Below are 144,179 nucleotides of genomic sequence, written 5' to 3' on the forward strand. Positions count from 1 at the left end.
GTATTAAAAAGAAAAAAGGAAAGTACATTGAAAGACATATTTGTACATTCAGGATATTTTGATGTATTTATTTATCTTAATGAAATGCACACAATTTATAGGGATAGAAAGCTCAATATCATCTGGCACTGGATTTTAAATTGCACTCTTAGTGATGGTACAGTGATCATAGGATATTATGATGGTTTTATTTTCTTTTATTAAATTATTATCATTTATAAGGGTGAAAGACTCAAAATTTTCAATTTTAAAATCTATTTACAAATATAGACAGTAGAGGGCAGCAGATCCCTACACTTTTTCTTTTGGTGTGTGGGGGGGACGACGACAAACAAATCTATACTTTTGTAATATTGTTTATTCATATTTTCTATGCAATGTATACACAAAAATTTCCAGCAAAATGGAAAAAATTAGCTTTTTCCTTTTTCAGGTATTATTATTATTATACAGGATTTATGGCGCCAACAGTTGCTCAGCGCTTTACAATATAACAGGAGACAATACAGCAACAATACAGTTCAATACAAGAGGGATAGGAGGGCCCTGCTCCTTGGAGCTTACAATCTAGGATCGGTATACATATCACTATAATGTGTCTCTTTTATAATGACGTTACGTTTTTGTTTCTGGTACAAAACATTGCAAAGTTATTATTAAATGAAAGAAAAACATTTCTTTATTTTGCCAATTTTTATTGCATCACAAAAAAAGGACTTAAGAAAAAAGAACGGAGTATAAATATAATAAGAACAAAATCAGAAATAAACAAAAATCAGTATAAAAATAATAGCTAAGGGGAGCCAGGAAGGAAGAAGTTAACTAGAGCTGATTAGGGTTAACTACGGGGTTAAACTGAAACAAATGTTATTTGTACTTGTCCTTTACCTATAAGTCTTCATGTACACTGGACGTTTTTACAGCTGCTATTTTTGGCTTTTGGCATTTTTCTCTACAGCTAGTAAACTCCCCAACATGTTAATGTGTCCATGCACACATAGACTGTAATCAACGTTTTTGGCAGGAAAAGAAATCCAGAACTAGTGGATCTCTAGAGGAGTTTAGCTGTAAAAACGTTCTAATGCTGAGAAAACGCATTTCTGGACGTTTTTCGGACTAAAAGACACAATTACGGAAAAAAAGGCAGCAAAACGCGGAAAAACGTGGCTAAATGTGAATGCAAAAACGCTAAAAAATGCTGAAAAACGTGTTTTTAACGTGAATTTACACAGCTAACGCTGCCAGCGTTATTAAAACGCTCAGTGTGCATGGAGCCTATTGGCATAATAATGTTCCATTGTATTCCTTGCTGAAGGTTCTGAATATCTGTAGGACTGTTCCAAAACCTACATCCGCTGTTGTGATACAGAGCCGTGCAATTATGACAGACAGAATTTGCTAGCAATTGCGGCTTGGGATCCCTTGCTGCTCCTGTGTAAACTGACACTCATAAGAACAGGTTCTACAGTCGTGGAGGCCAGCTTGTGGCCCTTTGGTATATGATGTGCGGCCCTCGGCCCTTAGCCGAGCTCAGAGTATGAGAACTCACTCCTGTGATGGTGAAGGTGAGCAGTAACGACTAGGCAGCTCTTAGCAACGTCCTGGACACCTATAGAAAGGGCATTATTTAACTCTAGTCAGAGCTGTACAGATTGTTTATATCTACAGACATTTCATATGTGCATTGGCAGTTTTTTTTGTACAGGTGAACTAACCCTTTAACTGCTTCCCATCCACCCTATAGCTGAAGTACTGCTACAGGGCAGCACGGGTGCCCAAAATCACGTATATTTACTCGCACCTCTATTCAGGACCTCAGCTGTCAATCACTGAGTCCCTGCTGGTGATTACAGTTCTCCATCCTGTCAGCTCCTGCACACTGCTTTGCATGGCTCTGCATAGCACAGCCATGCAAAGCAGTGTGCTTACAGTGAAGCACAAACACAGGACACAATGTAAAACGGCACACAGTTAACCCTTTGATCGCCCCACATGTTAACCCCTTCCAGCCCAGTGCCATTAGTACAGTGTCAGTGCTTATTTTTTAGCACTGATCACTGTGTTAGTGTCACTAGGGATGTCAGTGACACCAAGCCAGTTCCCCCCCAGTGTCAGAATGCCCACCGCTGTTCCGCTATAAGTCGCTGATCGCCGCCATTACTAGTAAAAATAAAATACAAAAAAATCCCAGTATATATACCGCCATTTGTAAATGCTTTAACTTTCACGTAATCCAATTAATTTACACGTATTGGGATTTTTTTTTAGCAAAGACATGTAGCAGAATACATTTTGGCCTAAATTTATGATGAAATTAGATTTTTTTAAGTTTTTCACTGGACGTGTGTAATAGCAAAAAGTCACAAATATAGTTTTTTTCCTCAAAATTGTGAGCCTTTTTTTTATAGAGCAAAAAGCAGAGGTGATCAAATACCACCAAAAGAAAGCTCTATTTGTGGGAAAAAAGGACATACATTTCATTTTGGTGCAGTGTTGCATGACCGCGCAATTGTCAATTAAAGTAAAGCAGCAACGTATCGCAAAAAATGGCCTGGGCAGGAAGGGGGGTAAATCTTCTGGAGGACAATGGGTTAAATGTAGACATTTCTAGATCACACACTAGAGGTATGATAGAATAAAAAAAAAATGTTCAGAAAAAGTTCTGGATAACTCCTGACAATACTGACCTCTTATGGCCAAACCCAATTACAACCTTTGAGCCTGGTTATAGAATTTTTTTACCTGATTGCCCGCCATCCTATAGCAAAAATACTGCTACAGGGCGGCAGAGCTGCACAAAATTACGTATATATACATGATTTGCATTTCCAGGTAGGAGGCGTGCGCTTTACCCACGCCACCATTGGCGGCTAAGGATGTCAATCACCAGGTCCTGACTGGCAATTCTCCGCCAGGACTCTGTAATCGTCAGGGAAAGCTGACAGAAAAGAGAACTGTGTGTGAACAACACAGGTCTTTCCTGTCAGCATAGACATGCTGCTTTGTATTTCTCTGTACAGCAAAAACACACCCTAGTAAAACACACACAGCACATAATGTAAAGCACAGCACACAGTTAACCCTTTGATCGCCCCAGATGTTAACCCCTTCCTGCCCAGTGTCATTAGTACAGTGTCAGTGCTTTTTATTAGCACTGATCACTGTATTACTGTCACTGGGGATGTCAGTGGCAGTTAGTCAGTTTCCTTCCAGTGTCAGAATGCCCTCTGTAGTCCAGCAATCCCACTATAAGTCGCTGATCCCCGCCATTACTAGTATAAAAAACATTTTAAATTAAAATTTCAGTATATATACCACCATTTGTAGACACTATAACTTTCACGTAAACCAATAAATGTACACGTATTGGAATTTTTTTTAGCAAAGACATGTAGCAGAATATATTTTGGCCTAAATTTATGCCAAAATTTGATTTTTTACATTTTTTTATTGGATACATTTTATAGCAAAAATTCAAAAATTTTGTTGTTTTTTTTTTCAAAATTGTCCGTCTTTTTTTGTTTATAGCACACATAAAAAATGCAGAGATGATCAAATATCACTGAAAGAAAGCTCTATTTGTGGGGGAAAAATTACATAAATTTAATTTATGTGCAGTGTTGCATGACCGCGCAATTGTCAGTTACAGTAATGCAAAAAATGGCCTGGTCAGGAAGGGGGGTAAATTCTCTGGCGAGAAAGTGGTTCACCTTTTACAAAAAAATAATAAATGCACTTTTTTTCTTGTAAAAAGATGTGTATTTATTATTTTTTTACACTGCAGCCTGTAAGGCATTGCACCTGTGATCAACACATCGTGAATTCAATGCCAGGCTCCTCCAGACACTGAGTCAACTGTCTGCCTGTACCCCCTGTACAGGTAGGCAGCTACTAAGGCTAGGTTCACATCTGTGTGGGTGGTGCTGCTGCGGATCCGCACAAAAACCCATGCAGTCTCCTCACTCACACAAAAGAATGCGGACCCGTGGGCGGGTGCCATTAATTCTAATGGCACGCTGCTCGCACTGGAAATTGCAACCGTACTGGGAACCGATGCTTCCGTGTTTGCTATGTTTTCAGAAGAAGTGCAGGGACTTCAAATGAATGGGCTCTCCTGCCCGTGCAAAACGTGGCCCGCAGGAATGCGGATATCTGAACCAGGGGTAAATGGCAGGAAGAAAAATTTACTACAAGAGTGCTCTCCAAAGCTCAGAGGATAACAGTAGATGTAGTTTGTTCATTCACAGAATGAGCCCCACATGGCTGCGCTGTTTTTAAATTCTGACAGCTGGTGCACAGAGATCCTCCACCTGTTGTCACAAGCAAAGGGGGATCGAAGGGAGAGGAAGAAGGAGCTGGAACATGTTCCATGTTCCACCCTAAAAATATATATTAGTGAAAAACATGGAGTAAGGATCTTCCATGCATCTTATATATTGTTTCGATCCATTTGGTCCTAACACAAACCTGTATGACTTATCTGATGATTTGCAGATAGTCTAGCAAATTCTTTGGAGAGATACTGTCTGCTAACTTCTGTTTCCCCTGCAATCTAGTATTTATCTCATGTGGAATCACGGAGTGCATATTTTATTATTATTATTATTATTATACAGGATTTATATAGCGCCAACAGTTTGCTCAGCGCTTTACAATGTAATGGGAGACAATACAGCAACAATACAGTTCAATACAAGAGGGAAAGGAGGGCCCTGCTCCTTGGAGCTTACAATCTAGGATATTTTATGATTAAATGCTTATATTCCCATATGATCTGATGAAGTACACTGGGACTGAGAAATGTGTCACACATAGCCACTATCTTGCAATCAAAAAATGAATGAATTCTTCTAGATACAGTGTAGATTTAACTCTGGTTCATCACATATATGCGGCCGCGTTCTGCGAGGGCACGAGAGCCCATTTATTTGAATGGACTCCCGTGCCCGTGACATACAGGGAAAAAGTCCCTGCACTTCTTTGGAAAACGCAGCCCGCACGGGAACCTTGGTTCCCAGTACAGTTGCGTTTTCCAGTGCGCGCGGCGTGCCATTAGAACTAATGGCACCCGCTCACAGGTCCACATTCCTCTGTGTGGGTGGTGCGGTTGCTATGGTATGGGGCACTCGTGCGGGCTCGCTCCTGAGTGGGCTCTGTGTGTTCATAGAGACACAGAGCACGGCATAATCCTGCCCCCCACTCCCTTCTCACTGGCTTTGATTGACAGCAACGGAATCCAATTGCTCCCACTGCTGTGTCTGAGCCAATGAGGTGGAAGAGAGCCGAGAGAGCTGCTTCACTCTAGCATATTGTTGGATCGAGATCAGGCTCAGGTAATAAGGGGGAGCTGGAGCTGCATACTGAAGGGTTTTTTTTACCTTAAAGCAGAGAATGCATAAGGTAAAAAAAACCTTCAGCCTTTAGAACTACTTTAGGATCTACATAGGACCAAGAATCAAGGGAGACGAATGTTTCTGTCGGTGTGAATGAGGGTAGCCAGAGGTTTCATGACAAAATCAAAGAGACCCAGAGACTGGTGGCAACCCTGTCACATACAATACTTAGATGGGAACATCCAGTGTAATGACAACATTGTCATATGTTTATAATTAAGGGAAAAGGTGGAGGTATTTTTGTGCATAGGTTCGATACCTTTCGATATCTGTATTTATCTTGATAATAAAGTTTATACTTTTTGATAAAAAGTGTAAGCTCTATGATCCTCATATAGGACTTTCCTCTTTGTGGTCTGCCCCACAAGTTTTGCATGTGTGTTGTTTAAGTTAGAGGATCACCCCACACAGGGGAATGAGCATACAGTTGTCTTACTGTGCTTTCTGACTTTGCAACCCTGTCACATACCCCTATGCAGCGAAAAGGGAGTCAGGAGGGTATTTTTGGCAAAGGCCCTGGCTGTAGGGGAGTAAACAAGTTTGATTTACTTGAATAATTTAGGTTCAAAACCAAATTTGGATAGGTTTGCTCAAAGGAATGTCCACTTCATTGAGTTAAAATGCTTTGTGGCATCCAAAGAGGCAATAATCCTGGTGCCAATTTTGTCATGTTGAATGAGATGAGTAAACAATCGTTGAAGATTAATATAAACCCAGATTGGTTTTTGTGAACGAGGAAAGTAATAGCCAAATCCAATCTACTAGCCAAGACCTTTGCCAAGAATTTTGCATCAATGTTTATAAGGAAAATTGGATGGTAGGAGGAACACCTATCAAGTCTTTCCCTTGTCACCACTATAACAGCTTCCATCGTAGAAGGGGGAAGAGCCCTGATCTGGAAAGCATGTGTGAGACCGAGAGAGGGTGAAGAAAGAGGGATCCAGATGGAGGTATAGCAGCTATACTAATATGAATATGACCAATAGGTGGCCTACAGAAAAAAATGGTAAAATACTGTTAGGTGGATTGGAAAGTTGTATCACAACCTTCAGACCCTTCAGAGAGGTCCAGGATGTGAAAATTGTTTCTGTGATTTCTATTTTCAGCCCTAGTCTGAAGTGATTTAACCTTGGAAGTAAGTGTGTATAGGTTTGCAGTGTGGTCTTGGATAGTGTCATCCACCATGCCCACCCTCTCCGCCACCGTTAAAAGGTAGTGAATCTAGTCCAATTAGACCCAAATCTTATTGTAAGTGGTTAGTTTTGGTTGCAAGAGCAGTTTGGCAGGTGGTAATCACTGTCTTGAGTGTTGCTAATTGGTCTTGCGTTCTATCCAGTGTATTAATCGCGTTACCAGGGGCGGACTGACCGTTTAGGGACTCGGCACTGCCCGAGGGCCTGGGGTCATTAGAGGGCCCCATGGGATGTACCCTTCATAGGCTTTTTTGGTTGGGTGTTTGAATGTGGGCGAGGACACAGGGGCACCATGATCCACTATTGCCCGGGGGCCCCATGAGTTGTCAGTCCCCCCCTGCACATTACCATATTGGATGTAGGGACTGGACAGATAGGAGATAAATCAGCAGGCCTGGTGTCACCAACGGGATAGCCCTAGCTATGTAATATAAGCAGCAAGGCTGGAAGAAGCAGTGTCAGACCAGCAACCTTGAGTAGGCAGGGAGTAACAATTGTTCCTTCTGTGCCAGTAATCCAGGAAGAAGGATAGGCACAGTAAGGCATGGGCTACTGAACTGAGAAAAGCAGCATTTTGGGTAGATAGGGGGCATTGATCACTGTTGCTTCTTAGTTGCTCAACCCAGGAGAGATCAGGGGGAGTCCATGAGGGAGATCTATCCCAGCAGTGTGTGGGCAGCAGGTCTAGTGCAGGCAATGGCAGGTGGCAGCCTCAAGAGTGGGGGAGAAGCAGCAATCACTCATTCGCAGCTGCTCAACTCGATAGAGAGCGGGTAGGAGACCAAGAAAGAGATCAGTCCCAGTACTGTGTGGACAGCAAGTCCGGGTGAAGCAGTAATGGGTTGGCAGCCATGGCAGGTGGGGAGTGAGCAGCAGCAGATGTTTCTTCGACCTGAGATAGTGAAGAAGGAATCTGGGGAATTGCAGTGCAGTGACTTAAAAGACCAGAGAATGTAGCAGTGGGCCAAAGAACTATTAAGGAGTGGGATATAACCATGGCTTTGCCTGTGAAAGTATGGCTGGATGGTGCGGAGAGATGCGCCAGACCAGTGCAGCTGAAATCTCTCAGAACAGTTCTTAGAGAGGCTATTATTTGCAGAAAGGTATCCTGTACTAAGCGTCCGCACTGCTGGCCAACTTAGACTCCCCCCCCCCCCCCCTCCGAGAAATTATATTTGAAAGGGGTCTCCTGTGTCAGCAAGTCCAATGTACAACTGGGATTGGTAAAGATAAGAAATCCACCTCATGAAGACACTGCTGTGCTGAAAGGAATGATAAACGCATAACAGTAATCTCATCTACCTGGAGAACAGAAATTTTGGAGCTTGTCAGAGAGACTACCCTTCTTGGTGTTGAACAACACTCCTAAATTCTGAATGGTCTGTGAGAGAATGAGCTTGTTCTTTTTCTTGTTCACTAGCCAACTGAACATCTCCAAATAACACAGAACCTTGTCTTTGCTTCCTCCTGAGACTTTGCGATGACTAGCAAATTCATCCAGAGAGCAATAAAGATGAATTTCTTTGGCTTGCGATCATGCTACCAATACTTCTAGGTGAATACAATAGTGAAAAAACCTCAGCGCAATTACCCTAAAACAGTGCAAACTAATGAAAGAAAAAATATCTAAACGCTATATATAACTAATGTTAGTACTGCTGCTCACACTTTTTGTGTTCCCATAAAAAAAACAAAAAATAAGTGACTCAGTGCCGTGCAGTGCCAAATCTTCCTAGTAGTAAATTCTCATGTGCCGTGCAATATCACATAAAATCATATAATAAAGTGAATTAGATGGACATGCGTATATCCTATGCGTATATCGAAACATAGAATCATGTGTAAAATATATGCATTTAACTCATCACCATATATATGAAACAATCCACATCCATAACTACAAAACATAAAAAACTATAAAACTAGATCTTATAATAAATTATGTTCACTGTACATGTGTGTATCATATGCGTATATATGAAAACATAGAATCATGCATAAAATATATGCCTTTAACTCATCACCGTATATATAAAACAATCCACACCCATAACTATAACACATAAAATAATGGTAAATTCTAAGTGTCCATATATTTTCATAAGAATCCTCTATGTCAAAAAATTCAACCGTGCAATCAATCAAATATGTACTACTGTACATGTTGTGGTCTTCGTTTCTAAAATCTTCGTTTATATGATCACCATGTGGAGATACCCATCCACCGACAGTAATATGCTCTGACCGTTTTGATAGACCTCACAACAAGGTCTCATGCGCCTGCCCCTTGTAGTAGGGTCACTTATATCACAAGAGTAATGGTTTCCTCCAGGTCACTGGAGTTTCTCAATCCATCTCCATCCTCAGCAATCCTTGGGGGAATGTTTTTATTAAACTCGGAACAAAGCAGGAAATATAGTGCTCTTCGCTTAAAACTCACCATTTATTGAAACAATAAAATATACACTCAGGTGTGTAATACACTTAGGTGCACAGATCCAGTGCACATGGAGAACAGGCTTGTGTAGTTGAACTAACCGACAAAATGGCCGACCGCCTATGTCCTGTTTGTGCAGCGTGATGTCACCAGCTCCTCCTTACTTGGTACATCATTAAGTCACGTGACTTCATCAGGGGATTCATGGCTTAATGACGTACCACGTAGGGAGGAGCCAGTGATATCACACTGCAGCAACAGAAAGTACATGGTCCCCCATTGTATATCCATTGTCAATCACATCATCCAGCAATGCAGGTCCATGGCAATCACAATGAAAGATGTCCACCACCCGATGAGACCGGCTGATCCCGACGTTTTTCTTGTCCCGAATGACATCTTCAGTTTCCCACCACCGCAGAAGTAAAAAAGTAGCAGGGTCACCCAGACATGTCCATTTTTTTTTTAGGGGCCAGGGTACCAGAGATGTCATTCTACGGCAGGGAAGCAATGGGATTGGAGGTGTATCTCTGAGTCCCCACCATTTAAGTAAACATAGAGCCACGCTGTGGTGGTGGTGATCAAGATAATTTAAAGAGGTTTTTCACAGTAAATAGGAAGTGGAAAAAGCCTTTGTGCAGCACTCTCCAATCAGCTGTCTGAAGTGAGACGTAAAAACAACTTGCATTCAAGCCAGGCCATATTACTTTGGAAATATCTTAGCAGCTGCAAGTACAGTGTTAGTCTCAAAGGTGCTTAGCAGCTGATAATCACGGGTACAAGCAGCAAGAAAAGCACTTTTCAGCAGCAGAAGGGATATGTACCCAAACCTCAGTATTTGCTTAGGTAACAAATACAAAAATTAAGTGGAATTGAAATCATAACTACATAACTGGATGCTGTTGTACCTCTGTTGGGATGGTATTAATTGGGAGCCATAGGAGACTTGCCAAGGGAATGTCAATAGTTGCCTGTTTCAAGCATACCCATGCTTTTTTGGCTTGGGTAGCGCACCGGTCTATCACTCGGGCTACGTGGGCAACTTGTTGATATTTGCCTTTGACATTGGGAAGGGAGAGGATATGCACCTTTCCAGGTTTACCTGCCTAGATGAATTTCAGAAATGTATTGCGCAAGTCATACAAAAAGCCACGGAGGAGCCTAATCAGTAGTGCTTGTCAGGGTACATTTGTTCACAGGTAACTAATATGAGAGTCTGTCCACTTGAAATTAAACTGCATGTCTAGTTGTCACTGAGCAGTCTGGTCGATTCCTATGCCCACAGTCTCTGACTTTGAATAATTGATTTTAAATGTTTGAAAGCGATCCATACTTCATCCATATTTCATCCATATTTCATGCAAAGGAGATGCAATGAATTTATAGGCAAGGTCACAAAGAATATTATATTAACCACATATACAGTACAAAATAAATTTATACATTTTTTTGTTTCCAAAGTGCCTGGGCTTTAACTCATAATAAGCTCTGAATTTAATGGTGCTAGATTTCCCTGAAGCATTAAAATATCTTAATAAAATCACTCTATAAAAGAAAGCTATATCAAAAAACTATCAGTTTTTTGTTTTCAAGCTATAGAAAAAAATCTCAAAAACTGACTTTATTCAATAAGGAGTCATACCCCTTTTAAAATAATCACATTTTGTTGCTTTGCAGCCTGAAATGAAGACAACCAGTTTTTTTTATACATCTGTATCTACTCAGTGCAACTTATAACATCCAAGTGAAAGATTTAACACCAACATGTCAGAAAAAAAAAATATAAAAAATTCAAAAACAGAATTACTGAGTTTATTGTCCTAAAAATGACTTGTATACTCAACCAGGTGTAGCCAATTATTATTATTATTATTATACAGGATTTATATAGCGCCAACAGTTTGCTCAGTGCTTTACAATATAACGGGAGACAATGCTCCTTGGAGCTTACAATCTAAGACCTAATCACCTTCTCAATGGCACACAAAGCCATTTGACTTTCAGCTGTGATCAGCTGTGGTAATTTTGATTAGCTCAGTATTAAAAGAGCTTTTCTGGAGCATTTCAGTCCTTGGTAGTGCAACTAAGGCAAGCAATCAACTATGGGTGGCAAGGCACTGTCAAAAGATCTCTGCGATAAAGTTGTGGACAGGCATAAGTAAGGAGATGAATACAAAAAAAAATTAAAAGGTTGAATCAATGCCTAGAAGCACAGCGAGTCCTATTATTAGGAAGTGGAAGGTATTTGGTACAACACAGACCTCTCTGGATCAGGACATCGCTCCAAACTGGATGAAAGAGCCAGGAGGAAACTGGTCAGAGAGGCTACCAAGAGGCCTACAGCAACTCTGAAGCAGTTGCAGGAATTTATGACAGAGTGGTCATTGTGTGTATGCGACAACAATATAAAATTTTCCATAAATGTGGCTTGTGTGGGAGGGTTGCAAAACAAAAAAAAAAAAAGCCACTCCTCAAGAAAGGCCACATGCAGTCACCATTGAGCTTTGCCAAAACGCACCTTGAAGATTCTGAGGCTACATGGAAAAAGGTGTTATGGTCGGATGAGACTAAAACTGAATTATTTGGCCTCAACACCGAATGATATGTCTGGCAGAAATCCAATACAGCTCACCATCCAAATAACACCATTCCTACAGTAAAGCATGGAGGTGGTAATGTACTGTCATGAGGGTGTTTCACTGCAGCAGGGACTGGAGCACTTGTCAGGATAGAAGGAAATAGATGGGGCAAAATACCGTCAAATTCCTGAGTACAGGAGTGGACAAATTATCAAAAGGCCCAAAAGGTGTAGGACCGAAGCCTGGGAGATGAACAAATCCCCAAAAGGACCTTTCCAGGCTCCCTTTAAGACAATGTACTACAATGCACACACTGTGCTACAATGCATACACAAATGCAAACTATGCATTAAAACAAAGTTTTTAAAGCATCGATAAAAACTTCTAAAAGTATTTTGATTAAACTGATTTTTCACATAATACAATATCTGAAAAATATTAACAAGGCTATAGCTCCCTTTTAACGATGCAAGAAAAGGGCCTAATTCAGCAAAACCCACGCAAGTGCTACAAAACAAATAACTTTTAAGTTCTTTTTAACAACAATTAGAACATTTTTGGAATGTTCCAGGATTACCCCAGATTTTGATGATCCTTACTCTTAAGAGTTTGAGTCACTGACCGACTTCAACTGCTTTCTTAACATCAGGATCTGGTTTGGGCCTGTCTGCTTTGCTTACTGGTTTTTAGTTGACCATTTTTTTATCTGTAAAACAGGTGACCTGGGGGTTGCTATTGATAAGTTGAGCACCGGAAGAGGTTTGAGGTGCCTTTTTTTGTCTTTTTACTGCTACATTTGTGAGAATCTGTGTTTGGTGGTCTCTTGCTGGAATAATTTGCATCACTGTGGGGTTCCACTGCTTTGCTGTTGTCTTTGCTGTTTTCCTGTAAATAAAAAAAAAAACAACAACTTTGCATTATAAGAAGCTTTTTAAAGCGTAACAAAGTTGTCACAATAGATTGGATTAAAAGGAGCACACACAAACCTTTGAGAGATGAGATGATGGCTTTGCTTTCTTCGGATCAGAGAATGCAGAGAGAGGAATTGTGGGTAACATGGGGTAGTCTGGACTTGGTCTTGATACAGTCTCTGCTCCCTCTGGCATAACCATCACCTTAAATATAATGAGCATAAAGGAGGCACAGCAGAAAGCAGCACTGTCAGTCTGGGGGAGATCAGTGGTAAATGTACTATTAGATTTAAAACCACTAACAGACTGAAACCAAACTCCACCTCACACTTTAGAATAAGTTGCAGGAAACTGTTTTTTTTCTGGGGTAAAGGTTTTACACGGATAAATAAAAGCTGATCATTTTATACACCCCTACCAGTGTTAAATAGTATGTCTCATCCCTGTAAACCGATACATTCTGCTGAAGAGTTTGTGCTGTGATAAACAAGAGACTTGCTGGCTGGATCACCAAATGAAAATAGAAGAAAGCAAACAAGGAACACTTTTAAGAATTTGTGAGCTGCAGTATAATAAATGTTTGCTTTTGGGTTTAATACAGCTTAAATATAAGCTAATAAATATAGCAGAATAATAATACTCATAGTATGTACTCTCCAGCGCCTCAGGATATGCACAGCCAAAAGGGAAGCCAACGGAACCAGGACAGCGACAACCAAAGAAAATGCTTCAGGGGTGCAGCCCTCCTCAGACGGGAGATCAGCCACTAGATAGAGAATAAACAGGTGGCGCACACACCTAGAAGCATCACCAGCAAGACTCCCATCATCCATCCACTACACATCTGCATCAGAGGCTGGTCAGCAGCTCTGAGGAAAGGGATTCGTCCCGGAAACGCGTCAGCCATTTGACCGCACTGACAGTTGGAACACCTTGCTTGCCGTTGTGGCCATCGTCATTATGCAAATGCTTTTTAGATACATGCTTCATCTGTGAGTTTGTTTTTATTTTTCACTCCTTTCAATAAACCTTGGATAATGCACTAGGTGTGTGCGCCACCTGTTTATTCTCTAAATAGTACTCATAGGACACAAGACAAAAATCTGACATTTTTCAAGGCATAATGAGGTTCTTAGCCATGAACAAAAAGTGGGCTGAAATGTGAGGTCCCGCTTTCTGCCATGTCCTGTAAGTATCATTTTATGATGTAAACCCGTGGAGATGATTTAAGCAGTGCTAAACCCCAAAAAACAAAAATATATTGCAGTTTACCAGTTTCTGGGGGTGCTGTTCTTTTTTCTTTTATTACCTTTACTATCTCCTGATGATGCAGCCATTAAGTCTGTTACTTTTCAACTTCCTCCACCAGACCAAGCTGTCCAGCAAAACTAGCAGTTAAAGGGTTGAGACAAACCATTTAACACTATCCAGGTGCTTACAATGATCAGCTTTTATTCATTTATATAAAACCTTTAAAAAATGTTGCTGCAACTGCCTAAAAAGTGTTAGCTGGAGTTAAGCTTTAATGCATATAACACTACCCACTCCCCAGTGTTAAAATGCTGCTGTCCAAAGGCATCTCTGTTGCATCCATAGTGGAGACACCCTTTGGCTGGCCATACATTATACAATTTTCTTGAGATTTTTGGTTTAGATTTACCAAAAACCATATAATATGAGGTCAAACCTCACAACACTTTCAATTGTATTCAATTAGGCAGGCTCTTGTAATACATAGTTGAAGGTAAATCTAAAGGAAATTGGGCAGAAACTGGACAGAAAATTGTATAGTGTTTGGCCAGCCTTATGCAGGCCATAGACAGGGAGAAAACCGGCCGTTTTTTTTTTTAGAAAAACTAAAAATCGGTCGTTCAATCAGCCGACGTTACCACCATTGGTGAAAAAAAGTCGGCTGATTTTTGTCCCGTCTACGGCCGGCAAATATAATAGCGGTGTCCCTGCAGAGAGCTCCACTAGTATATTTGACAGAAGAAATAGAATATGAATAAGAAAAAGAAATAGAATATGAAAAAGAAGAAATAGAATATGAATAAGAAGAAGAAAAGAAGAAATAGAAGAAGAAGAAGAAGAAGAAGAGGAAGAAAAAGAAGAAATAGAATATAAATAAGAGGAAGGAAAAGAAGAAATAGAATATGAAGCAGAAGAAAAAGAACAAGAATACGAATAAGAAGGAGAAAAAGAAGAACAAGATTATGAATAAGAAGAGAAAAAGAAGAAGAAATAGAATATGAATAAGAAGTAGAAAAGAAGAAATAGAATATGAAGAAGAGAAAAAGAAGAAATAGAATACGAAGAAGAGAAAAAGAAATAGAATATGAATAAGAAGAGAAAAAAGAAGAAATAGAATATGAATAAGAAGAGGAAAAAGAAGAAATAGAATATGAATAAGAAGAAAAAGTTGCAACATTGTATCTATTTGTATCCATTTCAGATACAGCTGTTTCTATTCGGATACAAATAGATACAATGTTGCTATACTTTTAAATGTCAAATATAATAATCGGACTGAAATTCTTTTTTTTCTCTTATTCATATTCTATTTCTTCTTTTCTTCTTCTTATTCATATTCTATTTTTCTTTTCTTCTTCTTATTCATATTCTATTTCTTCTTTTACTTTTCCTTCTTCTTCTTCTTCATATTCTATTTCTTCTTTTCCTTCTTCTTGCTGGTCACTGCTCATGCGCATTTTTTAAAATCGGTAAAAAGATCGGCCGATTTGTTCATCATTGCCGCGAAAATCGGCCGAACGACAAAATTAGCTAATGTTTTTTCCAACATGACCGACAAAAAAAAGTGTCAAAATCACGAAAAGCAGCCGGCCGATTACCCCACTAACGATCCAAAAATCAGCCGATTCTTTTTTCGACCGAAAAAAATTAGGTTCCATTCACACCTATGCAGTTTGCTTTTTGTCCTTATTGCAGTGCTTTTTGCAGTTCGTTTTGCGTTTTTCTACACGCATTTTTGCTGCTATTTTGCCACATTTCACGTTTTGTTCAACTCTTTCTTTTTTTGCTGGGCAGAATAAAAATGCAAAATGCGGCAAAATCGTGGCAAAAACGCACTACCATGCATTTCAGCAGATTCTCCATTGAACTCTATTGTAGCAAAAACGCTGCTTTTTGGTTTGAAAAAAGTCCCTGACCCTTTCCAAAAATGCAGCAGCTAAAAAAAGTATAGATGTGAACATGTTCCATAGGAAACCATGTTAAATGGACTGTAGTGAGTTTCTGCAAAAAGCACAAAAAAAAGCATTAGTTCTCATGCACACTGGACGTTTTGATAACACTGGGAATATTAGCTGTGTAAAGTCATGTTAAAAACAGGAGGTTTTTCAGCTCTTTTTAGTGTGTTTGCATCAGGTTTTAGCGGTATTTTGCCGCATTTAGCGGCGTTTTCCCGCATTTCTTTTTAGCAAAATTTTTTTTGGGGTCAAAAAAAGTCCAAAAATGCCAGTTTGTGGCGTTTTACCGCGATTTTTAGCATTAGAGTGTTTTTACAGCTAAAAAACTCCTCTAGAAACCCACTAGTCCTGGGTTTTTTTCAGCCAAAAAATGTTGATTACAGTCTCTGTGTGCATGGACACATAGGATAACATGCTGGGGGGTTAACTAGCTGTAGAAAAAAACATCAAAAGCCAAAACCAGCAGCTGTAAAAAAGTCCAGTGTGCATGAGGACTTAGTGTGAACGGAGCCTAAGAGAAAATGTGTTACTGGCTGAATCACCAGATGAAAATAAACTAAAGCCTAAGTCCTCATGCACACGGGACATTTTGATAATGCTGGTAACTTTAGCTGTGTAAGGTCACGTTAAAAACGTGCGTTTTTCAGCTTTTTTTGTGTTTTTGCATTAGCATTTTGCGGTGTTTTTCTGCGTTTGCATTTTTTATGCCAAAAAAAATTTTTTTTTGTCAAAAAAAGTCCAAAAAGCCGGTTTAGGGCGTTTTGCTGCATTTTTCAGCGTTAGAGTGTTTTTACAGCTAAAAAACTCCTCTAGATACCCACTACTCCTGGTTTTTTTTTTCCAGCCAAAAAACACTGATTACAGTCAATGTGTGCATGGATACATATGATAAAATGCTGGGGGGTTTACTGGCTGTAGAAAAAAACATCAAAAGCCAAAAAACGCTGATTACAGTCTATGTGTGCATAGATACATATGATAAAATGCTGGGGGGTTTACTGGCTGTAGAAAAAAACATCAAAATCCAAAAAACGCTGATTACAGTCTATGTGTGCATGGACACATAGGATAACATGCTGGGGGGTTTACTGGCTGTAGAAAAAACGTCAAAAGCCAAAAAACGCTGATTACAGTCTGTGTGTGCATGGACACATAGGATAACATAATGGGGGGTTTACTGGCTGTAGGAAAAAAACATCAAAAGCCAAAAACAGCAGCTGTAAAAACATTAAGTGTGCATGAGGACTAAAAGGGAGATCTAATTCAGTCACCAAATATAGAGATTGGTAAATTGTAATATATATATTTTTTTATTTATGGGGTTAATAACGCTTTAAGTAAATAAATAAAAATAGTGAAGCATTTACATTACATAAAAAATGATAAAAAATAAAAAGTGCCTTCAAAAATTATAATAAATATCATAATAATATGTGGCAACTCTGTATAATATACACTAATATCTCCCTCTAATGGAGGAAGAAAAATGGTGCAACCAAACTTATTTCTAATAGTGAATTACTACACACTGTGAAAGATACTATTATGCAGTGCATATAATCAAAACACTCCACAAATCAAATTAAGAGTGAATTTACAAGTGAATAAAAACTCATATAATATATCAATTAACCACTACAATTTCGTGCCTAATTTGCACACATTATATATACATCATGGGTGAAAAAAATTGTCCATGCATGTGACTCTGTGCTTTTAAAACCACTCGTGTTCTCCACTTCTAGGTGTAAAATAAATCCTTCGAATGGCAGCAATGCCTGCTCACCTCCCCTCCTTGACCCTCACAGGGCCGCAGAGCTGTTTCCACCTCAGTGGTATATCTCTCCTGGCAAACTCCTTATTCCTTCTCCTCTCTTAGTTCTCCACTCCAAACTCATAAAAAAACATAGAGCTTTCCATAGTGTAGCATATTTTATTTAGGAAGGTAAATCAATAAAATATTGCACTCACATTATCATCCTCTTGTAACAGGCTTTTTTACCACAACCTATGGGTAAATCTGCATGCACTGGGGAATCCAATATGGCCGCGGCGTCCGGACGTGCGTCAACCGGAAGTGACGAACCGACGCGTTGCGTCACGTGCGTCGTGGCTTCATCAGGGTTTCCAAACATAATGAAAAAAATGTATAATTACCTTGTTTTTTTAAGTATACTTCAATCATCAAAATACCAGCGTCTTCATTTTCTACTTTGAAAAGGGGTTCCTTGCACCCTACAAGAAATTAGATGAAAATGTGGCTGCGTGAACCAGGGCAAGACAACTTCACATTTAACATATATATACAGTTGTATTCAAAATAATAGCAGTCAGACATCACTAACCTGATCAATCACTGTTTCTGGTAGAAATGATATTTCTACATGGCAAATAATTTACTAGCAGGTGTAGTAGAGTAATAGAAATCCAACAGACCCAACAGTCATGACATGCATTTTGTCAGACGACCCCCAAACACTTAATTCAAGCCACAGTACACTGTGAAGACAGTGAAGCATGGTTGTGCAAGCATCATGATATGGGGATGTTTCTCATACTACGATGTTGGGCCTATTTATCACATACCAGGGTTCATGGATCAGTTTGAATACATCAGAATACTTGAAGAGGTCATGCTGCCTTATGCTGAAGAGGAAATGCCCTTAAAATGGGTGTTCCAACAAGACAACGACCCCAAACACACCAGTAAACGTGCAACATCTTGGTTCCAGACCAACAAGATTGACGTTATGGAGTGGCCAGCCCAATCCCCGGATCTTAATCCAATAGAAAACTTGTGGGGTGACATCAAAAATTCAGTTTCTGAGGCAAAACCAAGAAATAGAGAAGAACTGTGGAATGTAGTCCAATCATCCTGGGCTGGAATACCTGTTCACAGGTGCCAGAAGTTGGTTGACTCCATGCAACACAGATGTACAGCAGTTCTCAGAAACAGTGCTTATACAACTAAATATTCATTAAGTGATTCAAAGGAAATCAAAATCTTCAAACATTTTCAGTTTATATAGTGAATGTTTGAGTTTGTAAAGAAGAATACAAACACTGCTATTTTTTTGAACAGTCTAATATTCACTTTTCTTCAATTTCTTTAGAGGAACAACACAAATTTGATATATTTTTCTTCATGTTTTGATTTGTAATAGAATGTGTAATGTTCCCAATGCATTTGTGTGTATGGAAATAAAAGCCATTAGAAGGATTTTGAGCTTTATTCACTTTTTTCAACACACTGCTATTATTTTGAATATTACTGTATATATATATATATATATATATATATATATATATATATATATATATACAGACTGACAACTCATGGGGCCCCTGTGTCCCCCTAAGTGGGAGAACTTGCAAAATCGCAGGGTGTTCAAATACTTCTGTTCCTCACTGTATATATATCTCTCACATAAACTAGACATGAAAACCTAGAGTGCATATAGAAGCCATAGAGGCTGTGACAGTTATCATTTGCTTGCCCTCTGTCACAAGTTTCAGACTAGTTTTAAAAAGAAGAAATGTGTTTTTAGGCTTGTAAAAAACAACTACTGTTATCTACTCACTCCCGTTAGTTATCACAATTCTACTGTGTTGTAATAAAAATGAGTCTATTTTAAGCATTTTATTTTTTAGTATAATAAATGCCTAACGTACAGAAATAAAGCTGCCCACTTCCAAGATGCAGCAGTGTACAACAACCCGATCACCATGGATCATTATACAGCAGAAAGGAATAGTATTAGATAAATTCATAAGTATATAGTGCTACCCCCATGGCAGCCACTTTTTAGGACGGGTCCTCTGTTTTTTGCCTCGACCTCTTTAAGGTCTTCAGCCCCTCTGACACACTAGTTTGAGTGTACAAAGCATGCAATATCACAGAAAATCACTGAAAGTAATACTTAGTGCCCAGTACCATGTTGACCGTGCTTATGCTTATCAGATTACGTTTTCATGGAAACTGAATATCCCGTCATAGCCTTTGATACTGTACCTCGTGACATGGCAAATAAATTGGCAACTTCAGTCACAGAGGCACCAGCTAAGAGGACACCATCAGTTTGCCCTGTTTGAAGCTCAGTAAGCTCTGACACGACTCCGTATTACTAGCAGAGCAGGCAGTGAATGACGAAAGTAAGGCTTCCCACCTGTTAGCTAGGTGTCTCATCACACAGCAGAAGAAAAGAATGTTACATAATTTCCGCTTTCAACATAAAACATGCCATCACTTTCATACCTTCAAATCATGTAGTGTTTCCATTTTTTCGTCTAACCCCTGTACATACCATTTGGCCGTATTGCTTCAATGATGTCATGGGTATCCCCTCTCCTTTGTGTAGATGCAACAGTAGAGTGGGAAATGCCTTGGCCACAGTTGATTAAGTGAGAATGACAGCAGCCTTCTGGGTTCAGTCCAATCAAACCTGCGGTTCATCCCTACTGACAACTGGGGATTAGCTCAGGTGGGTTTGAACATGAGTCCTGAGCTATCCTGTCGGGAAGCTGTCAAGCCAATAATAGGTGATGGAGTCATTCGCATCCCCACAGCTGTACTTATGCAGGGGATGTGTATACTGTAAGGAGACCCTGGCGGGGGGCTGCCAGGAGGTCTCCGCACGCCCCTGGCGGACGCAGCGCGGGCACAGGGCTTCCCACACTCTGCGCCCACCAGTGACAAAGGCCGCGCTCACGAGAGCGCGGTCCGCGTCAAGGATGAGTGCCTCGTTGCCCCAGAAACGCGATCGCTGGGCTGGCCGTTGCCGGGGCAACCTGGAAGCATCCTGCGCGGCTTTAAAAAGGCCAGTGCGGGACCAGGCCGGTCTCTTCCTCATGTGTGTCTGCTGTCCACTGCTGTGGGACTTGCAAGCCGCTGGGAGTCCGGGTGGAGGGACCGGGCCTCCGCAGCCATCCCCGCCGAGCACTCTGCAGGAGACCCCCCCCCAAAGGTCAGGACTATTATCCGCTGCCACTCTGCTCAATATCCCCAGGGTCTGGAGTACCCGCTGCCCCTCTGCTAAATACCCCCAGGGCTGGGAGTAACTGCTGCCCCTCTGCTAAATACCCCCAGGGTCAGACCACATAGCCGAGATCCCGCTGAGTCCCCGTGAGCCTGATGTTGTCCCTAGAAAGCTGTGTGGGAGCTGTGCTGAGGTCAGACCCCATAGTCAAGATCCCGCTGAGTCCCCGTGAGCCTGATGTTGTCCCTAGAAAGCTGTGTGGGAGCTGTGCTGAGGTCAGACCCCATAGCCAAGGTCCCGCTGAGTCCCGGTGAGCCTGATGTTGTCCCTAGAAAGCTCTGTGGGAGCTGTGCTAAGGTCAGACCCCATAGCCAAGGTCCCGCTGAGTCCCCGTGAGCCTGATGTTGTCCCTAGAAAGCTGTGTGGGATCTGTGCTGAGGTCAGACCCCATAGCCAAGGTCCCGTTGAGTCCCCGTGAGCCTGATGTGTTCCCCAGAGAGCTGTGTGGGGGTTGTGCTGAGGTCAGACCCCATAACCAAGGTCCCGTTGAGCCCCGTGAGCCCGCTTACCGTAAGTGTCCCTAGAAGACGCATGTTGCGGAGTGCCAAGAGCTGCCCCGATTGAGTGCCTTCCATAGCTCAATAAAGCTTTGTGTGTTTAGCATCTTCTTTGTGTGTTCTGTCCTGCCTACGCTTCCGTCACAGCATCCACCACATCTAATGATTGGTAAATGTGATATATTACATTTTTGGTTTTGGGTTTATTACTCCTTCAAAATTTGGCTTTTGGGAGAAACGTGACATACACTTTCATTCAAAACTTTTTCATGTCTTTGAGAGTAAGGTTCCATGCACAATGGCTTAAAAATCACTGCTTCTAGAGGAGGTTAGTGTCTTGCCTGCAGAAGCAGCTCAGTGTTATCCTATGTGTCCATGCACATTAAGACAATGTATGGCAGTGTACAGAGGTTAGTAGGATGTATTGTAGTGTGCAGAGGCCAGTAGTATGTAGGGCAGTATACAGAGGTCAGTAGTATGTAGGGCAGAGTACAGAGATCAGTAGTATATAGAACAGTGTATAGAGGTCAGTAGTATGTAGGGCCGTGTACAGAGGTCAGTAGTATGTAGGGCAGTGTATAGAGGTAAGTAGTATGTAGAGCAGAGTACAGAGGTCAGTAGTATGTAGGGCAGTGTATAGAGGTCAGTAGTATGTAAGGCAATGTACAGAGATCAGTGGTATGCAGGGCAGTGTACAGATGCCAGTAGAATGTATTGCCTGATGTATTGCCTGACTTCTGGCCTGGCTGGCTGGATTAAGTTCTGGCCTGTGTTCTGGCTCAGTTGACTGGCCTGGGTTCCCTAATGGCTGGATGGTCTGAGTTGTGTCCTGGCTGGCTGGACTAAGTTCTAGCCTTGCTGGCCCACGTTCTGGCCCAGTTGACTGGCCTGAGTCCTCTCCTGGCAGGCCTGTCTGAGTTCTTGTCTGGTTGACTGATCTGAGTTCTGACTGGGCTGGCTGGACAAAGTTCATGCCTGGGTGGCTGGACTACATTCTGGTCTGGCTGGCCTGAGTTCTAGACCAGTTGACTGGTCTGAGATCATCCCTGGCTAGCTGGCTTGAGTTTACCCTTAGCTGACTGTACTAAGTTCTGGCCTCTGCCTCGCCCGAGTTCTGGCTTGGCTTGCTGAATTCTGCTTGGTTAGCTCAGCCGGATTTAGCCTGTCAGAGCAGTATACACTCACCGGCCACTTTATTAGGTACACCTTGTTAGTACTGGGTTGGACCACCTATTGCCTTCAGAACTGCTGTAATTATTTGTGCCATAGATTCAACAAGGTGTTGGAAACATTCCCCAGAGATTTTAGTTCATGATAATATCACGCAGCTGCTGCAGATTTGTTGGCTGCACATCCATGATGAAATTCTCCCATTCCAAAGGTGCTCTATTGGATTGAGCTATGGTGACTGTGGAGGCCATTGGAGCAAAGTCATGTCATGTTCAAGAAACCAGTTTGAGGGGATTTGATCTTTGGTACATGGTGCATTATCCTGCTGAAAGTAGCCATCAGAAGATGGGTACACTGTAATCATAAAGGGATGGACATGGTCAGCAACAATACTCAGGTAGGCCGTGGCATTTAAATGACGTTCAATTGATAATAAGGAGCGCAAAGTGTGCAAAAAAAATATCCCCCACACCATTACACCACCAGCCTGAACTGTTGATACACGGCAGGATGGACCCATGCTTTCATATTGTCTATGCCAAATTCTTACCCTACCATCTAAATGTCGCAGCTGAAATTGAGACTCATCAGACCAGGCAATGTTTTTCCAATCTTCTATTGTCTAATTTTGGTGAGCCTGCATGAATTGTAGCCTCTGTTTCCTGCTCTTAGCTGGCAGGAGTGGCATCCAGTCTGGTCTTCTGCTGCTGTAGCCCATCTACTTCAAGGTTTGACGTGTTGTGTGCTCAGAGATGGTATTCTGCATACCTTAGTTGTAACAAGTTCTTATTTGAGTTACTGTTGGCTTACTGTCATCTCAAACCAGTCTGCCCATTCTCCTCTGACCTCTGGCATCATCAACAAGGCATTTTCGTCTACACAACTGGCGCTCAATCGATATTTTCCCTTTTTCGGACCATTCTCTGCAAACCCTTGAGATAGTTGTGCGTGAAAATCCCAGTAGATCAGTAGTTTTTGAAATACTCAGACCAGCCTGTCTGGCACCAAAAACCATGCCACGTTCAGTTACTTAAATCCCCTTTCTTACCTATTCTGATGTGCTGTTTGAACTTCAGCAAGTTGTCTTCACCACGTCTACATGCCTAAATGCACTGTGTTGCTGCCATGTGATTGGCTGATAAGCAATTTGTTACTAAGCAATTGAACAGGCGTACCTAATAAAGAGGATGAGGTGTAAGTAACACATAGTTCAGATTTAAGTTCTATGTAATGCAAAGTGTAGTGGTCGGGTGTAAGTAACGCATAGTTCACAGATCAGGAGTAAGTAACGCAGAGTTCACAGATCAGACGTAACAGAGTTCATCAGTCAGGAGTAACTGGCACAGAGTTCACAGTTCAGGAGTAAGTAAGGGCTCATTCAGACTAGCCTGTTCAGATCCATGCACCCACTTCTGCCCGTATGTCAAGTTTTGACATACAGTATGGCCAAAGGGCCAATGTAGCCACATTGTAAAACCGCTGAAAATGCATACAGCACTGCTGTGTGGAGAAGTTCTTGACAGTGGTTGGTACTATGGGGACAGAATCTACCCATCACCTGTTCAAGATCGACAGGTAGATCATGATTGACAGGTTGCCGACCCTGCACTAGGGCATGTCTCAACATGACTTTTTTCTTTACCTTTGTTTTTGTAGCAAAAAAAACTTCTTTACATCCTGCAATATAATCACCAGACTTGTGAAATTTTTACAGGGGCAGTTGCTGGAAGCTCAGTTCCATTAGGCATAGACATGTCCCCAAGAACTATATCTCCTAGGATCCTTTTGCTTGCACATTACGTGGACGCAGGATCTTGGGAGTAAAGGCAGCAGTATTTTCTATGGCATCCTGTGTTTCCTTACATGTGGGCTTGTGCACTCTTTATGCGCAATATTGTGCTGCACACAATTGCACCTGTGCCATGGCAGGCGTCTAACCTGCACCTCCCCCTTCAAAGCTGTCTTTCACTTTTTCTATACTGTCACATCCTGGTGATCTGTTCCACATTCCTGTTCCTCTTTAGGGTCAAGTCTCATTCTGTGATCCAGTCCCAGGTCGTGTCATTACTTCTCAGGCTTCACACTTGTTTTGTTTTACTTTCTGGTTAGTCACATTGGATTGACTTTGCTCCTGATTTGTTGCCCACCTTACTTAGAAGGATCTTGTTATTTTTCTACCTTCCTATGATGCAGTTAATGGTGCTTTGCAGGTGTGGTTTCTGTTTCTTACTACTTGGAATTCTGACCTGGCCTGACACTCGACCACTGCCACTTTGCTGCTTAATCTGATTTTCCCATATGTTTACAGACTACACCTTCTTTGATCTCCATTACCTTGCTTTGGTTTGGCTCCCTGGATTCTGAACTTTGGCCTGTCCATGATTACCTTCTGGTGGACAAGTTGTAGTATATACAGGGTAAAAACACAGAGTAATCTAGTGGTTCCCTTCATACATATGTATTGTATTCAACTTGTTGGCGGGACTTACCACGCCTTAGTGGGGACACAGATGAACTCCACTCGCCAATGCCTTAATTTATACCTAGTACACATGATGAGAAAATGTTTAAAAAACGCTATTGGAGTGATCATTTGATAATCCAGTCATTAGTACACAGCTTTCGAGAGCTGACAGTCGAACGACAGTTCATGCAAAAATACCCGAACGGACAAGCACAATAGATTTACGTGTAATTGGTATAATTGTAACAGAAAATTGAAAAACCAAGACCACGCATGCTTATTAACTAAAGAATACAATACAATACATTACATCACTTCCAAAGTTGTATTCTGTCTTGCAAGAATTTTTGTAACTTTAGTAACCTATTTGTTTTCAATATAAGACTGGCATGCAAAAAAAAATGGATAATCATTCGTCCGATATTCTGTGTACTAGGCATTAAGCAGAGAGTTGCGTTCATGTGAAATCAACATTAAGGCAGATCTCCCAAACTTAGAAGCCAGTAGCACTTGCACAGATAACTCTCTGTAAGTTGTGTCCATACTGTTAACAAAAAATGTGCAGAATTTAGGGACTAGTATCGTAGAGACTGTACCTGTCTCCACCAACACAGCAATTCCTGTCACCTTACTCCAAGTGACATGTCGAACTGTTGCTACTGGATGCAGTACACTACATACTTTTTCTCTTCCTAGGTGTCCCTTGACATCTCTCTCTCACGTGATTCCCAGGCTACCCATATGGAGGAAAAATATATTTAAAATATATTTTAAAAATATTCTTCCCAAATATATTGACATATATTTGAAATACTACAATTTTGGCCATATTCAATATATATATAAATATATTCTTCAGATTTTTTTTATATATATTCATTGAAATATATTTTGAAATATATTGAATATGGCCAAAATTGTAGTATTTCAAATATATGTCAATATATTTGGGAAGAATGTTTTTAAAATATATTTCAAATATATTTTTCTTCCATGTGGGTGGGTCCCTAGGTACACTGTGCCACTGATACAGTCCCAGTATGTAGGGAGCCAGCTGCTAGTGAAGGGGTCAAGCATAACACCCCTTCACTACCAAAGTAACCCTTACCCTTGTCAGTCACCCGTTCTCTGGCTGGTTGGCTGTATTTAGCAAATGGTACAAGTACGATTGTCCCTAGCAACAGTATTATAGCCTGCGCTATATAGCATCCCAATTGCTGGACTAAATGTACAGTACATCTCTAACTCTCTATTCCCCTGATGTAAGCCCTGTTCTTGGATGTGCCATGCATGCACCTCTTTAGATAGATCTCAGACCAGGCAATTCAGATGAACAACAAAGATCCTTTACTGAGGTAGTTAAGGATAACACAGGAACAGTTCTCAAATTACGTACTCACACACATTTTTATATAGAGTTCTCTAGTGACTGTACTTTAGGCAGATGGTAAGTTCATAAAATCAATCTTTTCAATGCAAGAGTCAATTTAGGCAATAATTCCAAAAAAGGCAGCAAACAATTCTTTCAAGTCCAAGATTTGACAGTAGTCCACAAAGGCAGTAAGTCCATGATCTGAGCTAAAAGTCCATAAAATTCCTCAGGTTCCAAGAGGAAATCCCAACTGAGCCTCCCCATGGGGGTACAGTTCAGCAGAGTAACAGGCTATATCTTGGCAGAGTTTCCCAACAACCTCCTTAGGGCACATAGCTCTTCTTATAAGGTATGACCTGCAGGGGCAACTTTGCTAAAAAGTGCAGGGGGGGGGAGCATTAACCCTTCATACTTTGTTACCACCAGCTCAGCAGTTCAAATAAGGACAAATGTTGCAGGAAGATGCATTGTAACATTTGGTTTGTGGAAAAACACAGTTGATCTGGAGGAACCCAAAACAGCACAACAGGAAAAACTTTAACCCTTTGGAAGCACCTGCTTACAAACTTTCGTCCAAAGGTGCCCTTGTGCTCCTTCACCCAGAGTGGAGCCACACTAATATAGTAGGTGTGTTATTGGCCAGATCAACTGGCCAAAAAACTGAGGATGTTTGCAAGCTCCAAGATGGCTTTGCACTGAGGAAAGGCTTCAGTCTAGCCACTCTGTCATAAAGCCCAGATCGGTGGAGGGCTGCAGTGATGGCTGTCCTTCTGAAACTTTGTCCCATCACCATACAGGATCTCTGGAGCTTAGTCAGAGTGACCATCGGGTTCTTGGTCACCTCTCTTACTAAGCCCCTTCTCCCGTGTTTGCTCAGTTTGGTAGGGTGACCAAAGTTTGGAAGAGTCCTGGTTCTGCCAAATGTCTTCCATTTGAGAATTATGGAGGCTGCTGTGCTCTTTGGAACCTTCAGTGCTACAGAAATTTTTTGCAGCCTTCTCTAGATCTGTGCTTTGCAATAATCCTTTCTCTGAGCTGTGCAGGCAGTTCCTTTGACCTCATGGCTTTTGCTCTGATACAGTATGCATTGTCAGCGGTGAGGCCTTTTATAGAGAGGTGTGTACCTTTCCAAATCATGTCCAATTAATTTAATATAAGGTGTAGAAACATCTCAGCAATGATCAAGAGAAATGGGGGCACCTGAGCTAAATTTCAAGTGTTGTTGCAAAGAGTCTGAGTACTTATGCCAATGCGATATTTCAGTTTTACCTTTTTTTATAAATTTGCAAACGTTTCTAAAATTCTGTTTTCACTTTGTGATGATGGGGTACTGAGTGTAGATTAATGATAAAAAAATAATTTAAGTAACTGTAGTATCAGGCTGCAACATAACAATACTGAAAAAAGCGAAAACTTTATAAATGTACTCTATTTACTATACTTTTAATTTCCAGACACAAGTCAGCACCATTTTCTCTTCTGGATAACTCATGACAAAACTGACCTCTTGTGGCTGACCCCAATTACAACTTTTGAGCCTGATTAAACATACCGGTGAAACTCGAAAAATTAGAATATTGTGAAAAAGTTCATTTATTTCAGTAATTCAACTTAAAAGGTGAAACTAATATATGAGATAGACACATTACATGCAAAGCAAGATAGTTTAAGCTGCGATTTGTCATAATTGTGATGATTATGGCATACAGCTCATGAAAACCCCAAATCCAATCTCAGAAAATTAGAATATTACATGCAATTAATAAAAAAATAATTGTACATAGAACAATATCGGACCTCTGAAAAGTATAAGCATGCATATGTACTGAGTACTTGGTTTGGGCCCCTTTTGCAGCAATTACTGCCTCAATGCGGCGTGGCATGGAAGCTATCAGTCTGTGGCACTGCTGAGGTGTTATGGAAGACCAGGATGCTTCAATAGTGGCCTTCAGCTCTTCTGCATTGTTCGGTCTCATGTCTCTCATCTTTCTCTTGGCAATGCCCCATAGATTCTCTATGGGGTTCAGGTCAGGAAAGTTTGCTGGCCAATCAAGCACAGTAATCCCACGGTCATTGAACCAGGTTTTGGTGCTTTTGACAGTGTGGGCAGGTGCCAAGTCCTGCTGGAAAATGAAGTCAGCAACCCCATAAAGCTCGTCTGTGGAAGGAAGCATGAAGTGCTCCAAAATCTCCTGGTAGATGGCTGCGTTGACCCTGGACTTAATGAAGCACAGTGGACCAACACCAGCAGATGACATGGCTCCCCAAATCAACACAGATTATGGAAACTTCACACTGGACTTCAAGCATCCTGCAGTGTGTGCCTCTCCATTCTTCCTCCATACTCTGGGTCCTTGGTTTCTAAATGAGATGCAAAAGTTGCTCTCATCAGAAAAGAGGACTTTGGACCACTGAGCAACAGACCAGGTCTGTTTTTCTGACATTGTTTGTTGTTCAGGAGCGGCTTGACAAGAGGAATACGAAATTTGAAGCCCCTGTACAGGATCCGTCTGTGTGTGGTGACTCTTGATGCACTGACTCCAGCCTCAGCCCACTCCTTGTGAAAGTCCCCAACACTTTTGAATGGCCTTTTCCTGACAATCCTCTCCAGGCTGCGGTCATCCCTGCTGCTTGTGCATCTTTTTCTTCCACACTTTTCCCTTCCACATAACTTTCTATTAATGTGCTTTGATACAGCACTTTGGAGGCATCCAATTTCTTTTGCAATTACCTTTTGAGGCTTTCCCTCCTTATGGAGGGTGTCAATGATGGTTTTCTGCACAACTGTCAGGTCAGCAGTCTTTCCCATGATTGTGATTCCTACTGAACCAGACTGAGAGACCATTTAAAGGCTCAGGAACCCTTTGCAGGTGTTATGGCTTAATTAGCTGATTAGAGTGGGACACTTTGAGCCTAGAATATTGCAGCTTATCACAATATTCTAATTTTCTGAGATTGTGGATTTGGGGTTTTCATGAGCTGTAAGCCATAATCATCACAATTATGACAAATCATGGCTTGAACTATCTTGCTTTGCATGTAATGAGTCTATCTCATATATTAGTTTCACCTTTTAAGGTGCATTACTGAAATAAATGAACTTTTGCACGATATAATTTTTCGAGTTTCACCTGTACATTAGTGAAAAGGAATGGAATAGTATGGAATAAGGAAGCATCTATCTTATATATTGTTGGATCCATTTGGCCTTAGCACATACCTGTATAATTTATCTAATCATTTGCACATAGTCTGGCAAATTCTTTGGAGGGATACTGTCTTTTGTGCCCCCTGCAATTCTCTTTATAGTATTCACACTTAGTATAGCATATGCATATTTTATAATTACAATAGTTCCAAAGACAAATTTGTTTCCTTAATGAATTTGCTGCAGGTAAAAAAACCTTTTAATGTCAGTTCTCCCCAGCTCATCTTAAATAGTTACCTGAACCCTCTCGATCCGAGCTGTGCTGTCTGCGGTAGCACTGTTCTTCTCCCAACTCATCACAGAGGAAGGTCAGCAGTTGTTTGGTATTTTTTGTAATAGGTACTTATATGGCGCCATCAATTTATGCAGTGCTTTACATATATTGTACATTCACATTAGTCCCTACCCCTCAAGGGGCGTATAATCTAAGGTTCCTAACTTGCCTTCATATATACACATACTAGGGGCAATATAGATAGGAGCCAATTAACCTACCAGCATGGCTTTAGAGTGTGGGAGAAAACCAGAGTACCTCAAGGAAACCCACGCAGGCACAGGGAGAACATACAAACTCCACACAGGTAGTCCTGTGGTTGGGATTGGCAGTTGGCTCCTGCTGCTGTCAATCAATTCCTGTGAGCAAAAAGTGGGGAGTGGGCTCTAAGATTATTATTATTATTATACAGGATTTATATAGCGCCAACAGTTTGCGCAGCGCTTTACAAAATGAAGGTAGACATTACAATTACAATACAATTTGGCACAAGAGGAAACAGAGGGTCCTGCTCGTTAGAGCTTACAATCAAGGAGATGCGCTTGGATGCACTATGTTTCTATGCTTTCTATGTTTCTGTGACTGTGGTAACATAAATTATAACAAAAAAATATTTTTAAGAATTTTATGGAATTGTAAATAAAGTTATTATTTTTCTAAATATTGCGGATAGGTACATGAAAATTGTGTGACATAGGGATACCCACTGCCCTAACATTGGAAATCGCATTATTGGACATAATTTAGTGATAGATTAGTGATAGTCTGACATTGGAAAACATCTGAACCCCTATCTAGAGCCAAAATGATCACCTTGGTACACACTCATAGCACCTATGAATGTATGTTTGCATCTAGTGAAGGTAGATTACAAGTCGCAGAGAACAACTGGTCATACTGGCTTATTTGGTGTTCACAAGTATATAAATGTACATCTTAAATAATTGTGAAACTTCCTCGATCTGCTTTATTATATTTTATTGTCTTACTTTACTGTATAGATAACAACATTATGCATATGGAATTGTTGTACACACTACTAGTAACACTACAAACTCTCTTTTTTGTTGTGCATTGTATGTTACCAAACTTTCTCTTCTCTTTTTTATTTTTGTTCCTGATTTTAGATTTTGTTAACCACAAAACTTCAATGAAAGATTATTGAGATAGAAAAAGGTATGATATGGAAAATTCCTTGTACTTACATCCAACAAAACATTTCCTACTACTGGGATTATGTGTCTACTCTAGATGGACTTTATTAGGGACAAACTGATTACACATTACACATAGGATATAAAAGACGAGCCAAGGACTACATTTGAGCTAGGTAGTAAAAAGATATAGATGTGCAAACCCACACACCTTCAGAGAACATAAAAATAGAAATACCTTACAAGTGGTAATTGCATAAATATACAGAAATAGCTACCCTGCCACTAGTGTGCCCTGGATCACACCTATTTAAAGATTACACCAGCACCTTCACAGCCTGGGTGGAAAGGGAGCTGATCTTCTTTAAGGGATTTGCATCTGGAAGTGTATGCTTTGGTAAAGGGACTGTCCCAGCGTCTCACAGAGTTGAGAATCAGTGCTGACATGGGGAGGCAGCTGGAAAACCCAGATGTTAGGAAACCAGAGTTTATTTATTATTTAATTCAGGTACTTATATAGTGCTGTCAATTTAAGCAGTGCTTTACATATGTATAGTGCATTCACATCAGTCCCTAACCCTCAAGGGGCGTACAATCTAAGTTCCCTAACTCACATTCATACATACACATACTAGGGCCAATTAACCTACCAGCATGTCTTTGGAGGGTGGGAGGAAACCAGAGTACCTGGAGGAAACCCACATAGGCACAGGGAGAACATGAAAACTCCAGGCAGGTGTTGCTGTGGTTGGGGTTCAAACTAACGACCCTAGTACTGCCAGGTGGAGGTGCTAACCATTTAGCCACAGCGCTGCCTAGTTGGAAGACATATACAAATATATATATATATATATATATATATATATATATACATATATATATATATATCATGGTTAATCAGAAACAGGTTAGGCAATGTAACAGGTGGCTAAAGCATGTAGTTAGCATGTCAGGTAAACAGTCTCCCAGCAGCCAGGTCCAGGTGATGATCAATCATGAAAATCCAATGATTGCTGGGAGACCCCTGCTGGTAGCCACCAGAATGACAGGCTGACAGCTACATGAGCACATTGCAGCCAGCAACAAACAGGTGAATAGCATGTTTCTGACACCAATATAAGGGCCTCTGTTCATTGACTGATCAGTATTAGTGAGTGGGGGGAGGGTTACCATTTTGCCCTAAATGCACAAGCTCATGTATCATAAATATGTGCAATTTTTTTTTGGTCAAATATTGTTACCTTTTTATTTTTTTTTGCATTTGAGTACTGCCAATCTTACCCAAGCTCTTTAAGCCATGTAATTTTCAAATGGATATTCACCAAACTGTTAAGACCTGTGGACAGTATTTTGAAACACATTTTAGGGAATAGTGCAAATGTATGATGTTGAAAAGGAGCTTGTTTTTGCTGTGTAGCTAATTAATAATTACACATGGGAAACAGGTTGGGCTTGTTAATTGTGTTTTTCAACCTCCATAATAACTATGTAACTTTAGAACATTTTCTTACCCTTGTTTCTCTCAGCAACCTGCTCACTCCATTCAACTCCTTCCTAATTACACGGTTGCAAAATTATTTTGTGCATTTGTTGGCGCTGGAGGCTCTCATATCCTCAAAAGTTAATTTTAAAGCTTGTGTAGTTCTAACCAAGTAAGCACCGTGGTAAGCCATATTACAAATCTAAATGGACAGTAGCATGGTTATTCTTAGAAGACAGCCTAAGACATATAAGAGTGTCAAACTGAAAATAATGACATTTGTGCTGCCAGTGGTTCCAGTTAGCTAGTTACATGCATAATAATAAAATGTTGCTATTGAGAGATTTATGCAGGCCATAGATGGGTCGTTTATCGGCCGAATTGTCGGCTGAAAAACGAAAAATCGGTCGTTCTGTTGCCACTAATGCTTACGAAAATCGGCCGTTTTTTGTAGATTTTCCAGCATGACCGATAAAAGAAACTAGAAGGAACCGCGAAAATCGGCCGATGACATTGCCCTCTAACGGTGCGAATATCGGCCGATTATTCTTTCGGATGAAAATTCGGTCGATAAACGACCCGTCTATGGCCTGCATTAGCCATTTGCAGGACAATTAATAAACCTTGTAGATAGGAATGCCTAGACTGACATAGTGAATTATCCTCAAAGTAAAATAGGTCATCACCGAGCTACTATTTACAATGAACTACTGGAGGCAAAATAAAAAATTATGAATAAAAGGCTCGCTGCTAAGCACTGTTATGTGTTCCCACACCAAAAGAAAAACAAAAAAAAATGCAGTGCTACCTTACTAATCAATATATATATTTGTAGATATTTGCAATACAAATTAACTTCAAGTGCAAAGATTCAAGTGATATGTGATTTCACATGTAATACACATCAAAATAAAAATAAGACATAAAAAAATAAAATAAAACTTAGCAAGGATGGTGGAAACCCATCCTATAGATATTTGCAATACAAATTAACTTCAAGTGCAATAATTCACATTATAATAATAGCAAAAATATAATAAATTTAGTACAACAATCTACACAATCAAAAAACATAAATATTGTTAAGTTATTGATTAGTAAGATAGCACTGCGTGTACAACTTTGAACAGAATATGTAGTCATGGACTTTGTGTGGACATATAGAAGAGAAACTGAGCACCATAAAAATAACTTTATGTACCATTAAAAATCTATTACACAACAAAAAATACTGTCCACATAGGGATTCACAATATGCAAAGATTCCGATTACAATTCACACGTGGACTTAACACGTTTCAGGAATCCTTCTTCAGGAGCACATATGATAGAATCAGTACACTGGAATCCACTCGTAATCTTTAATAGAGTAATATCAGCCAGTAGAGTGGACTGGAATTCACAGCATTTGTATGTTGCCCATAGAGGTGTAAATGAGTAAGCCAAGGTGAAGCCACTGCCTCTCGGGTGGGAAATTCAGGTACATTCTGTAAACAGCCAATGATCTTGTACACATAATCTTAAAATAGAAAGACTGACTTCCCCATGGGGAACCATCTAGACTTGTGAGAAAGTCACCATAAAGACAGCATGGTGGTCAAAGTAGTCAAGGCACATATATTCCAAAGAGGGGGCTCTTGATATCTTAGAAACAAACTCAGTTCATATCAGTTCAGTCTGCAGGGACTATTATTTTATAACCATGCCTGTCCCTCAATTTTTGGAACTGATATTGGAATTTCAACACTTTGAAGAAGAATAGAGCCCTGTGGCCTCCAATGAATACTGCACTCACCATAGAATCTATTTCTCTGGTATTTCTATGAAGGACATACAGTCAGGTCCATAAATATTGGGACATCGACACAATTCTAACATTTTTGGCTCTATACACCACCACAATGGATTTGAAATGAAACAAACAAGATGTGCTTTAATTGCAGACTGTCAGCTTTAATTTGAGGGTATTTACATCCAAATCAGGTGAACGGTGTAGGAATTACAACAGTTTGCATATGTGCCTCCCACTTCTTAAGGGACCAAAAGTAATGGGACAATTGGCTTCTCAGCTGTTCCATGGCCAGGTGTGTGTTATTCTCTCATTATCCCAATTACAATGAGCAGATAAAAGGTCCAGAGTTAATTTCAAGTGTACTATTTTCATTTGGAATCTGTTGCTGTCAACTCAAGATGAGATCCAAAGAGCTGTCACTATCAGTGAAGCAAGCCATCATTAGGCTGAAAAAACAAAACAAACCCATCAGAGAGATAGCAAAAACATTAGGCATGGCCAAAACAACTGTTTGGAACATTCTTAAAAAGAAGGAATGCACCAGTGAGCTCAGCAACACCAAAAGACCCGGAAGACCACGGAAAACAACTGTGGTGGATGACCGAAGAATTCTTTCCCTGGTGAAAAAAACACCCTTCACAACAGCTGGCCAGATCAAGAACACTCTCCAGGAGGTAGGTGTATGTGTGTCAAAGTCAACAATCAAGAGAAGACTTCACCAGAGTGAATACAGAGGGTTCACCACAAGATGGAAACCATTGGTGAGCCTCAAAAACAGGAAGGCCAGATTAGAGTTTGCCAAACGACATCTAAAAAAGCCTTCACAGTTCTTGAACAACATCCTATGGACAGAGGAGACCAAGATCAACTTGTACCAGAGTGATGTGAGTAAAAGAGTATGGAGAAGGAAAGGAACTGCTCATGATCCTAAGCATACCACCTCATCAGTGAAGCATGGTGGTGGTAGTGTCATGGCGTGGGCATGTATGGCTGCCAATGGAACTGGTTGTCTTGTATTTATTGATGTGACTGCTGACAAAAGCAGCAGGATGAATTCTGAAGTGTTTCGGGCAATATTATCTGCTCATATTCAGCCAAATGCTTCAGAACTCATTGGACACTGCTTCACAGTGCAGATGGACAATGACCTAAAGCATACTGCAAAAGCAACCAAAGAGTTTTTTAAGGGAAAGAAGTGGAATGTTATGCAATGGCCAAGTCAATCACCTGACCTGAATCCGATTGAGCATGCATTTCACTTGCTGAAGACAAAACTGAAGGGAAAATGCCCCAAGAACAAGCAGGAACTGAAGACAGTTGCAGTAGAGGCCTGGCAGAGCATCACCAGGGATGAAACCCAGCGTCTGGTGATGTCTCTGCGTTCCAGACTTCAGGCTGTAATTGACTGCAAAGGATTTGCAACCAAGTATTAAAAAGTGAAAGTTTGATTTATGATTATTATTCTGTCCCATTACTTTTGGTGCCTTAAGAAGTGGGAGGCACATATGCAAACTGTTGTAATTCCTACACCGTTCACCTGATTTGGATGTAAATACCCTCAAATTAAAGCTGACAGTCTGCAGTTAAAGCACATCTTGTTCGTTTTATTTCAAATCCATTGTGGTGGTGTATAGAGCCAAAAATGTTAGAATTGTGTTGATGTCCCAATATTTACGGACCTGACTGTAGCTCCCTCCCCTCTGATGGGTACCCTTTTGTGTTGCTGGCATGTTGCCAGAATTCAGAAATTATGTTGTGGAAGTTTGGTAAAAGAGAAGTATAGCCAAACCACTTTTGGGTCACAGGAATATGTTTACTAATGGTCTGCTATTACACAGAGTCAGCTGATAGGAGCTATTGCCCACTTGCAGCTGACAGGGCAGAGCAATACTACATTCGGGAAGGATCCAGATGATATTGTCAGGATCCATTCAGTTGTCTAATTGACAGATGACCCCCTCAACAGCTTGGTGCTCCAGTAAGCAGACGAGCAAAGCACTGTGCAACGACTGATAGACTGAGAGCTGACTGATCAGTCATCATGTGATTTGTCAGCTTCTGGGCATAGAGGTGGGGTGGGATAGCTGCGGTGACGCAAAATGGAGGTGAGTATGTCTGTTTTTTTACTAAACCCAAACCTCTCCTTAATTGCAAAAATCTGGTACCTCTATATTTGGGATCAACTTAAAGTCTTCTAAAATGTTACATTTCTTTAAAAATATATTTTATTTTAACCCATCACAAGACACCGTTTTATACAATTAACAAAATCAAGGGATCGGCGTAAAACATGACATAGGATATAAAGGACAATAGACTTAGATACAAAAGTATACACAAAGTCTGACAACTGAAATAATTATAAGAACTACCAGATATCTCTAGAATATTGCCCAAAAAGTGTATTCTTGTGCATTGAGGTAATGCGTGTTGCGTTGGTTCATGGCAGCCCATTCATTTGAGTGGGCTGTCTAATGCACCAAAAAAAATGTGTGCACAGTAGTGCATTGGGGTGTCATTCAGAATGACAATGTATAACCAAGTTAAAAAATAATAAAAAAACGTTCAGGAAAAAAGTTGAAAAATACACTTACTCCTAGTTTCTGTGCTGCGGGAGTGTTGTCATCTTTCTTCTGGTGACCACTTGGAGAGTCGCCAGGCGTCATGCACACTGGGCATAAAAAATGCTGCTTATACAGGCGTATTTTTCTTTCAGCCTTTCGAGGCAACTTTCAGGCAAAAAAAAAAAAAATGCTTGGTACGCATAAACACAAACAAGCATAAACTGTGTGCCATTTTTTTTCTGCCAGAGATGCTGGCATTTTTTCAGGTTCCTAGTGTACACGGATCCATATGGACCGTACACATGATAAGAAAATCATTTGAAAATTTCCATATTCGGAATGATCGCCCAGTTATCTGACCAATGATACAGTGCTTTCAACAGACAATTCTGACTTTTTTGGATGACAAAAACTGAGGGTGCAAGATAGATATTTTTTATTGTTTGTGAACACAACGTTCTCTGCAAGTAGCTCCGCCCCAGCTTCCCCCTAAATCCCAATCTCAATATAGCTAAGTGCAAGACACACAGAGCCAGATCAAGGCCACATAAGTGCCCCCATAGAAGGTGGCTTGCTATGGGGGCACTTGGTAGGGGCAAGGGGCCAGGAGCACCACTGTGGGGTCCCCAGAAGCGGAGGATCGGGGCTGCTCTGTGCAAAACCACACAGAGCAGGTAAGTATAACATGTTTGTTAGTTAAAAAAAAAAGTCAGGCTTCAGAATCACTTTAAAAAAAGCACTTCAAAAATACTCCAGTCCTCAAGGACCACCGACAGGTCACATTTTCCAGGCTTCAAGGCAATTGCAAACTGGCTTTAAACAATCAATGTCTTTGGTTAAAGAGGATCTTCAGTCTTAAAAGTCAGCAGCTACAAATACTGTAAGGTTACAGGTCACAGGTCAAAAATACTGCAGCTGTTTACATTTTAAAAAAAGGACACTTACCTGTCCAAGGTCTTTGGGTCCAGCAGGTTTACTAAGGGAAGCCAGCTGTGACTGTCAACTTCACAACCAGCTTCCCACTGTGCAATGGTCCTGCAGCCAACTGGGACAGGTGTCCCAGATGGTTACAGGTGGGGGAGAACTTCCGATACAATCGCCTAGGTGGTCGGAGTGGAAGTGGGAGCAGATACCTGCTAAAACTAGGTATCAGCTATGCCCCCCCAAATAAATAAACCTCTAAAAGTGGGAGAGGAGGGGAGAAGGAGGTGTAAAAGCAGAACTTCCCTTTTAGGGTAAAGTTTCACTGTAAGTGCACATTTATAATGTTTATAAACACTAGTCTGAACGGCATCTGGTTCAGTAAGCATTTACAAAACATTCATAACACACTGAACAACTTTTTCAAACTAGTAAATACTATTCATCTCCACCCCTGGGAGTGTTCAATACTGATCCTAATTGGAGAAGCTGTCTGTTAATTTAGCAAGCAGACCTTTGCCATTATTAATGAACTTCACTAGGCATCCAGCAGGCATCCAGCATGCAAAGCTCTGCAAAAGCTTACAATATATTTGGAAAATACCTGCTGAAAGTGATGCTAGGGTTTATAAGCAAAGATAAAACATACTTACAACGTATTTCAAATGAAACATAATTTCATCTGGGATCTTACAAAAAGATCTTGCCATCACATCTCTTTAAAACTGAGTACATATGAAATTATATAAATGTCAATGAAAGTGGTAATTAGATTCACTCTGTGCCTTACTTGCATTTAATTAGCCAAACAATCCTAACTAATTGTGTTGTGGGATGAAGAGGAAAGAAAAATTGGAGTTGATTTACTAAAGGCAAAGATGCTACTTAATTTGCAAAGGAATTTTTTACTTTGCTTAGTGAAGGAGGTGAAGCTCTACTAACTTCCATTGTCCAATCACGTGCAAGCAAAAATATTGTTTTTTTTTCCTTGCAAGTAATTGGATATGTTTTGCAAGGTGAATTTTCACATCGACTAAGCTAAGGGGGGGAAATACCTTGCAAAGTACCAATTCCCTTGCAAAAGTAACATCCTATTTGCATTTAGTAAAATCAACCTGATTCATATCGATTGCGGTGCAGCAGCTGCACGGACACAGCCGTTGGTCCCAGTTTGACAGCCATGCAGGTGTGGATGCATCTCCCCTAACGCAGACAGTGTGTATTCATGAAAATGCACTTACACAGCTGTCAGATTGGGACCAGTAGCTGTGTACATGCACAAATAAAGAGGTATGGATGCACGAGGATGCATGGAACACCTGTGCATCCTGTGTAGGTATAGATAGCCTGTCACACAGACGTACGGATAGGTACAACAGTGTGAATGAAGCCTTATAACTGTAATCTAAATAAAAGTTAAGAGCAGGAGAGAAGATAGCATGGATCCACTACGTGGACTGACCATTATTTACACTGAAAAAAAAAACATTTTTCAGTATTCTGATAGCAACTAATCTACAAATAATGATATTATATGATGAATAAAACAGTGCTGAACATAATATGTACATATCAATACAGAACACATAATTGTGTTTCCCAAGTGTTCCCCAATACACACAGGGCCGTATACATTCACTGCAGAAGACAGTAACTTTCCTCCCAGACAAGGTTGACATGGGAAGGCATCCAGTGAGCGCCACTGTTCTCAATATTTTTGTGCTGTAGTGATGGTTACAGATCTAGCCGTTAATCCCCATGCATGCCAAAAAGAACCACAACCTCTATTACTGTTATAGCTCTAGTTCCAGGATACACAATGGACATTATACTGTATACCAAAGGCACAGTTAGATTTCCATCAGAATTTGAAGTTCCATTTATCACAGGTGTATGTCTGATGAGAGCCTTAATTGAACCCATAAGACAAGTATTCCTTGTAAACCGCAATAGTAATGCAGATAGAGATTTAGGCTACTTTAGTGTTGCAAAATTTGCTGGAATCTCATGAGCTAGCAGTGCTTTTCAACTTCTTTCTTTGTGCTGATGACTAAATATGGCAATCCAAACCTCCTGGACTTGAGTGGCCAATATTGAACTTGAAGAGTACACTCAGGAATCTCATACTGAGCATCGAAATAGGCAAAGACGGTATTAATGTGGCCAACAGTCAGACATATGAAGATGTGCCTGTGAGATATAACAAAAAAATACAAAAAAAAAAGAACAGCAAATACAGTCAGATACATGTATATGAAATAAATTCATTTAAAAGAGTTTTGCATTAAATACTATCACATTAACAGTAACACTGTGCTGCTTGGCTAATTTATAGTTAAGAAAGGAATATTAAAGTAACTATTAAGAAAACCTGCTTATTTCCTTGAAAGGTAACAGTTATCTGGAAGTGTTATATTTAAACATTACCTAGAATGAATATACTTAAAGTGCACCTATGCCCAGATTGTAGACATTAGACCAGTGGTATAATTGCCACCATAGCAGCCATGCAGCTGCTATGTGACCCAGGGCAAGGAGGAGTGGGGGGCTGGTTGGGATCAGGATTAAGATTCCTGATTGGGATCTTTTGTAGAAACTCATTCATTTGATCTGCAAACGAATGAGAAAATACAAAGTAACTTTGTATTTCTCACCCTTCAAAAGCAAAAACACTGTATACCATGTGTGCAAGGATTGCATTTACACATTACCTAGAATGAGTAAAGTTAAAGTGCACCTGTGCCCAGACTGTAGACATTAGGCCAGTGGTGTAACTGCTACCATAGCAGCCAACACATCTGCTGTGGGGCCTAGGGATGGGATTTTGGTATGCAGCAGGATAGGTAAGCTGTTTATTCTGTCCTGACAGCTCGTATGCAGTAGTTCCATGGCTGCGAGGGCTTCTCCGGCCAGTTCACTTGAAATTCAGTGGCCACTGGAGTCCAATAAAAGCAGCCATTGGCAGCCTTTGCAGCTGGCACTGTGTACAGTGATACATTTTAGAGGCTGTGTAGGGACTAGGCTGATTTTCCTCCCAGGCAGTGTCACAGACACTTAGTGGAAATCTCCTAGGCTCCATGCTTATGTTAAAATGAGTGTACCACTGCTTTATCGTTTATGGAAACACTGCAGGAAGTCACCAATCATGCCAGCGAGGAAGTGACACCTGGATTCAGGTGAGTATCTATTTTGCTCTGCATATCTTGAAACTGGTGATTTTGCCCTGTCAAGCAGCATTCCCTTTCTGCCTATAGCCCAGAGCTCAATGGCGTGATCTCCTCTTGACAGCTGCCTTATAGTTCTTGCACTGGCAGGAAGTGGGTAGCCGGTGGGCAGTTTTCCTCCTACTAACCACCAACATAAGAGCCACCCAATTAAAGAGTATTGTTCATACTGATTGCACACCTCATTGAGCTTTCTTTCTTCTATGGACCACTAAGGTGAAAATTCTTCCACCTACTAACCACCAGTGTAAGGGAGCATTCTTCTCTCAACTGGCCACCAATATACGTGGGCATTCTTCCTTCTACTGACCACCAATGTAAATGGGATTTCTTTTTCCACAAGCATAAGGAAGCATTCGTCTTTCTAGTGAAAACACATGTAGGAGAACCATTATTCCTTCTACTGACCACCAAGATGAAGGAGAATTCTTCCTTCTACTGACCACCCACATAAGGGGGCATGTTTCCATCTACTGACCACCAAAGTAAAGGAAAATTCTTCCTTCTTCTGACCACCAACATGAGAAGGCATTCTTCTTTCTACTGACCACCCACATAATGGGGTCTTTTTCCTTCTATTGACCACCAAGAAACATTTAATTTTTACTTAGTTTAGTGAATTAGGTGAAGCTTAAGTGCAAGCAAAAATGTTTTTTTAAATTGTCCTTGCACATGATTTAGTATTTTTTGTAAAGCGAATTTTTACTTACCTTTAATTCATTCATGAAAGCTGTCATTAAGACTGTTTTTCCTAAAATAACAAACTTGTTATAATTACCTCCTCTGTGCAATGGAATTGCACAGAGTGGCCCCCCTTGCTTCGGGGGCAGACATACGGGCTCGCTCCTGAGCCAGGCTGTGTGCATTCATAGACACACACAGTGCAACTCTGCCCCACCCCTGCTCTCTGCTCACAGGATTTGATAGATAGCAGCAGGAGTCAATGACTCCCGCTGCTACCTCTCTGGTCAATGCAGGGAGAGGAGAGAGCCACTACAGATAGGCACATCGCTGGATCAAGTGGGGAGGTGAGGGGGTGTTACTGCAACTGGGACATTTTTATTTTAATACAGGAAATGCATTAAGGTGAAAATGGTATGATTTTAGAACCACTTTAAGATAAGTAAAATGTACTTTGCAAATTGAACATGCTCTCTACGCATCCAGTAAACCCACCCAACATTTTTTTTATTCTATTTTCTATATTTAATATGAAATATATATTGGCTGTTCTTACCAGAAGCTATGCAAGTAACAGAAGTTGATCCTTTTCCAAAAATTGCAGAAGAGACGATCACTAAGCCAGCATGAAATGGCCATCAACCACAAAAAAAAAGATATGACTGCTACATTAATGATTTCCTTGTCAGTGCACCTGTGCATAATAAGAGAAAAAATATTATATGACTAGTTAAATGCTAAGGGGATTTTTACATTTACCTCTAATTCAGACTCCTCTTCTTATTTCTATTGTCACAATAGATATGCTACAATAATAAATGTATTATCATGATGTATGGCTACCTGGGATTGGGAGTAGTGTGGTAAGGTGGATCCCTCAATGTTGCAGCATTAGAAAAGTCTGAATTGAGAGTTAATTATTTGTTATTAGTGGAAAAGTACATTAACTGGTTAAATCTGAGATATAAAAAATTAAGATGAGATAGAATGGAGGGACTGATGATGTCACAATACTCTCATCCAATTAGAGAAAGCCTTGTATTAACTGAAAAGGACACAACACATATTTGGTGTATGGTGAAGGTGCTGAGTACTGATTAATCAGAACTGATATGATCTGTCCCAGCGTCCCAAGAGAAAGAACAGTAAGAACAAAGCAGTTTACAAACTCAGGACTGCTGCAACAGGCTGTGTGGATGGTGAATCTGCGTCTCACACAGAGGTAAGTGCAGCGAAAAGCTATTCTTTCTCATGTCAGAGCGTCCAGCAAGGAGAACAGTGAGCAGCACTAGTTGTGACATCACCATATCTATGGCCTCATGTGCATTGCTTTTTCTAAACTTGAGTTTAGGAGATTTTGGAATTTTTTTGCCAAAGCCCCTGATCTCAACTCAGTAAAAGCATATGTCCATGCACACATAGGGGTTTATTTACTAAAGTTGGTTCACTCAGAATCTCGTGTCATAACTGACATGTCTTACACATACAGTATTTGAAAGTTAGGATTGCCTAAATCTGGCTCTGCTTTAATACTAGAAAAAAAAATCCATATTGTCATGCATTTGTATCTATAAAGAGGAGCCAGGAAATGTCTGTTGTATAAGTAACATATTAATATCAACTCAGTGCACAACTTACTTTCTTATCTCCTTCACCAGAACATACAGTATGTGGAAAGTAATACTGTTCAAAACATAGGCATTGATTACAGGCTTCACAAATGACATCAGTGTGGTGACCAATGCTATGATGAAGATCACACCTCCAAACTGACCCCTGTCACATAAGACATATTACTAGGTTACTAAAATATAAACTGCAACAAAAAAACAAATTAAATCAACTGCATCAGTACAGTAAGTGGATAAAGGAAATATGATTTGCTTTTATTACATAGGGACCTTTTTTTCTTGTTTTGCTATAGTTTTGCTTTCTTATATCTGTGAACTCCACAGAAAATGCTGATAATAAATACAATTGACATGTTAGTTATATATTTATGTAATAATTAATGATTTAAAACAGAAATGAGATACAAAAGAACATACTTTCTTAAAATTAGGTGATACTAGTATGGGCAAAAAATAACTTTTCACACTCCCCCTCAACCCATCCTGCCAGGTAAATTCATCTGAGTATGCATAAGACAGGTTAATTCGGTTGTTAGCAAGCTGGCTGGCAAGTTGTCCAAGAACATTGTTCTCTCCCTCTTTTTTCACTATGTGATGCCTGTTTATGTGTCCTTGCTTCATAAGCCAGTTATAGACTTGGGCGGGTGGCCACTTTTATGCATGTTTGATTTTTTGGTACGTGGGTGCACTAGGACCCTGGTTGCCATTGTGCTACATGCTGGGGTCCAGTGCACTCCTTTGCCTTTAAGAGGGGTGGCTCCCTCAGGTCCACCTGCCCTTGATCTATCCATTAAATGCATGTGCCTCTACTATGGGGACTCACAAATTTTAGAGTTAGGACCACAGATGATCAGGGTGCCGTGTCGTGGCTCTGTGGCTTACGTATGTATTTGCAAATGTGTGCTAACTAAACCCCTGTTATAAACGCATACTGTTAGACAGGTTAATTCGGTTGTTAGCAAGCTGGCTGGCAAGTTGTCCAAGAACATTGTTCTCTCCCTCTTTTTTCAAATTCATCTGAGTACCCTATACAGGTCCCTCACTACAGCTGTGTCCATCACCGCAGGCTAATCCTCACTGTCTGCTCCTATGACTTCTGCTGGGCTGACATCAGTCTTCTGGATCCTGAGGCACCCTTTGGGACATCAAACAGGAAACGTAGTGATGTGGCCACCTGGAAAAAGGACGTTGTGCAAGATGATCACATGACCGAGGTTAAAGGGTTTTTTTTTACCCCCAACAGTCAGTGAGAGGGAAGAGGTACATATCATCCCATAGTTTAGTTTTAACCAACATTAATCACCAGTGCTCCAAAAGTTCTAATAGTGTGATATATTAAAATTTAACTGCTGGCAAGTACTAAAACATCATTTAAAGTGATACTAAAGCTAAAAACATTTTTTACCTTAATGCATTTCGTGCATTAAGGTAAAAAACTTTTTTTATTTCTCTGCTCTCCCCCTTCCGTGTGAAGGGGAAGAGAGGGGAGAATAGATTCAGCGCTGTGCACAGCACTCAAACAGCAGCAGGAGATGTTGGTTTCTGCTGTCAACCAAATGTAGTGGGGGGGGGCGGGGCTAAGTCTTGCACGGCTCCATAGACTTACACCGCTCTTGCACAGGCACTGTGTGCCTCTGTAGCAAATGACTTGCAATGGGGACACACTAAGAAGAGGAACAGCCAAGATCACCGGTGGGGGACTGAGAAGCGGAGGATCGGGGCCGTTGTGTGCAATACCACTGCACAGAGCAGGTGAGTATGACGTTTGTTATTTTTATTAACATTTTTTTTTTTTTTAGTTTAGTAACACTTTAATACTATTGTATTTTCCTTTAAAATAATTAAATGTGTGGGGTGTGGCCAAGATGGCACTCTGAGAGATTGTGTCTGCCGGAGCTCTGTGGAATTCTTTGCTCCGGTTCTAGAGTGCTGTGTGATCCGAGCGGTATCTCCCTGCTTCTCGAATACCTGGCAGAACTCCCAGAAAACCTTATAAAGGGAAGAAGTTGCAATTTCCGTACTGATGGAGACATCTTCCCCAGTGCTGGCTGGCCACGTGGAGGAGCCTGGCAAGGCCTTCTCCATTATGGCATCACAGACCAACCCAGCTGACCCTGCTGACCCTCCACCTCCCGGTCTTCAAGACATTATGGCAACTATTGCCGCTTGTCAGTCCGCCCTTACCACCAAAATAGAAGTGGTGCAGTTGGATGTGGGCCTCCTCTACCACAACATCAACAAAATTTGCTTGCGCGAGCAGCGTTTAGACCAAACCGAGTATTCTACCGCCACCCGCTCCCTACAAATGAAGATGCAGGCCCTGGAGTATAGAGCGGAGGATGCCGAGAAATGCAATTGGTGGAACAACCTCCGCATTGTGGGCCTAGTTGAGGTAAGAACCCGACTGGTTTTGTGGAGGAACTCCTACGTTCGCTGTTGCCATGGGCCTACTTTTCTCCCTTCTTTACAGTAGAGCATGCCCATCACATCCCATCACGCCCAGGTCCTCCTGGATTTCCTCCCCGCACTTTAATCCTGAAGCTGTTCAATTTTCGGTTCCGGGATGAGGTTTTTCAGGCCACGCTCCTCCAGTGGGGATCTCTTCTACCAAAATAGATGGCTTCTCATTTTTCCTGATTATACAGTGGAGACACAGAAGTTACGGAAGTCTTTTGATCAGGTGAAGGCAACACTCCGGGCTCAGAGTATCCGCTACAGTGTTCTTTTCTGAGGGTCCAAGATCGTGAAACGGTCCGTTTTTTTTACTTCCCCACATGAAGCTACCAACTGGGTGGAATCTTTACCTCCTCATCGCTGAGCATGGTATGTGTGAGTTCCTTTATTCTTAGTTCTGGGCTTCTCGCTTGGTATTTTCTCAGATGGAGAATACCCCTGCATGACTTTACCAGTTGGTGCCTTGATTTTGCACTAGTTTTTATTGTTGATGTTTACTCAAAGTTGTGCCCCTGGATTATCCAGGTGAATTCTACATTCCTGCTTTTTCCTGTATTACGGCATTATGAAGTTGACCATCTCTCGATCTACTTACATTTCCTGTGGAATACTATTGAATCTCTCCTGCTGTATCCTAGGACTGTTTTGGCTGAACACTTTCCCAGTGCCTCCATGCCATCTCACTGTTACCAGCCTCATCAGGAATGGACATTTCTCCAGCTATTTACGTCACTGCCCCTGTATTGCTACACCACAGCTACTCTCTTTTGCTTGTGAGCCGGCCCTTGCACTCACGCCCTGTCTGACTGAACTTTTTGTGGGGTTATGTTTGGGGATCTTAGGCGGACCATGTTTGGGATGGTTTTGCAGGGAGGGCTTCCCAGCTGCTGTCTTTGGGCTGGGGGGATGGGATGTTTTAGTGTTTTTGTATTTTTTTTTTGGTTTTTAACTGCGGTACAGTTTTTATGGTTTTTCCATGTGACACAGTGTGTTTTTTTTGGTTTTTTTTTAAGATTAATATTTAACTTTATTGATATTACATATAAATACATCTTACAAAGAAGAAGAAAATAAAACATATCCATATAGTACAATACATACTAACTTAACCAATGTACCATCTCATTTATATATAAAATATACAGTCATGGCCGAAATTGTTGGCACCCTTGATATTTTTCCTGAAAATCAAGTATTTCACACAAAAAAGGTATTGCATTAACACATGTTTTGCTATACACATGTTTATTCCCTTTGTATGTATTGGAACAAATATAAAACAGAGGCAGAAAAGCAAATATGACATAATGTCACACAAAACCCCAAAAATGGGCTGGACAAAAGTATTGGCACCCTTAACTTAATATTTGGTTGCACACCCTTTGGAAAACATAACTGAAATCAGTCGCTTCCTATAACCATCAATAAGCTTCTGACACCTCTCACCCGGAATTTTGGACCACTCTTCCTTTGCAAACAGCTCCAGGTCTCTCTTATTGGAAGGACACCTTTTCCCAACAGCAATTTTAAGATCTCTCCACAGGTGTTCAATGGGATTTAGATCTGGGCTCATTGCTGGCCACTTCAGAACTCTCCAGCGCTTCTTTGCCATCCATTTCTGAGTGCTTTTTGACGTATGTTTGGGGTCATTGTCCTGCTGGAAGACCCAGGATCTTGGACGCAAACCCAGCTTTCTGACACTGGGCCCTACAGTGCGACCCAAAATCCTTTGGTAATCCTCAGATTTCATGATGCCTTGCACACAGTCAAGGCACCCAGTGCCAGAGGCAGCAAAACAACCCCAAAACATCATTGAACCTCCACCATATTTTACCGTAGGTACTGTGTTTTGTTCTTTGTAGGCCTCATTCCGTTTTCGGTAAACAGTAGAATGATGTGCTTTACCGAAAAGCTCTATCTTGGTCTCATCTGTCCACAAGACGTTTTCCCAGAAGGCTTTTGGCTTACTCAAGTACATTTTGGCAAACTGTAGTCTTGCTTTTTTATGTCTCTGTGTCAGCAGTGGGGTCCTCCTGGGTCTCCTGCCATAGCGTTTCATTTCATTTAAATGTCGACGGATAGTTCGCGCTGACACTGATGCTCCCTGAGCCTGCAGGACAGCTTGAATGTCTTTGGAACATGTTTGGGGCTGCTTATCCACCATCCGGACTATTCTGCGTTGCAATCTTTCATCAATTTTCCTCATCCGTCCACGACCAGGGAGATTAGCTACAGTGCCATGGGTTGCAAACTTCTTGATAATGTTGCGCACTGTGGACAAAGGCAAATCTAGTTCTCTGGAGATGGACTTGTAACCTTGAGATTGTTGATATTTTGCCACAATTTTGGTTCTCAGGTCCTCAGACAGTTCTCGTCTCCTCTTTCTGTTGTCCATGCTTAGTGTGGCACAGACAGACACACAATGCAAAGGTTAAGTGAACGTCTCTCCTTTTTATCTGCTTTCAGGTGTGATTTCTATATTGCCCACACCTGTTACTTGCCCCAGGTGAGTTTACAGGAGCATCACATGCTTGTAACATTCTTATTTATCCGCAGTTGTGAAAGGGTGCCAATACTTTTGTCCAGCCCATTTTTGGAGGTTTGTGTGACATTATGTCGAATTTGCTTTCTTTCCTCCCTTTTTTTGTTTTGTCCCAATACACACAAAGGGAATAAACATGTGTATAGCAAAACATGTGTTAATGCAATACGTTTCGTGAGAAATACATGATTTCCTGGAGAAATATCAAGGGTGCCAACAATTTCGGCCATGACTGTAATTCATTTAGCCCAGATCATTAGTACATATCCCATCCCGACTTATCCATCATATACTCTGAGAAAATAATCACATTCCTCACACTACCCTTCCCTTCCTCCTCCCCACATCATAATGTACTTCCCTTCTACCTTACACACATACATAACTTATAACATATCTTTTTCTAGTTGTCTCTATTTCCCCTACCCATTTAGTTACTCTTTATTTATTTTACAAAACCATATATTTATTATCCACTTACCATTAACCTTTCCCTCACCCACTGCATAGGCATTACTTATATGTTATTAACCCATTTACCCCATATTTTAGCAAATTATCCAGACTACCTCTGTGATGGTATACCATATGTTCTTTCTGTATTACTTCATTTACCATTTTAACCCATAATGTATAATCTGAGGGGGTCCTGAGCAACCATCTTTGTGCAGTCAATATCTCCTCTATTATGCCAAAAGAGAGATTCTATTAAAGTGGAACTCTGGGGATCCCCCAGTGACTTAATCCCGGGAATCAGCTGTGATGCAACCCTTCCAATGTACACGCTTACTAAATATTAATAGGGGCTGTCCCTTTGCTAGGATTTCTCAGTGGGGACTTATGGTAGCCTCTCCTTCCTTTCTCCTCTATTCTTTACCTATTTATTTTCCCCCTCCCCCCTCCCTTTCCCTTCTCCCTTCCTGTTTTCTGATATCTATATTCTGTTCCTTATACCGTTGGGTTTTTCCCTCATACTGAATCTATTGAGGCAATATTGGACTGATTTTCCATAATTGTTGTATGCAGTCTGTTCTGCTTCTCCATTCCTTTTGTCCTACATGTTATGCAATATATTGTTAATGCTCATCTGTATTGTACTATAACTACCATGTCAAAAAACACCCTATTTTGTAAAATGATTAAATGCATTTTTATATACAACTTGCATACCTAATTCTGTTTTGATATGGGGCTTCTATCATCCCTTTCATTGCAGCGGTATGGAGAGGGAAGGGCAGTGATAGGAGAATATCAGACTATGCTGCATGTATATATGCTAACATGGAATATGCATACACAAGAAAACAGTGTTAGTGCAGCCCTTCCATGAATTTAACTTGTGTCTTCTTCTGGGGAGCTAAACTCTTAATTTAGGGGTAGGATCTAATAGAGCCCATTTCCAGGCAACTAAAACATTTTGGGCTGCACCTGCACAGAGTTAATGCCTGTTTTGACTAGGGGAGAGGAGAAAGAGTTTTACTAATTTGACCCTCCGCTCCCATTGCAGGCAGTGTTTCCCCATGCTCCAACAGTGTAATGTGCCTCGGCGTCATCACATCCAATGAAGGGCTATGGACCCTGCTTTGGTCTTGATGACATTAGAACCATAGACTGCTGGAGTGTGGGGGAGAAGAAGCTGTAGCGGTCTAACTGCAGGGAGGAGTGGAGGACTGGATAAATCCTCTTTTTTTCTTCCCCTAGACCTAAATGTGCAATTAACCCTTGCAGTGCAGGCATAGCCTCACAGCCTGGGATAATTTTGTAGTTGCCTGGAATTGGGCTTTAAACGAACCTCTTTATCCATAGTAATCCACTTTATCCTTTAAGAGACTGTAAACAAAAACTGTAATATATAATCCTGTTATTTATACTCAGAGACTGAGAGACAGTGATCCCAATTTTCTAAAGGATATGCGCATACAACGGCACAGCGATTGCACAAGCAAATTCCATGCTCACAATGCACCTACAATGCGCGCACAAGCTATAGCGTAAATACAATTAATTTACAAATAAGTGTGTTTTGATATGAAATGAATGGTCCATTGTCCAGTGTATCCTGACTAAGCCATGACCTACCTAAAATATAAATGTGATTTTCTTCAGTGTTTTATGGACTATCTAACTGTGCATACCATATAGGAATAAAACATATGAAGTGTGTATGGCTATTATTAAAGGAAAGTGCAAAAACGGTCATCTGTAAAACAACTTAATTGAACTGTGGGCGTTGAATCACCAGCCATCATATGAGATTCCATTCACTGGTGCTTGGAATAGAGATGACAATAATAAATACCCAAATATATGCTGCCCCTTTCCCTACAGCAGCAGAGCTTGCAGGTTTGTTGACATTCCAGTTAGCTTCATAGAAGTTTTTATTGCTTAGTGAGCTGATCCCATTTGTTTTTGTTTGTTTTATTTTTTACATTTTGTTTCAATTACTTTTTCAAATATGCACAGTATACATTATAAGAACATAAGCCACAAAAGCAGCATTATTTTGATGTGTACCATGCATAGCAATCTAAGATAACACTGCACATTATAAACATAAGTGTATGGACAGCTAGACAGTTTTTTCTAAGTAAATCAGGCCCATTGTTTTGAATTCAGATGGTTAACAAGATAATAACTACAAGCAGGTGACCTCTGAGTCTTAAGGCTCATATCTATACAGCTGGTATTTCCCAGCATTTTATGAACTCTGCAAAACTCTACAAATGCTTGAGCAATGTTGCTGATGCAGGTGCCCCTGTGTGCACTCATGCATTGATGGAAACGACTGCTGCAATGTTATTTAGGCTCCAGGCTGCATCTGAACTGACAATACATGTAGCACTACCAGCTTGGTCATTTGGGTTCTCTGTTCTGCATGTCAACACCAAGAACAACCTCAATCCCTCTGACACATCTGGATGAATAAAAGTCACTTCAAGCACTTAAAAAGCAGGAATATAGATACCCTTAATTTGACTGTGAATTAGTATCAGGAAATAGACACAAGACTACACAAGACTTCCATCCATGGTGGGAGGAAAGAAAATTGATTAATCTATGGCTTGCCTAAGAAGTAAGAGGCAGCAGAAGACAAGTAAGAAGTAGGAGGCAGCAGAAGACACAGAAGGAAGTTAGAGGCAACAGAAGACACAGCTGCACAGAGGAAATGAGAAGATAAGAGACTGCAAAGACCCAGCTAGGCAGAAGACGTGAACAGTAAAACCTGGTATACACTGGACACAAACACTGTTAGAAATTTGTACATTAGACAAAAATTAAAAAACTCAGTTTTCCATCCTGCTCAACCTGACCCCACTAATGAGTAAAAAAATGTACATTCTTAAAAATGTTCTTACAATGAAAAATATCAAATGAAATTCTAGTATGTACCCATATTTAGAGGCTGCAGAAGATACAGTCTAATAGTAGAAGAGAGGGGATGAGAGACTGCAGAGACCAGCCTTGCAGGACAGGAAAGCAGTGAAAGATACTGTATAAGGGATCAGGGCCCTTCAGACTAGAACCTTCAGGGCCCGGTGCAAGAAACCATGAAGGGCCCCCCTTCAGTCAAAACAGCATGAGAAAATGTGAGCATGATTAAGATTATGCAAGAGGGCATGGCCAGTGGGAGTATCTTAATGGGGGACTAATCAGAATCAATGCCTGCACTGAACAGTGAACACATATACTACAGTCCTTGTACCCACATTACTAAGGGTAATTTTGGAGGATGTAAGGAGGCACTCTGGAGGATGTAAGAGAGTACTCTGGATGTACTAAGTTATTACCTCCAGATTGCCATTTTACACCCTTCAGAGTGACCCCTTACATCCTCCTTCAGAGTGCCCCCCTTAGTACCTCCAGAGTGCCCCCTTACATCCTCCAGAGTGCCCTCTTAGTAATACTGAACTAAGAGGTAAAGAGGCACTCTGGAAGCACTAAGTTAGTGCCCCCTTATGTCCTCCTGCCTCTTCAGTGTGCCCTCAGAGTTAGTCCCCCTTAAGTCCTGCTCCTCCAGAGTACCCCCTTATGTCCTCCTGCTTCTCCAGAGTGCCCCCAAAGTTAGTGCCTCTTATGTCCTCCTTCTCCTGAGTGCCCCTTTTCACATACCTTTTGGCCTGGCCTCAACTCAACTCGTGAGCAGCTGGCAGTAAAACTCTTTAGAAAATAAATCTTTTGCGGCAACTCTGAGCTGCTCATGTACAGTGCCAGAGCCAGACGAATATGGAACTGCCTCTACTCATGCGGATGGGTGTGTGAATATAAGCCACTCCCTGTCCAATTTGATGCAGTTTTTTAATCGACTAGCTCTGTAACTGTGGATACGCAGTTCAGAGTCGCAGTCATAGTTGCAGAGAAGGATTTTTGTTTCATCGCCGGCCACTGACAAATTGCGAGTCAAGGGCAGCCAGGCTAACAAGGAGCTAACAAGGAGGAGCACTTTTCTCCTGTTTACAAACAGGAGAAAAGTGCCTGTCTTGGCAACACTTTGTCTTGGGCACCCCCATGGTGGCAGAATGCTAGCACCCAGTCACAAGTGTGGCCTTTAAGACCCTGGTAGTTTCGCCACTGTAAGGGATATACAGTATACTACCAGTACAAAGACAGACCAGAGGTATACATGAATAATCAATAGTGATCCTAATCCATGATCAACATGATCATTTGTTCAGAGGTGTAGCTAGGGGGGGGGCAGGGGGGTACATATGTACAGGGGTGCCAAGGTACAGGGGCGCCAAAATGAGGTCACAAGATCACTGCAGCGGCTGCAGCAGACGTGTCATCTGATACATCTGCCATCCTCATTGAGTAGTGAGAGGAGAGAGGAGCCGGCCGGGAGAGGAGCGGAGAGGAGGGCAGTGAGCCGGGCATGTGCCGGAGGGGACGAGGGGAGAGCCGAGCCGGGCGAGTAGTGCCATGGATGAAGGGGGGGGGCAATGTGATCGGGGGGTGTCTACAGGGACCATATGAAGCGGGGGTGGGGTGTCATGAGGTGGCTGTTCGACCCCGGGCTCAAAATATCCTAGCTACGCCTCTGCATTTGTTACAGACATTAAAGTATATGTGAACCCTTACCTTGTAAACAACCCACTCAGTTTAAAAGAGAAATGAAAGGAAAAATGTTTCTGTATCTCTCTCTCTCTTGTTTTGGCCATTGGAGGACAGGCAAGCTGTTCTTCTAGCACAGCAAGAAAACTGACCACACTGGGATGGATGTGCTCTGATGCCTAGTGTAGTCAGTTTGAAATAGGAAAGCAGCAGAACTGGCAGGATCACCAAGTTTTTCACACAAAGGAAGCCATACATGGAGAACAGGATACTTTTTAACACATGTACATGGTACAACAGACACATATCAGGAATCTGAAATGCTGGGGTAACATATTCTTTAATAAATGACCTTCAAATATTGTATCAGTCCTACCTGCTTGTGATGAATTTGGGAAAATAAGGCTGAGGAAACCATATAGAATAGCCAAGGCAAATAACCCACAAAATGGAGATTTCATCGAGTAACTGGCCAAAGAAACTAAGGGTCATGTGGTAGTATATAGAGAAGAGACCTAAAGTGAAAAATGTTATGAGTGAATCCATCTGATCTTGCTAGGATGGAAAATCATATTGAAAAAATATACAAACAGTTAGCAGTAAAATCTCGGTCAGAACAATAAAATTCTTGGTTGGTTGAAAGGTACTAGGGCAACAAATAATATGTGATATACAATATATTGTATATACAGTATATATATAATATACACGCACACACAAACAAGCACGCTATCAGTCCTACCAATCACAGTGAACAAGATCCAGACTCCGTGAACCATCAGTGTCCTTCTGCAGGCATATGGGTGTAACAGGTACATCATAAGGGGACCCACCAAAAGGAAGGAAATATTACTGACCTGTAAGTAATTTGTACACAATATTAAATACTTAAATATAAAATGTAGTTAACTGTTCTTTCACTCTTCATTTTATTAGAATATTTAATGAACACATTTTTAAAAAGAAAACCTTTCTAATCAGTTACATATTCTAACTAAATAGTGGGCAAAAGTGTGCTTTTGTGAAGAAACATTGTATATGAAGGATTTTACTGTTATTGGATACATTTATGGAGAGTCAACAGTTTCTTATGATCCACTAGATAGCTTGTTTAATAAAGCAAAGGTCAATGTGCAAATTGCAGTATCCCATAGCAACCAATCATTAATATACTTTAACTTTTCTGACTGCTGTGAAAGGCTAAATCTGATTTGGTGCTATGGATACTAGATATGGATGGTACTTTGTACTCCCCTTTTAAATAAGCCTGGGAGTGCACTGAAAAACCACTAGAGGATTTACATTTATTCATTAAAATGGTAGCCTAAGCTTAAGATAAAACCAAGTGCAGTAGTACACTTTGGGGTTGATTTACTAAAGGCAAATAGACCTTGCACTTTGCACTCTGCAAGTGCAGTTGCTCCAGAGCTTATTAAATGAGACACAGTTTCACTTTGCAAAGAATACCCAATAACTTGCAAGGAAAATGTAAAAAATAGCATTTTTGCTTGCATGTGATTGGATGATGGAAGTCAGCAGAGCGTCTACTCATTTATTATTTAACCTCTTGCCGTCCGCCTGCTGTTTATAAACGGCAGGGCAGTGGCAGTCCAGGGGCGGGTTGCCGTTCCTAAACGGCACCCGCCTTTTCTAGCTGTGCGCGCTCCCTGGGAGCGTGCACCACCGCGATCCGGTGCCCGCTGTGTCCTCCGGACACAGTGAAACACCGATCGTCGGACGGGACCTCTGTACGAGGTCCCGATCATGTGATCACTGATTGGCGAATCAGTGATCGCATGCAAAGTAGTAAGCAAGATGTCACTTGTGACATCATTGCTTACTACGTGTGAAATCTGTGAATGATCACAGAGGTCACATGGTACAAGGCTATTCACAACAGCCTTGTACCATGTGACAAGCTGTGACCAATCACAGCTCACTCAGTATTTCTCAATGACTGCAAGAATGCAGACAGAGAGAAAGAGAAATTATTGCTTTTACACCCTATATGGGTGTAAAAGCAATCAGTGTAAAGAAAAAAAAAAAAATCTTCATTACCCCCCACAAGTAGTAGAGTGTCACCATGGTAACACTGTACTGCTAGGGTGACAGTATGTAAAAAAAAAAATTTAATAAAAAATAATAATATAAAAATAATAAAATAAAAAAAAAATGTTTAAAAATTATAATTTTTGGTTATAAACTAATTTGGATTTTTTTTTTTACTAAAAAAATAACGGAATAAATTTTGGCCAAGATTTATGATGAAATATTATTTATTTGCAAAATTTTATTAAAAAACACTTTTTTTCAAAATTTTTGGACTTTTCATTTACATAGTAAAAAAAATAAAAATCCCAGCAGTGAATAAATACCACCAAAATAAAGCTTTATCTGTCTCAAAAATATGGTAAAAAATTCATATGGGCACAGTGTTGCATGACCGCGCAATTGTCATTCAAAGTGTGATAGCGCTGAAAGCTGAAAATTGCCCTGGACAGGAAGGGGGTAAAAGTGTCCGGACAGGAAGTGGTTAAGCTCTGGAGCGACTGTTCTTGCAGAGTGCACAGTCTAATTGCCTTCAGTAAATCAACTCCTTTCTATTGAACATCACAGCCAGGGTGCAGAATGACACACATACAGATAACAAAAAAGGACACAGCAAAATCCTCACAAATTTGGCAAAATATTTTGCATGGCATTTTGATTTGCTAGTTAATGCACTGAACTTTGTCTTGAAGTCAATCATTTTTACTGATTGACATATGAAACTGTTAACTGATACCTGTTTTATGATATTAAGCCCTGAAAGGTCATAGCTTTATGCAAGCACAACAGTATGCATAAAAATACCATAAAATATAAATATAATCATAAGAATTCCTATGTGTAATAACACATCCATTGTAACTTATATTGATATTTGATTCACCTTAGAATCCTTTGATTTCCACAAATGTAAAGGCCCTATGTCAAGTGTGTTTATGAAGATAATACGACTCTAAGGTACTGTACATCTTAAGATAATGAAACATTTAAAACGTTACAATTAACACTGACGAAGAGCACACACAATGAGATTTTGTTTCAGATCTAAAATAAAAAAAAAATCAAACAGTTTAGTGTGAGGATACCTGACTTAATATAATTTGAAAGGGATTTTTAAAGGCAAGCCCTTACAATGCTATGGATGTTGTTATGTTTTTATGATAGATCAAATATGAAACATATACTTACTGTATGTGACCCTCTTGTAGCCTAGACTGTGATGGATAAACAGATTGACAAGAAAAGACACTGATTGTGACTGACAGACATTCCTAAGTGAATTGCTTGCCTGATGTCAAGCCAGTCATTTTTCAACTAAATCATATCCACTTGGAAAATAGTTGCCAAAAAGGGGCAGAGTTTAGGGCAGGGGTAGGCAACCCTGGAGAGTTGGAGATCTACCTGAACAACATGGAAGAAAAACAAAACCAGGGTGCAATTAGCTTTTTTTTAAGGATAACCTAGCAAGGCCGCATTAGAAAAGTAATGAAGGCCGGTTTGAAGAGTTCAAGGGTAAGTAGTAAGTAAGGCACAGTTCATGGGTCAGTAGTAAGTAATGCAGACTTCAGGGGTCAGTAATAAGTAATGCTAAGTTCAGATGTCAATAGTAAAGCTCAGGTTAGAGGTCAGGAATACAGATTTCATTTTTAGTGTATCTAAATCTGCTAGTACAACTAACACGCTGTGACCCGGGGGCCAGATGTGGCCCTTTGCTTGCCTTTATCTGGCCCTTGGGGCACTCCTCCCACTGACACCAACACTGGGCCACTATTGCTCCCACTGACATCAATGGCAGGGCACTATTCTTCCCACTCACACCAATGATGGGGTACTATTCCTCCCACTGACACCAATGAAAGGGCACAATTTTTCCCACTGGCATCGATGATAGGGCACTATTCCTCCCACTGACACCAATGATGGGGCATGGTTTGCTCCCATTGACGCTGGGCATTTTCTACTCTCACTGACCACAATCTGTCTGAAGGACAGTAAATTGGCCCTTACTTTAGAAAGTATGGAGACCCCTGATCTAGAGTGATGATACAGGAGGTGTGTTACTGGCCAGATTACTTAGGAAAAAAATAGAGAAAAAAAGCCTAAAAAGAGAAAACTGATGCAGCCACCACATCTAATGATTGGTAAGCTGTAACATGTTACATTTTGGGTTTTGGATTCAATATAGCTTTAAGTAGAATAATAGTAAATTCTAAATCTGCCTCATTCAGCTAGAGATGCACATACAACTAAAAGCAATTACCAGAGGTTTTTGATTTACTGGTCAACTGACTCAATGTGTATGAACCTATGTTAGAGATACAAAGTACAATGCACATTACAGGGTCACGAGGATGTAATCAATATACTTCTCACAATTACACAATTTCCACCCTGCCCTTCTTGAACTTTAACTTACACAGTATCATGATTAACAGAATTATAGCAGGTGATGCTTAAGTCAACATTCATAAAAGAACAGGGAAAATCTAAAATTGTTTGTGAATACTAGATTTCATTTTTAATTTTAAAAACACTTGACTGATCCTATTTACTAATGCATTCTGAGCTATAAAGGCCCACATAATTTTATAAAGAGCCCCAGAACTAGTATATACTTTTTCCTATTGATAATTGTTAGCAAGCTTTTCTTGAGATAAACATAATCCATTATAGTTTCAAAGGCAACAGTGCTGTCTAAAGCTGGCCATACATGGATCAAAATTTGACAGGTTCAGAAGGGACCGGCCGAATTTCGATCCATGCAGGGGCAGGCTGGTTGTATAGAAATCAATCTGGTTAAGTTGATATGGTTAATCAGGCTATAGATTAGTCATTTTTTCTGTAGTTAAAACAGTGTGTCGAATGAAAAAAAAATGACACGATTGATGTGGATGGGGGAAACCTCCCAAATGAGGCTTTGTGTTTTGACAGTGGGGGGACTTCCCCACCATTTGTACACACTGATCAGTGCTGCCAGCTATAACTAGTGGCATTGATCAGACAGGGAAAATCCAGCAAGTTGGTTGTAGATCAACTTCTGTAAAACCAGTCTGCCCATTAGTTTCAGGGGCCTGGCTTCATGGCTAAGCTTTGTCAACTGCCATTTTACTGTCCAATGGGACTGTGTTGAGACTATTAAAGGAAAAGTACACAGAGCAGTTAACCTTTTTGCCACCGGCCTACTGCATTACCTTAAAAAACATTTATTAAAGCAATAAAAATAGGTATTGTACTCACAAATGACAATAATGTCAAAGGCACATCATGAAAGAACAGCGCTGTCCAATCCACACAGCGTGTTTGTCCACAATGGGAACCCTGGACTTCCAACATGCTAATGCATTTGGAGGACTTGCCTCTTACTCTGTGGAAGAGGCAAGACCTCGAAATGCTTTAGCCTGTTGGAAGTCCAGGGTGTCCATCGTGGACAGACGCACAGTGTGGATTGACAGTGCTGTTCTTTCATGATGTGTCTTTGACATTATTGTTGTTTGTGAGTACAATACCTATTTTTATTGCTTTAATAAATGTTTTTTAAGGTAATGCACTAGACCGGTGCGCCCTCTGTTTGTTTTCTTTATATCTGGTACATTTGGACTTCTCCAGTCTTCTGAGGGCAGCAAGGAGTGCACATTCCCGGACATCCGAGATGTGGTCATAGCCCATATTGATTCCATCCCCAAGCGCAGGAGTATTTGGGTTTGTAACCTTTTTGCCACCCCTGCCCAAAAGTACTCCCTCCATTGATGCATACTTACCTGTATTCTTCAGTCTTCCACATCTGTTTACATCCTTTGAACAGAATATTCTTTGCGCTGCATATACCTATACACTTCTATGGGACTGCCTTCCTAGCATGAGGATGACAGTGTACATATCGATCTCAATCCTGAACCTATCTAGCTGATTATACCCTAATGTTCAATGAGTATGGTGCCATCCTCATTTGCTGTGCGTTTTGAACAGCTAAATAATGCAGATATTTTTTTTCTGATAAAGTGCACAACACAAAATGTGCATCAACATTTTACTTGAAATACAATTACAAAAAAAAACCTTCTGAGATTAGCCTGCTAAGCAGTTATATAGTGGGAAAAATAATTATTTGATCCCCTGCAGATTTTGTCAGTTTGCCCACTTACAAAGAAATTAAGAGTCTAAAAAAACACATGATACAAATGTTATAAATTGAGTTGCAATTCAGTGAGTAAAATAAGTATTTGATCCCCAAGCAAAACATGACTTAGTATTTGGTGGATAGATCCTTGTTTGCAAGCACAGAGGTAAGACATTTCTTGTAGTTGGTTACCAGGTTTGCACACATCTCAGGAATGATTTTTGGTCCATTCTTCTTTACAGATCTTCTCTAAATCCTTAAAGTGTTACTAAACCCAGGACCCTGCATCCACTATATCTGGTCTCCCACAGAACAAAGAACATGTAAGTGCGATTATTTTAGTAAATTTAAAGTGCTAAATGCCTTTTCTCATCAGAAGTTAGAGCAGTCATGTGACTTCTATCTCTGTCCAGCCCAGCACTAGTTAAAGCTTGTAGGAGGAGGTTTTTTTCTTCTCTAGTAGGATGGAAATTCCCTGACCTCTGTCTGGACAGCACTGATTGGCCCTGTGCTGATCACATGTACTCTCCCAAGAAAAAAAAACCTCTCTAGCAATATACACCAAATTGAGCATGTGCCTATGGTTCAGTCTGGAGATAAGTGGTGGTCGCTTGAAAAAGGGGAGGAACAGAGAAGAAAGGATCAAACAGCCCTTTTACACAATACAGGATTAACCCCTTAGGTTCCATAGTGAGTATAACAAGCATGCTTCACTGCATATACAGACTGATTTTACAGTTGTGGGTTTAGTAACACTTTAAGATTTCTTGGCTGTCGCTTGACATTTCTATAGGATTAAGGTCTGGAGACTGGCTAGGCCACTCCATGACCTTAATGTGCTTCTTTTTCAGCCACTTCTTTGTTGCCTTGGCGGTATGTTTTGTGTCATTGTCATGCTGGAAGACCCATCCACGACCCATCTTCAGAGTTCTGGCTGCGGGAAGAAGGTTCTCATCCAAGATTTTACAATACGTGGCCCCGTCCATTGGCCCCCTCAGTGCAGCAAAGTTAGCCAGTATCTTTAGCAGTGAAACAGCCCCAAAGCATAATGTTTCCACCTCCGTGCTTGACAGTAAGGATGATGTTCTTAGGGTCACAGTCAGCATTTTCCTTCCTTCAAACACAGCAAGTCAAGTTAATGCCAAAGAGCTCAATTTTAGCTTCATCTGACCACAGCACTTTCTCCCAATCCTTTTCTGAATCATTTGGATGTTTATTGGCAAACTGCAGATGGGCCTTTACATGTGCCTTCTTGAGGAGTGGGACCTTGCGGGCACTGCAGGATTTCAATCCACAATCCTGTATTCACATTGTTACTTCTAGATCTGACACATTATAGCTCTAAATACACGTTACTAGTAAAAAGAATTTTAGCATTTTCAAGTGACAGCCATGTTAAAATGCCCTAAAACAATAGGTCTGGACAAGAAGATTTATATTTATATTTTTTTTAAAGAATGTTTTAAAAATAATTAGAATGGGGTTTCAACCAGGGCTGTAATTCCCTATTTTATAGATGACAAGTAGGTAGAATCATCTGTGGCAGAAGAGACATAAACAGTCTCTTTCATCATAAAAATCTTTTGTCTCTGATATATTGGCTCATTGACCAGTGCTTCTCCATAGTCCCATTGTTTTAGGGGAATAGAATTTTCTTTAATTTATCCATAGAGTATACTATACTCCTCAATGACTGGCTGCAATTTATTCTGGCAGAACGGCAGCATGCCCCCGTTGTGATATAGTTGAGCGCACGTTTAACCATATGTTTTGGTCCAGTTTGAGGCTGCATCTCTTTTAGACTGAAGTGTTGGACACTATTAATGCAGTTAGTAACCTGTCTGTTCCTATGGACCTGCTGATGCTGCTGTTGGGACTTGCTGATCTTGTGGAGGCACCTAAACAGAGTAAGCTTGTTTTCTTCTCTACCTTTGATGCTAACTTTTGTTGAGATGGAAATTGCCGACCCCACCCATGGGTTCTGGCTGGAAGGCAGTAATTAATGGTGCTCTTCCTCTTTAAAAGCTTACATAAATAATCCCAAACCGTCCAGCAAAATTTGATAAAATCTGGGCTGGGTGGGTGGAGGGCGGCACTGGGTCTCACAGTTTAGGATGTGGTGTCTCCAGTTATTTATCTGAAGATTTTTGTAATACCTGAGCACTGTGTTGCTATCTATACTGCCTTACCTCCTCCCATGCCCTCCTCCTTCCTCCTCCCTCCTCTACTCCTCCCCACCTTATTCCCCTCACCCTGCTTGGCTCCTCCCCCTTCCCCGGCTGGACACCAACCCTTGGGTCACATTGAGTTCTTGCTTGACTTGCTTGCTAGGGTCGTAAAACACAGAATCTCACCAGGATACTAATTGTAGGACTTTTCTGCTGTAGGTTATTTATGTATGCTGTATGTGTTTTCGTATACTTTTATGTAACTCAATTTGTCTGTACCACTGTACATTCTTCAATAAACGCAATTGTTAAAAAAACCAAATACTCTAACATTTACAAGTACTTCAAGGCAACACAAATTGCCCCGCTGACACCTCTCTATTCTTATGACATCCACTTGGATCAACAAAAGCCCCACTCAGCTGTCATTTTGTTATTGGCAGGGTGGGAACTGGTTAATAAGCTCTGGAGCAAATGCACTTGCAGAGTGCAGCTGCACTTTGCAAAGTGCACAGTCTATTGGTATTTAGTAAATCAACCCCAGAATGTTTAATTCACTAAGCTATAACACAAATGATACTTGGTCCCATTGTTATCTTTATCTTTCATTAGTAAAAAATGATGATTGATATGGCTCTGACATTGAGTTAATCTGTTGTCTTTTTTTACCAAAAAGTGGTACATTTGTCAATCAAATGTGTTTGTAGAAATTTGCTATCTGAAAGAAAGATAGCAGATTCCTTGATCCTAAAAGGGAAAGATATTTATCTTTGCTGGTAGCTCTGAACTCTACTTTTACTTTAAAGATGAGTATAAGATACAACTGGCAATGTTATTTCCATTTCTGCTGTGTTACATCTGCAGGAATTACTTCACTAACCACACATATATAAATATATTTATGATACCTGTATCATATTATATATACCAACATATAACTCCCATACACGTTTTGCTATAATTGCATTATGTGTTGTTGGAACTCAGCAATTATCCTAATAAAAAGTTTAGTTAGTGGAGTGGCTGCACAAAGTTCTTTCTTCATCCTTTATAATAATACATATGTACTTTACTATTGTGTTTCTCATTCTTGTTAAAAAAAAAGTCTCCCCATGCTGTTCACTTTGCAAGTGAAATTCCACATTGCAAAGGAATTTTTCCCAGAGCTTAGTGAACGTTTTGAAGTCTCGCACTGCAAAAAAATACCCAATCAATTGCAAAGAAAAAGAACAGCATTTTTGCTTGCACATGATCGAGTGATGGACGTTAGCAGAGCTTCAACCCATCCACTAAGCTCTGGAGAAAATTCATTTACAAAGTATAACTTCCCATGCAAAGTGAACAGTCCGTTTGCTGTAAATAAACCCCAGTGTCACATAATGAAATAATGTTATCTGCATAGTACAAAAATTAACCAAATTTGACCTTTTTTTTACAGTTTACATGAGCAGAGCTTTTAACTCTTTGACTGCCAAGGATGTATTGCAAAGCTGTGGAAAAGATGGCCAATGTCACATTTAATATGCCATGGCAGTTAGAAGATGAATATGTATTTCCAATTTTGCAGGCACATTTTAGAAAACCCCACTATATGGTTATTATGTGTCCCTATTCACACAGCATACCTAAAAATATATTTTTTAAAATACTTCTTACCTTTCTAGCTGTGTTTGGAGCAGGCCTTCCAAAACCGCAAGCCACACAGAACAAATTAAAAGTGAACGTAATGGGACAAAGTGGGGAAAGGCTGTTTCCTGTCGTTAACATACAAGGTAGACTCCAAGCCATGAGATTTTTAACCCTTTGTTAAGACAGACAATGTTAAATTCTAGTTTACCACTGATATGAGATCTGTCAGCACAGTACAGACAGCACCCTCCTTCATATTATATACAAGGAGAAAACTGAACTAAAAATCTAAGCAATTTTTCCCTGGGATGAGTCAGCCTGGGAGTGAGGTAGAGAGGTCACCTCAGGACAGGTTCTGAGGCTTTACATGTCAGGGCTTCTGGAGCTCTCCCACCCTTTCAGAAATTGCTGGAACCTTCTGGAAGAGGGGTGGAGGAGGGGAGGAGGCCCAGATTTGCATGGTTTTGTTTTCCAATCCCCAGGCAGGAGGCTGGGCATGGTGTCTAAGAGCAACCCTTAAATGTGGGAGTTGGGTGGAAGATGGACTGAGAGAAGGTACTGAAGTGTTGGGCTTGGAGGGGGGCAAGGAGGGGGTCTTACCTGGAACCTGGTGCTGGATGAAAGGATCTCCACTGTGCCACAAGTCTCCTAGGGAGGATGTCTTGTCAGCAGGGAAGGAACCAGCCCAGCGTAAGGCCTGAAAGCAGCTGCAACCCAACAAGCTAACAGAACAGGACAGTGTGAGTACCTCTATGCCCCCTGGGCCAGAGAAGGGAGAGGGTGGTCAGGTGCAATACCCAAGTAGTTCTCATCCAGGCCTACTTAATTGCAGATCTTGGGATCCCTTGCCCAGGGATATCCTCAGGACAGCCGGGTGAAAGAGGAAGGATTCATCTGGGGTCTGAGGAGGTATAGCAAAGGGGGCATCAGTGCTCCTTAACCATTAGCCGCCCGGCCAATGGCCTTTTGGCGGCTTCAAATGTGTCTCTGCACTCCGGGTGCACGCCATTTGGTGTGCTCCCGCACATGTGCAGTTTGCGCTAATGCAGAGCGGCGCACCAGTGCGATCTGTCACCGGCCGTGCACCTCGGAGTACCGGCTCCCGTTGCTGGTACCATGTGACCTGCTGTGACCAATCACAGCAGGTCACATGACAGTTGTATACAATGGATGGCTTCATTCATGATGCCATCCATTGTATACTAGTGCCTAGCTGTGAATGGTCACAGCTAATCACATGCACATGTCATGTGATTAGCTGTGACCAAATCACAGCTAAGCACAAAAAAAAAAGCAAAAAAAAAAGCTGAATGAATCGATTTCATTCAGGTAAATGCTTGCTTATAGCAAAGTAATTCTTTGCTATAAGCAAATTGTGTAAAAAAAAATAAAAAATACTGATCACTTCCCCAAAGTAGTACAATGTTACTATGGTAACATTGTACTACTTTGGTCATAGTAAAATATGAAAAATAAATCTTAAAAAAAATTAAAAAAATGTAATAAAAAATTAAATATAATAAAAAAATAAAAAAAAAAATAAAAAAAAATATATTTTTTTTTTTCATACTGTCACCAGTCAGTGTCCCTGTTCACCGCCATGCCAGTTATATGATGACGCTGTACTGCACTGGTGACAGTATGTAAAAAAAAAAATAGTGAAAATAATTGTTTTAATTTTTTCATTTTTCGAAAAATTATGACAAAAAAAATACAACTTCAAAAAACTCGCCATGCCTCTTATGAAGTACGTCGGACTGTCTGTACTGTTCTGACATTCTTAGACCTCAAGAAATTAGATTGGCTGTCAGTACTTCAGGATTGATCAATATTCAGATCTATACCATAGTTTGTGAACTCTATAACTTTCCTACAAACTAAAAAATACATCCTAATTTGGGTTATTTTTCCCAAAGACATGTAGCAGAATACATCTTGGCCTAAATTTATGAAGAACAATTATTTATTTGTAAACTTTTATAACAGAAACAAAGAAAAATGTGTTTATTTTTCAAAATTTTTGGTCTTTTTTTGTTAATTTAGCAAAAAATAAAAACCCCAGCGGTGATTAAATACCACCAAAAGAAAGCTCTAGTTGTGTGAAGAAAATGATAAAATTTTAGTTTGGGTACAGTGTTGTATGACCGCGCAATTGTCATTCAAAGTGTGAGAGCGCAAAACCTGAAAAATGGCCTGGGCAGGAAGGTGTAAAATTGCACGGTATTGAAACGGTTAAAGAGACAGTTACTACATTTTGGTCCACATTTTTGTACAGTATACAGTATTTGCTAGGGCTAGGATGTTGTCCTTGAGTCTTACAGTTCCTTGGGCATCCCATATACCCCTAGACCCCATCCAAGTTGTTAACCCTTAATAAAAACAACAAAAACAAGCTCAAGGACTGTTTTACTGCCTCAGAGAAAAAAGTGTGGAAAATGCTTGTTACCTGATTGTGCAGAGCTTATGTGGACCCATCCAATTTAGCGGCCCTTAAGGGGGTTAGCTCTACATTAGCTATGCACTCACACTTCTGACATAGGTTTGGAGGTGTGACCAGTGCTTACTCCTATTGCAAGTCTCATCTCTGCTTTTGAACTCATGATGTTGAGCAGGGAGACCGATGTGTCACGAAACTCAAATTGACCAATTTTATTCTAGCTTTAAATATGCCTAGAACTACTTAGCACCTCTGGGATAATAATTAGTATGGCATTGTGATTTTTGGGATCATGTGTTTTGTGTGTGCTAAAAATTTTTGTAGTGAATGTTTATTTTAAAAAAATGCTTTGAACTATATTTGGGCAACTATCATGGACTTCCAATTCCATAGGTCCTGTGCTTATACAAAATAGATGGTTTGGTAAGATATACAGTCAGGTCCATAAATATTGGGACATGGACACAATTCTAACATTTTTGGCTCTATACACCAACACAATGGATTTGAAATGAAACGAACAAGATGTGCTTTAACTGCTGACTGTCAGCTTTAATTTGAGGGTATTTACATTCAAATCAGATGAACGGTGTAGGAATTACAACAGTTTGCATATGTGCCTCCCACTTGTTAAGGGACCAAAAGTAATGGGACAGAATAATAATCATAAATCAAACTTTCACTTTTTAATACTTGGTTGCAAATCCTTTGCAGTCAATTACAGCCTGAAGTCTGGAATGCATAGACATCACTAGACGCTGGGTTTCATCCCTGATGATGCTCTGCCAGGCCTCTACTGCAACTGTCTTCAGTTCCTGCTTGTTCTTGGAGCATTTTCCCTTCAGTTTTGTCTTCAGCAAGTGAAATGCATGCTCAATCGGATTCAGGTCAGGTGATTGACTTGGCCATTGCATAATATTCCACATCTTTCCTTAAAAAACTCTTTGGCTGCTTTTGCAGTCTGCTTTGGGTCATTGTCCATCTGCACTGTGAAGCGGCGTCCAATGAGTTCTGAAGCATTTGGCTGAATATGAGCAGATAATATTGCCCGAAACACTTCAGAATTCATCCTGCTGCTTTTGTCAGCAGTCACATCATTAATAAATACAAGAGAACCAGTTCCATTGGCAGCCATACATGCACACGCCATAACATTACCACCACCATGCTTCACTGATGAGGTGGTATGCTTAGGATCATGAGCAGTTCCTTTCCTTCTCCATACTCTTCTCTTCCCATCACTCTGGTACAAGTTGATCTTGGTCTCATCTGTCCATAGGATGTTGTTCAAGAACTGTGAAGGCTTTTTTAGATGTTGTTTGGCAAACTCTAATCTGGCCTTCCTGTTTTTGAGGCTCACCAATGGTTTACATCTTGTGGTGAACCCTCTCTATTCACTCTGGTGAAGTCTTCTCTTGATTGTTGACTTTGACACACATACACCTACCTCCTGGAGAGTGTTCTTGATCTGGCCAACTGTTGTGAAGGGTGTTTTCTTCACCAGGGAAAGAATTCTTCGGTCATCCACCACAGTTGTTTTCCGTGGTCTTCCGGGTCTTTTGGTGTTGCTGAGCTCACCGGTGCGTTCCTTCTTTTTAAGAATGTTCCAAACAGTTGTTTTGGCCACGCCTAATGTTTTTGCTATCTTTCTGATGGGTTTGTTTTGTTTTTTCAGCCTAATGATGGCTTGCTTCTCTGATAGTGACAGCTCTTTGGATCTCATCTTGAGAGTTGACAGCAACAGATTCCAAATGCAAATAGCACACTTGAAATGAACTCTGGACCTTTTATCTGCTCATTGTAATTGGGATAATGAGGGAATAACACACACCTGGCCATGGAACAGCTGAGAAGCCAATTGTCCCATTACTTTTGGTGCCTTAACAAGTGGGAGGCACATATGCAAACTGTTGTAATTCCTACACCGTTCACCTTATTTGGATGTAAATACCCTCAAATTAAAGCTGACAGTCTGCAGTTAAAGCACATCTTGTTTGTTTCATTTCAAATCCATTGTGTTGGTGTATAGAGCCAAAAATGTTAGAATTGTGTTGATGTCCCAATATTTATGGACCTGACTGTATCTCAAGCTCTCCAGTCTGTAATATGCATAAGAAAGATAGCAATATTGGTTCAACCATCTGAGATACAAAACGGGAGGCAGTGCCTGGAGGTAAAAAGGTTAAAGATTGCTGCATTGTGTACATTGTTTTAGGGTCATTTCACACTACATGCATTTCAGTGTGCTTTTTTTTCTGCATCCAAAACACATAGAAAGTAGGATATATGATTGCCAATGTCATAGTTCACATCAGTGCTTGTAGTTCCAGTGTGATCCGGTTGCAGAAAAACAAAATAGAATAGGCTGCATTTTTCCTGCACAGAACTGTACTGCAACGTGGTAAGATGCATACAGAATGCAGCGGAACACACCAAAATGCACTGGAACGTCTCTATGTAAATTGATGAATAACAGAGGCAAAAAAAATAACGCATCAAAAACACACCAGAAAGCATAAAAAAATGCACCGGAACGCAGCAAAAATGTGCAAGTGGAAACACATTCTGAACGGATCTGGACTGCGTTTCTATGGAGTGAACCGGCCTCTATTCTATAAGCCTGACCATGCTAACTTGTGCAGTTGCACTGCATTGACTTTGTAGATGAGGAAACCAAAAAAGAACTTTGTGGACTTTCTGCCATAGTATATTTTTTCCTAATTTGCATATTAAAGCAGAATTTCACTCTCTCAATCAACATGGACTATTTCTAATCCTTATGCTGCTAGCACTAGTAAATAGATAGGAAAGTATATCATTTACATGTTTTCATTTTTTTTTGTCACTTCTTCATTTAAATCCTGGTTTCCATGCATAGGCAAATGATCTCATACCTCCCAGGAGTCTTCAGGAGGGGAGGGAGGGTTCTCAGCTCAGCCAATGCCTGTGCTAAGGACACATGGATTCCAGGAAGTAACTGCTACATGAATCATCTGCCCTTACTCAAGATGGTCACTGGCAGAAATACTAGGAGGTGTTTTTCAAAATGATTTTTCAGCAAAATAAAGCAGGGAGACATGGATGGATGGAGGAGTTTGTATTGAATCTTAAAAATGGATTATATAGCATTTTTGATTTGTGGTACTCAGATGCACTGCAGTTCCATTTTAATTAATAAAAGTCTTAAGCTTGCTATGGGACCCTGTCATACATTATGTTCCTCAATCAGAGATCTAAAAACACTTAGCAGATAAGTACTCTGTCTGTCTGTATAATGATTAAACCAAGCAGCAACAGCATATGGCAAATAACGATAAAATAAATGTATATAGAGTTAAAGCACCTGCTCACAGTTAATGCAAAAATATTTAGTATCTGCACTAATCATTTACTCTTTTATAGTTGCACAGGTCTTTGAATTGTAACCTCTTTAACCATTTAGTTCCCGCAGCTATATATACCTTATGGAGCAGAGGAAATTTTACTTTTAAGCTTTGGGCCTTCTTTCGACAATATTGTATGCAGTCTAAATGCCTAAAGACGATAGAAAGCCAAATCACATGCTTATTTTCTAGTTTGACCAGAGTTAAAGTGATACTAAAGCTTTGTTTTTGTTTTTTTCCATAAAATAACAAACATATCATACTTATCTGCTCTGTGGAGTAGTTTTGCACACAAATGCCCTGATTCTCTTCTTTTTGGTTCCCCTGTTGGTGCTCTGGCTACTCCACCTTGAACAGTACCCCCAGAGAAAGCTGCTTGCCCTGGGGGCACCGCTGCATGCTCACTCCTGAGCTGCTGCTCTATGCGTCTATAAGACACATCAGTCTAGGATATCTTTTGATGCTTTATTACAAGTTGAATTTGGATAAGGTGCAGGAAGCTGTGGGATACTCCAGTAATACTATTTAAAAAAAGGAAATGAGGAAACTTTTCACTTTCTCAAAACTTCTTAGTACAGTCCCTCCAGCAGCAACTAAGGGATAGAGCAACATTTTAAGCAGGCTCTGGCACTAATCCACAAGGGATAGAAACAGTGCACAGTCACTAGAATGCTACACGTAGGTTTGTACTCACAAATGTCCCTGGATACTTGGATGCCTCCAATGTCAGCCAGGTATTTCTCCTGAGAACTCTGTAGACCAGATTCTCAGTGAAAACCCTCAGTCAGTTCCAGCAAGGTCCAGTTGAACAAGCCCCCCAGCTATAAAACAGCTGGGACCTCAATGAGCACTAGAACAGTCCCCCCAGCTCTGGCTAAGCTGGATTTTCAATGAGCACTTGTGAAACTTGGGAACTTCTCCTCCTGGACAAGAACCCTGCTGCTCCAGGCTTCAAACTATTTATGCACTTTCCCAGACACCTATGGGGCATTCTCCCCCAGAGATTGGCCAAGACCACATAAATATTCAGGCTATGGATCTGCCTCTTCTAGCCCTCTACATTCTATAATCCACTAGAAGGCAGGGGAAGCAGATGAGCCTGCAGCCAGTGAAACCTAGAACAGCCCAAAATAATCACACACTGCTCCACTGACTTCTTCTACATAACATGGCAAAGTTATTTACAAAAAAGGTGTTTTTATTTTTAATGAAATGCTACAACAAAGAACAAAATTTAATTTTTAAATATGTTTATATAAAATGATTAAATATGAATATAAATGCTTAAAAATTAGCTAAAAGGAGAAAGCTTAATTTATGTCAGACACAGAATGCGGTCTGTTGTCTAACTAAAGGATGCCATACACAGCTCAAGTTTCAGCTGATTATTGATGAATCCAATCAGATGTTCTGACAGCTGTCTGAATACAATGACGGGAAGGAGAAATTAATCTATCCGCACTGTTAGGCTGGCCATACATGGATCAACTTTCTTTCAAACAGCCAGCAGTCTGATCGAAAAAAACCTGAATGGATTCCCCTATCCACACAAGTGAGGTGGATGGAGGAATCCACCGCTCAGTGTTATTGTATTCTGACAGCAGGGACTCCTCCACTGTCAGAATACACTGGTCAGCGCTGCACTCTATTGGCTGCAGTGCTGATCGAAGGAAAAGTTTCCATCAAATTTTCCAGCAAGCTGGTTTGAGAGAAGTTGATTATTAGATTGACTTCCCTGGAACAGGATCAGCTACAGATGGATTGAAATTTGAAGGAGGGAGTCCCGTGTTAACGAGGTATTCTGATTTTTTTTTTTTTATATACAGTACAATTCATCATACACCCGAGGTCTTTTCATTTTTCTTAACAAGATCTTCCATGATGGAGAAAATGGAGATTGATTTTTTTTGGCATGTAATAAACTTATGGATCCTAAATGTGATTGGATAAAACAACTTTCCAGTCTTTTGGCATACAAAAATTCCTTTAGAGTAAAACACGGGTTTATTTAGTAAAGCTGGATCATTTCTGCATAGATAACAAATCAGCGTCCAGGTTTTATTGCCAAAGCTTAATTGAACAAGCTGGGGTTAGAAGCTGATTGGTTTCTTTGCAGAAGTGAACCTGATTTTGCACTTTCCAGCTTTAGTAAATAAACCCTACTGAGTTCAGCTGTGGGGTGAGTGAACCATAAAATATTTCTTAGAACTCTCTGGCAGTAAAACCTCTCCTTTTCCTCAACCTAAAAAATGCCAGACCAAAGGTAAGTTATAGTTGGTATTAGAGCTGATAGCAGCTAGCAGTACATTTTAAATGTGTGCACTAAAAGATGTGCACTAAACATTGAACAGATTATTAAGAGATTATTTAGTCAGCTAAAACTATTTTCATAAGAAGACTGTTAGGTAATGTATTTGGTGCACACTTTTTTTTTTTCAATTGACAAGTAATTATAATGGCCGTGGTTAATACTGGCAGTAACATTTCTGTCTATTTTTGTCTACTGTATATTAATTGATACCATTTTAAATGGTATGGCACACCTTTTAAAATGCATATGCCACCCTGGAGATATGATCAATTCACAGTGAAATCTCATTAATTATGTTTCAGCTCAGACTTGTCTGCACCAACAATGAGAGAGTACATTACAATATTTTATACATATTACAATATTTTGTACATCAACTGACATACCGTATTGTAGTATTCTGCCACATATTCAGAATGCAGATAGTTTGCTTCACACCAGTCAATCTCTGAGCTATGTCTTGCAAATATACTGGGAGGCATTCTAGAAGAACAAAAAAAATTATAACCTCTTTCCTTGTGGAAGAGCAAGAAAAAGAAAAGAAGGCACATAGCAAGTTAATACAGATGTATAGAACTCATGTTCAAAGAGTGTTTAAATATATATATAAAATTATTCATATACAGTACTGTGCAAAAGGAAGGTGTGAAAAAATGCTGTAAAGAAAAAGTACTTTAAAAATTATGTATTTTAAATGTTTATTTTTTTCAGTTTACAAAATGCAAAGTGAGAGAACATAGGAAAAATCTAAATCAAATCAATATTTGGTGTGACTACCCTTTGGCTTCAAACCAGCATCAGTTCTTACACTTGCACACATTGTATACTTGCACAAAGTCAGGGATTTTGTAAGATTAGAGTCAGGTGTATGATTAACCAATTATACAAAGCAGGTGCTAATGATCATCAATTTCATATGTAGGTTGAAATACAGTCATTAACTGAAACAGAAACAGCTGGGTAGGAGGCTTAACCACTTGCCGTCCGCCTACTGTTTTTAAACGGCAGTACGGTGGCACTCCAGGGGCGGGTTGCCGTTCATAAACAGCACCCGCTATTTCTAGTTGTGCGCACTCCTTGGGAGCGCGCAGCACTGCGATCCGATGCCCGCTGTGTCCTCCAGACACAGTGAAACACCGATCGTCGGACAGGAGCTCTGTACGAGGTCCCGATCATGTGATCACTGATTGGCCAGTCAGTGATCACATGCAAAGTAGTAAGCAAGATGTCACTTGTGACATCATTGCTTACTAGGAGTAAAAATCTGTGAATGATCACAGAGGTCACATGGTACAAGGCTATTCACAACAGCCTTGTACCATGTGACAAGGTCTGACCAATCACAGCTCACACAGTATTTCTCAGTGGCTGCAAGAATGCAGACAGAGAGAAAGAGAAATCCTATATGGATGTAAAAGCATTCACTGTAAAAAAAAAAAAATCTTCATCACCCCCCACAAGTAGTACAGTGGTGACACTGTACTGCTAGGGTGACAGTATGTAAAAAAAAAAACAAAAAAAAAAACAAAAAAAAAAACATAAATAACAATATAAAAAAATAAAATAAAAATGTAAAAAAAAGTTTAAAAATTATAATTTTTGGTTATAAACTAATTTGGCGCATTTTTTTTTTTTTAACTAAAAAGATAACGGAATAAATTTTGGCCAAGATTCATGATGAAATATTATTTATTTGCAACATTTTAGAAGAAAAACACTTTTCCACCAAAATGAAGCTTTATCTGTCTCAAAAAAATGGTAAAAAATTCATATGGGTACAGTGTTGCATGACCGCACAATTGTCATTCAAAGTGTGATAGCGCTGAAAGCTGAAAATTGCCCTGGACAGGAAGGGGGTAAAAGTGTCCGGACAGGAAGTAGTTAAAACTGGGTGAGGAACAGCCAAACTCTGATATTAAGGTGAAGTTGTGGAAGACAATTTCATGTCACAAATAATACCCCATGACAAGACTGAGCACAGCAATAAGACACAAGGTAGTTATACTGCATCACCCAGGTCTCTCCAAGGCAAAGATTTCAAAGCAGACGGGTTTCAAGATGTGTAGTTTAATCCCTTTTAAAGAAGCACAAAGAAATGGGCAATGTTGAGGAACCTAGATGCAGTGGTAGGCCAAGGAAACCTAGTGCAGCAGATGAAAGACACATTATGTTTATTTCCTTTCAACAATGGAAGTAGTGCCATCAGCAAGGAACTGGCAAGAACTAGTGGGACCCAGGTACGCCCATCTACTGTTTGGAGAAGTCTGGCCAGAAGTGGTCTTCATGAAAGAATTGCTGCCAAACACCTGTACCTGTGACGTGGAAACAAGTCTAAAGCCAACCATAGATGATGCAGTATTTTGTCCTGCAACCACAGGTTACAGAAACCCGCTCGATTCCTCCATGAACACAGTACGTGCTGATGGAAGTATCCCTCCTGCAGCGTTTTTGTGCTCTGCTGGCAGGGAGCCCTCCCTGCAGGCAAAACAGAATGATTTCTGCTGGCGGCGATAGGATTTATTTCTGGCAGTCGCTGGATTGACATAAGTACAACTAGCCTACCCACAGATGATTTGAATCTCAGCCTGTCCCTGCTGAACAAGCTAACATTTGAACCATCTTTAGTGACTCAACTATGCACAAAAATAAAGGAACTGGGGTACAGAAAAATGGCAGCAAGTGCTCTGGCCTGATGAGTCAAAATTTGAAATATTTGGCTGTAGCAGGAGGAAGTATGTTCACCAAATGGCTGGAGAGCAGTATAATAATGAATATCTGCAGGCAACAGTGAAGTATTGTGGAGGTGCTGCAAATGGAGTTGGAGATTTAGTCAGGATCAATGGTGTTCTCAACGCTGAGAAATACAGGCAGATACTTATCCATTATGCCATACCATCAGGGAGGTGTGTGATTGCCCCAAATTTATTCTGCAGCAGGACAACGACCCCAAACATACAGCATAAAGAAGAACAAGGAAACCTGGAAGTGATTGTCTGGCTCCCACAGAGCCCTGATCTCAACATCATTGAGTCTGTCTGGGATTACATGAAGAGACAGAAGGATTTGAGGCAGCCTACATCCACAGAAGATCTGTGGTTAGTTCTCCAAGATGGTTGGAGCAACCTACCTGTGCAAGTGTATTTAGAGGAATTGATGCTGTTTTGAATGCAAAGAGTGGTCACACCAAGTATTGGTTTGAGTTGGATTTCTCTTCTGTTTATTTGCTTTCCATTTTATTAACTGATAAAAATAAACAAATTGTAATATATATATATATATATATATATATATATATATAAATAAAACAATGTATACATTTTTGCATTGTATGTTTTTAAAAATATACTTCATCAACAGTTTGTTTTAATTGTTTGGATTCCTTGTTAAATGTTTTCTCTGCACTAGGATGTAATGTAGTAATCTGATAAGATCTCCAGTCCCTTAAAGGAATCTGTCAGGACAGGATGGGACTGCCATTGATAATTTTTTTAAGGTGCTGATCTGGGTCTGTCCTTATCAGGGATCAAGACTAAGAGGGGAAGCAAGGACAGCAGCCTTGGGGCATGGACCTTGAAGTACAGGTGAACTTTTACTAAAAATCTGTATGTTCCCCCTTCACCTCTTTTCCTTTATGCTCAACCTGGCTGATGCAGGAGGTCTGCATAATTCAAATATGTATCTCAAGAATTGGGGCTATTGGTTGGCTTTTAATATATTTAATGTTGCTTTGAAATTGCTAGTATTGGTAAAACATCTACATGTTTGCAGCTTAAAGCTGGCCATAGATGGGCAGAATTTCGAACAAAAATTCTTAGAAAAAGAATGTTCTAAGAAAGTTAATTTATATTTCTAATCATTATTGGAGTCAAATCGACATTTGTTTTTGACCGCAATGACAATACAATTTGACAGAACAGGATAAAAAATACATTGTATGTGGCTTTCATTCAGTAAAGTCCATTCCTTCCTAAATCAAATGTTCAAAATAAATGAAATCTTTTGAATGTTCTAAGAATTTTCATACAAATTTTCCTAATAATTTTCCTTTGAAATTCTATCCATCTATTACCAGCTTAAAGAAAAAGAAGCCCTGGTCAGAAAAAGTGGTATAGGATAATGTACAATGCTTTATTTAGTATTCTGAAAAGGCCAATTCTTTGTAAAATGACCTGGTCACAAGTGCACCTGTCATCTGGTGCAAAGGGTAACAGCCAATCTGTTTCCTGTTGCAAACACAGCCTATCAATTTACCAGGAACCAGAAACTTGTAAAGGGATGTTCACGAAGTGTTTCATTGATGTCTCTGTTCTTAGTGAATAGCCTACTCAAATATTGATTCAGCTCATAAATGGCTGTGCACGACAGGTGAGCTTTAATAATAATAAAGTCTATATGTTGACTTTGAAAGAAACATACTCTATGACAAATATATGACAATCATATCGCTACCTTTAAAAATTGTAGGCATTTTTCTTAAGCAAAGTGAAAAACCTCTTCTATGCCAAAAACAAGAAACAAAATTTTAGCAAATTTTCAGAAAGTGAGCTGAGCAGAAATGTTGCCCAAGTCGTGTCAGCAAAATGATAACCTGTTAGTTTCTTATATCATTTTAACATTTCATTATGTTGTCTCTATATAATACAACTTAAAAGGGATAGGTTTTTTAAATACTCATTCAGGTGTTTGAGCTATTAGTTCTAGGAAAATATTACTAGATGACATGCTTCCTAAAACTTTTTACTGTATTTATCTATGCTAAAAAAAAGAAAAAGCATATGTGTAACTTAGTAACATAGTTACTTGCTTAGTTGACTAGCAGTCAGCACTGCCTGATCATATGCTAATAATAAGGAGAATACTGTGCTAACACACAGCTGATTAAACCTCTTAATATAACCACCAGTACATCTCTAGCCAACATTTTCTTGGCAGGAGCACCCTATGACTAAGTGATAAATTCACAATTAAGTGTCAGATATTCTTGTGGTTTTCTCTGCCCATTGCCTAGATTCAATATTTTCTGAAAAGCAGAAGAAAGGATTATGGTCTCTTTTTCTCTTTATTGCTACTGTATAAATTGGGTTGAAAAAATGCTAGACCGGCACCTGCTTGGCTTTCCTCTACAATTGGGATTTCCAATGCATTAAGCGGTTATTGCCACCAATTGTAACAAAATTCATATAGCATCCACAGTTGCATCCTGTTGTCATATAACAGTCTCCAATATCTCAGTCTTCTTCTGTCATCCAAAAAATGCTATTGTGCTTCTAAATTGCTTTAAGCATTATTTTGTATATGTCAACTCATGATAAATTAGAAAAAATGAAATGAGTCAATGGAAAGAAGGAATACAAACATCTCACAATAATGCATACTTACCTTACAGGGACAAAGGTAATTCGGAGCCCAATGTGACACTGCAGAAGCACTGATCATGTGTGAGAAACTCAGATACAGGGAGAAGTATGTAGTGTGACACATGGCGAACAGGTTGTGTAGGAGGTATGATAGAGGGTGTGTCAGAGATAACAAAGGGCTGGTGCATGTATGCTTCCCAGTTTGTCTGTGTCACAGGTCACACTGGTTGTATTAGTTCTACAGGCTGTGTGCCATGCAGTTGTCACACAAGGCATTGCGTCTCACTGATAAGGAGAAATGCCTATACTGCATAAAGCTTTATGTGTAAACACATACTAGTGGTTGTGATCCTTAGATGTAAGCTGGGATACTAGTCTTTTTTCCCTAATGAATGAAAATGTGATAAGAGCTTACAGAGTAACAGCATGTAGTGTGTAGATTACAAAGACGAACAATCTAGGGAGGTATATGATGAGTGCATGAACCCAAAACTAGGATCTTTATCTTCTCTTATCTTTACCTTAACAAAGCCAACATAACTCTTAACTAACCAGATGATTTGCAAAATGACTCTAGAAAGACATCTTTGAAGGCTGTGTGTGGTCATCTGCAAAAGGTCTCTAACTGGTATTCACACTAAAACTGGCAATGAATGTTCATTCAAATGTTTGTATGACACTTCTCAGTACATTTGATGGCTTGACGTATGTCATTCTTCTATGTGATTCTAAAGGCAGACGGTTTTTCACCTCAATACATTCTATGCATTAAAGTGGTTGTAAATCTCAGACATGAAATATGTAAAAGCATATATATAGTGTGTACTTGCCCAGTTAAAAGCATCAAGTGTCATTTCTGTCTGCTGCTTTGTTCCACTGCTATCAGAATGAATCCCTTCTGACAATTTTTCCTGACACCAAAGAAAATGGTGACAGGGGAGGGACCTCCCAGCTTTCCGGGAATGTAATTTCAGAGTCCTGGGATAGTCGAGACTCCAGTTCCCAACCTCTGGATCAAGAGAGGGCTTAGGTGAGTATTAGGGGGGTTGGGGGAAATGCTGCAGTGAGAATGTTTTTTTTACCCTCATGCATTCTAAAAAACCTTGAGCCTTTACAACCACTTTAATTGAACAAGCTAAAATTAGAAACTGATTGGCTACCATCCAGAGGTGCACCAGATTCTGAGTATGCCAGTTTTAGTAAATCTCCGCCAATAGCTAACATGCAACAGACAACCCTGAAAGGATTACAGGCTATTGACTTCTATGGTAACCATTTCTAAACTGCACATCATCAGTTGTGACCAGGATGAAACACTGACCTTAACCCAGTGTTTCTCAACTCCAGTCCTCATGGACCCCCAACAGGTCATGTTTTCAGGATTTCCATTATTTTGCACAGGTGATTTGATCAGTTTCACTGCCTTAGTAATTACCACAGCTGTTTCATCTGAGGGAAATCCTGAAAACATGACCTGTTGGGGGTCCATGAGGACTGGAGTTGAGAAACACTGCCTTAACCTGATGTAAACCTGACCTGAACCACTGAACAACTAGCTGTGATGATACCTGAGCTTCAATTCACATCGCACATGTGTGAATCAGCACTTAAAAGGGAATATATAGAAGCCTATTTGTAAAGTCTGGCAAAACTCCATAAAATAATTACTATGGCACCTTGAGGAAATTTCTTCACAGCTTCACTGGATTGAAAATAGTGGCTTTTGACAGTGATGTGGCATTTGTTGGCTTAAAAGTAAACAAAAAGTCTTTAAAAAAAATCTGTCTGTAAAAAAAAAAACAAAAAAACTTACCTTTGCTGGAAAGGAAAACAACTTTATAAATACAGTCAACTGTTTGAATCCATACATCAGGGGCAGACTGACCATTTGGAAACTCAGGCACTGCCCGAGGGCCTGAGGTCAGTAGGGGGCCCCATGAGATGCCCCTGGTACCTTTTTCATAGGCTTTTTTGAGTTTGGGCAAGGACACAGGGGCCCCATGATCCCCTATTGCCCGGGGGCCCCATGAGTTGTCAGGCGCCCCTGCCATACATAAATAAAGAAGAAATTTTGTTTATCTCTTTTAAATTTTTCTTACATATGCTTTATATACAGTATGTGATTAAGATACACTTAAAGCTGGAATCTGGGAATTAGACAAAATCTACCCTTGCAGTATATCCTCCCTCTTCCCCACACTGCAAGGGTTACATGCTCATTTAGTCTATAGGTGAAGGGATGAGGTATGATACTGACCTTATTCCTGGATCCAACAGGCTTCCTCCATCTATGTGTCTAAGCTAGTGCAGCTTCCTCGCTAAGGCAGTCCCAAACTTGCCTCCTCTGGTAAGATAGCCCTGCACTATATATGATGATGCCCTTTCCACCCCACTGTGCCATTCATAGAAGCCATACTACAGCTTCTATGAATGACACAGGACCTCTGAATGGGGGATGGGCAGGTGATTGAAAGCTCTGCTCCCTCCATGCAGAGTTCCAAAAGCTGTATTAGGGCTACTATGAATGACACAGCAGGGCGGAAAGGGTGGGCATAGTCCAGCTCTCTTGATGAAAGCTCCTGGCAGCCCTTCAGTTTGGCAGGGAATGGGGGGGGGGGGGGGGAAGGAAAGATGAAAATTTTGCCTAAGCCAAGAAGAATAAGCATAAGGGACACATCATTCTAAATTTAAGTTATGTCTCTTGTGCTGATTTTTATATTTGTAATTTAGTCTAAATTTAGGTTTTAACATGTGGGGCGATCAGTGTTAACTGTGTTCTGTGTGCTGTTTTACTATGTGGACTGTGTGTGTGCTTTACACTGTAAGCACACTGCTTTGTTTTACTCTGCTATGCAGAGCAATACAAAGAATTGTACAGGAGCTGACAGGGGAGAGATCTGTAATGTTTACATACTGTACAGGTCTCTCTCCCCATTGGTAATACTCGAAGATCACCAGGTGCCGGCGGGGAATCACCGGTTGGGACCCGGTGATTGACAGCCGAGGCCACAAATGGCGGCTCGGATAGGGCATGCGTCCCCTACCCAGAAATGCAAAATCATGTACATATACTTGATTTTGCGCAGCCGTGATGCCCTGTAGCAGTATATCTGCTATAGGGCAGAGTGGAAGCGGTTAAGGAACAACTTAAATGTAAAAATGGCCATGCATTGCAGTCAGATTGTACAATTCCTGTACAATCTATTTTAAACCTGAACTTCAGACATTTATAAAAGTAAAAAATGCAGCCTTGAAATGATTGATTGAATTGTTAAAGTGATTCTTAAGGCTTATTTTTTTAAAGAAAAAATAACAAACATGTCTATAATTACCTGCTGTGTGTAGTGGTTTTGCACAAAAAAGCCCGGATCCTCCTCTTCTTGGGTCCACCGTCAGCGCTCCTGGCCCCTCCCTCCTGTTGGGTGCCCGCACAACAATCAGTTTGCTATAGGGGCACCCACTGCTCCATGTGTCCATCACATGCCTGACAAAGGGGTCCTGTGCAGCTCCGAAACTTTACACTTGACTTTGTGATGTGATCTTTTTGCAATAAAAATCTATTTTGGACCATATTGGAGATCCATGGTGTACTGGCAAATATGTACGTTTGCTCCATGTGTCCATTCACACATGGAGCCGTGGCTCGGCCCCGTCTCCTCTCTCTTCTCATTGGCTCCCTGGCTGTGATTGACAGCAGTGGAAGTCAATGGCTCCCACTTTGTCTCAACCAATGAGAAGTGCGATTCCTGGATAGCTGATACTCCAGTATACATCGCTGGATCGAGAGGGGGCATAGGTGAGTACTGACGGAGCTTAGGTGAGTATTGGGGGGGGGGGCTGGGGGGGATGCTGCGCAGGGAAGGTTTTGTACCTTCATGCATAGAATGCACGAAGGTAAAAAACCTTGGGCCTTTACAACCACTTTAAATGCATGTACAGTAAATACCTGAATCTGAGCTGCTGTAAGCCTCTTGTAGACCTTCTACAGGAGGACTCAATCTGAGAAAAAGAAGCAGTACAAGGAGCCAAACAGTTTATGTACTGACAAGAAGCATGCTGATAGAAATAGAAAACAGAGTGACAGGGAGACGAGCTCATCAATATGCTGCTTTATGTTTCACTGTCCAGTCACAGGCTGGGGCTAATCAAGGACAACCTGAACTCAGATGAAGTAAGTTGAATAATACTAGCCATCAGACTGAGTGACTAGCGGCAGAAAAATAGTACTGAGGGGAAATCCCTGAATTGAAGGTGAATATCACAGCAGAAGTTGGTTTTGATATTTTATATTTTAATGGGCTATTTATTTATCTTTATTTTTGGCTGGAGACCTGCTTTAAATACTGATACTGTAGCTGCTGATGTTTAAAAATCAGGTACTTACCACTGCTTGGGGTCCTGAGGAACTACTGTGCATGGTCAAGCTCATGCAGTGATTTGTGAATGGTCCTGCAGCCATCACATGTCCCAAGAGGCTATGGGAGGGAAGGTGGTTTGGGCAAGGGATGTCATCCACACCTAGATGAACATTATGGAAGTGTAAGAGAGACTGATGAAAATAGGTACTTGCTGCTCCCCCCCCCCCCCCCAATAAAACAAAAACTGTTACAGGCACTTTTTGAGTGAAGTTCCACTTCAAGATGCTGTTTGTACATAATGTGGGATGATTTACTAAAGGCAAACATGTTTAATCATTTTGCAGGGAATTTTTTTTTTTGGAAGGAAATTTCACTTAGCTTAATAAATATGGTAAAAATTAATTTTCAAAGATTATCCAATTATGTGCAAGGAAAATAAAAAAAGCCACACTATTTATTGCATTTTCTTGCAGGTATTATATTGAGGCTGTAAACTCGCTACCTAATCTCTGAAAGCATTAAAAAAGAAAAAACTTACACACACCCTGCCAATACTTGCAATGTGTTTCTAATTTAATACTGTAATGTTTGGAGCTGTATTCTTGGATAGTGATAAGTAGGTACTATGCCATTCACAAATATATTCTGTTGACTGTATAATATATTTGTTGGTGTAGTGTGATCAGGGTCAGATTGTCCCAGAGGAGAACAGGAGGATCATGTGTTAGGCCCCAATTAAGATATCACCATGCTGCGCCAGAAGCATTGCCAGGTTCAGAAACCTTAGTTGGGTGCTCTGGTTCTAGGACACCTACCATTACGCAGGTCATCCTAGGCAGGCTGTATGGGCATTGCTAGACTATGGCACTTGGGGCACACACCCCAGATGTCCTGCTGCAACATGCTGCCAGCTTGCAGACACAGTACATAGTTTTGACACCATGGTACATTTTCATATCCAGTGACATAAAACCAGTTGAGCCGCTCTTCTTATCTGTGAGGCAAACAGGCACTGATACCAATTATTTTTGTTAATTATTACTATAGTACAGGATTTATAAAGTGCCAACAGTTTGTGCAGCTCTTTACAATATAAAGGGGGATGGTACAATAACGACACAGTTCAACACAGAAGGAATAGGAGGGCCCTGCTCATGGAGTTTACAATCTAAAGCTGTCTGTAAGGTAGCAATTCTTCCAGCTGATCACCAATGTAAGGGATGATCATCCTATTGACCATGTATTGTGTAATGGGGCATTCTTGCTATTTAGCAATATTATTATTTATTGATATTATGTGTATTTTTGAAAATATGTCATAAAGAGCAGTGAGGGTGTAAAAAAAATCCAGTATAGGTGTCAGAAACTCTAGGTATGCCACATTTCTTATTCTTTTACTTATAGCTACAATTTACTGATCATACAAATGCACTGTAAACTCTAGATAGAATAATTTAGAAGGGATTACCTGAGATCTGCAAATCTCAAAGGATTGGTAAAAGACATTGCAAGTTGATAATACAACATTGCGGACTTTGAATTCAGAGAGATTAAATCTTTGGCAAATGTATAAATCTTGAAGTGAAGCCATCAGGTCACGAGCATTTTATGATGACTATACTCTCAATCCTGAATATGGGAAAAACCTCCTGTGCTAACACTAAACCCCAGCAAAAATGCTAAACTAAAACCCCCCAATCTGGAAAAGCTGCTAGCACCCAACTATATGATCAAATGGTGAAGAACAACAGAGAAGAAGATGGTGCTGCGCTAATCAAATCTAAATAAATCAGCATTGAAAAGTGGGAAAGAAGTAATACCCATAAATACACTCTCATATGTGAAAAAATAGAACAGACAGTACAATCAGCACAGGTGCACTGTCATAAATGAAAAAATAGCACAAACAAACATGTCCTCAACTCAAACATGATGAACCCAAACAAAATGTGCTATAGTGATACTGTAAATAAACTGGACATGTAGAAAAAATAGAAAGTGAAGACCATAAAGGTAACAGTGCAACCGTGACACAAAAACTGTGATAAACATGTATACCACCTATCAGAACATGAAACAACATAAAACCCAAATGTGATGAATGATGGTGAATAAATTATAAATATGCATGAGAAAAAATATATATTAACACATAAGTATACGTGATTAATAACGCTGCGACCCCTAAAGGCCAACACACATCAAAGGCGCTCAACACCAAAGGTCAAAATACCATGGGGGCCTTACGCAATAATCCAGGACCCGTCAGCAACAGTGGTGGTATCCCCCTCCTAGTGGAAACGTACCGGACAGCCTCTCAACCAATCCCAATAAAGAGAGATAGAAGCACTTCCACAGTGTAGTTGCCCTGAGGAAGTCACATGATCCATGATGTAACGTGTAGGACAGAAGTGTGGTGACATCAGTTCAGGGGTGGACGGCAGCTGCCATCTTGCTACACCCATGCAAGTACAACCAGACTGCTACATGCTGTTCTGCACTTGTGGTCTGCAGACCCTGTGTATTCCATTCTATGTATGCGAGCATTTAGCGTTGTGTTACCTAATAAATTTTAATTATTACTACATTATGGAAGTGCTCCTTTCTCTCCTCTTTATTGGGATTGGTTGAGAGGAGAGGAATACCACCACTGTTGCTTATGGTTCCTGGATTATTGTGTAAGGCCCTCATGGGATTTTGACCTTTGGTGTTGAGCGTCTTTGAAGTGTGTTGGCCCTTAGGGGTCGCAGCATGGAGGTGAGGAGGCATTTTAGCCGGTGGTGGATTATTTCAAGTTGATCACTTTCACTATCACCTATTAAGTTTTACATGGGAATTTTTTTTTGCATGCAGTTGTTTTCGTGGACTTTACACTATATGTATATTTTTTGTGCTTATTCACTTTTTTTGTGGCATCATCAGTGACGTGTCCTTGTGTGTTTGCATTTCACACGTATACCATTTTTTGATTATTAGTCACATGTACTTATGTGTTAATATATATTTGTTCTCATGCATATTTATGATTTATTCACCATCACTCATCACATTTGGGTTTTATGTTGTTTCATGTGCTGATAAATGGTATACGTGTTTTTGTGCATCTGTTCCACTGTTACCTTTATGGTCTTCACTTTCTGTTTTTTTCTCCATGTTCAGTTTATTTACAGTATCACTATAGCACATTCTGTTTGGGGTCATCACGTTTGAGTTGAGGACGTGTTTGTTTGTGCTGTTTTTTTCACTTATGACAGTACACTCTCTATCCCACCACTGGAGACCAGGATGTGATATATTACACATTCAGCTGTGCAGAGATTTTCCTGCTCAGCAAGAAAAATCTAAGCAACAGCAGACTAAGCGTGATTGTCATTAGGGTAGGTTGGCTATGCAGTTAATCCTTTACACAGTTTGTAGCTGCCACCATGTGTTTTATTAAAAGCACACACTGTACACGGCATCTACTGTTACAATTCTGACCTTTGTCGAAAATGTCTTTATCTCTTGGTTCCACACCCAGGTAGGAATTTAAAAGAGGTTATATATACATAATATGGTAGCTTTTTCAAGGCACAAGTATTTCTAATTAGAGCAACAATGTTTAAATCTTGCTTTTATTGAAAAACAAGAAAATTGTGCAAGAAAAATATTTACAGAAAACATTTCAAAACAGACATATGCAACAGTAAATAGCATTATTAAAACAAAAATAAAAAGGTTATATATTGCAACTTACCATTCCTTATACATGTTGAATGCATTTGTTTTTTTAATTTGTTTTACCCTTTATTTACCCCAGTGATCCAGCCAGTAACACGCTTTCAGTCTTGGAGTATCTCCTCTCTGGATGGAAGAGCACCAGAGACACTTTTGGACAGAAGCATTGTCAATCTAGGAAGAGGGTAATTTCAGATGCATTAGCAAATGTGATAGACTTGACTAAGATAAAAATGAACTTCATCTAACAATTTTGAAGGAGTTACACAGCAACAGTTTTTTTTTTCATTTGGCAAAAAGATTTCACATGCAGTGCTCAGCATAAATGAGTACACCCTAACAGATTTGTCAGAAAACCTTTACTTTCCTTGCAGAATAAATATTTTCTATGGGACAGTATACTAAAATCTACTCCCACAAATGCAGGCCATTGATTGCCATTAAGATTTGGTAATTTGCACACACAAAAAAGTATTTTTCCCAACAAATTCATTCAAGACCATGTTGCAAAAATGAATACACCCTAATGAAAGACTTAGTAGCAAAGCTTAATTTTAGACAACAAAATCTTAATCCTAGGTTCACATCTATGCGGGTGGTGCTGCTGTGGATCCACACAAAAATCCATGCAGCCGCACAGAAAATGCAGACCCACGGGGGGGCCATTAATTCTAATGGCACACCACCAGCACTGGAAAACGCAACCGTACTGGGAACCGAGGTTCCTGTGTGGGCTGTGTTTTCCAAAGAAGCACAGGGACTTCTTCCCTACGTGTCCCGGGCACGGGAGTCCATTCAAATGAATGGGCTCTCATGCCCGTGCAAAACACGGCCCGCACGGCCACATATATGTGAACATGGGGGTGATGAGCAAGCATTCAAATACAGGTGAATCTAATTATTAATGAAATGAGTGTCTAGCAGACAGTTGATTATAAAAGAGCATTACTTAACAAAGAAAACTCCTTCCCATTTCATGCTGTCAGCAATGGCACCACATGGAAGAGAAAGGTCACAAGGCCTGAAAAAGAAAATTATTCCTTTACACAAGAAAGGTGAAGGCTACAAGATCAGGAAAGCTTTACTTATCAGCCAGAATACTGCAGAAAAAGTGATACAAAAATGTAACAAAGATCGAACTGCAACCATCTCACTCTGAGACATCCAGGCCGTCCATGGAAGTTAACACCTCAACAGGAACAACTTCTGATGAGAAGGGTTAAAGAAAATCACCATGCAAGTTCACTGCAGTAAGCTAAAGAAGTAGAAAGCCACACTAGAGTGATTGTTACCCGTTACACAATACGGCGTACACTGCAGAGGAATGGCATGCATGGGTGTCGTCCACCAAGGAAGCCTCTCCTAAAGCCCATGCACAAAAAAGCCCGCCTAGAATTTGCCAGGGCCCATGCTGAAATAGAAGAAGTCTACTGGAACTCTGTATTCTGGAGCAGGGGCGGACTGACCATTGTAGCACTCGGGCACTGCCCGAGGGCACGGGGTCAGTAGAGGGCCCCACAAAATGCCCCTGGTACCTTTTTATAGGCTTTTTTGGGTGTACTTTGAGTGTGGGTAAGGACACAGGGGCCCCATGATCCCCTATTGCTTGGGGGCCCCATGAGTTGTCAGTCCGCCTCTGTTCTGGAGTGATGAGACCAATGTTTTTGGAACTTATGGCTTCAAAACAGTGTGGCGTGGCAAAGGTGAGGAGTACAAAGAAACATGCATGGCGCCTACAGCGAAACATGGTGGTGGCAGTGTCCTTCTGTGGGGCTGCATGAGTATTGCTGGTGTCGGGGAGCTGCACTTCATTGATGGTATCATAAATTCACAAATGTACTGCTCTATATTGAAAGAGAAGATGCTACCATCACTCCGTGCCCAAGACAAGTTGACCATCACTCTCCATCCAGCATCCAGGCTCTAAAAGAGATCGTTCTTGAAGAATGGAAAAAGACCAATGTTGCAATATGTTGCCAACTTGTTCATTTCATGCCTAGAAGATTTGGTGCTGCCTTACAAATCATGGAGGTCATACAAAATAGTAGATGGAGTAGTTTTTGTTGTGAGGTGTTTTCATTTTTGCATCAACTAATTGTAGTAAAACTGAAGATTTTGTAATATTATTAACCTTCCTTTCATGTAATTAAACTCAGTTTTGTCACAATTTTGGGAATTGTTCTTGTGTTCATTGAGATATTGATTAAAAACTTACATTTCAAAAAGGGTGTGCACATTTATGCTGAGCACTGTAAATGAATAAAATCTATTACACCACCTAATTCTTGGGTTTAGATATACTTTAAATGTGATCTTTGATTCTATGAAGAGTCCAATTCACATGCAGAGTATGGCCAGTTTGATATTTCAGAGTCACTGGTCATCTAAATGTGTCATAGCTTTGATGATAAAACAAAAACTGTAGCTGCCAAATGCAGCAGCATTTTGTTATTCTGGAGAAAGTGGTACGAAGCTAATCCCACCCTATTGAAAGGTCTGTGGGGATGGAAACTGGAATCAAGCCTATTACTAATATCTTGGTTCCAGGGGAGTTTTGTGACACTAGTGGGCCTCTGTACAAGATCATAAGCTGGGCACCATTACTTTACAAAAGAGTGGACATGGTTTTCATTGTGACTGGGGTGTTGCTAGGCTTCTAAAAGGTCTGGGGCGTGTTTGGGAACTATAACTGGATTATTAATGCAGCGCGCGTAGTGTGCCACAGCAAATGGTTAGTGTGGACTCATTGAAATTGCGTTAACAGTGGGAGGGGTTTAAAGGAGCATGGTAAAATAAATAAATAATAACTAGAACAAAAGCCTTTTTGTACCCATAAAATATGCCTAGATTGCTGTGCCACAAGGAACAGTCTCACAGACATGTATAACCTCAGCACAGTGATTTAAAAAAAAAAAAAAAAAGTTAGAGAGCTTTATAAAAATAGTCAGAACACTTTATCTAGGCCCACCTTATAAACGACCTTCATTAAAATAGTCTGGAATTGCTTAGCAACCAGCAACACACCAATAAACACTTTGGTGAGAAATATGTAATGTACACTATAGTATATATAATGCAGGAGTGGAAATATTTTCACCGTGTCTCCCCATCCTCAGGTGTCACTGTACCCCCCATCCTCAGTCTGCACAGCTCTCCCCCAGCCTTAGGCTTCACAGTCCCCCCATCCTCAGGCTTCGTATTTGTCCCTATTCTCAGGTTTCATATTCCCCCCATTTTCAAGCTTCACAGTCCCCCCACCCTCAGTCCTCGCAGCCCTCCCCATCCTCAGGCTTCACAGTCCCCCATCCTCATTCTTCACAGTCTTCCCCCATCCTCAGTCTTCATAGTTCCCCCATTCTCAGGCTTCACAGCCCCCCTATCCCCAGGCTTCACTGTTCCTCTATCCTCAGTCTGGTCTGCACAGCTCTCCCCCCTCCTCAGGCTTTACAATCCCCCATCCTCACAGTCCACCCATCCTCAGGCCACAGCCCCCCCCCCCTCCATTTTCTGGCTTCACAGTCCCCCCATTCTCAGGCTTCACATGCCCCCCATCTTCAGTCCTCACAGTCACTCCCATCCTCAGGCTTTACAGTCCCCACCATCCTCATGCTTCACATTCCCTCCCATCCTCAGGCCTCACAGTCCCCCCCATCCTCAGGCCTCACAGTACCCCCCCCATCCTCAGTCTAAAAAGCTCTCTATTATCCTCAGCCTTAAGAACCCCCATCCTCAGTCTTCACACTCCCTCATCCTCGGGCTTCACAGTCCCTCCTTCCTCAGACTTCACTGTTCCCCTTCCACATCCTCAGTCTTAACAGTCCCCCATTCTCAGACTTCACAGTCCCCCCCCATCTTCAGTTCTCCGCATCCTCGGGCTTCCCAGAACCCCCCCATCCTCAGTCTTCCCAGTCCCTCATCCTCAGTCCTCACAGCCCCCCCCCCATCCTCAGTCCTCAAAGCCCCCATCCTCAGGCTCCACTGTCCCCCCATCCTCAGTCCTAACAGCCCCCCCATTCTCAGGCTTCACTGTTCCCCTCCCAAATCCACAGGTTTCACAGTCCCTACCATTCTCGGGCTTCACTTGTCCCCCCTTCCTCAGACTTCACAGTCCCCCTTCATCCTCAGACTTCACAGTCCCACCCATCCTCAGTCTTCTCAGTCCTTCACCGATCCTCAGTCTTCACAGTCCACCCCCAAACTCAGTCCTCCATTCCCAAGCTTCACAGTCCCCCCATTCTCAGCCTTAAGTCCTCCTCATCCACATACCTCACTGTTAACCTCCCAAATCCTCAGTCTTCACAGTCCCCCCCCCATCCTCAAGCTTCACATTTCCTCCATCTTCAGGCTTCACAGTCCCTCCATCCTCAGACCTCACTGTTCCCCTCCCAAATCCTCAGTCTTCACAGTACCTCCCATCCTCAGGCATCACAGTTCTCACTATCCTCAGTGCTCACAGTCCCCCTTCATCCTCAGACTTCACAGCCCCACCCATCCTCAGTCTTCTCAGTCCCCCACCCATCCTCAGTCTTCACCGTCTACCCCCACCCCCAGTCCTCACAGCCCCTCCCCCCACCCAACATCCTCAGTATCTCCAGTCCCCCCATCCTCAGTCCTCACAGCCCCCCCCCCCCAACATCCTCAGTATTCCCAGTCCCCCCATCCTTAGCCTTCCCAGTCCCCCCACCCTTGGTCTTCCCATCCCACCTCCAGCTCATCTACACAGTTCCCCTCCCTAAATGTATAGACCTTACCTCAGAGGCTCATATCTCTCTCTTACAGGCATGGGAGATTTCCTTTCTTCTGGGCTCCAGTGGATGACATTACCATCAGCCACCCCCCAGAGAAGCTGTACCTGACCCCAGTAGTAACAGGATCTGTATGAGTAAGGATTGAGGCACACATATCCTGTGACAGGATCCAGAGAGTGGCAGTGACATGAATGGCTGCAGTGCCTTGGGCTTGTCTCATCCATGGGAGCAAAATTGGTGATAGCATAGCAGACCCCATACCCACACTTATGTCACTGCTTGGTTCCAAGTTGGGAAGTTGATGTGTATATAAATAGGGAGGTCATTTTTAAGGTCACATTGGAGATGGTTAGTGATACTGGGCAGAGTAGATGGGGAAAAGGATTGAGAAATTATGTTGAGCTGAAGAATGAGGATGTCTCTCTTTTTTTTTATTACAATCTACCACTCTTATTTCCAGGGCTTTTTTTCTCAGAGAATAGGTGCAGGTACTCTGACCCACTGATCCTGTAATATAAAAGAGGGAGCCACGGAGAAGGGTAGAAGAAGTAGAGAAAGTGGTGGGAGGTAGCCAAAAGCCTGTAAGAGAACCCCATGAGGGAGAAGATCAAGAAACCGGTATCCAGGAGGAGTACAAGAATGTCACCTGCTACTGACGTAATGTAAAAGGGCCTCTGTACCTGGGGTTCGTGCCGGAAGATACCAACTTCTGGAAATTGCCACTAATGGACTCCTGTTTGTACATGGATGCTACCTCTGCAGATATGCTGGGGCAGCACATAGACTGAGTTAGCAGTAGGGATAATCCGGTTCTTGTATGCTGGGCTTTGAGATGCCCGTTCTGCACTTTTCCAAGTAATGCTTTGAAACCTTGTTCCAGCCTGATCTGAAGCTACTCAAGGGATGTAATACAAGCAGGGGCAGACTGACAACTCATGGGACTCCCGGGCAATAGGGGATCATGGGGCCCCTGTGTCCTTGCCCAAACTCAAAAAAGCCTATGAAAAAAGTACCAGGGGCATCTCATGGAGCCCCCTACTGACCCCGGGCCCTCGGGCAGTGCCCGAGATTCCAAATGGTCAGTCCGCCCCTGAATACAAGTAGCCAGCACATGTGGTCTACAATTTTGGTCATTTAACACACTGGGGTAAAAAGACAGCTCCATAGCGACGGGAACAGGCTTGCGCCACAAAGGTCCCCAGCCTGTATATAGTGCAGAAGAGTTAAGTGAAGTTAAGTGTGCGCATGGAGTCCACTCTAGGTGCACAGCAGGACCCTATACCATTACTGGGAGTGAGGTAGTGGTGATATGCTGAACGGGTGGATGTGGTCAGGGCACAGCATGTCCCTTCTAAATGCGAACTACAGAGACAGTGTGTATTGTCACAGGGACCCCAGAGTTAACTGGAGAACAGTGATAGTGCGAGTGTATGTATCTTCAACAGTAGAGGCTTGCCTTATAGTCGAGTATTCCCATATGGCAGCCTCAGTCTTGTCCCAGGGCATTTGTGGAAGTGGTATACACCCACCCCATGCCCAGCCCAGAAGAACCCACTCTGAAGGTCTGCCATCACCTGTTTACACTACCCTTTACAGCTGGTTGCAAAAAAGCATTGGATCATGCCGATCTTGATATGATGCAAAGCTTTTAAGGGCAGGGAAGAGATCTGGGGTCTAATAGACCCCAGAATTTTCAGTAAAGAGTACCAGTCATTGCCTATTGTTATCACAAGGGATATTTACATTCCTTGTGATAACAATAAAAGTGATCAAAAAAATGTAAAGGGACAGTGTAAAAAAATATATTATTTTTTTTTTAAAGTGCCCTAGCCCCGCCTCACTCATGTGAAAAGACGAAAGTGCGCTCTGGTCCCACATCGGTACGTGAACAGCAATCGCACCACACATGTGAGTATCACTGTGACCATCAGATCAAGGGCAATAATTCTTACACCAGACATCCTGCATACATCTAAAGTGGTAACCTGTAAAGGCTTCGAAAGTGTAGTCTATGGATAATAAAATTTATGTAGTTTGTCGCCATTTCACAGGCATTCTCAATTTTAAAGCTTGACGTGTTTGGCATCTTACTTACTTGGCATAACATCTTTTATATTTTACCAAACAATTAAGGATTATATTGTCTTATTGTGCATTGAAACATCACTAAATTGTATTTTTGTTTTAAAAAATTATATGTTTTAAAAACTGCTGCACAAATACCATGTAACATAAAAATTGCAAAACCCACCTTCCCTAGGGCGTATGCTTAAAAAGATATAATATTTGGGGGTTTTAAATAATTTTGCAAAAAAAAAAAATTATGATTTTACATGTAAACAAAAATAAAAAAAAAATAGGCCCAGTCTTGAGGTTGTTAAAGTCACCTTTACTGATATTAGTGTGCACTTCATGCAGAACTGTTCCTAAGTAATATGTACAGTACATGTGAAGATTACTACCTGCAGTCAGACCAAAAAAAATGTCAGCATCAGCAGCCTCCTTATCTCTTATAAAATAGGTTTCCATTAAACTCAATGTGCATGTCAATCCATGTCATTTGTTTTATCTGCATAATCTTGTTTTATCAATAAGAAATGGCTCACACTTCCACTCACTTGGGGGTAATTAGACTAAAAATAAGTTTCTTTGTAAGAAATAACTTCAAAGGTGTAACAGCTTCCTTATCACTGTACAGTCTGGCATGGCACAGAGGAAAGTGTCAACTTTTGATTCAGCCAGACCATTTGTTTTTCTATACACTTCCTTTTGTTAAGAGGGGGAAGGCCACAGATCAAAAACTCTTACCCATGTTAATGAATCAGTCTATACAAAACTGACTTTTTAGTTTCTAATAGATACTGCCAAGGATCCGGGTATGACCAGAGATGTGTGGACTGACACAGGGAACAGCAGGCTTCAGGAATGATGTAATAATATTATACAGTCAGGTCCATAAATATTGGGACATCGACACAATTCTAACATTTTTGGCTCTATACACCACCACAATGGATTTGAAATGAAACGAACAAGATGTGCTTTAACTGCAGACTGTCAGCTTTAATTTGAGGGTATTTACATCCAAATCAGGTGAACGGTGTAGGAATTACAACAGTTTGCATATGTGCCTCCCACTTCTTAAGGCACCAAAAGTAATGGGACAGAATAATAATCATAAATCAAACTTTCACTTTTTAATACTTGGTTGCAAATCCTTTGCAGTCAATTACAGCCTGAAGTCTGGAACGCATAGGCATCACCAGACGCTGGGTTTCATCCCTGGTGATGCTCTGCCAGGCCTCTACTGCAACTGTCTTCAGTTCCTGCTTGTTTTTGGGGCATTTTCCCTTCAGTTTTGTCTTCAGCAAGTGAAATGCATGCTCAATCGGATTCAGGTCAGGTGATTGACTTGGCCATTGCATAACATTCCACTTCTTTCCCTTAAAAAATTCTTTGGTTGCTTTTGCAGTATGCTTTGGGTCATTGTCCATCTGCACTGTGAAGTGTACAATGAGTTGTGAAGCATTTGGCTGAATATGAGCAGAAAATATTGCCCGAAACACTTCAGAATTCATCCTGCTGCTTTTTTCAGCAGTCACATCATCAATAAATACAAGAGAAGCAGTTCCATTGGCAGCCATACATGCCCACACCATGACACTACCACCACCATGCTTTACTGATGAGGTGCTATGCTTAGGATCATGAGCAGTTCCTTTCCTTCTCCATACTCTTCTCTTCCCATCACTCTGGTACAAGTTGATCTCGGTCTCATCTGTCCATAGGATGTTGTTCCAGAACTGTGAAGGCTTTTTTAGATGTCGTTTGGCAAACTCTAATCTGGCCTTCCTGTTTTTGAGGCTCACCAATGGTTTCCATCTTGTGGTGAGCCCTCTGTATTCACTCTGGTGAAGTCTTCTCTTGATTGTTGACTTTGACACACAGACACCTACCTCCTGGAGAGTGTTCTTGATCTGGCCAACTGTTGTGAAGGGTGTTTTCTTCACCAGGGAAAGAATTCTTCGGTCATCCACCACAGTTGTTTTCCGTGGTCTTCCAGGTCTTTTGGTGTTGCTGAGATCACCGGTGCGTTCCTTCTTTTTAAGAATGTTCCAAACAGTTGTTTTGGCCACGCCTAATGTTTTTGCTATCTCTCTGATGGGTTTGTTTTGTTTTTTTCAGCCTAATGATGGCTTGCTTCACTGATAGTGACAGCTCTTTGGATCTCATCTTGAGAGTTGACAGCAACAGATTCCAAATGCAAATAGCACACTTGAAATGAACTCTGGACCTTTTATCTGCTCATTGTAATTGGGATAATGAGGGAATAACACACACCTGGCCATGGAACAGCTGAGAAGCCAATTGTCCCATTACTTTTGGTCCCTTAACAAGCGGGAGGCACATATGCAAACTGTAGTAATTCCTACACCGTTCACCTGATTTGGATGTAAATACCCTCAAATTAAAGCTGACAGTCTGCAGTTAAAGCACATCTTGTTAGTTTAATTTCAAATCCATTGTGGTGGTGTATAGAGCCAAAAATGTTAGAATTGTGTCGATGTCCCAATATTTATGGACCTGACTGTAATTTATTAAGAGCTGCACAAATATACAAAAATGCACAGTAAACAAAAAACAAACCTTCAACTAATATCAATATGTTCAGGAACACAGGCGTAGTCAGGGCTGGAGAGGTGGAGTGGTCAGGCAGGCCGGGTCAGGAACAATCGGGCAGATATGGCACAGAGGGGCAGGCAAATGGACAGTCAAAAAGGAGAGCCGGGTCGGTGCAGGCAGAGTTCAGTCGTGGTCAGAAATGAACAGGAGAGTCAAGCAGGTAGAAGACAGGATACAGGTTCAGGATAACAAGGGCTCATGGGAAAACACCAAGGCACAGATTGCAGGCCTGGTACTGCTTAAATACACCTCCTGCAATCAGCCTCAGGTGATAGCTTGACCGCAGGAGGTGATATCCTGGCTGCTGAAAAGCACCTGCTGGTGAGAACTGATACTGCAGCCCACACAGCAGGTGAGACCCAGCACCACCAGTGGTGAGTCCTTTCCTGACAGATACAATTGAAGTTTTTTATACAAAAAACATTATGGGTTCATTTTTTTGTAGGATATGTGAAACGTCAGTTTTTATTTGTTGCCTTTTGCAGGGCAAATGTAACATTCCATAACATTTGTTGCAAAGTGAAAAAAATTGTTAGGAACAGTCAAATAGAAGAGGTAAAGAAAATTCAACCAATACACAAACTAGCCAAACACTATAGGCTAAGAGCAGTTGAGCAGAAGAGCAAATAATGAGAAGACCAGTGCTAAGTTTAAGACGGAACTACACTGTATCTGAGCACCACAAACCAAAAGAGTTATTTAATTTATTTTTAATATTCAGAGCAAACTCATCCATACATCCATGTTGTCATGTTTTATTTTGCTAAGAAATCAAAAACTAGAATTTCTGGCCATCTTAAGTAAAGACAGATAATTTAAATAGCATTTACTTCCTGGAATCCATCTGCCCTTAACTCAGGCAGGAGGGTGTGCTTAGCTGAGAAAACCCCTCCTCCCTCCTGAAGACTCCTGGAATGTATGATGACATTTGCCTAGGAATGGAAACTAGGAAATAACTAAATAATTGTAAAAAACAGTTTAAAACAAGTAAATATGAGATACATTTTTATCTATTTACTAATGCTAGCAGCATAAGGATTCAAAATAATCAATGTTGATTGAGAGAGTGAAGTTCTGCTTTAAGGATATTCCTGTGCTCACCACTGTCAATATAATGTATCAGCTACTGCAGAGAGGGAACTGCTATACAGAATTGATACAATGTTAACCTTAGGTGATCCGTGAAACTTGTCAAACAATTGAGTTTAGTCTCTGCAACATTGTACCAATGTCTGTATAGCAGTTCACCCCTGCAGTAGCTAATTTAATACACTTAATAACTTTTTACTATGATCATCAGCTCCATCTAGTGGTCATAATGCAATATTTTTCAGATTTCTTCAATTTTAACCACTTTGCTACCGCACTATAGCTGAATGACAGCTACAGTGCGGTAGTCCAGTTCTGGGTAGGGCATCATATGATGTCCTCCCAGAATGAGCCCCCAGCGGCACGTACCCAGCGCTGTCTGTGATCGCTGTGTCCTTTAGACACATTTGATCACATGACATGGTAAAAGGCCAATCACAGTGGCCTTTTGCCACTTGATCAGCTATGTCCAAACACAGCTGACCACCATGTAAATACACTTGCCGGTTATCGGCAGTATTTTCCTCACACTGTCACAGTGTGAGGAAAATACTACCGTTAACCGGCAACTGTCAAAGCAGATATCTGCAATGATAATCAGGGCATTGATTATCAGTGTCCTGATTATCAATGCAGCACCAAAAGTGCCCAACAGTGCTGCCCATCAGTGCCCAACGGTGCTGCCCAGCAGTGCTGGCAATCTGTGCCCATCAGTGCCACCTATCAGTGCTGTCAGTCAGTGCTGCCAGTCAGTCCCGCCAGTCAGTGCCCTTCAGTGCTACCTATTAGTGCCCTTCAGTGTAACCTATCAGTGTCCATCATTGCTGCCTATCAGTGCCCATCAGTGCAGCATCATCAGTGACTCCTCGTCAATGCCTACCAGTGCCGCCTCATCAGTACTGCCTCATCAGTGCTGCCTATCAGTGCCCATCAGTGCAGCCTCATCAACGCACATCAGTGAAGGAGAAAAATTACCTGTTTGCAAAATTTTGTAATAGAAACAAAAAAAATTTTATTTTGAAAAATTTGTGCTCTTTTTTCATTAATAGTGCAAAAAATTAAACACCCAGTGCACATGCAGTTTCATGGGACTGTCCAACATGTTCCCTTGGTTTGAAAGAGCTCCTAAATGTGCAAAGGTGCAAAGTTCCTGCTTCTTTGTAATTGCAGAGATGGAAGTCATAGTAAAGGTGTCCATAAACCACATAAAGTGGGACTCAGCACCTCCCCACTGGCACCGATTGATATCAGCTGGAGCCAATGGCTCCCGCTGCTGTGCCTGAGCCAATGGGGAGCGAGAGAGCTGAGAGAGCCTCAGCTATTTTGCGCATCACTGGATCAAGATCAGGCTCGGGTATGTTTCTGGGGGACTGTGAGAGAAGCTGCATGCAGAAAGTTTTTTATCTGCAGTAAGGTAAAAAAAAAACCTTTTGCCTTTATAACCACTTTAAACTCTGATTTAGCAGGGGCTGTGTCAGGCCGCTGCAGAGAGAACACTGAATTCTAAATGCCTACACATCCATGGGACTGTACAACCTCCCAAACAACCACACTGATTCCACCCCACCATAACCGTCTGATAGATCATGATAGTAAAGAAAACCATGAAACTGAAGTGTGGGAAATGATGGCTGAGGCCCTTTTATTTGGGTTTTAAAACAAATATGAAAGCCTTTAACCTTTGCTGTAACATACCATTAACATTAATCCCACAGACCAATACCATCATCAAACCACCTGCTCAGTCTTTCAGGACTCAAGCACCAAGTAATAAGAGGGGCGATATTACCCCAGCAGCCTGGTGTTTAAGACAAAAAAAAACTAATGGATGTTTTAGGCATATAAACTGCACAAAGAATAAAAAAATGTTGCTTTATTATCATATCACATGATATGTTCAAACGTGATGTTAGTATCCTTTATCTCTATAGTCATACGCTTAACCTTTCTAATAGTCACAACCAAAAATTCCCACACCTGTGGGTTTTGTAGTTAGTTAAGGAAATTTTTGAGATTTGGGTTAAGACGTGTAGGAAGGGTTACATGGTCAGTTAATTCAACAGAGATGTTCACATTCTCAGCCTCACTGAGTGAATCATTCTCATCAAGCAATAACATAAGATCCCGTAAAGTCCTAAGGTCTTGTATTGTAAAGTGTTTCATTTGTTCCATAAGTTCTCTTTCTTGTGTAGCTCTACTTTGGTCTGAGTCGGATACATGCTTGTAAGTGAGTTTCCTCGCGAACAAGTATATGTCCTTGATAGTTTTATATTTGTCAAAATTAGCAGTGGGGCAGAAACTAAGCCCCATACTCAATACTGCTAATTAATGTTCAGAGAGTTGTTCAGTAGTCAGGTTATTAACACCTAATGTGTTGTCATGGGCATGTTGTGAAGCAAAACTGGTCCTGGAGGTGGTGTTGTTCGTACTACATATGTGTCCAGAGCTCCCTGTCTCCTAGAGAAGACTGGTTAGGTAATAAAAAATTGTTCGTGTTGGGAGGCATCAAACTCTGTGATTGGGATAACTGTCTAGGCAATGTGTTTCTTAGTGAAGATGCTTGTATATGATCTTGTGAAGTAGTGACAGGTGTATGCATGATATGAAGGACCAGGACAAATATAGGGTGTACCATTTAAGTTACTATTCCCAAGATCTGTAGAATTTTGTGTATTTTGTGACAGTGATCCCACATCTGAAATGAATGTGGGAAATGTGTTTGGATTTCTTTTGGGAATATTAGGATTGTGAGTAAGGCCACCACCAAATGCTGTCGCTTACGTGGTCCAGTGTGTTGAAAGGCAGTACAGACGTATTAGGCCTTTGAGACTGTGCGGGTCTTTCGTTTTTGGTCGACTGAGGGGACCTGTCTTATTGCATTGAGGAGTTCCTCACCATACAAAACACACTGTTTAACTATGTAAGTGCCTGATAGGTGGTACCTATGCTGTATTTCCTGTTTTATTTTACAATGATTACTGTTAAAGCTTGTTCATTTTCTAGATGCATTGCTATCCCCTGAAGAAGTGACTCTAGTCACAAAACATGTTGGGCCTTTTTCACACAGCTTGGATATTCCCCACCCTCTAAAAAAAGTAAACTTTGTCCACCATCTCTACCTAACTTCCTTTGGAATTAGTCTGTAATTTTGGGTGGTGGGGGGAAACATGATGTGTTTTAATTGTGCAATGCAATTTTAAATATATGCAAGATATGTTTTAAATGTGATATGATAATAAAGCAACATTGTTTTATTCTTTGTGTACTGCGTTTATGTGCCTAAAAAGTCCATTAGTTATTTTTTTGTCTTAAATATTTTCAATTGGGACGTGGCACTATGACATTTCCCTGGGTGTGACCTCCTACCATCCGATGGTCGCCCTACTTCCCTTTTTCTAACTATACAAATGTTATGACCTGGCACCCACACTGCCATGGCTAACTCAAACATGGACTGGAGTCCAGCATTAAAAAGTTCTCTGTGTAAATTATTGCTAAGGCTCTTCTATGGGGCCAAATGATAAATGAGTGGTCTCACGCCACCCTTGGGGAATTTAAAAGGAAGTATAATATTTAAAGCAGGGGTCAAAATCTACTTGATTCCCATCTTCCAATCATCTTGATACAGTTTTGGCTAAGGTCTAGCTTAGCTACTTCAGTAGATGCTCAGTTATAAAGGAATGGGTGGAAATATGCTTGTCAATGAGACCATTTGCAGCTAAACATTTTTTTTAGTTATCACATTAAATTAAAATACCACCAAGGAGTACCATCTGCATGTGCTAGAAATGAGATAGAGGGGTACTTTGCTGACAGCTATTGAGACACCAATGCAACAGGACAAATACCATCATGTGAATGAAGGGTTAACAATTTACCTTTACTCAACTGGTCTGTTCTTGATTTGCACAAAATATATTAATAGTGTTATCTCTTATCCTCAAGTTCTCCAGCAACAAATCTCTATTACACTTACACAAATGGGAAACTAGTTTATTTCCTATTCTTCATTGGCAAATCAAAGTCTCAGTCACATATATACGTAAAAACAGTGAATGGAATAGTGGCCAGCCCTAATCTGTTTCTAACATTTGCCATGAACGGAAAAGAAGCCTAGAGCTCTATCTGCTGGCTGGAAAATATATTTAAAGCAGATATTGATGCCCAGTAGAGCTTAACAGACATAGAACAGCACTATATAGATGCAAAACAGTCTACATTAGATTCATGATCATACCCAGGCTGGCAGCCAAAGCAGTGTCTCCCCTGTGAGCCAAATAGGGTTATGGTGGTAACCACTCATTGCTTCTGCAAAAACATTTATATATGTATCCCCAGTCTTCATTAGCCTGATCTATAAACAATCTATTTTTATAGTATTAAGGGTACCTACCCCCCAAGATTTAATGTCTTTAGTTGGGTCTATCACTGATGGACTCCCCCCAAAAAAGGAATCTGTAAATATCTAAAAAAACAAATCCACATATCCCTCAATTAGCATACTGCATTCCAATAATAATTTCATATATACAATATCTTTAAACCACCCCCACATAATCATAGTGCTCCCAAAATAAAATTCACAGTCAAGCTAAGACCTATCTATCCAGCAGAGTGACTTGTAAAAGTATTCATACCCTTTGAAATTGTCCACATTTTGTTATGTTACAACCAAAAATGTAAATGTATTTTATTGGGATTTTATGTGATAGACAAACTCAAAGTGGAACACAATTGTGAAGTGGAAGGAAAATGAGAAATGGTTTTCAAAATTTTTTATAAAGAAATATGTGAAGAGTGTGGTGTGCATTTGTATTCATCCCCCCTGAGTCAATACTTTGTAGACCCACCTTTTGCTGCAATTACAGCTGCAAGTCTTTTTGGGTATGTCTCTACCAGCTTTGCACATCTAGAGAGTGACATTTTTGCCCATTTTTCTTTGCAAAATAGCTCAAGCTCTGTCAGATTGGATGGAGAGCATCTGTGAACATCAATTTTCAAGTCTTGCCACAGATTCTCAACTGGATTTAAGTCTGGACTTTCACTGGGCCATTCTAACACATGAATATGCTTTGATCTAAACCATTCCATTGTAGCTCTGGCTGTATGTTTAGGGGTGTTGTCCTGCTGGAAGGTGAACCTCCACCCCAGTCTCAAGTCTTTTGAGGTTTTCTTCTAAGATTGCCCTGTATTTGGCTCCATTCATCTTCCCATGAACTCTGACCAGTTTCCCTGTCCCTGCTGAAGAAAAGCATCCCTACAACTTGATGCTGCCACCACCATGTTTCACAGTGGGAATGGTGTGTTTAGGGTGATGTGCAGTGTTAGTTTTCCACTGCACATAGTGTTTTTTCTTTCAGGCCAAACATTTAATTTTTGATCTCATCTGACCAGAGCACCTTCTTCCACATGTTTGCTGTGTTCCCCACATGGCTTCCCGCAAACTGCAAATGGGACTTCTTATGGCTTTATTTCAACATTGGCTTGCTTCTTGCTACTCTTCCGTAAAGGCCATATTTGTGGAGTGCACGACTAATAGTTGCCCTGTGGACAGATTCTCCCACCTGAGCTGTGGATCTCTGCAGCACCTCCAGAGTTACCATGGGACTTTTGGTTGCTTCTCTGATTAATGCTCTCCTTGCCTGGCCTTTCAGTTTAGGTGGACAGCCATGTCTTGGTAGGTTTGCAGTTGTGCCATACTCTTTCCATTTTCGGATGATGAAATGAACAGTGCTCCATGAGATGTTAAAAGCTTGGGATATTTTTTTATAACCTAACCCTGCTTTAAACTTCTCCACAACTTTATCCCTGACCTGTCTGGTGTGTTCCTTGGTCTTTATGATGCTGTTTGTTCACTAGTGTTCTCTAACAATCCTCTAAGAGCTTCACAAAACATCTGTATTTATACTGAGATTAAATTACACATAGGCGGACTCTATTTACTAATTAGGTGACCTCTGAAGACAATTGGTTCCACTAGATTTTAGTTAGGGGTATCAGAGTAAAGGGGCTGAATACAAATGCACGCCACACTTTTCAGATATTTGTAAAACATTTTTAAAACCATTTCTCATTTTCCTTCCACTTCACAATTATGTGCCCCTTTGTGTTGGTCTATCACATAAAACCCCAATAAAATTAATTTACGTTTTTGGTTGTAACATGACAAAATGTGGAAAATTTCAAGAGGTATGAATACTTTTTCAAGGCATTGTATGTAGTGCAGTTTCCAAACCTTTGAACCCTGGTAATATCACAAAAATTGGAGACCTGTAATTTATGAAATATATAATTCTGTAATCACCCCAATGGTAGATACTTAATTATTATCTATATCACCTACTCCAACCTAATCTACTTAATTCCCAATATAGTCCAAGTACATACCCCAGACAAGGTGGCACTTGACTATTTGTACTAATTATGAAGTTACTGTTTTAGGGGTGGTATGTTAATTGAATGATATGTTCATTCATTTTTAGATATATACATATTCATCCTCATTGAGGTTCAATCAGGATTTGGTTCAAACCATGACAGAATAAATCTTGGGAGAGTAGGTGCCCTTAAAGTTGTATTAAACCCAAAACCAAAAAATGTTATATATTGCAGCTTACCATTAGATGTTGTTTTCTTTTTTAAAATTTGTTATGTCTGTTTTCACTTGCTGATCTGGCCAGTAATATCTCCTGTATTAGAACACTCCCACTCTGGATGAGGGAGCACAGGAACCTTTGGACAACAGCATTGTCAGTCTGTAGAGAGGGGAGTGTTAGATATAGCTGTTTGGACAAAAATGTTATATACTGAGATTTGGATGTATATGAATCTCCAAATGGACATAGTAACAAGTGTCAAGGAATCTGAAAAAAAAAAATAACAAAAATATTGAGTGCATTTGTTTCATTTGGATGATGTCACATGATGTGATAGTAGTTCAGGCCCATGGGGAAATGAATTACATTTTTAAATTAGTTTGATCATTTAGATTCAGATAATGAATACATCTGAATTTTATTCCATTTGTTAATTTGGATGCACATGACAGCAGTAGATATTGTCCATTCAGCTCATGCTATTTCTCTTGGTGGGTTGGACTAGCGTTCGAAAAACATTGAATCTGTCCAATTCGATAATACATTGAATATATAGCAATCTTCCAGAAAAGCTGCAACATTTTTTTAATCCAACCAGACCAGCAAAGATACGAAACGAATTCCAAATACGAATCGAGTCAACATAATGAATATGATGAAACTAAATTCTTCAGTGAACTAGTGCATCCAAAATGAAAAGAAACAAAACACCAGTAAGCACATGTCAAGTTAGATGGACTAGCAGATTTAAATACACTAACAAAGTAAAGCCAAACTCCAGCTCACACGTAATAATCAGTTACAGCAAACCATTTTTTCCCTTTGGAATACAGGTTTTACCTAAATAAATAAAATGCTGATCATTGTAAGCACCACTGCAAGAATTAAATGGTTTGTCTCATTCCTGTAACTGATACATTCTGCTGGAGAGTTTCTTATTTTGAAAAACAACAGACTTACTGACTGGATCACCAGATGTAAGTAGAAGAAAGAAAGCCTAAAGGAAAATGAATGCAGTCTTCACATCTAAGAATTGATAAGCTGCAATATAATACATGTTTGCTTTGGGGTTTAATATGGCTTTAACATTATAAAATAGATTGTGTAAGGATCAGGCTAAATGAAGATTGGGAATAATTTTGGTACGTAGAGGTAAGTGGTTACCTCTATTACCCTCTTTAGCTCACAGGGTAGGGACACTGGACAACAATCCAAGTTTTAACGTACACTGTTTTGGATCTATAAGGTCCTGATCTACACTATATATTGCCAAAAGTATTGGAACACCCCTCCAAATCATTGGATTCAGGTGCTCCAATCACCTCCATGGCCACAGGTGTATACAATAAAGCACCTAGGCATGCAGACTGCTTCTACAAACTTTTGTGAAAGAATGGGTCGCTCTCAGGAGCTCAGTGAATTCAAGTGTGGTACTATAATAGGTTGACACCTGTGCAATAAGCCCATCTGTGAAATTTCCTTGCTACTAAATATTCCACGGTCAACTGTTAATGGTATTATAACAAAGTAGAAGCAACTGGGAACAACAGCAACTCAGCCATGAATTGGAAGGCTATGTAAAATGACAGAGCGGGGTCAGTGCATGCTGAAGTGTACAGTGTGCAGAAGTCACCAATTGTCTGCAAAGTCAATAGCTAAAGACCTCCAAACCTCATGTGGCCTTCAGATTAGCACAACAACAGTGTGTAGTGAAGCTTCATAGAATGGGTTTCCATGGCTGAGCAGCTGCATCCAAACCTAACATCACCATGTGCAATGCAAAGCATTGGATGCAGTGGTGTAAAGCACGCCGCTACTGGACTCTAGAGCAGTGGAGATGTGTTCTCTGGAGTGACAAATCATGCTTCTCTGTCTGGCAACGTGTCTGGATTTGGCGGTTGCCAGGAGATCAGTACTTGCCTGACTGCATTGTGCCAAGTATAAAGTTTGATGGAGAGGGGATTAAGGTGCGGGGTTGATTCTAAGGGGTTGGGTTTGGCCCCTTAGTTCCAGTAAAGGGAACTCTTAAAGCATCAACATACCAAGACATTTTGGACAATTTTGTGCTCCCAGCTTTGTGGGAAGAGTTTGGGGATGGCCCCTTCCTGTTCCAACATGACAAAACAAGGTCTATAAAGACATGGATGAGAGAGGTTGGGGTGGAGGAACTTGACTGGCCTGCACAGAGTCCTGACCTCAACCCAATAGAACACCTTTGGGATGAATTAGAGTGGAGACTGCGAGCCAGGCCTTCTCATCTGACATCAGTGCCTGACCTCACAAATGCGCTTCTGGAAGAACGGTCAAACATTCCCATAGACACACTCCTAAACCTTGTGGACAGCCTTCCCAGAACAGTTGAAGCTGTTATAGCTGCAAAGGGTGGGCCAACTCAATATTTAACCCTACGGACTAAGACTGGGATGCCAATAAAGTTCATGTGCGTGTAAAGGCAGGTGTCCCAATACTTTTGGCAATATAGTGTATGTAAGTCTGTTAGACTCTTTGATATGATCTTTTAAAATGTATGGAGCATTTGGGAGAAGTGGTTGTGTTTCAACTATTGTTAGTGTTACCAGTACTTACCTCCTGTGTTTCTCATGATGAAGTGAGCTGTTGGTCTTTGAAATGTATAGAGAGTCCTCACATCAACTACCTAAACATGCTACATTAACCATAATAAATATGACAAACAGTATTACAGTATGTCTGTGATAGGTCTAATGGGTAGGAATGGAGGATAAATGATTAGAATCTTTATGTGGACAAGTGTTGCTGAAAGAGATTATGAAGCATAAGCAACTGAACAGTATGTATAATCTATATGTTTACAGGTTTATATTTTCACAGCACATGAAAGTGCACAGAAAAACAAGACATGCCTCATTTTTCAAACAACACTGCACAGCCTAATTGAAAAACATTTCTTCTTATGACACATGCGTTGTTTTGCTTAAGGATAAGATTAGGCAATAGAATGGAAGAGACGAGAATTGTGGGATCACCTAAGGGTCAGACAGAGAGGAAGGTGAAAAAGAGATCACGGCTGAAGGTAACATATTCCAGTGGCAAAACAAAACCCTGACTTGAGTGTGACATACACTGTTTTTTTCTTGTTGAATCAGCGAATAGAACAAAAAACGAACAGATCCCTGCATCCACACAAATGATGTGGATGCAGGGATCTCCCCTGCTGCACTATTATATTCTTACAGCAGGGACTCTCTCCTCTCCTCCCCCCCCAACCCACCAGAATACACAGATCGGTGATGCAGCCATTGGCTGCAAAGGCTAACAACCGGCTACTGTTGAACAGACTGTGATACACGGTTTGCAAACTGAAATTCGACTGGCTCCTGCTGAACAAGCTGAATTTCCATATGGGTATACCCAACTTTAGGCATTCTCCTCAATCGGAATGTGAACCTATGCTGAGAAAATGAAACTTTACCTTAGTCTCTAAAAAGGATCATTGATTTATCCAGGATGGAAGTGGATAAAAGTGACCAGATTGAAGATTATGCTTGGATTGAAGATGGGGAAAATGACCAGGAAGATGGGAATTGATGGGATAAGAGGTGAATGACATGACAAGAGAGTGAATAGGGATAGAGCCAGAGGAGAATGTTTAAATAGGACAGCTGATATGGGTAGAAACAGGGGCGGACTGACCATTTGGAAACTCGGCACTGCCCGAGGGCCTGGGGTCAGTAGGGGGCCCCATGAGATGCCCCTGGTACCTTTTTCATAGGCTTTTTTGAGTTTGGGCAAGGACACAGGGGCCCCATGATCCCCTATTGCCCAGGGGGCCCATGAGTTGTCAGTCCACCCCTGGGTGGAAATAAAGGAAAATTATTATAGTGAGGAGTTGATCAGCATGGATGTATGTAGAGGAAAAAGGAAAATGAGTAGAGGTACACAACAGAGGTCCATTAGGTTGTAGAAAGAAACCGCTACCAGCACAGCAGTATATTTACCAGGTGACTAGTGATAAATAAAGCAGACATTGAAAAAGTGAGTAAAAACAGTGGCACATAGAGCTGTGCCACACTCTTCATCTTATTGCTGTAATCACTGTTTAAGCCTGGGTTCACACTGATCACAATCGCACTCCGTTTATGAGAACCACTGCGGGTGTGTATGTTAACAACACCCTGAAATTGGTTTTCAAAATGCGGTGCAATGTGCATAATCAGATTGCATGGGTGTGAATACCCATGCGATCCGATTCTAGTGCGGACCAATAAAAGGGCCCTGCAGCTTTTTGATGTGGGTGCGGTGCGATTTGAGCCTTAAAAACTGTATGGCTCAAATCGCACTACACAGAATTTGTATGTGATTTGCACAGGAATGCAGTGCGGTTCCTGTGCAAATTACATGCGATGTGCCGCACCACATATATGTGAACCCAGGCTAAATATTAAAGCGGTATTAAACCCAAAAGCAAACATTTATTATCTTGAAGCTTGACAATTATTAGATGATAATGATGGCTGCATTAGTTTTCTTTTTCTTATTTTTGTCCTTTTTACTTTCCTTAATTTACAGCTGGTGATCCAGCCAGTAAGTCTGTTGTTTTTCTGCAGACGTAGCAGTTACAGGGTTGAGTAAAACCAGTTATTAATGGCAAGGGTGCTTAAAATGATTAGTTTTATTTATTTATGTAAAACCAGTATCCCTAAGGGCTGGTTCACACTATAGAAACACAGTCTGGATGCATTTCTGCATGTGCGTTTTTGACACATCTGACGAGTTCCAGTGAGCTTTTGATACATTCTAAATGCTTTTTTTGTTTTGGGTCATTTGGGGTCCTGTGGATTTTTTTAATGCATTTTACCACATTCCGGTGCATTTATGTATGTGTTTTACTGCATTCTAGTACAACTCTGTGCAGGTAAAATGCAGCATGTTCTACTTTTTTTTTTCTGGAATTGGAACACACTAAAACTGCAAGCACTTTTTTAACCATTCCATTGACAAAAAACACACTGGACTGCATGTAGTGTGAACCAGCACTTAAAAAAACAAACTGTTTGCTGTAACTACTTAGAAAGTGTTAACTGAAGTAAAGTTTCAATTTGTTAGTGTATCTAAATCTGCTAGTGCATATACTACCCTCACCCCAGATTAATCACAGTACTTTCACATAGTACTTTCACTGAGAGCAGGTGGCAGCTGCAAGCACTCCGACTAAATGGTATGTTCTGGCACACATGTGCACTGGCGTGCCTTGATCCCCTGTCTAGTGGACACATGGTGCTCGATACCCAGCCGATGTGAGCGGCTTGGGTAAAGTGTGATCGCTATGACCAATCATAGAACTCACATGATTATAATGAAAGCGAAACTGTCATGGATGGCTTTAATTCATGACATTTTGCTTAATATTGTGATGCTGTGACTGGTCACAAGTGATCACATGTTACCTGGGCCAATCAAAGCAGCCTGTACCATGTGATGCACCACAGTATCACAATAGTAAACACTAAGTTATAAATAAAAGCCACTCATGACAGTTAAAACTATTGCTTATAACAGTGATCATCACTGATATAAGCAATAGTGTAAAAAAAAAAAAAAATCCCTGATCACCCCCCCCAGAGTAGTACAGACATTGAATTACTCCAATGACAGTATGTAAAAAAATAAATTATAAAAAGAAAAAAAATGTTAAAAAAGAAAAAATGTGTTTAAAAAAAGTTGAATAAAAATGTATATATTTATTTTTTTAACATACTGTCACCAGTATCCCTGATCACCGCCACATCAGTCATATGATGATGCTGTACTGCACTAGTGACAGTATGTAAAAAAAGTTGTGAAAAAAAGCACATTTTATTTAATTTCTACATTTTCCCAAAAATTGTGACAGAAAATTACTTATACAAACTCCCCATGCCTCTTACTAAATACATTGGACTGTCTACTGTTTAAAAAATAGGTAATATGGGGGGGTACTGACCTGGCATTTTAGGGCCTCAAAAAATGAGAGTCAGTCAGCACATCAGGATTAAAATATATATATATATATATATATATATATATATATATATATATACAGTATCTCCCAGAAATGAGTACACCCCTCACATTTTTGTAAATATATATTCTATCTTTTCATGTGACAACACTGAAGAAATGACACTTTGCTACAATGTACAGTAGTGAGTGTACAGCTTGTATAACAGTGTAAATTTGCTGTCCCCTCAAAATAATTCAACACACAGCCATTAATGTCATTAAACCGCTGGCAACAAAAGTGAGTACACCCCTAAGTGACAAGGTTCAAATTGGGCCCAAAGTGTCAATATTTTGTGTGGCCACCATTATTTTATAGCACTGCCTTAACCCCCTTGGGCACGGAGTTCACCAGAGCTTCACAGGTTGCCACTGGAGTCCTCTTCCACTCCTCCATGATGACGTCACAGAGCTGGTGGATGTTAGAGACCTTGCGCTCCTCCACCTTCCATTTGAGGATGCCCCACAGATGCTCAATAGGGTTTAGGTCTGGAGACATGCTTGGCCAGTCCATCACCTTTACCCTCAGCTTCTTTAGCAAGGCATTGGTCATCTTGGAGGTGTGTTTGGGGTCGTTATCATGTTGGAATACTGCCCTGTGGCCCAGTCTCCGAAGGGAGAGGATCATGCTTTGCTTCAGTATGTCACAGTACATGTTGGCATTCATGGTTCCCTCAATGAACTGTAGCTCCCCAGTACCGGCAGCACTCATGCAGCCCCATGACACTCCCACCACCATGCTTGACTGTACGCAAGACACACTTGTCTTTGTACTCCTCACCTGGTTGCCGCCACACACGCTTGACACCATCTGAGCCAAATCAGTTGATCTTGGTGTCATCAGACCACAGGACATAGTTCTAGTAATCCATGTCTTTAGTCTGCTTGTCTTCAGCAAACTGTTTGCCGGCTTTCTTGTGCATCATCTTTAGAAGAGGCTTCCTTCTGGGGTGACAGCCATGCAGATTAATTTGATGCAGTGTGCAGCGTATGGTCTGAGCACTGACAGCCTGACCCCCCACCCCTTCAACCTCTGCAGCAATGCTGGCAGCACTCATACGTCTATTTCCCAAAGACAACCTCTGGATATGACACTTAGCACGTGCACTCAACTTCTTTGGTTGACCATGGCGAGGCCTGTTCTGAGTGGAAACTGTGCTGGTAAACCGCTGTATGGTCTTGGCCACAATTCTTTTTTTCAGATCCTCAGAGTTCTTTGCCATGAGGTGCCATGTTGAACTTCCAGTGACCAGTATGAGAGAGTGAGAGCGATAACACCAAATGTAACACACCTGCTCCCCATTCACACCTGAGACCTTGTAACACTAACGAGTCACATGACACCGGGGAGGGAAAATGGCTAATTGGGCCCAATTTGGACCTTGTCACTTAGGGGTGTACTCACTTTTGTTGCCAGCGGTTTAGACATTAATGGCTGTGTGTTGAGTTATTTTGAGGGGACAGCAAATTTACACTGTTATACAAGCTGTACACTCACTACTTTACATTGTAGCAAAGTGTCATTTCTTCAGTGTTGTCACATGAAAAGATAGAATCAAGTATTTACAGAAATGTGAGGGGTGAACTCACTTCTGGGAGATACTGTATATATACTTTTTTCGTTTATATAACAAAATATAAGACAAAACCAGTGGTGATCAAACACCAAAAGATAAACTGTGAAAACTATTATATAAATTTCATTTGGGTACAGTATTGCATGACCATGCAATTGCCATTTAAAGTAGCACAATGTTAAATAGCAAAAAATGTCCTGGTTATGAAGGGGGTAAAACCTTCCAGAGGTCAAGTGGTTAACAATAGCTGCTGTTCAAACGAGCCCCTGTGCTCCTGCATCAAGAGTGGGGGCAACTTAACACAGGAGGTGTGTTAAAGTGGAAATAACCTGGTTCAATGACCGTGGTATTACTGTGCTTGATTGGCCAGCAAACTCGCCTGACCTGAACCCCATAGAGAAATGGGGTTGCCAAGAGAAAGATGAGAGACATGAGACTGAACAATGCAGAAGAGCTGAAGGCCGCTATTGAAGCATCCTGATCTTCCGTAACACCTCAGCAGTGCCACAGGCTGATAGCTTCCATGCCACGCCGCATTGAGGCAATAATTGCTGCAAAAGGGGCCCAAACCAAGTTCTGAGTACATATGCATGCTTATACTTTTCAGAGGTCCGATATTGTTCTATGTACAATCCTTGTTTTATTGATTGCATGTAATATTCTAATTATCTGAGATTGTGGATTTGGGGTTTTCATGAGCTGTAAGCCATAATGTCCCTCGGACACAGCGGATCACCGATCACGGAAAGAGCCGAAGATGTCGGCTCGGTCATGTGATCAGCTGTGTCCAATCACAACTAAGCACATGTAAACAGGGAAATGCCAGTTATCGGCATTTCTCTCCTCTTGAGCTGCCACGCTGAAAGCTCGAGAGGAGAGGAGAGCCGGTAATCGGCTTTCCGCGGAGGGGACATGTACACTGATCATCAGGGCACTGATGATCAGTGTGCCCTGATGATCAGTGTAGCCCCAGCAGTGCCAGCTGTCAGTGTCCATCAGTGCCACATCAATGCCACATATCAGTGCCTACCAGTACACATCAATGCCACATATCAGTGCCCATCTGAGCTGCCTTTCAGTGCCACCCATCAGTGCCAGTCAGTGCCACCTATCAATGCCAATCAGTGCCACCTATTAGTGCGCATCAGTGCCGCCTATCAGTGCGCATCAGTGCCGCCTATCAGTGCCATGTATCAGTGCTGCCTTTCAGTGCCCATCAGTGATGCCTGTCAATGCCCATCAGTGCCACCTATCAGTGCTGCCAATCAGTGCCACCTATCAGTGCCAGTCAGTGCCGCCTATCAGTGCGCATCAGTGCCGCCTATCAGTACCAGTCAGTGCTGCCTATCAGTGCACATCAGTGCTGCCTATCAGTGCCACCTATCAGTGCCAGTCAGTGCTGCCTATCAGTGTACATCAGTGCTGCCTATCAGTGCCAGTCAGTGCCACCTAACAGTGCCAGTCAGTGCTGCCTATCAGTGCCATATATCAGTGCTGCCTTTCAGTGCCCATCAGTGATGCCTGTCAATGCCCATCAGTGCCACCTACTAGTGCCTCCTCATCAGTGCCACCTATTTCATATGGGTACAGTGTTGCATGACCGCGCAATTGTCAAAGTGTGACAGCACTGAAAGCTGAAAATTGGCCTGGACAGGAAGGGGGTATAAGTGCCCTGTAGGCTAGGGGTTAAATGGTGTTGCCTCAGAAGGGGGGTAGTCTTATATGACGAGTATAGCCCAAAACCTATGTTTTAACTGGAAAATTAGGGAGTCGTCTTATACACCCAGTCACCTTATATGCCGGAAAATACGGTATATTTGACAACAATTTTTAGTTTTTGGATGTTAGACTTTTACAGACATGAGATCCTCCCCTGAATAAGAAACCTTGAATGAGAGATTTGCCTGAGCCTCTTCCTGCCAAATGGTGTTACTTTTAAATTTGAATGGAGATTACATTTACATATTAACACATCATGCCTTTGCTAATGGTCTTGTTTTGTTGTAGACTTTGTATTTAGTCTACATATACATAATAATGGAGATTTTCTTTAAGGTAGAGTAGGTTACAGTAAGAAAAAAACTTCTGGCTGCAGCTAGCTAGGGAAACCACAGTAAACTTAGAATTTCTTACAAATAAATTTTATCACGCAGCTTACATTATAGCAACATTAAAACCAAACATTTACTATATTGCAACTTACCAATTCTTAGATCTGATGGCTGTTTACTTACTTTTTTAGGCTTCCTTTCCTTTATTTTCACCTAGTGATCTGGCCAATAACTCTGTTGTTTTTAAAAAGAACAAGCTGTCCTGCAGATGTAGCAGTTGAAAGGTTAAAACAAACCATTTAACACTGACAGGGTTGATTACAATGATCAACTTTTCTTTATTTATGTAAAACCTTTATCTCAAAAAGAAAAAAACTGTTTTTGTATTTGCTTATAAAGTATTAGCTGGCATTTGGTTTCAAATTGTTTTGCATATCTAAATATGTTAGTGTATCTAACACTACCCTCCCCCCAGACTAACAATGCTGCTGCCCAAAGGTGCCCCTGTGCTATTTCATGGAGACTAGAGGCATTCTAAAACAGGAAGTGTTACTGGCCAGATTACTAGGTGAAAACAGGGGGAAGAGCCCAAAAAAAGAAAACCAATGCAGCCAAAACATCTAATGACTGATAAAGCTGCAATATATTTAATTTTTGGTTTTGGGTTTACTACTGCCTTAATTTTGCACCAGCATTTTACTGCTTGTCTGAACATGAGAACTACAGATGACTGTCTGTCTGAAAATTTTAGCTTGCAATAGATTTTGTTGGGTTCTCTCTTTACACAAATAACAGGGTACAATGTTAGGGACAATAAAGGGGAGATCTCCAGCTGTAATACGTAAAATTCATAAAAGAGTTAAGGTGGCCATAGACAGATTGAAAATTGGCCGGTTCAGTAGGGACCGGATAAGATTTGATCAGTATGTGGCCAACCCTGTTTGACAAAAGATAAACTTGATGAACAGATGAGTTGGAAAACTTTTGTCACCAGCGACTGCAGCCACTGATCAGTGTATTCTGATAATGCTGGTCCCATTATCAGAATACATTGGCCTAGTAGAGGATTGGGGAAAAAAATGGAATGGGGAAAAAAAAAAAAAAAAGACAGATTCTTTCATCCACACACACCTTAGTCTACTGGCTGAACCCCAAAAACTATCTACCTATTAACCATGCACTGCATCCCCAGTAACAGGCGTGCATTCTATAAGGAGAATGAGGTGTCAAGAGAATGCGTCACATGGCTAACCTTGATTAACGTACCTAAATATATCTGGGCATTAAAAAAAAATAGGAAGTGACAGAAAAAGGAGGGCTAGAAAAAAGTAGAAGTATAGAAAAGGGGAGAGATATTGGTCAAGGGTTCACAAGGGTATGGAAGGCAGGAAGGAAGAGTACCATTGCCTGCTCAGGGTAACCAAAGCCATATAAAACCCCCCTCAATTTATAATTAAAGGAGATGTTTGTCAAAGGTAGGTGTGTTTGAAGAAGATCTTGTCAAAGGTGGTTGTTCCACCTTCCACATAACAATTTAGCGATCATTCTTTCAAAAATCATGGTCATCCCCTTTAATCCTGATCATCTTATACTATGACATTTTTATTGCCTTTTGACTAAGTACAGAGCTCCAGACTGGCAATGCCTTCTGGCAGCCTCCAGTAAAGGTGACCCAAAGTTAGACAGGTAGTCTGCTAGTCAAGAAAGGAATCAGTGTAAATGTGCTGAATGATATAGCTATTCTTAACATCTTCGGAGGAAATCGAGAGGAAGTTTTTAAAAAAAGCAGAAAATCTTTGGGTTTAAAAGAGGAAAGGACCACACTGTTCTACAAGATTCAAAGCCCACGCTAATGCAGGTGCCCTCAGGATTCTAGTTCATGTTTCAAGAGTGGTGAAAATATGAGGAATGCTATTTTTCTAAAGTCTAGAATTTTTTCAAGAACTGTGCTAAATATACCGAGGAAGGTGGCATATACTGTGTGAAGGCTGGAGGCAATCTATGCCAAGAAATGATGTTTTTCCTCCCTGTAGTCCCTAACATTGCTGCAGTCTCTTAACAGTAACGAAGACAAAAACCTCATTATCTTGCCCAAATTTCAGCAGCAGCAACATCTTTCTGTGCTACTCTGCTCAGATTTTATTCTTGCAATTTACAAAATGAAATAAAAATCTGGTTCTTGTATACAACGGAGGTACTTTTCATACATTAAGCTCAGTGTGACTAGAAAAGGGGCATATGTATAAAACATTTATTGAACTGACATAAGGGATATCACAGACAGTAAATGACTAAAGTCAGCATACATGAGAGTAAAATCATCATCATATGGGTGTTTGTGGGTCCACTGCCTCTGTTTTGGAAATTTAAAGCGGAGCTCCACCCAAAAGGGGAAGTTCCGCTTTAAGGACTGCTCCCTCGCTCCCCATTAAGGATTGGCTCCTTTGAGGGGCAGGGAGCGGGTACCTGAATTTGACAGGTACCCGCTCCCACTTCCTGTCCGATTGCCTAGGTGATCGAAAGTGGAAGGTGTCCTCCCTCCCTGTAGTCTTTTGGGACACATGACAGGTCTCAGAAGACTACAGAACCATTCATGAAGCGCAGAGCTACTCGCGCATGCGCAGTGGGTACCCGGCTGTGGAACTGCAAGCTGTCACAGCCAGGTGCCCACACTGAAGATGCCGGCCTCCTGGAATACAGGACGGCTGGTGAAACAAGCTGTGGGGGACACACCACGGGACCGAGGGACAGGTAAGTATCTGTTTTTTAAAAGTCAGCAGCTACAGTTTTTGTAGCTGCTGACTTTTAGTTTTTGATAGGTTGAGTGGAACTCCGCTTTAAGCTAATTTTGCTAACAGTGTTCTTCAGAGTATTACAAAAAATATTACCACACTCAGGTCAGAGAAATTATCCTTAGGGATAAACCTATGCTTGGTCTGATGGGATACATTGTCTGCAGCTTCTTCTTACTCCTTGATCCACATAGGTGCAATTCTATCTTCAAAAAGACAAAAAGCTGATGACATTCAGGGGTAGATTTACTAACTGGAGCACTCGGAATTTGGTGCACCTGTGCATGGTAGCCAGGCAGCTTCTAACTTCAGCTTGTTCAATTAGCCCTGGTTCACATATATGCGACTGCGTGGGACGCGTTTTGGCGGGAACGAGAGCCTATTCATTTGAATGGACTCCCTTGCCCCGGGACACGCAGGGAAGAAGTCCCTGCACTTCTTTGGAAACTGCAGCCCGCATGGGAACCTCGGTTCCCAGTATGGTTGTGATTTCCAGTGCGGGCGGCGTGCCATTAGAATTAATGGCACCCGCCCGCGGGTCCGCATTCTTCTGTGCAGGTGGTGCGGCTGCATGGATTTTTGTACAGATCCGCAGCGGCACCACCCGCACATATATGAACCTAGCCTTATGCAGGCCATAGACGGGTTGTTTATCGGCCGAATTTTCGTCCGCATGAAAAATCGGCCGAATTTTCGTCCGCATGAAAAATCGGCCGATATTCACACCGTTAGTGGGGCAATGCCATCGGTCGCTTTTTGTGGATCTTCTCGTTTCTTTTTATCGGTCATGCTGGAAAATCCACAATTTCGCAGACATTGGTGGCAGCATCGGCAATGACCAATTTTTCGTTTGGCCGATAAGCGGCCCGTCTATGGCCAGCCTTAAGCTTTGGCAATAAAACCTGCAAGCTGGTTGGTTTCTATGCATAGTTGCACCTGATATCGCACTCTCCAGCTTTAGTAAATAATCCTATAAATGTGAACAAAAATTTACTATGTTGACACTTGCCAATCTTTAGTTGCCCTTTGATAACGTGCTCGTACGCACGAAGCGCATCAGGGTGGAGCCTAGCTGGTGGCGTTACGCCGTCAGAGCCGCGCAGAGGCCGGCGGCCATATTTGTTTCTGCTTTATCCCCTACATGTGAGTGTATATCTGTTATATATATATTAATAAAGGATCTTAAAAATACTACACTATCAAAGTTTCTGTTTGGACTCGCTGCAGTACGAGCCCCTCCTTTGAAGGTGGATTCCTAGTCTGATGCTCTATGCCTTATTTGGTGGGTTCCTTACTGGATATCTGAGAATTCACTACACATGGATGTTGACCCCTGCTGGATGGATGAAGTACCACAGTTGGTATAGATGATATGCTGATCACCTGCCGGGCTGCTGGTTTGCCAGACGATCTCCAGATTCCTTCCCTTCCAGTTCCAGAGTACCAGGAGTGGTCTGATAACTCAAACGTGCAGTTGGTGTGCTATCTGGTTAGTGCATAATATATATACCCACTTAAGAGCACGGGAATCACTGATACTTCACCTTGTATTGGGACGTTTATCATCACGTCGTGGGATGCGATAGCATACTTAATTAGTCACTATATGCACTTTATAGTGTCACTGATATAGACTCTATTTATTACTGTCATTTTATTATTAACTAATACACCTTATATTTATATTAGTTCAATACCTTATACTTAGCGCTGCATTTTTTATATTATAGAATTAAGAAGGTTTTGAGGTTGTACCTTTATGCTAGCTGCTCATTAACTTGTCCAAGCGCTCGTAATAACCTCTCTGTTTGCTCTAAAAGGATTTGTTGTTAAGATTTACATTCTCTCTAAAGATCCCACACACTGGTGTCAATGTAGAATATGCAACAGCATCTCTTGATGCTTTTAGATTGTAAGGTCTAAGGAGCAAGGCCCTCTGTTTCCTTAGGTATTGAATTGTATTGTAAGTGTACTGTCTGGCCTCATGTTGTAAAGCACAGTGAAAACTGTTGGTGCTATATAAATCCTGTATAATAATAATGCCCCATGAAGAAAGAGCCTATTGAGCCAAAAGGTTTGATAAACATAATGATTAGTAAAAAAAACATGCTGTTACCTTAATTGGCTCCTTTCTAGATCGGCCATAATATGTATATATGTATGTTTGTGATATAGGAACCATAGATTGTAAGCACCTTAGAACAGAGACTGATTAATGAACTTTATGTAAAACACTGAGTAAATTGACGCTATTTAAATGGCTGAAATAAATAAATGTTCCTGTCTAGCAACAGTGCATTACTACGAATGTAAACTGTAGCAATTGGTTGTGATACTTTAGTCTTATTTGCTCCTATTACTCTTTCTAGTATACCACTCTTTGAGTGTCTTGAAGCAAACTGAGAAAATTATAGAGCCAATTCCTGTTCCCTCATGGTCTGAGAGTTTAAATGAATGAAATCAATCTAAGCACCAATGCAACAAATGGCAGTTAATGGGACATGTAGGTGTAAAGGTTACAGTAGAGAGTCTGACACTGCAACATGTTAAAGAATATCTGCACAATTGATTTCCTTTTTCCTTTATATGTAATATAGGTATAACACTATTATGGCTGTAATAGGGAGAGGATTTCATTGGTTTGTAAATGGTAATATGTATGGTAATAAGGACAACCTACCCATATATTAGCGGGTGTGTCCCTGAAGGTGAGAACCTGTGAGACACCAACATGTTTATTGAGTGCCTTGGGTTTATAAAAGACAGACTGTAGACAACAAAGTCCTCAAATGTTTTGGTTCATTGGCAATGGACAAACCCCATTAATTAGATGCAGAAGTATGTTTCCACATTGATCTTTTTTGGGACACTACGTCTTCATGTGTTATAGTATTAGCTGTTATTTATTATTATTATACAGGATTTATATAGCGCCAACAGTTTGCTCAGAGCTTTACAATATAACGGGAGACAATACAACAATACAGTTCAATACAAGAGGGTTAGCAGGGCCCTGCTCCTTGGAGCTTACAATCTAAGAGTGTTATTTCATTACACATGACTCCTGCCAGCACAAAGACATGAATTAAATGTTGCAGGTTGCTTTATTTTATCTACTTCATTGGCACTAGTGCACAGCACTTCTTTGCATATCTGAAATCTCAGATAAAATTAAAGTGACAGATGGTAACAGCATGTTCAATGTCCAAAATTCCTTTTTACTTGCAACTTCAGCATACAGATGACAATATCAATTGATACATTTTAGACTTAAAGGATAAGCTCACCTTTATACAAAAAATAATAAATGCATATTTTTTGCTGGTAAAAAAAATGTGCATTTATTATTTTTTGTTGCAAGAGCCTCTACAGCATTGCACCAGGGATCAGCAGATCGCTGGTGCCATGCTGATCTCCTACAGATCTGTCAGTTCATCTGCTTGCCCATACAGGATGTACAGGCAAGCAGATATACTGACAGGAAAATTCAATGAACTACCACGGCGCACCACAGCACAGTGGTAGTTCATTGAAAACTACAAGCCGACAGCCGCTAAGGACTTGTAGTTTTTCATTCACAGAACACAAAGTGGGGGAGTGGTGGCCAGGAAATTCATAACATGAATATGGGTGTAACATGTCACGTTATGAAAGGTGAACTTATCCTTTAGCATCGTTATTAATAGCAGAGTAACCTATGACTAAGGAGTTGATTTACCAAAGGCATACAGATTGTTCACTTTGCAAGAGATTTTTTTCGAGAGCTTAGTGAATTGGGGGAAGTTCTGCTGACTCATCCAATCATGTGCAAGGAAAATGTGTTTTTTTTAATTTACCTTGCATGTGATTCGGTATTCTTTGCAACATGAACCACATTCACTGAGCTCTGGGGATAATTCCCTTGTAGAATGCAACTTCCCTTGCAAACTGAACAGTCTATTTGCCTTTAGTAAACAAACTCTTAATAGTTCACATTTCAGTAATTGGATAATAAGATGGTTTGAACTGGATGAGTTTGCATTACCAATCTTAAAGAGTGTCCAAGCCCACAAACAAATGTTGCATCTTACCAGTCCTTAGTTGTGATGGCTGCATTAGTTTTCTTTTTGAAGACTATGAACATTTTTAGCAATTACAGAAAATACCTGTTTGTCTTGCCAGAAATGCAGTGTCCTTATCTCTTCCTGTGAGCTGAAAAGACAACATACACAATTTTATCTCTCTTTTGCAAACTATTAGTTACATCACTCCACCGTGTAATGAAGATGAACAAAGGTGGACATTTTTTAATTCCTACTATAGATACCACTTAGAAGTGACTGTAGACACAAATGGACTGGAACTGTGTTGTTTGAAGCATTACCAAAAGAACATAGAAAGAAAAAAAGCCTGAAAAACTAAAATGACTGCAGCCACGACAACCTGCGACATGTGATTTTCTCTTTAATACGGGCATTGAAATTGAAGGGGCCTTAAAGCAACATCATTTCCAGCAATGTCCTGCCTTCTCAACTCAGATATGTTTTATTGCATTCATAAACAGATTGAGCATGAAAACGTAAAGCAAATATAATTTTCACAACCTAATTGATCATACTTTCCACAGAACTGCCTTAAATTGCTGATCTTTGGAACAAAACCATAGCTTCTCTAAAGCTGGGTACACATGGCCTGAATATCAGCCAGTTCAGGAGGAACCAGCCGACATTCGGACCATGTGTATAGCTTGTACCAACTTTTGTTGAAGGGACATGCTGGAAGACCAGCATCCAATCAGGGCTTGCAGCCAATGGCTGCGAGCGCTGATTAGCGTGTTCTGGTGGGGGAGTTTTCTGTTAGAAAACAAAGGCACAATGAGACAGATTACTGTACTAACATCACTTGTATTAGTAGAGGGATTTCTCCATTTTTTTTTCCGCTTGAACGAAAAGAAACCAAACTTGTGTACCAGGCATTAAGCTCACCAGAGAAGTTGCAATCTGATTGTTCAATCTCCTAGATCTACCAACAACTATGTAGTGCAAGGGCCTGCTAGATTGTAAAAAAAAACATTAGGTAGGTGCAAACATTACATAGTTTTGGTAGAAGTTGATTGTACAGAAATCATACAGTCAGATTGTAATGTAGGTCATTTTGCCTGATCATAAAAGTGATATACCACACTCCCAGGGGGTTACCCTCCTAACACTGATCTAACTTGGAAAAAGGTGCTGGTGGCATATTCCCTGATATGCAAATGACACAGTGGAGGTTATTTATTAAACTTGGAACGCGCAAAATCTAGTGTATAGAAACCAATCAGCTTCCAGGTTTTATTTCCAAAGCTTAATTGGAATGCTTCAATTACAAGTTTATTGATTAATGCAACTTTGTTTTTTATCTAAAAGACACGGGGGTTTATTTACTAAAACTGGAGAGTACAAATATGGTGCAACTCTGCATAAAAACCAATCAGCTTTCAAGTTTTATTATTATATTATACAGGATTTATGGCGCCAACAGTTTGCTCAGCGCTATACAATATAACAGGAGACAATACAGCAACAATACAGTTCAATACAAGAGGGATAGGAGGGCCCTGCTCCTTGGAGCTTATCAAAGCTTTATTAAAATGCTTCATTTACAGGTCTATTGATTAATGCCAGTTTGCTTTTTAGAAAGTTAAAAGACATGGGAGTTTATTTACTAAAACTGGAGAGTACAAAATCTGGTGCAACTCTGCATAAAAACCAATCAGCTTTCAGGTTTTATTATTATTATACAGGATTTATATAGCGCCAACAGTTTGCTCAGCGCTTTAAAATATAAAGGGAGACAATACAGCAACAATACAGTTCAATACAAGAGGGATAGGAGGGCCCTTCTACTTGGAGCTTACCAAAGCTTTATTGGAATACTTCATTTACATTTTACATTCATTTATTGATTAATGCAAGTTTGCTTTTTAGAAATCTAAAAGACACGGGAGTTTATTTAGTAAAACTGGAGAATACAAAATGTGGTTTTATTGCCAAAGCTTAACTAAAAAAGCTGAGGTTAGACTCTGAACATCTACCATGCACAGCTGCCCTGGATTCTGAGTGCACCAGTTTTTATCTACCCCAGTGAATATCTAATACGTATTTCTCTTGTGCATTTTCACATTCATGTGCTCATATTTGTAAGATTTGTGTGAGCCTGTTTGCTCAATGGGGAAAAAAAGTAATTTAGCAGATGAAAAAGTAGAGAAAGTTTGATCACCATTTGCTATATAAATTAAAAGTACCCATACACAAGGAAAATGCAACATCAAAAGGTTCTTTAAGGCCCCATGTACACGGGACACTTCTGAACGATGGAAACTGACTGCTGGAAAACGTAGGTTTGCATACCGTGTTTATGCGCGTTTTTGAGCGTTTGCATTTAGAAGCGTTTTTTAAAGATAACCTCAGGAGACCTTCCAAAATGCCCAGAATGCACTGAAAAACAGTAAAAAATTAACTATTTCAGACATTTTTAGAGAAATAGAGAGAGCAAAAGCAGAGAGAGCAGTATTTGTTGAGATTAGCTGTCTTTTTTTTTGTGGTGTTTTGATGTGTTCCAGCTCATTTCTGTGCAGAAATGATTGCAGCAGCGTCTAACATATTTTTTTTCATGCGAAACCTCAAAGTATTGTGTACCAGGTCCCTTTTGAGTACCAGGAAAAAGCTTTGCATGCATTTTTTATGATGAAAAAAGGCTCTGGACAGCATTTGGAAATGGAATAGTTAAAAAAAATTTCAAACACAAATGCCTATAAACACAGTTAGCCGCGTTTACAAGCGTTTGAAACGCTCATAAAATCTACTGGTGAACACAAGTTTTCTGTGTTCAAAAAAACGACTGTAAACTCAACTGCCTGTAATTGACGATGTGTACATGGACACATATTATTATTAGAGATGAGCGAATCGAACATGACGAAGTGGAATTCGTTCCGAAGATTTGGAAAAATTCTATTCGCGACGAATCCGAAGATTAGCAAACTTCGGATGCACGAATCGAATTTTCCCAAAAATGGCGGCGACATGTGTGGCGACAGGAGAAAATGGACAGAGAAGATGGGGCGGGGATCTCTGGGAAGGCGCGCAGACAAGGCGCGCTGACCCATAATGCATTCGTGAGTCATGAATCATGACATGTGATCGCATTAGCCAATCAGCAGCCAGCCAGCACTGTGTAATGGTGGAGCTATAAATCGCGGCCATCTTAGAATTCTCCATTAGCCTCCGGTCATTCAAGAGAGACAGACCTGTCTGTATTAAGGGACAGAGTTAGGGCCACAGAGACTTTAGGGCCACAGAATCGTTACTCGGGGACACAGAATCGTTACTCAGGGACACAGAATCGTTACTCAGGGACATAGAATTGTTACTCAGGGACACAGAATTGTTACTCAGGGACACAGAATCGTTACTCAGGGACACAGAATCGTTACTCAGGGACACAGAATCGTTACTCAGGGACACAAAATCGTTACTCAGGGACACAGAATCGTTACTCAGGGCCACAGCTATCAAAGAATCGAAAATTTAAAGTGACATACACCCTTTTTTTTTTTGGTGGCTGTCGTGCACAGTTGGTGCTGCAGTTTGCCGATTGTGCAAAATAAACTGACTTTCTGCTTCACAACCACTATTGTACGTTCAAAGAGTTAAATCCATTTACACGCCGGCTGGCGGTAATATTTTTTGGGTGATTAGTGCATTCCAGTGACACAAACGTACAGTTTCCAGCCAACGGCAAGCTGCAATTGACCGATTGTGTACAATAAACTGACTTTCTGCTTCACAACCACTATTGTACGTTCAAAGAGTTAGATCCATTTACACGCCGGGTGGCGGTAATATTTTTTGGGTGATTAGTGCATTCCAGTGACCTAAACGTACAGTTTCCAGCCAACGGCAAGCTGCAATTGACCGATTGTGCTAAATAAACTGACTTTCTGCTTCACAACCACTATTGTACGTTCAAAGAGTTAGATCCATTTACACGCCGGGTGGCGGTAATATTTTTTGGGTGATTAGTGCATTCCAGTGACATAAACGTACAGTTTCCAGCCAACGGCAAGCTGCAATTGACCGATTGTGCTAAATAAACTGACTTTCTGCTTCACAACCACTATTGTACGTTCAAAGAGTTAAATCCATATACACGCCGGGTGGCGGTAATATTTTTTGGGTGATTAGTGCATTCCAGTGACATAAACGTACAGTTTCCAGCCAACGGCAAGCTGCAATTGACCGATTGTGCTAAATAAACTGACTTTCTGCTTCGCAACCACTATTGTACGTTCAAAGAGTTAGATCCATTTACACGCCGGGTGGCGGTAATATTTTTGGGGGGATTAGTGCATTCCAGTGACATAAACGTACAGTTTCCAGCCAACGGCAAGCTGCAATTGACCGATTGTGCTAAATAAACTGACTTTCTGCTTCACAACCACTATTGTACGTTCAAAGAGTTAAATTCATTTACACGCCGGCTGGCGGTAATATTTTTTGGGTGATTAGTGCATTCCAGTGACAGAAACGTACAGTTTCCAGCCAACGGCAAGCTGCAATTGACCGATTGTGTACAATAAACTGACTTTCTGCTTCACAACCACTATTGTACGTTCAAAGAGTTAAATCCATATACACGCCGGGTGGCGGTAATATTTTTTGGGTGATTAGTGCATTCCAGTGACATAAACGTACAGTTTACAGCCAACGGCAAGCTGCAATTGACCGATTGTGCTAAATAAACTGACTTTCTGCTTCACAACCACTATTGTACGTTCAAAGAGTTAAATCCATATACACGCCGGGTGGCGGTAATATTTTTTGGGTGATTAGTGCATTCCAGTGACCTAAACGTACAGTTTCCAGCCAACGGCAAGCTGCAATTGACCGATTGTGCTAAATAAACTGACTTTCTGCTTCACAACCACTATTGTACGTTCAAAGAGTTAGATCCATTTACACGCCGGGTGGCGGTAATATTTTTGGGGGGATTAGTGCATTAGAGTGACATAAACGTACAGTTTCCAGCCAACGGCAAGCTGCAATTGACCGATTGTGCTAAATAAACTGACTTTCTGCTTCACAACCACTATTGTACGTTCAAAGAGTTAAATCCATTTACACGCCGGCTGGCGGTAATATTTTTTGAGTGATTAGTGCATTCCAGTGACCTAAACGTACAGTTTCCAGCCAACGGCAAGCTGCAATTGACCGATTGTGCTAAATAAACTGACTTTCTGCTTCACAACCACTATTGTACGTTCAAAGAGTTAAATCCGTTTTTATTTTTGGGGTGCTTATTGAATTAAAGAGTATGTCAGACAACACGCAGAGGAGTGGCAGAGGAGGCAATGTTTCAGGAGCGAGCAGACGTGGCAGCAGAGGAAGGGGTCGAGGCAGCACTAGTCGCAGCCAGAGGCCAGTGCTCCCGGTGTCATCCAGCGGTCGTGTCTCCACCGACAACCCTGCCGTCATCGATTGGTTGACTCGGTCGTCTTCCTCTTCCCAGGTCACCTCTGACACCTACAGCCAACGGTCGGTGGGTACGTCAGACACAACCGTTAGTTGGCATGGCCCGGGAGCAAGCCCACTGAAATCACGTGTCCTCGACCTGCCCCTGTCCTTTGGTGTTCCCTCACCAAGCGAAGTATCGCATGCTGTGGGCTCAGCCCCACTGTACAGTGAGGAAGAGCTAACAGAGGGCGGTCAGGAACGGGGGGAGACATCCGCCTCTTCAGCAGCCAGGCAAAGAAGTACTGGCGAGGAGAGTAGCTCGGTAGCCGGTCTAGACACAGGTCTGTCTCCTGACCCACACGCAGCCGAGGGGGCTAGTAGTGACGCGGAGACCCTAATTGATGATAATGAGGCTGATCGCACTTGGCAGCCTCATCGTCATCAGGCTATTGCTTCCGCATCAGCAGGAGAAGAGGGTGCCAGCTTGCCAGCGAGCAAAACAGTCGGTGGGTTGCCCAGGAGGCAGCAGGGTCGCAGCAGTGTCAGTGGAGCCAAACGGCCACGGAGTAGAGCACCAGCTCCACTGCAGCCTACCACCACGGCCAGTAGTGGTGCCGGTGTGCACGGAGGAAGTAGCAGTCAGCCAGTGAGGAGTAGCGGGGGCAAAGTTTCCTACTCGGCGGTGTGGCAATTTTTTGTCAAGCCGCCCGAGGAAGTAAACGTAGCCGTATGTCGACTATGTGGCCAGAAAGTCAAGCGTGGCCAGGGGGCCAATGTTGGGACTACAGCGTTGCGTCAGCATATGCAGCGTCGCCATTCAGTGGCCTGGGAAAACTGTGATAAAGATACGGCGGTTCTGCCTGCCCCAGCCCCCGCTCCATCACCCGCTCCGTTACTTGCTCCGTCACCCGACGTCAATCGCCCTCTATCAGCCAGTCAAGGCTCCAACACCTCTGCTGAGGGGAGTTGTCGCTCGTTGGCATCTTCTGCTCGTTCAGATGCTCCTTCTCCTGCTACTCCTCTTCACGGATTCCGTCAGCAGTCTTTCTTGGAATCCGTTTCCAAGAGACAACAGTTTGCGAGCACGCACCCAATGGTGCAGAAGCTGAACGTCCTCCTGTCCAAGTTGCTGGTGCTGCAGTCCCTCCCTTTCCAAGTGGTGGACTCAGCACCTTTCCGAGAAATGATGGCTTGTGCCGAGCCGCGGTGGAGAGTGCCAAGCCGGCATTTCTTCGCCAAAAAGGCAGTGCCAGCCCTGCATTCGCATGTAGAAGAGATGGTGGGCCAGTCTTTGAGCATGTCGGTCTCTGCCAAAGTGCACGGCAGCGCCGACGTGTGGAGCTGTAACTACGGTCAGGGACAGTACATGTCATTTACGGCCCACTGGGTGAACGTGGTGCCGGCACAGCCGTACCAGCAACTTGGACAGGTCACGCCGCTTTTGCCTCCACGTTTGCACGTCCTTGGTCCGGCACCTCTTCTTCCGCCGTGTCCTCAGCCGCCACCCCCGTGCCAAGTCCCATTACCCGACCGGCATATCACATGTGCAGGGCGCAACGGTGTCACGCTGTGCTGCACCTGGTATGCCTTGGCGAACGTAGTCACACAGGGGAGGAACTTCTGAGTGTAATGAACAGAGAAATCGACAGATGGCTGTCTCCGCGCAAACTGAAAATCGGAACCATGTTGACCGACAACGGAAAGAACATGGTGTCTGCTCTGAGTCAAGGAAGGTTGTGCCATGCGCCATGCATGGCTCACGTGTTCAATCTGGTTGTCAAGCGGTTCCTAAAATCCACCATCCCACTGCAAGACATCCTTAAAATGTCACGTAAACTTTGCATGCATTTCAGCCATTCCTACACCGCAAAGCACACCCTCCTTGAGCTGCAGCGGCAGAACGGAATTCCACAGCATCGCCTGATCTGCGACGTTGCAACAAGGTGGAATTCAACCCTACATATGTTAGACCGCCTTTACGAACAGCGAAAGGCCATCACCGATTTCCTGATGTTACAAGCGGATAAAGGTACTCCCCTGTGTAACTTAGATGTCAGCCATTGGCAGCTCATGCGTGACACCTGCCGCTTGCTCAGGCCCTTTGAGGAGGCCACGCTATTCGTGAGTCGGCAGGACTATGGGATGAACGACGTCATTCCTCTGTTGCACGTCCTGGAACAAATGCTGTTAACAATGGCTGGTCAGGGTGCGGTAGACGTGGCGCATAGATCTCAACGCCACATGACCCCTGTGGGGGCAGGACAGGAAGAAGAGGAGGAGGTAGAGGAGGACATTGGTGCTCAGGAATTATTGAGTGAAATGGGTGGTTTTTCCACTCAGCGGACAGGAGTGGAGGAGCAGGAGCATCTGGTAGAGGAGGAGGAGGAGACAGAGGACCCAGACGCACTGTGGCAGTATGCTGTGGAGATGGAGGCAGGGAGTCCCTCGCATTTCTTGGCACAAATGGCCCATAGCATGCTCGGTTGCTTGCGTAGCGACAGCCGAATAATAACCATCAGACAGAGGGATGACTTTTGGCTGTCCACCTTGTTGGACCCTCGCTACCGTTCAAAAATGGTGGCCTTTTTCACACCTGCTGAGAGGGAGGCCAAAATAAAGTACTATAAAAACCACCTATGTAGTCAGCTGGTCTCTGCCTTTCTGCGCCAACGTCCATCCTCAGACACTGTGGGCCCTGTGCGCTCGCGTTCCGCTGCCATGGCAGCAGGGGAGGGGTGGGGTGGTAGGAGCAGTGGCAGTTCCACCAGCAGCGGCTGCCTCAGTCTGCAGTCGATGATGAGTAGCTTTCTTCACCAGCGCAGTGAGGAAACTACTAACCAGCCGCAGCAGCAGCAGCATCAGGTGGACCTGGAGCAGGACCTCAAACAACGGGCTTGGGCCTACTTGGACAGCACCCTGCCAACCGAGGTAGACAATCCCCTTGACTACTGGGCAACAAAACTTGACCTTTGGCCCCAACTAGCTGAATTTGCCCTTGAAAGGCTGTCATGCCCGGCCAGTAGCGTGGCATCGGAGCGCGTGTTTAGTGCGGCAGGAGGTATTGTAACTCCGCGGAGGACACGACTGTCCACCCAAAGTGTGGAGAGACTCACGTTTGTGAAAATGAATCAGGCGTGGATTAGTCTGGATTTCAAACCACCAGTTCCTGACACAACTGACCTAATAACCTAGCCGTTCAGGCCGCTCCCTGAACACCTCGGGAATTGCTTTGTATATCTGTCGCCTTAGAGGCCGCTGTCTGAACAGCTCATGAATTGCTTTCTATATGTGTCGCCTTTGAGGCCGCTGGCTGGACAGCTGATGAATTGATTTGTATATATGTACTTTTTGTATATAGCCTTCCAAACCACTCTCAGAATAAGTCATGATATTCATGCTGTGTATAGCCTTATAGGCCAATGGTCAATCAAGTCATGATTGTTATAGTGTGTATAGCCTTATAGGCCGCTGTCTTTACAACTTTATAATTCCATGCAGTATATAGCCCTATCGGCCACTTTCTGGCATCCAGTTGCTGTAGCCCCCATCACCACACTGTGCCACGGGCCCCTGTACCGCCTTCTCATACTGCTGCCAGATCCATCCTCTGCCATGTGCGTCTTTGTCGTCTGCTCACGCTGCTGGGTTCCAGTTTTAAACCTAGGCCTGTGTATGGCTTCCGAATACTGCTGCCTCCACCGCCACCCTGCGCCATGTGCCTCTGTCGTCTGCTCACGCTGCTGACGGCTTCCGCTTTTTAACCTAGGCCTGTGTATGGCTTCCGAATACTGCTGCCTCCACCGCCACCCTGCGCCATGTGCCTCTGTCGTCTGCTCACGCTGCTGACGGCTTCCGCTTTTTAAACTAGTCCTGTGTATGTCTTCCGAATACTGCTGCCTCCACCGCCACCCTGCGCCATGTGCCTCTGTCGTCTGCTCACGCTGCTGACGGCTTCCGCTTTTTAAACTAGTCCTGTGTATGTCTTCCGAATACTGCTGCCTCCACCGCCACCCTGCGCCATGTGCCACTTTCAGGTCTCCTTACACTGTTGGTGGGTTCCATTTTGTGATAGGGTGCTGTATGGCCTTCCATTGCTGCTGCCTCCACCGCCACCCTGCGCCATGTGCCTCTGTCGTCTGCTCACGCTGCTGACGGCTTCCGCTTTTTAACCGAGGCCTGTGTTTGGCTTCCGAATACTGCTGCATCCACCGCCACCCTGCGCCATGTGTCTCTGTCGTCTGCTCACGCTGCTGACGGCTTACGCTTTTTAACCTAGGCCTGTGTATGGCTTCCAAATACTGCTGCCTCCACCGCCACCCTGCGCCATGTGCCTCTGTCGTCTGCTCACGCTGCTGACGGCTTCCGCTTTTTAAACTAGTCCTGTGTATGTCTTCCGAATACTGCTGCCTCCACCGCCACCCTGCGCCATGTGCCACTTTCAGGTCTCCTTACACTGTTGGTGGGTTCCATTTTGTGATAGGGTGCTGTATGGCCTTCCATTGCTGCTGCCTCCACCGCCACCCTGCGCCATGTGCCTCTGTCGTCTGCTCACGCTGCTGACGGCTTCCGCTTTTTAACCGAGGCCTGTGTTTGGCTTCCGAATACTGCTGCATCCACCGCCACCCTGCGCCATGTGTCTCTGTCGTCTGCTCACGCTGCTGACGGCTTCCGCTTTTTAACCTAGGCCTGTGTATGGCTTCCGAATACTGCTGCCTCCACCGCCACCCTGCGCCATGTGCCACTTTCAGGTCTCCTTACACTGTTGGTGGGTTCCATTTTGTGATAGGGTGCTGTATGGCCTTCCATTGCTGCTGCCTCCACCGCCACCCTGCGCCATGTGCCTCTGTCGTCTGCTCACGCTGCTGACGGCTTCCGCTTTTTAACCGAGGCCTGTGTTTGGCTTCCGAATACTGCTGCATCCACCGCCACCCTGCGCCATGTGTCTCTGTCGTCTGCTCACGCTGCTGACGGCTTCCGCTTTTTAAACTAGTCCTGTGTATGTCTTCCGAATACTGCTGCTTCCACCGCCACCCTGCGCCATGTGCCACTTTCAGGTCTCCTTACACTGTTGGTGGGTTCCATTTTGTGATAGGGTGCTGTATGGCCTTCCATTGCTGCTGCCTCCACCGCCACCCTGCGCCATGTGCCTCTGTCGTCTGCTCACGCTGCTGACGGCTTCCGCTTTTTAAACGAGGCCTGTGTTTGGCTTCCGAATACTGCTGCATCCACCGCCACCCTGCGCCATGTGTCTCTGTCGTCTGCTCACGCTGCTGACGGCTTCCGCTTTTTAACCTAGGCCTGTGTATGGCTTCCGAATACTGCTGCCTCCACCGCCACCCTGCGCCATGTGCCTCTGTCGTCTGCTCACGCTGCTGACGGCTTCCGCTTTTTAAACTAGTCCTGTGTATGTCTTCCGAATACTGCTGCCTCCACCGCCACCCTGCGCCATGTGCCACTTTCAGGTCTCCTTACACTGTTGGTGGGTTCCATTTTGTGATAGGGTGCTGTATGGCCTTCCATTGCTGCTGCCTCCACCGCCACCCTGCGCCATGTGCCTCTGTCGTCTGCTCACGCTGCTGACGGCTTCCGATTTTTAACCGAGGCCTGTGTTTGGCTTCCGAATACTGCTGCATCCACCGCCACCCTGCGCCATGTGTCTCTGTCGTCTGCTCACGCTGCTGACGGCTTCCGCTTTTTAACCTAGGCCTGTGTATGGCTTCCGAATACTGCTGCCTCCACCGCCACCCTGCGCCATGTGCCTCTGTCGTCTGCTCACGCTGCTGACGGCTTCCGCTTTTTAAACTAGTCCTGTGTATGTCTTCCGAATACTGCTGCCCCCACCGCCACCCTGCGCCATGTGCCACTTTCAGGTCTCCTTACACTGTTGGTGGGTTCCATTTTGTGATAGGGTGCTGTATGGCCTTCCATTGCTGCTGCCTCCACCGCCACCCTGCGCCATGTGAATCTGTAGTTTGCTCACGCTGCTGATGGCTTCCGCTTTTTAACCGAGGCCTGTGTTTGGCTTCCGAATACTGCTGCATCCACCGCCACCCTGCGCCATGTGTCTCTGTCGTCTGCTCACGCTGCTGACGGCTTCCGCTTTTTAACCTAGGCCTGTGTATGGCCTTCAATTGAAGCTGCTTCTGCTCCGCCACTCTGCCATTGGACTCTTGATAGTCGTCTCCCCACGCTGCTGCTGGGGGGACTTTTTAACATAGGCCTCTGTATGGCCTTCAATTTTAGCTGCTTACGCTCCGCCACTCTGCCATGGGCCCCTGTACCGCCTCCTCATGCTGCTGCCAGGCCCGTAATCTGCCATGGGCCCCCGTACCGACTCCTCATGCTGCTGCCAGGCCCGTAATCTGTCATGGGCCCCTGTACCGCCTCCTCATGCTGCTGCCAGGTCCAGAGTGTGTCATGGGTCCCTGTACGGCCTCCCATTGCTGCTGTCTCCATCGCCACACTCTGCCATGTGCCACTTTCAGGTCTCCTCACACTGCTGGTGGGTTCCATTTTGTCATAGGGTGCTGTATGGCCTCCCATTGCTGCTGCCTCCACCGCCATACTGTGGCTCCACACTCTGGTTTTGGCCCCGTGACTGCCCAAATGAGTGAAGTGTGCGGTGATTCTAAGATCGACGGCACTCATCTGCATGTCATACTGACTGACAGTATTATTTCTCTTCCCCAGCAGACTCCAAGGGCATTTAAATTAAAGGTACAGTGTTCTGCACTAATATAAAGGCTCTCTGAAGCCTAGAAACACCCTTTTTATAAGTTAAATTCGCAGCGAATATATTCGGCACGAAGCGAATTTAATCTGCGAATTCGGCGAATCAGCCGAACCGAATTTTTGAATAATTCGCTCATCTCTAATTATTATTAATATACAGGATTTATATAGCGCCAACAGTTTGCTCAGAGGTTTACATTATAACGGGAGACAATTCAGTAACAATACAGTTCAATACAAGAGGGATTTGAGGGCCCTGCTCCTTGGAGCATACAATCTAGGAAAACATTAGGGAGAGTTCAGGGGCTGCTGCAAAAAATGCTGAACAGCTCCTAAACATGAGTTTATTAGCTGCAGTGCACATGAGCACTAATACCATCCATTCTCTGCAGTCACTTAAAAAAAACCCTGAGTATTCTCTAGTGATGGTTCCCTGAAACTATGTGGTCCAGCAAACTGAACTCCATACACTCTTCAGTCTCCATCAGGGGCGGACTGACCATTTGGAAACTCGGGCATTGCCCGAGGGCCCAGGGTCAGTAGGGGGCCCCATGAGATGCCCCTGGTACCTTTTTATAGGCTTTTTTGAGTTTGGGCAAGGACAAAGGGGCCCCATGATCCCCTATTGTCCGGGGGCCCCATGAGTTGTCAGTCCGCCCCTGGTCTCCATGCTCAGGTTTCAAAGCCTTTTTAAAGTTGTATAAAGCAAAGACCACAGGGACACCTACAGGGGGCAACATACTGTGTAAAAAAAGATGCACTGCCTTACAAATAGAATAAGTAACACTATTGACACCAAACTAGTTTGTGATCATAGAAATGTTAAATGAAATGTTACAAAGGTCTAAAAGTCTTTGTTTATTTAGGCTTAGAGCTGTTTTGGCTCAGGATCTGGGGTATTTATGGTTACACATTGTAGGACAAACAGGCTTTATCAAGGTATTCAGAGCAATCCTGTTACTACATTTAACATATGGAAATGTGTATATAGAAATTCCATTGTTGTGTTAAAAGTTGTAACACCCATATAAATTTCTTTGTTCTACCTTGGCGCATAATCGTCTTTGTTTTCTAACAGAAACTAAACTAGCATATTTGGGAATGTTCAAGTATATTTTAAAATGTCATCTTTTTTTCAGCATTGCTGTGTGCAGTTTAAACTAACAATGTGTTCTATGTTTGTCATGTTATATACTGTATACCTGTTCATTTTAAATGATGGGAAAGACACAATACTGTGAAGATACTAAAAAAGAAAAAAATATCACACTCAATGCTGTATTCAGTGACCAATGCATCATGCATTAAGAAAATCCATATATGTTTGTTTTCACCAAGAGAGTGTCCCAGCTTACAGTTGGAGTATGTACTAATGCTTACAGTGAAATTTTCCATAATTAGTAATACTACTCTTGAAAGTCTTTGATGCTGAACATAAACATTTCTTGTTTCAGAGAATTGTTAATTTTTATATATAATATATACTATATGAAACCTTTGAACTTGAGAAAGTGTGGGCACGCCCAAAACTATTTATCTGTGGTTTTTGTTCATTGTGTTGTATAAGGATACTTCTGGATTAACATTTTTCATTACTGCATTGTGCTTCCAGTTCCTTTTTGATTTTAAACTATATGTTAGGCAGTGATTGTATCAGTTGTTACACAGTTTTACTTACATTTGATGCATATAAGTATATACATATACCTATACAAGCAGTGATATGTGCAAAGTATATATTGTGGTAGGTCAGAGGAGTAGCGCACAGATGACCAGGCAAATAAAGCATAGATGGCAATTTGTGCAAATTTTGCAGAGCAAAGAAAGATAATCTTACTGTATACATAGGTAAGGTAAGCAAGAAATGAATAGGGCACTTTTCATAAGGGCATCATCCGTTTAGTCATGTTTTTTTTTCAGAGAAAAAACTGATTCAATTTACATCAGTGTTTAGTTCAGTTTAGGTCAATTTACTTCAAGTAGAACTATAGGCATTTTTTTTTTCATTTTGGAAATAGCAAGGAAGGGTTATTACCTCAGTCAGATTTTTTCTTTTTTTGCCATCTGTGTCCCATTGCAGAGATTTCCTTTCACTTCTTGTTCCATAGCCAAACAGGAAACGAGAGGAAATCCTTGCAAATTAAGGGAAAAGTATTAACAGAAAATGTTTCTTACCTAAAAACAGACATAAACAGAATGGATGTGAACGGATGGTATCAGTTTACATCCATTCGGTTTCAACAGATCTGGATGTACTCTTGTCCATTTAAAAAAATGGTCCGATTCCTGTGCTCCGAGAACACAATTATTATTATTATACAGTATTTATATAGCGCCAAAAGGTTTGCTCAGCGCTGTACATTATAGTGGGGGACAGTACATGAGACAATACAGTAACAAAACAGTATACGAGGGGTTCGAGGGCCCTGCTCTTTCGAGCTTACAATCTAGGAGGGAGGGTCCCCATCGCATATGGAGTATTAATTATTCATTATGTCTTCTCAATGGTCTAACAGCGGGGTCATCCGCTTACTATCTCATAACGTTCAGGGGTTTAATTCTCCCTCCAAGCGCATTAAGGCCTTTAATTCGCACCGATCTTTTGGTGGCGGACATTGTAGCCCTACAGGAGACACATTTCCCCTCTTCTTTTACCCCATGATATGTTCATAAAGACTATCCCCTTTGTTACTTTGCTTATGCTATGGAGAAGAAATGAGGGGTTGCTCTTTGCTTGTCCCGCTGTTTGTCGTTCACTGAATCTAAAATTATCTGGGATCGGGAGGGGCGCTATCTTCTGGTGAAAGGCCACATGGGTGGACACCTGCTCACTTTTTTGATTTATTACGCTCCAAATGCCAATCAGGTGGAATTTTTTCATAATATATTGAGTTCATTGGCCTCGGAATTTGAGGGTGATGTTATCTTAGCTGGTGATTCCAATTTAACACTAGATCAGATTTTGGATCGCTCCCGAGCCGCCATGCTTTAGCCCCCTTCTAGACAGAGTCGTAGGTTTGCCCAGCTACTATATCGTTACGACTTTGTTGATGCCTGGAGAGAAGCTAACCCAACCTCTCGAGACTATTCCCATTACTCTAGGGCTCATAATTGCTACTCTTCTATTGATCATATATTTCTTCATACACATTCAGTCCCCAGACTGCTTGCAGCTAAAATTCTTTCCACACCTTGGTCAGATCACTATACGATTTTTCTAACACTTTTGTCCTGGACCCATGGTAGGACTGTTCCTCATTGGCACCTTAATGAATCTATTTTGGGCAATGCTTCCTATTGTCAGGATATTTCTTCACATCTGCAAATGTACTTTGAAATCAACAAAGCAGATGATACCAATCCGGCTATCAACTGGGCAGCTCATAAGGCTTCGGTTAGGGGATTTATTATTCAACTTTCCTCGAGGCTTAAAAAATCTTGTAACGATTTAATTCTCACTAAAACTCAAGTATATACTGACCTGGTTGCTCGACATAAACAGAATCCCGATCCGGATTTATTGGTTAAATTTGACCAAGCCAGATTGGAAATTAACCTATGCCTCACTACTACCGCTGACAAACAGTTACGATGGTCAAACCATAAATTCTTCACTTGGAGAGATAGGCCAGGTACTTTATTAGCACGTAATTGTCTCCGAAACATTCCCAAATGGCTCTTCCTAAACTCAGACTAAATAACGATACTTTATCTCAAGATCCCAGTAAGATTCTCCAAAAGTTTCATTCTTTTTATATTGATTTATACCATTTGCCTCAGAGAGATGTTTCTTCATCTTCCGACAACTTTCTGAGCTCTGTTGCTCTTCCTTCTCTTCAGGAGGGCCACAGGGAGTCAATGAAACAGCCTGTATCTTGCGAGGAAATTCGGGATGCCTTGAAAACTCTTGCCCCTCATAAATCATAGATTTATATGGAAGGGAAAACGTCCTCGGGTTACTAAATCAACTCTAATTTCTCTTAAAAAGCATGGCAGTTTGGGACTTCCTAATTTTCAGATTTACTTTCAGGCAGCTAAGATGGCACAGCTCTCTTGTACCACCGCTAAGGGTTATGTTCCCCAATGGGTTGGCATTGAGGCCTTATCTCGTCATCCTTATGCTATTGGCGCCCTCATGTGGCTTCCCAGTCGGTTGCATCCTCCAATCCTTTGTCCTACATTATCTTATTCCTTAGTGGTCTGGGATAGATGGCGGGCTCGCAAACCTATCTGCTCTTTACATACCCCATTAGCTCCTGTTTTTGTAACCTTGAGTTTATTCCTGGCTTGTCTCCATCTTTATTTCAATGGTGGATAAAGGGCTTTTGCATATTGTGGACTTCCTGTATGGACTTCGTCCTCGTTCTCTCCAATACTTTTTGATGGCCTTTCAGATGCCCTCCTGTGAACAGTTCCATTATCATCAGCTTACGTCTTTTATTTCTAGTAAACTCAAATTACTCGTAGAACCTTGCACACTCACCCCTCTAGAAATCTCCTGTGGGGCTACTGGGAGGATGAAGGGTCGATTATCCACTACCCAATCACCAAGCTATCCTACATGCTTCAATGGGGAAAGGATTTAAATAGTTCACTGGACTTAGACACCTAGCGCATTACGGCTAATACTCTATCTAAAATTTCAATTAATACTACTCTTATTGAATCCAATTATAAAACACTTCTTCGCTGGTATCTGGTTCCAACACGCCTTGATAAAATGTACCCATCCGTGTCACCCAATTTCGACGCTACAGACAGGAGGGCACTATGCTCCATATATGGTGGAAATGTCTGGTGGTTCATAGATTTTGGATCCGATTGTTTACATTTTCTTCATTCAGTAACGGGAATTAATATTCGTAGAACACCAGAAGTAGTTCTATTTCACTTGTTGCCCACTGATATTCCCAATAATTCGGTTAAATTAATTCTTTATATTCTTTTAGTAGCACGAATTACAATAGCTAGATGATGTAGACAGTCCTCTATTCCGCTAGATTGGGTTAAACAAAAACTCATCTGGATTATGATAAACAATAAACTTACGAGTATTGTTAATAATAACACTTCTAAATTTGAGGTTACATGGGAGCCATGGATAAGGTATATATCCATCGTTTAATAGAACTACAGCTGACCCTCGCTCTCTTCCTTTTTCTTCTTCTTTCCTCTTCCCCCCTCTTCTTTCTTTTCCCTTCTGTTGTTTTCTTTATTTTGTTAAATGGTAAAATGAAACTGCCCATGCCTACTGACTACTGGAATATTTGCTTTTTATGGAGGTTATATTTTCTTGTTTAGAACAGCAAGTTTAATACCTCATATGTGCCTATATATGCATAAACCTGTTTATTCGCCTTAACTCACCATGTAGGTGGGCTATGTTTCCATATTTGTGTTCTTGCATCTTACTTTTCAATAAAAATATTTAAATATAAAAAAGTGGTCCAGAACAGACATGGATGTAAACGGATGGTAAACAGATGATTATCTGTTCACATCTGGTGCTGTCGGTTTTTCATCCGTCAATGGTTGGATGAAAACCAGACAGACAGTCTGACCATGTGAAAGAAGCCTAAATGTACTAAGGGTTCCCCCAACGAACTCATGCTGAAAGCTTGGGATTTGCTGGGTCATCCAGCTTCTTCAATTAGGGCAAAAAGCTGATATTGCACGATCCCATTAGTCGGAGAAACTGCATAAAACTGAAACAGATATTTGATCAGATAAAGGTGATGTTCCTTTTTTTTTTTTTTGAGCCCAATTTACGTCTAATTTCTGCACCTTACTTCAATCTGTACTTTATCATTTAAAAAATGCACTGAATATAATAATCACTTTACCAGATGTTTGAACAATGCCACCTGTATTATCTATGTCCTATCTATTAAAGGGAATCAACAACTGTTTTAAATTGTAGGAAAAAATAAATTTTTAAGGTGTAGTAAACACCTCTTTGTTATGAGCCTAAGGAGGAACTTAACTCTGGAAACTGTGACCACAAAAAAGAAGGCAGAGGGGAAAAGACTAATTACCAGTATTGCCCTTATTTACTAAAGCTGGAGACTGCAAAATCAGGCTCACTTCTGCACAGAAACCAATCAGCTTCCAGGTTTTATTGCCAAAGCTCAATTGAAAAAGCTGAGGTTAGAAATTGATTGGTTTCTATGCAGAATTGAAACTGATTTTGCACTCTCCAGATTTAGTAAATAAACCCTTCAAATATATTAATAGTAAAAATGTGCGGTTCAAGTATGTAGGCCCTTTACAAAATAATCTAGAGTGGGTGACTGGGAACAAAGAGAAGGCAAATTTATTAAATACCTTCTTCAGCTCTGTGTATACAAAAGGAGCACGGGGGAGCTCTTGTCCATAATGGACATGGTATTGACACAACTCCAGATGATCCACATTGGTTCACACATGATATGATGAAAAAACATTTAGACAGAATAAAGGTGAATAAAGCACCTGGACCAGATGGCATACACCCACGGGTCCTTAAAGAATTGAGCTCTGTCATTTCTAAGCCACAGTTTCTAATTTTTAGGGACTCTTTAATGACTGGCATAGTACCACTGGATTGGCGTAAGGCCACTGTGGTGCTGATATTTAAAAAGGCGTCAAAATCTTTACCAAGTAATTATACACCTGGTAGTTTAACTTCTATAGTTGGAAAGATATTGGAGAGTTTAATAAAAGTCCACATACATGAGTTCTTGCTGGAAAATAATATTTTAAGCAACAGACAGCAGGGATTCATGAAAGACAGAAGTTGTCAAAGAAATCTGATTTCTTTTTATGAGGTGAGCCAAATCTTGGACAGAGGGGTGGCGGTGGATGTGGATTTTGCAAAAGCGTTTTACACAGTTCCCCACACAAGGCTAATGTGTAAGGTAAAGTCTACGGGCTTGGAAAAATCTGTATGTAAATGGATAGAAAACTGGCTAAAAGATCATATTCAAAAAGTAGTGGTTAATGATTCATACTCTGAATGGTCTAGGGTTGTCAGTGGTGTACCCCAAGGTTCAGTGTTGGGACCCTTACTTTTTAATATATTTATAAATGATATAGGGTCTGGGATTAAAAATACCATTTCAGACTTTGCAGATGACACCAAGCTGTGCAGTGGAATAATGTCCTTACAGGATGTCTTCAACTTACAAGCTGACCTCAATGCACTGTTTAATTGGGCAACTATGTGTAGTAAGACCTCATCTGGAATATGCAGTTCAGTTTTGGGCACCAATTCAATTAAAGAACATTGGGGAACTGGAGAAAGTACAGAGAAGGGCAACCAAACTGATACGAGGCATGGAGGATATCAGCTATGAGGAAAGATTAGAGGAACTAAATTTATTCTCTCTTGAGGAGATTAAGGGGGGATATGATCTCCATGTATAAATACATCAGTGGTCCATAGTGAACTCGGTGTAGAGAAATTCACCCTGAGGTCATCACAGAGGACAAGGGGGCATGCAACGTTTGGAGGAAAAGAAATGTAATCTCCAAACACGGAAAGGTTTCTTCACAGTAAGAGCTGTGAAAATGCGGAATAGACTCCCTCAAGAGTTGGTTCTGGCCAGCTCAGTGGATTGCTTTATAAAAGGCCTGGATTCTTTCTTAGATACACAGAATAAAACTGGATACTAACATTTATAGGTAAATTTGATCCAGGGAATATCCGACTGCCCGGAATCAGGAAGGATTTCTTTTCCCTTCAGGAGCAAATTGGATCATGTTTTGCTGGATTTTTTTTTTGCCTTCCTCTGGATCAACTGTGGGTATAGATTATAACTTTTTTTTTTTTTTTAGTGGTTGAACAGGATGGACTTTTGTCTTATTTCAGCCAGGCTAACTATGTAACCCCTAGGAGTTTTAGGCAGCAGAACCATAAATTCATACTGAGGACATACAGTTATGCGGCTGTAGGCACAGGAGATACTAGGCCCCCTCACAAACCAGGATGTGCACTACTCTCAGGAGGAATTCAAGACACTAAATTCAGGAGGAATTCAAGACACTAAATTCAGGAGGAATTCAAATTGTACATTTTTGAGAGTGCTGCTTAGACACAATTAACGCTTCTAGATGTTCCCTATAATATAGTAAATCTTCAATTTTGTTTACATGTGAAGAACCTGGGACCTCCAGGCCCTCCTTTATATAGCCTAACATATATGGTCAGAGGCTGTAAAAAAAAAAGACAAAATTTGGTCTATGTGGGTATAATCCACATTTATACAGGCCTTTCACACTATGGTGTCCGTTTATGAACCAGCGGTAATAGATCGCTGCTCAGTTCTCCGGCATTCTCGGAGAACACAGTTCTCCTGTGAATGCAGTTTATGAAGCAGTTCTCCGAACGAAGGGAGAACGGTCTCCAAACGCTGGAGAACGGTCTACAAACTCTGGAAAACGGCTGATTTTACTATAATCTCGTGAGATTACAGTAAAAGATCAGTTTACTAAGCAGAGGTAAATTATCTCTGCTCAGTTTGCGGTCCCTCCGATTCTCCAGCTCTGGGCTGGAGAATCTGGAGGGAGAACACAGATCGCCAGGGAAGGGCTGACATGATCTCCTGAGTGTCATAAACTGTGAATGACCAGAGAATAGCTGAGATCCGTTGCATCGCAGCTATTCTCTGTGTCATAAACGGACACCTATGTCTAGTCAACCTACTCCACTTTTTGTGGGATCCAATATTGTGCATTTGTTTGCATCCCTTACTTGAACCATGGCAAATTAAAAATAATAGTCCACAACTAAGCCCTGGTTCACACTAATGCGGTGCGGGAAACGCATCAAATCCTGTATTTCCCGCATCGCAATCGCACGGCATTCATGCGATCTGGTACAGGTGTCAATGTTAAATTAATGACACCCTGAAACAATGTATGGCTCAAATTGCACCTCACAGACATTGCATGTGATCTGCACAGGAATGCGGCACCGCATTAATGTGAACCAGGGCTGAGAGTACCAGAAGTCAAAACTTTATTGTAAACCTGGTACACAGCACGTGTATATATGTTTGAATTTTATTTCAAGTGTACCTAGTTTGTTATCCATATCCTCGTCTTGCATATTCTTTCACTGATTTGGAAGATTTGTTGCATACTTCAGTTCTTTTGGCAATACATGGAATATGTGTATTTACTGCCTGTAACATTAAAAAATCAATCAAATACATTCTCAAAAAAAAACAAAAAACAAACTTCAACTTCAGTTCAAGTTTAATGAAAAACACACACACACATATATATAAATAAGACAAGCATATTTAATTATACACTCCGATGTAGTAGGGCAACACTGGACAGTGATTGTCCATTATGTTATCACCTAGTCGTAGAACAATGTAGACAGGGCTTTGACTTTCCTTAAGAACAAATGCCTCATAAGTCCTCATGCACACTGGACGTTTTTACAGCTGTTTTTGTATTTTGGCGTTTTTTTCTACAGCCAGTAAACTCCCCAGCATGTTATTCAACGTTTTTTGGCAGGGACGTTTTTTTGCTAGAAAAAAACTCAGAACTAGTGGGATTCTAGGAGTTTTTTAGCTGTAAAAACGCTCTAATGCTGAAAAACTTAGCAAAAGGCAGCACAACGCGGCACACCGCCATTTTTTGATTTTTTTTTAACAAAAAAAGATTCTTTTTGGGGTAAAAAAAAACTGCTGAAAAAACACGGCAAAAAGCTACTGCAAAAACGATGAAAAACCTCACGTTTTTAACGTGCATTTACACAGCTAACGTTACCAGTGTTAGTAAAACTCCCAGCATGCATGGAGCCTAAATGTTTTGAAAAAAAGGGGGGGAAACAAAAGGGAAAGCTGCGGAGCTCACTGGAAATCAAAGAAAAAATTAGGTGCCTCCAGAGGAGTCTGGAAGGGTGCTACCTAAGGCATATGAAGAAAAAAGAAAATAGACTACACACCTTAAAGGCTAACCTCAAAAACGTATTTATTCATAAAACATGTAAAGTAAATTAGACATTGCACCAGGAACCTGGCAATCATTCCCAATTGTTAGAACCCCCCCCCCCACCCCTGGTATAAGGAAACCCTCCCACACTGGACACTCACCGATGGTACCAAAGAGTGTGCCCTTTATGTACACAGCACCCGTACCTCCCCAAAAGGGACCCAATCCATCTCCCCCAACACCACAACAACCCCTCAGCAATCCCCCCAAACAACCAAAACAAAAAAACAAAAACCCCCGGGAATACCTCCTAAGGTCCCCCAATACTCCTCCCACAATGATCCTCCCACCCCCTCCCCCTGAAAGGGGAAGAAGAAAGCTGAGGTATGACACTAGCCCACTAACACCCCCTGCCCCCCAGACCCCGCTAGATCGCATATCCCATCAAACAACACACCAAAGACAAGGCAATTTGATATTCCTATTGATAATAATGGACTGCATTAAAATTCAACCTCAATGCATCGACAGTATGTGAAACCAGTTACGACCTGAAAGGAAATCTCAAATGTAAAGGCTATAGCCTCTATAGTCCAACTGAACAGACAGGTCACTAGTGCACTAGGAAAAATAAATCTGGTATGGCCAATCCAAGGGAAAAAGGTGTGTCTATATTGGTGTCTAACATGAATGTGCATGTGTGAGATGTTCCACAACCAGCCTGCAGTAGTAAAAACAGACTGATATCCAGGCATGAATGGGCCACAGATGAAATAAGCCTCCACGAAGAAATGCAATCAGCATGTGAACATAAGGACATAGGTGGTAATACAGCCAGCGGGAATAAATCAAAGATGTAATCCGAGTATCTGCCACAGCAACCTCGATGTGTGTAACCAGTCCAGCCTGTGCAAGCCTGCATAGCTGATACGACCTAGATAGCCGCACCGGGTCGCCAGTACTCACTGTATGATGGGACTCCCATAGTCCCAATGTTGTGGCTATGTCCTGTGGAGGCTCCGTTTATAGTCCAATGGTGACTGTACATCATGGACGGGATGCCATATCGGTGTTGGTAGGATCCTGTACAGACACCATGCGGTGGTGTGCAGGGAATGGAGGGAGGGGGTGTGTGACCAAGCTCACGCATTTTGTCCCGCCTGCTTCTGGGAGTTCTTTTCATACAATTGGGAGTGACTATCAGGTTCCTGATGCAATGTCCAATTTACTTTACATGTTTTATGAATAAATACATTTTTTAAGTTAGCCAATTAGGTGTGTAGCCTATTTTCTTTTTTCTTGGTTTTTGCCTCATAAATGATAAATTGATGACTGGGTGAAAGGTAGTCTAATGCTGTGTACACGGTCCAAATATCGGCAGGTTCATCAGGAACCGGCCAGCATTCAGACCATGTGTACAGCTGTCTTTCCGACAGAAGCTGGTCTAAGGACCGGCTTTTGTTGAAGGGACATGCTGGAAAACCAGCATCCAAACCGTTGGCCGCGAGCACTGATTAGTGTAATCTGGGAATCTGGGAATCCTCGTCAGAACACAAAGGTACAGTGGGAGAGATCGCTGCACTAACATCACTTAGTACAGCGACCTTTTTTTTTTTTTTTTTTCTTCAGCCGGCTGGAATGAACGAAAAAAAAAAAACGAATGTGTGTACCAGGCATTATTCACATGGAAGCCAATTACACTTTTTTGGGTAAATGTAATGAAAACTTTTTTTTGTTTTTAGTCATTACATTATAGGAATAAAAAAAAAACAAACAAACAAACAATCAAAGCCAACTGGTTCAGAGTTGACATCTATAGTGCCACTGTGCATGCTGGAAAACAGCATTTAAAGTAAAAATGTTTTTCAGAAGTAACATTCAGGGAAAGAACATTTCATCTGAGCAGGAATTCAGCTCTAACAGATTAACTTTACCTGGCAAATCACAAAGTAAAAAGACAAAGTTGAAATGTGTCTCCTTTATTATAGCAATGTTTCTTAAGAAGAACATGAAAATACATATACATTTAAATGTATATGGGCTTTAAAAGTGAAGAGTACAAAATATTGTGAATGGGCCAAACATTGCACCTTTGGGGGTGTTACACCATACCATACCCCTCAGTATAAATCAGTAGATCCAACTACACTTACAAAATCAAATAACCTGAAGAATTAGAGCCGTGAGACAGCTGCATCCCTCTGCCACATTAATATTAAAACATTTCAAAACTTATTAAAATATTATAAATTGTAATTTACTAAGGCTTAATAATACATAAACAGTATAAAAGTGCCAATAACAAATTGTATAAATTAACCATAAAAACATTCAGTGCCACAAAGCAACCATGAATATGCTTTATAATGGATATTTGTGAAAGCAGCATGCTATTAAAATACAAACTGGACACTAGTGAAATATTAAGTAATTTTGGATAAAATTGTGTAAACAAAGATGTAAACCTGTTGGATTTTTTTGCCTCTAAAAACATATCCATTACAGCAATTTCAGATTGGGGGTTGGAATCATAATTTGATCAGGTACACACCAGTGATTATTGGTTGCCTGGTGGATCCTCTCAGTGTCTTGCAGTTAAACAGATGTTTATTTTTCCGGGATTACTGTTTTTTTTGCCATATTTATTGTGGAAAGTTTAAGAAAGTATGGGTCTACTATATGCATCCTGGATACTGTTCAATTTAACTGCATCCAAGCTTGACAAGGGATTAGTCCATGAGGACATAAAGTACACACACATAAGGAAAACCACATAAGGATGTTTAATATAATAAATGGCTTCCTCTGTTTCCAAGTAAGCATACATAATTTCATTTTTTATCTTTTGATTAGTAATGCCCCCCTTGATTAAGCATGCAATTGTTGACCACTCTGGAAAAGCTAAAAATCATTGTTAATTTTTTGTGTATCTGTACATTAACAAGACTAATGTTATTAGCTATGTATCCAGTATGTTGATAAAAGACCTGCCCCATGTCCCCAACAACTTATCCTGTAATTTTGTTAGGGGGTTTCATTCATTCTTAAAGCAGAGTTCCATCCAAAAGGAGAAGTTCTGCTTTAAAGACTGGACCCCCCCGCTCCCCACTAATGGTTGGCGCCATTGGGGAGTGGGTATCCGAAATTGACAGGTACCTGCTCCCACTTCTGCTGCAATCGCCTAGGCGATCGGAAGCAGAAGTTGTCCTCCTACCCTCCCTCCCCGTAGTCTTCTGGGACACGTGACAGGTCCCAGAAGACTACGGGGCCATTCAGGAAGCACAGCGTTACTCACGCATGCGCAGTGGGTACCCGGCTGTGAAGCCGCCAAGCTGTCACAGCTAGGTGCCCATACTGAAGATGCCGGTGCCTGAAACACAGGAAGGCCAGTGAAATAGGCTGCGGGCAGGACACTGTGGGATCATGGGACAGGTGAGTGGCTGTTTTTTAAAAGTCAGCAGCTACAGTTTTTGTAGATGCTTTTATTTTTTTACAGTGTGAGTGGAACTCCACTTTAATCCAGACTTTCTCAACCTTTTTAACATGGAGGAACCCTTGAAACAACTCTCCGATCTCAGGGAACCCTTGCTAATAATATCTGTATCTACAGCCTACTGTACATTATTGTGGTGGTCAATAGGAAGAGTGCACCTTACATTTGTGGCCAGTGCAGGAATCTCTCTCTTACAGAAAGCTAAAAGATCATTGGTTACGGTGGTTACTTAACTGAGA

The 144,179-nt window shown here is 41.4% G+C and overlaps 1 protein-coding gene across 1 annotated transcript; it reads right to left on the reverse strand.

The window, feature by feature from the left end:
* Positions 1 to 36,368: 36,368 nt before the first annotated feature.
* On the reverse strand, positions 36,369 to 76,778 carry ACER1 (alkaline ceramidase 1). Its single transcript, XM_089670130.1, has 7 exons — positions 76,706 to 76,778; positions 71,713 to 71,809; positions 53,975 to 54,089; positions 53,609 to 53,747; positions 43,195 to 43,332; positions 42,113 to 42,250; positions 36,369 to 39,841 (listed from the first exon to the last, which is right to left on the reverse strand). The coding sequence occupies exons 2-7, from the start codon at positions 71,806 to 71,808 to the stop codon at positions 39,664 to 39,666; spliced, it is 804 nt and encodes a 267-aa protein (XP_089526256.1). The 5' UTR covers position 71,809; positions 76,706 to 76,778; the 3' UTR covers positions 36,369 to 39,663.
* Between the last annotated feature and the right edge of the window lie 67,401 nt (positions 76,779 to 144,179).

This window comes from Staurois parvus, unplaced genomic scaffold (assembly GCF_062004578.1).
Source record: "Staurois parvus isolate SC_StPar_1 unplaced genomic scaffold, SC_StPar_1.0 ptg000086l, whole genome shotgun sequence".
NCBI classification, from domain to species: domain Eukaryota; kingdom Metazoa; phylum Chordata; class Amphibia; order Anura; family Ranidae; genus Staurois; species Staurois parvus.

What these genes read in the sequence shown, in the direction of transcription:
- ACER1 (XM_089670130.1), bottom strand. Translation starts at nt 71,808, where the DNA reads ATGCCTCCCAGTATATTTGCAAGACATAGCTCAGAGATTGACTGGTGT. An exon ending in GATCTTGTTCACTGTGATTG is followed by an intron (nt 53,748 to 53,974) that starts GTAGGACTGATA and finishes TTTTCACTTTAG; the next exon opens with GTCTCTTCTCTATATACTAC. An exon ending in CTGGTGAAGGAGATAAGAAA is followed by an intron (nt 42,251 to 43,194) that starts GTAAGTTGTGCA and finishes TATTATGCACAG; the next exon opens with GTGCACTGACAAGGAAATCA.